At 40.6% G+C, this 144,179-nt stretch overlaps 4 protein-coding genes across 7 annotated transcripts; 1 reads left to right on the plus strand and 3 right to left on the minus strand.

The window, feature by feature from the left end:
- Positions 1–8,105: 8,105 nt before the first annotated feature.
- Positions 8,106–17,384, plus strand: slc1a2b (solute carrier family 1 member 2b). Its single transcript, XM_029522621.1, has 11 exons — positions 8,106–8,143; positions 10,382–10,521; positions 12,191–12,343; positions 12,613–12,863; positions 13,117–13,264; positions 13,760–13,886; positions 14,114–14,347; positions 14,429–14,623; positions 15,220–15,354; positions 15,579–15,843; positions 17,313–17,384. Exons 1-11 carry the CDS (start codon positions 8,106–8,108, stop codon positions 17,382–17,384), a joined length of 1,758 nt encoding a protein of 585 aa, XP_029378481.1.
- A 5,093-nt stretch (positions 17,385–22,477) lies between these two features.
- Positions 22,478–34,249, minus strand: cd44b (CD44 molecule (IN blood group) b). 2 transcript variants are annotated; one of them, XM_029522932.1, is made up of 9 exons: positions 34,172–34,249; positions 33,849–33,987; positions 27,401–27,566; positions 26,795–26,934; positions 26,589–26,654; positions 25,293–25,676; positions 24,654–24,731; positions 24,426–24,504; positions 22,478–24,270 (listed from the first exon to the last, which is right to left on the minus strand). In XM_029522932.1, the coding sequence occupies exons 2-9, from the start codon at positions 33,910–33,912 to the stop codon at positions 24,057–24,059; spliced, it is 1,191 nt and encodes a 396-aa protein (XP_029378792.1). In that variant the 5' UTR covers positions 33,913–33,987; positions 34,172–34,249; the 3' UTR covers positions 22,478–24,056. The 2 variants fall into 2 exon arrangements, with proteins under 2 accessions (XP_029378792.1, XP_029378791.1); XM_029522931.1 differs by lacking the exon at positions 34,172–34,249 and having other exon boundaries at positions 33,849–34,130.
- A 6,420-nt stretch (positions 34,250–40,669) lies between these two features.
- On the minus strand, positions 40,670–62,255 carry pdhx (pyruvate dehydrogenase complex component X). Its single transcript, XM_029522973.1, has 11 exons — positions 61,939–62,255; positions 59,771–59,854; positions 57,648–57,748; positions 52,912–53,108; positions 52,197–52,295; positions 48,147–48,312; positions 47,540–47,687; positions 46,018–46,076; positions 44,833–44,991; positions 42,379–42,443; positions 40,670–41,632 (listed from the first exon to the last, which is right to left on the minus strand). The coding sequence occupies exons 1-11, from the start codon at positions 62,072–62,074 to the stop codon at positions 41,377–41,379; spliced, it is 1,470 nt and encodes a 489-aa protein (XP_029378833.1). The 5' UTR covers positions 62,075–62,255; the 3' UTR covers positions 40,670–41,376.
- A 7,578-nt stretch (positions 62,256–69,833) lies between these two features.
- Positions 69,834–76,020, minus strand: ehf (ets homologous factor). Of its 3 annotated transcripts, none has more exons than XM_029523452.1 (9): positions 75,809–76,020; positions 73,636–73,750; positions 72,910–73,167; positions 71,835–71,879; positions 71,679–71,723; positions 71,522–71,584; positions 71,332–71,376; positions 71,039–71,234; positions 69,834–70,167 (listed from the first exon to the last, which is right to left on the minus strand). In XM_029523452.1, the coding sequence occupies exons 2-9, from the start codon at positions 73,709–73,711 to the stop codon at positions 70,068–70,070; spliced, it is 828 nt and encodes a 275-aa protein (XP_029379312.1). In that variant the 5' UTR covers positions 73,712–73,750; positions 75,809–76,020; the 3' UTR covers positions 69,834–70,067. The 3 variants fall into 3 exon arrangements, with proteins under 3 accessions (XP_029379312.1, XP_029379311.1, XP_029379310.1); XM_029523451.1 differs by having other exon boundaries at positions 71,679–71,720; positions 75,710–76,020; XM_029523450.1 differs by having other exon boundaries at positions 75,710–76,020.
- Positions 76,021–144,179: the final 68,159 nt, after the last annotated feature.

A 144,179-nucleotide genomic window follows, 5' to 3' on the forward strand; every position in this document is an offset into this window, starting at 1 on the left:
AAATCCTCAATTAAGTGCGCAATGGGCCTCTGAGGCAGGTTTGTGTGCCTCTTTGTTCAGGTCTGGGGGATCGGTCGGCATTAATGTTCCTCTTGAGTTTGTAAATAGCCTGAGCTGTGGGAGCGCAGCGCGGAGCTGCCACTTGTCTGTTTAATCGCAGAGAGCTCCATCACTTTTCAGACGTTTCAGGGGAGCTAAAGCAGGACATGCATGAGAATTTCACCAACTAACACAATGCCCGCACTCGGAGGAGTAACCTCAGTAGCCATGTCCACCTCCCACTTCTTCCGGAATAAACTTCTTTTTTTTCCCCCTCACTCACTCTCTCTCTCTCTCTCTCTCCCTCCTGAACCCCCTTCAGGACCCTTTTCTCTCACCCCACTACCCTTCTCTCCCTCAAAACATCCAGTGCCCCACTCCCCTCCTGATCCTCACCATTCTGACCAATCCTCTCTCTGCATGGGTGCTGCTCCCCGCCGCTTGGCCTATCCCATCCCGACGAGTCCGGCCGACAGACCCTACAGTCTAGTTTTGTTTACCTCACCCACTTGTCCAGCGGAACACACAACAATCCCCTTCACTGCCTGTTTGTCAGCCCGCTTTTCAGAACTAAAATGGGAGAAAGAGAGGAGGAGGATGGAGGGCCTGGGGTAGGGGGGTGGGTGGGTGACTACAAAAACAAAAACGAAGGAAACAATTAAATTGCCCCTCCTCTCAATGAATCCTGTGCTTGCAGTTTCCCAGCTCTGGATTCTGTGAACTAACTTGGAGGCCTGTAAAGTGGCCCATTATTCTGGTCGGGGTGGCGTGTTCCAAGCGCGGCTCGCCTCAATGGCCGATGAATACAGAGAGGTTTTTGTTAGAGGATTTTGGCTCACAACATTATGCACTGGTTAATTAGGAGCTACATCTATCCATCTATCTATCTATCTATCTATCTATCTATCTATCTATCTATCTATCTATCTATCTATCTATCTATCTATCTATCCATCTATCTATCTATCCATCTATCCATCTATCTATCTATCTATCTATCTATCTATCTATTTATCTATCTATCTATCTATCTATCTATCTATCTATCTATCTATCCATCTATCTATCTATCCATCTATCCATCTATCTATCTATCTATCTATCTATCTATCTATCTATCTATCTATCTATCTATCTATCTATCTATCTATCTATCCATCTATCCATCTATCTATCTATCTATCTCTCGATCTATCCAGAGACCGAGTCTGAAAAAAAGTAACTCTCTAGTTCAGTTGCAGTAATGTCACACTGCTCAATCCTGACATCCCCAGAAATCACAATTCTTCTTGTGGCATGAGGATTACAGTGAACCGGGATTTCAAGGAATTTGTGTTGTGTTCTTTAAATCTCCACTGAAGGGGGCTTACCATCGTTTGAGCAGTGCGCTCTGGGGATTTGTCCGTGCCTGGGGAAAACACGTTGAAAATGTTTTTGCCCGGAGCTTCTGATAATGATTGACTGTGACTATAGGCAGACTGCCGCTGAAACAAGTCTGTGTGTTTGCTCTGGATGGCATTCCACTGCTGCCTGTGACTGAAGAAATATTTACATAGTTTGACAAAGTATGCAGTGAATAATGAAATGGAAAGAAAACAATGAACTGAGGTGCAGCGGGTGTCCGCATAAGGGATTTCACATTCAAAAGCTGTTACTTATAGACTATGGTTTGCTCTTATTTTCACATACAAGAAAAATTCAGTGTAGATGGTTCTACAAGAACGATGTCAGTAAAGTGATTCTGAAAGGAAAGCAGGCGTGCAGAATGCGTGTCTGCTTTCACAATAATCTCTTCTCAGCGCAGATCTGACTTTTGCGTTGCAAAACGATTAAAAAGCTAATTGTTATTGCACAGCCCAGATACATTTCTTTGATCACCTTCTTTCTGAGCCCTTTCAGGTTGGTTTTGTATTTTCACTCTGTGTACCATTGTTTTATTTGATCATACATTAATTCAGCTGGGCCAAACAAATGTCTTGTCTGTCAGACATCCACAGGAGCTGAGGGCATTTTTTTTTTTTTTTCAAATGGCACAATGTTGTGGTAGCAATGATCCGTTGTGAGTCGGGGAGGGTTTGTAATGAGGAGGATGAGAGAGCCCACACACTCCCACACAGTCTGAGACAGAGAGGTTGAGAGGCTGGCAGCTCTGCCACACCACCCTGCCTTCCTGATATGCTTCCCTGCTGATGGTTGTCCTTCATGTGATGTGTTCTCCTCAGCGCACATAAACAGACAAGTAGTAAAAAAAAAAAGTTTTCATCCATTTCAGAGCATGCAATAATGTGTGTATGATACAATCACTGTTTCAGTTTCTCTTTACTGTAAGCATGGTCATTACAATAGAAACCGTATGGCGCACAACCAAAAGGCACAAGAGTATATTTTTTCCAGAAATATACCACATGATTCCATGAGGTTAGTTTTTAATGTATATTTATACAGAGTAGTTGGCTGTATAGTACAATGTCACTAAACTTTTAGTATGCAGTCAACTGATATTATTACCTGATATTAATATCTGTAAATATGCACTTGATAATGACAAATTTTATTCAACTATCTGGCTACCTTTTGAGGAATTATGTGATTAAACTCATTTATAATCGTATGAACTGGAAATGAGGTAACTTGCTCAATTAAAAATTTACATTAAATGGCAGTCTTTAGGATCTGATGAGTTGTGTGTGTGTTTGTCTGACTTAGCTGGCTAATATAATAATCTGTGTGTGTGTTTGTTTATGTGTGTAGGAATGCCCTGTCTACTGTATCCACACTGTGGGGTGCTGTTAGGAGAGCAGGGCATCGTGACTGCTACAGGCTGTTCTCCGTCCCCGCAGACTCCAGTGTTTAATTAGTGGGAGAGCATCCATCCTCCTTAGTCCTCCTACTGACAAATCCTGAGTGAGATTCTAACCTCCTCACCCCGCCCTTGGATACCAGGGGACTGGACCAACAGAGATTTATGACCACAGGCAACAGTGCAATATTTGGTGCACGTGTCTGGAATGTGTGTTCTTTTCACACAAATGTGGCAGAGGGAAAGGGGGGGGGGGTCAACAGTGAGAGGAAGTGCACGTTTCGTCTCTGTGTTTAAATTTGAGTGTGTGGCAGGTGAGTGTAGTGATGTATGAAACGTGATTTGCGCACTAATCCCATTTCATGGGTCCAGCTGCCTGACGCAGATGTCAGCTCATCATGTATCCAAAGGTAACCTGATAACGCAGAAGCTTTTCATATTCCTGTTAATGAATGAATGCTCCATCTTAACCTCCGCTGCTCTTCACCTTATCCTCTGAACTGAGCCTTTGTCTCCGACCATACCTCCATTAGCCACACCTAGCTGTTTCCAGCCACCCCATTTTTTTCTCCACCCCTCCCCCATACATTATTACCTATCTATCTTTATCTTACATTCTTGCTGTTGCACCCCTCCCACCCTTTCCCTTGCCTGCTGCGCTGCTCTCTCTCTCTCTCTCTCTCTGATTCTGTCATCCCCCTCTCAGCGCTGTAGCGGGTATAGCATAGTGTTGGTTGTGCAGGGGGGATGGGGTGGTCTTGCCTTACTGGCTGATTTAATGAGATCCTGTGGGGATCGGACTGAAGCCATCAAAAGCTGCGTGTTGCTATACAGGCAGCTCAGTTAAACATATGCGCCATTGCTAATGGTAGTATTGTAGCATTGCTCCATATGCAGCCGTCATGAACACAGTAAAAGCCATACGAGGAAAGAGATGAGAAGTAGGTACCACTGGGTGTGTAATCACTTACTTAAAAGAGGAGATTGGGGAGGGGTACGCTGGGAGAACCTCACATGACCATATGATGATCTTCTTTTCTCTGCTGGCCTTTCATCTGAGCATCTTTAGGCAAATGATGGGTGCTGGGGATGAGATGATACGGGACTGGCAGTAACAAAACTCCTTTAGTTGCAGCTTTGAAGGACCTGAATGAAAACATAGCACCACAGTTAAGACTGTCCAGAGGAAATAGTCAGAGTTAACAACAGGAATGGCTGCAGGTTTTGAAGTTGTTTGCCTTGAATTAAATAGAACAAAGGAAACAATAGTATATATAAAGGTGACAGCGGAGAGGGAAATACATGTGGGCAAGAAGGTGTCAGCTGTAGCCCTGTCGGTGAAGTGAGTTGGAGTTTGATTGGATGCCATCAAACTCAGTCTCTGCAGATATTATCCACATGAATGGGAATTACTAAATTCAATCCAATGACAGCCACTCCCCAGCATAATAGGCAGTTAGCACATAATTACAGTGGGACTGCTCACATCTGAGAGACCTATGCAGGCTACAGCACAAGGCCTCAGCATTCCCAGAGGCTCTCTCTAATGACTGCCTCATTATGGACACAAAGAATTGTGCCAAACAAAGGGAAACCTTAGAGGATACTGAGGGACATGCACATATGGTTCAATCATGCATTGCTTGGATGTCGGTGCACCCTGATTGTAAAACAGAATGGTAAAAATTGGGATAATTGTTTAAAAAATTTGATGAAAGCAGGAGGAGAGGAAATGACAATGGCAAAGATGTTACACACAATGTATGCTGTACTTTGAAAATAGATACACAGAAAATAACTGTAAACAGAGACGAATAGCTGTTACACAAACACACAGAGGTGTGTGTGTGTGTGTGTGTGTGTGTGTGTGTGAGTCTCACTAACTTCAGCCAGGCCTCAGGCTGTGTCACTGACCGTGGTACTGAAAGCCTGCCATGCTACTTTATATCCGTCTGGAAGGGTTAACCGTTCAACCCCTGACCACTCAAATACTTTGAAGGTAACTTGTCATAATCCCTCCGAGAATGAATCAAATCAATGTAGCTTGTAAGAATGAAATAATTGCTCAACTAATTTGTCAAAGTATTGTTGCCGGATGTCAAAGGCATAATTATACTGATGTGTCACCATAGAATAACACACACTCTGTGTACTTCAACATCTGCTATTTACTCTTTTCTTTAAATAGGTTATTTCATTCAGTCCAGAAGTAGTAGCTGGAGGGAAGGACTGGACTGGACTGGACATCAGTAAAACTATGCACCGTTCATTGTGCAGGTCCTTTGGCTCTGTGTCAGTCTTTGATCTGACTGGATTCTCTCTTTACTTGGTCACTGATCAAGACAACTTTCGAATGATTTCTATTTCAAGTCACTGAACATTTCTGGAGTGATTCTCTAAAATTTACCAGATCTAGAAGCGGAAATGTCTGCTCCAGTTCCAGATATCGGTCATTATCTTTTATATCAACACTGAGGCTGAATGAGTAGGCTGACTGTGAAGGGAAACACAAATATATGTAGAGAGCAGATAAAGGAACACTGAAATTCTTTCACAGAAAATGAACCAAGTAATAGAAGACAATGTTCTGCTTTCAGAGATTAACCTAGTGAGACAGATACAAATCAGTTGGGCAGTTTTCAGAGATGCCTAAAGTGAGAATGAGGAGAAAAGCACACTGTTGATTGGGCTTTGGCACTTGGGGTTGAATTAGTGAATCAGTTTTAGGCAACTTGGTCCCAGTGGGAAAGTTTGAATTTATTTTATTTTTTACTTACTAGTCTACACATCTGTCTGTCAGTGAATGTGTTCCTTCCTTTACACATATAGGAATCTATAAATACGAGGTGTAGCAGGACAATGCTTCCCTTTCTTCTGATGCTGGAATTTATCTTCCACTCTCTATGCACAGCACAACCTGAAATGTTTGCTGAGAGCTTCATTTTGGGGGGGGGGGGCTTTTTCACAGCTCCTAGGCAGCCACTATGTGTGAGCCCATTTCTTCCCACTGCATGGCAAGTGACTATGAGGCCCAGAGGGGCTTGATATATCCGGAGCCTGGCCCAGCTCCAGTTGTCTTTACCTCACAGTATATTGTGATGATCCAGTCATGAGAACGGGCATCGGGCCCCACGGAGACCAGTGGGAAACAGTTTTTTTTATTTACGTTTCCCTCAGTGATCCGATGGATCCCAACTGTCTGAATTAGACAAGCATAGCCAAACAACTGCTCTGTAATGCAAACTTGTTAATTATTATCGAAGCTCATGTTGGGCTCATGAGTGTTGTTGGACAGTGTGTAACAGCAGCTCATTATTTATGCAACATCGATAACATTGAAGAATTGATTCCTGGAGAGTTTTTTGAGTACAAAGGTGAAGTAGATATAAGTTGTCTATCCATTCAATTAGCTTTCAAGCTTCATCCTATCTTTGTATAGTATAAGTGCAGGTAGTGTGTTTATTTGCTGTGTGTGTGGCTCTGAGCTTCCTCTTTCCCCTTCATCCCCTTCTCTCTAAGCCGCACAGCGTTGCCAGGACAACCCCTCGTGGTGCCTGCTGCATCGCGGCGGCCCTCAATGCCAGCACTCAGGGAACCTCCTCGCACTGGGAAGGCAGCATAAAATCGGGATAATCGCTGTCGATTATGGGACACAATGGTTGCCGCTTCTGAAAGATTCATTCATTCTGGAAAAAGAGACTGTGGAGGGGGAAAGAGAAAGGGGCGCCTTGGTCCGTCCGCTGCTCTCCCACGGTGGGCACAGTCATGACATCAGTGGCCTGAAAGAACTGGCATTCTGGACATGCCCACTGCCCCCTCCCCCTCTTGCTATACCCTTACACCGCCCCCCAATTCGAGCCCCCCCCCCTTTCTCACCCCTGCCAGTTTGGATGCAGCGCTTGGCCGGGGCGAGTTGGGGCCATTGCCGCTGTTTACGTGTGAAACAAAGCCCCTCAGAAGGAAGAGAGAGGAAGCAGAGAGCTTCACATGGTACCAGCCAAGAGCAGGGATGGCTGCCTCAGCCTTCCCCTCACAGGCCCCTCTTTTGGCTGAGAGGTGCTGCTGTGACCCCAGTACCCCCCTCCTCCCCTGATGTCCCTCTTGGACCCCCCCTGTAACCCCTTCTCCTCTGTCCTGATTCTTCACTCTGCTCATGAAAAATTCTCATTTTCCCCAAGAGAGCCCTTTGAATGAGTATGACATGTCAAGGGATTTGGGATGAGTGATTTCTCATGACACAACCTTTGCTGACAGACTTGGCATTACTGCGGCTTTTGTTGTGCTGTTGGTCATTTGTCTGAAGAGGAAATAGCTTTCCAAAACATTTCCCTAATTAGGATAATGTGATTCTGCTCAATGCAACGTGAAGCCTCATGCTGCTGGGATACTGGAGGGAAATCACTGTGACACCATCCTCACATGATTCATGTTTGATCATCTGTGCTTTGGCATTTTGTTCAGTTTTGGGGGATATGTAAATGTTTATTCTGGAGGTCTGACTTGAATGTGTGAACCTTATTTTGGACGAATTCTAAAAGGCAAAACATAATAACATATTAGAGTGTAACTACAGAGAGCAGCAAACATTAACCTCTCATCTGCTGTATACGGCAGAATGACCTCAAAGGTCCAAAACGGCAACATTATGGACATTAAATCTTCCACTCGTCATTATGTCATTTATTCATTTCACTCCTGTCTGCTCTGTGCCATTTGCGGGCACCATCATTCTCATCTCCAGCAGCTTGGCCTTTCCCTCGCTATCCCATGCAGCTGGATGAGTCTGGGAGCGTGATCTCTCCAGGGATTACATTGTCCAAGTGATCCAGGATCTCTCTTAAGCTTCGACGTTGACTCCTCCCCCCACTTATCATTTTTAGTTATTTATTTTTTCCTATAGGTTTGTTTGCTGTGCGTGTTTGTTTATGTGCTTGTGAACGTATCTTGATGTGTGTGTATGTGTGATGGTGGTCGAGTCAGGGGGTGGGCCGAGGAGGCGGTGGGGCAGAGGATGGGGGGGTAGCAGACATCAGGATAGGGTAATTCAGGTTGATGTGCTTGTTGCCTGCGCTGTGTTGACTCGCTCCTCTCTGGATGCTTTGGACTAGCTGGTGGACAGCTGAGAGTGGCGAGCCACTGGCTGCACCTGGGACCTTATCTGCTGACAGCTGACATCATTTATCTGGATGGAGCAGTTGTGATCCTGCTAACAATATCTTGTGCTGGTTCACTCTTAAAGACCAAAGACTGGACTTGATCCTGGTCAATGTATATAGCTCTTACCTCTACTCCACCAGAAATGAAGTAAGTACTATGCAAACCCTTTGGCCATAGTAAATTTTTACTCATTTTTCTCTTATTGATTGATGCAATCTGTGTTTATATCAAGATTAAAGGTTATGATAAATCAGCAGACTCTCAGTTTGAACTTCAGGTGCGTTTTTATGAAGACCTTCATTCAATTCTTCATGGCTTCACAGCTGAGTGCAATTAATCTGATTAAGCCCTTGACCGACATTAACCAGTTTATAAAATGATTTTATTAGAGCCTGAGACAAAATTCAATGTGTGTGTGTGTGTGTGTGTGTGTGTGAAAACTTTTGAATAATGACCCTCTACTGGACTTTTTTAGTCAAATCTATGACTAATCGTAGTTGCTTTGTGAGCATCCATTAACATTTCATTGACATCTACAGTTTGTAAAAGAAGCAGCTGAAATCCATGTAGGTCAAAGGATGCTGCATAACGGTTTCATTTCACACATTTCACACATTTGGAAAAGAGAATCAACTCTAAGCTCACATTGCTGTTTACAGATTTGAAATTGATGTGTAGCACGGAGAATTTTCTATTGAATTAAATTAGGTTTCAACATTTAAACAACACCTTTTTTCTCACTGCTGTGAAATGATAGTTCTCCGATGTAATTAGTTCGTTTCTCGCTGTGCATTTCAGTGTTCATCAAACACTGGGTTTCACAATCCCACTGTCTCATCTGTCTCTGACTTGGCGAGAGAAGTGCTAATGAGAAGATCATGACAGAATTATATTCGACCTCGGTGACGTCCAGCATCTGCTTCCTCCGTCTCGATCTTTTTCAGTGCTAAAAATAATGAAAGGGAGAGAAAAGCAGAGAATTTCAATTAACAGCAGTCATCCCTCTCTTGGAATGGGATCACTTGGCTATTTTTCAGTGTTTTATTTCTGGGGTTTCACTAATTCATCCAGCTTTTTTCTTTTCTTTTCTTTTTTTTTTTTTGGTGGTTGTTGGTGGTTGAATGATGTAATGCAGAGATGAGAGAGTGCGATTGTTTCACACTTCACTTTGAAATTGATAAGATGAGACAGGACTGATCCATCTGTGCGCCTGGAAGCAGGCCAGGTGGTCTTCCTTTACAGCCAGGCTTGCAGCACAGCAATACACAAAGCTGGAGGAGGTGTGTGTAAATGTGTGTGTGTGTGTGTCTGTGCTCATGCGGAATTATTAGTGACTACTTATACAGCAACAATAACATTATAAAGGAGCCTTTGGTTGAGAGGAAGTTCTCTGAAAGCAGACCATTGTATGAGCTCCACATCTTGCCTTTGATCAAGTTTCAGCCTTGAAAAAAAAAAAAAAAAAATCTTGACAGCCAACATGATTAATATCTATGAAGTGTTCTGACTTCATCGTGAACTGGAGGGGGAGGATACATGCACAAAAAAGTTAACTTCACCATTGAGGCTTCCATTTGTGAGTTTTAGGCCATGAACCCCAGGGGTGAGGGTAAAGGTCAGAGTCACATTATTTCTTCTTTGCTCTTCTTTGTAATCCATCACAGCAGACATTTTAATGGGCGTACTGGAGATGAATGGGAACACTGAGACATCTCTATTTCCTTACAGACAAAAAAGATTTCAAACCGGGGAAGACATTTTGACAAATTATTCCTTCTAGTTGTTAAGCAGATGAGGGATATCAAACTATAGCTTCCCTTTTGCTTCCTTCCTTCCTTTCTTTTTTGTCTTTCTTTCATTCATGTACACTTTTTTTTTTTTTGTTCTCACAAAACCAAACCAAATCTGAGACAAAGAAGAGAGTGTAAGTCATAACAGGCACCGTGCCTGTTATGACTCTCTGAAGTTAATTAAACTTTGCTCCTGTCAAGTCTCCATTGATCTCTTTTTTATTACTGTTTAAAACAAATTCACTGGGGGAGATTTATCATTTGGTTTGCCTAAACCTTTGGAGTAGTTAAAAAAATATATCCAAATGACATAATAGAGAGTTTCAAATTTTGACATTTTCTGAATCTCAGCGAGTTTGAACTCTGCTTTTAGAAATCCCTTTCTGCTCCATAGTTGTTCTGTGGATGCAAATATAGTGTGCATGAAAGCACTTCAGTATGCACAATATGCAGTGTACTCTTTTTAGGTCTGGTTTTCCGACACAATGCACTGGTGCTGTAACACATGACAGAAGGTTTTTGAAGGGGAACTCTTGAAAGGTTTGCATCTTCTAACCAGCCCTGTCATTTTTTTTTTTATTTCTCTTTGTCACAGTGCCAACAGTATGCCTAAACAAGTGGAGGTGAGGATGCACGAGAGCCACCTGGAGCCCATTGAGGCCAGGCCTCAGTCCAAATGTGCCAAAATATGTTCCAAGCTGTTTAAGAACCTTCTTCTCACACTCACTGTCCTCGGTAAGTCGTCTCATCACTGATGTCTCGCTCCCTCATTTCTTTAAGGACTTAACAAAAAGCATCACATGCTATAGACGGGCACCTCCACTGAGCTCAGTGAACTGCGAACTCAGAGCTCTGGTATGCCGTTTGCTTTAGGAGGAGATGCCATCTGTGCTTGCTCAGTGTACCAGACAGTAAGATAACTGGGTGTCCTGACCTTCCCCAGCTCTGCGCCACCTGTTGCTATCAAAAGCTCTCTGTGGCAATGGACACACAAACAGCCTGTGGTGGTGCATGAAAAATATTGTGATTATCACAGTGGATTGCTGGGCTGCAGGGGAGAGGTTTAATGACATGTGGAAAGGGCAGGGATAGAGTGATGCAACTTATGACGAGGGGTTTCTGGTCTGATTCAAACAGTTTAACCAGCACATATCATTTCTTCTTTATTGTTTCTGACAGCTAAGTTTTTTGCAATCTGTTATAAGCAGGGGCTATGTAAGATATAAATTTAGCTGATTATATATTGATACACGTGTGTGTTAGTGTGTCTGGACGTCTGTACTTCCTTCAGCCATGTATCTGGCTGTGTACCTGTATCTCACTTGCATGCATGTGTGTTTGTGTGAGCATGTGTAATGTGTACATCTCACCCCTCTTGGCAGGACTCTAGCAAGGCAAGCGAGCCAGCACAATCATTGATCATCTGTCACTTGGCAGATAAGAGCCTAAATGGGAACTTGCAAAGAGAAGGCACAGGAAATAAAGTGGCATCCAAAACCATTGGGCGTGCAGAATCCACAGGATGCTGCTAGACGGGAGGACGGTTTGAACGGCGCAATTCTTCTCTAAGAGAAAGCTCCAGGGCTTTTGATTCCAGTGCGTGTTATTAAACAACGTCTCGGGCTGTGTGATCTTTGGCAGTGGTGTGGTAGCAGAGGAAGTGCAGCCCAGGGGGTGGTGGTGGCGGTGGGGGCATGAGGGGGGTTGCAGTAGATTTGTGTGGCCTGAAATGAACAGATACAGCGAGGCCCGCCAGGCAGGGCTGCAGGGGTGTGGTGGGTTAGAGCACATAGAGGTCATAGCTGCTGTCCATGCAGGAAAAGAATAGTCAATTGGATGAGACATATTTAAAAGACCAACAATGGTTTTGTTAGAGAACGGCTGCGCTATTAAAATTTTCTGTTTTTTGAGAGCAGAAATCCATTAGCTAAAAATATTATTGGTGAGTGAGTCTGAGATTTAGGTCAACTACCTCTCCTTTTCTCCTTTACTGAAGTGTAGTAAAACTCTTTTCATCTTTCTTGCCCCAAAGTGAAAAAAATCCTCAAAAGCATTTTGGGTGTGCGGTGATAACATGCTGTTCCAGGGAATCTGACATGGTGCCTTCTCTCTGAGAGATATAATCTTAATCCTCGGTGAGATTTACTGTCACTTAGTGGTTTTCTGTTTTATCTGCTCCGCTCACTGTCCTCGCTAAACATCCAGCAGACTGCCTCCGGCACAAACAATGGAATCTGAGTCTGTTATGAACCTTTTGGTGAAAGATGAAGATGAAAATAATTGCTCATTTGTTATTTCATTGATCAGACTCACTTTTCTGGGTATTTCCGTGTATCTGAATCCATCTCTGACCGGTATCTGCTCTTGCTGTGGCACTAACCTTGCCTTCTTCTTTGCACTTCAGGTGTGATCTTGGGAGCTGTAGCAGGGATGCTGCTACGTGTGGCCTCCCCAATCCACCCAGATATTGTCATGGTGATTGCTTTTCCTGGAGATATCCTCATGAGGATGCTGAAGATGTTGATCCTGCCACTTATCATCTCCAGTTTAATCACAGGTGCTGATCGCTTTCTGTGAACAAATAATATTTTGTTCAAGAGTATTCCATATTTTAGTGGAGTATTCAGAGTATTCATTATGAAATTTAAATGGACAACAATTTATTCAATTCCTCATGGTAAGAATTATGCAGATGATCAAACATCATCATACAATCCCCAAATGGTCTTTGCGGTCACCCTTCTTGCCCCACAGTGTTGACTCAACATTTCCATCTAATGAGACCAAATTACCAGGTAAACATGATCTTGCTTGTGTTGGCTGCAGGTCTGGCCGGTTTGGATGCCAAATCTAGCGGTCGCCTGGGCACTAGAGCTATGGTCTACTACATGTCCACCACCATTATTGCCGCTATCCTGGGAGTAATTCTGGTGTTAGTCATCCACCCTGGCAACCCCAAACTGAAGGAGAATCTGGGCGAGGGAGAGAAAAATGATGATGTGTCCAGCTTGGATGCCTTCTTTGATTTGATCAGGAACCTGTTCCCAGAGAACCTGGTGCAGGCTTGTTTCCAACAGGTAATGTGAGACACACAGATTCATGCCTAAGTTTAACTATCAGTAATGGATGTTGAAAAAAAAAGAGCAGGTGCTATGTTCCTGTCCGAGATGTCAAGTTCACACTACATCAGATGGAACAGCCTTTTAATGAGGTGCTCACTCTGCTCTCTGTGCAGGAGCGCATTCTCCAACTTCATCGTAGTTTTCTAACATTATTATTGAGTGTCTGGAATTTTTCACATCAATAATATTTCATGCTTTGTAACCTCAGATCCAGACGGTCACAAAGAAAGTGGAGGTGATTGTCGAGAAGGAGGTCAATGCCACCGCAATGGAGGGACTGGTGGCAAACATCACCAAGGAGCCCCAGTTCATCGTCAAAAAGTCCCTGCAGTTCAAAAGCGGCATGAATGTTCTGGGTGTGTGACATTTGCTCGCCAAGTGCAGCCATGCTAGTATCTGGTGTGCGGCATGCTGACATCCTAACGATGCTAACATGTTGATGCTAAGCAGCTATCATCTCAAGCATGCTTACCATCTTTGTGAAGCACTTTAGCATGCTTGCATTGCTATTCAGTGCTAAACACAAAGTCCAGAACAGTTGTAATTCACTCAGAGCCATAAATGATGCCTAATTTTTTAGGCTTGATGAATATCTGAGATATTTAAATCCTCTACCCTCTGCCATCATCGGAACTACATCTATCATGGCTAAATACGCAGACATTCAGAAACATTTCTAAATATTTACATTTATGCAGTTTGACCACAACAAACATCTCAGAGCTTGATGTTTTGTGGCTGTAAATGTAAAATCACTCAGCTTCTATTAAGAATTCCTTCATGTATTAGTCATTTCACCTTTTCACAATGGTAATCGGAGTTAAGGGTCTATTTATGACTTTCTGTCACAGGTCTGATTGGTTTCTTTATTGCATTTGGCATCTGCATGGGAAAGATGGGAGAGAAGGCCAGACTCATGATTGAATTCTTCAACATCCTCAATGAGATTGTGATGAAGCTTGTCATCATGATCATGTGGTTGGTATCACTTCAGAATCTCATTGACTCATTTCGAAATCAATTTTGTTGTTTTGAGACACAAAAATAACTTTATATATCAAGTTATGTCTCATGTCATCACAGCATTTGATGACACGATGATTTTAGCAAAAAGGAGCCACCATTGTCTGACAAACAGTTTGTTTTCCGTATTTAATACCAAATTTAAAGTAATGATAAAAAAAAAAACCGTTTGATCTCATCAGGTATTCTCCCTTTGGTATCGCCTGTCTGATCTGTGGTAAGATCATTTCCATCAAGGATCTGGAGGTGGTGGCCAGGCAGCTGGGAATGTATATGGTGACTGTAATTGTTGGCCTCATCATCCACGGCGCCATCTTCCTTCCCAGCATCTACTTTGTTATCGTCAGGAAAAACCCCTTCACCTTCTTCCTGGGTATCTTCCAGGCCTGGATCACTGCCCTGGGGACAGCCTCCAGGTCAGCATCAGCATGGATGATAAGGTGGAGGCTTCTTGATATTTATGGATTTACAATACATAACCTTGTTTTCCCCCTCAGTGCTGGCACACTGCCTGTCACCTTCCGGTGTCTGGAAGAAAACCTGGGGATTGACAAAAGAGTCACTCGTTTCGTGCTCCCAGTTGGTGCCACCATCAACATGGATGGAACTGCGCTGTATGAGGCTGTGGCAGCCATCTTCATCGCCCAGATGAATGGCATCTACCTCGACATGGGCCAGATTGTCACTGTCAGGTCAGCCAGAGCTTCATATTATAGTTGTTTTTTCCTATTTTATGTAAAAGTCAGTTAGCTGATGCCATTTGCGCTATCGAGTTGAAATCATACTATTTCTGCAGTTGCACAATTAGGTGTTGTCTCCAATCTGCGTTTTCAACCATGTTTGAACTCTGTCTCGCCTAAAACATAAATTTCCTTGCTCACAAAATTCTGAGAAGCTATTCTTAGACACAACACTCAGACTCATAAGTCACACTCTTAAACAGTAAACAGAAAAAGGCTTACTCGATCAAAGTGTAGAGAAGAAATTTACAAATGAACCACCAGGAGGAAGCAGCATGGACCAGTTCCATATCTCAAGTAGGAACGCAAAAACAAGTTCTTTAACATTGAAATCTCTCTTCCTGTGAGACAGACGACCCACTCTAGTGCTTATCTTCTGCTGCTCTTCACACAAGCACCACGGAGAATGAGAGTCTGCATTTTAGGCAGCGATGATTGGGCGGCTGGAGAGCTGAGGCAGGATTTACAAAGAGGATTGTGGATGATGTGATTGGGTGCAGATGTTTTTTAAAATACACTCTGTGATCATCTGCTGTGTTTTCCTCCAGTCTGACAGCCACACTGGCCAGTATTGGAGCAGCCAGTATTCCCAGTGCCGGCTTGGTGACTATGCTGTTGATCCTGACTGCTGTAGGCCTGCCAACTCAAGACATCAGTCTGCTGGTTGCTGTCGACTGGCTGCTGTGAGTTTGAAAAGAAATGTAGAAATATAATTGTATATATTAGTGTTTTAATAATGCTGTGCTTTCCATTCTGCCCTGTAAGGCGACCTTAAGAGCCTTGAAAGGCTTCTATTTAAATGCAATTTATTATTATTATTGTGTTTAAGCATTAATAGAGCTCATGGTAATTTCATCCTTTATGAAGCGTACTCCTCCTCCTCATGTCCCGGTTTCTCTCGCTTCAGGGATCGATTCAGGACCTCGGTGAACGTGGTGGGTGACTCCTACGGTGCAGGCATCGTGTACCACATGTCCAAGGCAGAGCTCGAAGAGCTGGACGCGCACATGGCTAAGTCTGACGACATTGAAATGATGACGAAGACCCAGTCCTACTACGACGACATGAAGAACCACCACGAAAACAATTCCAACCAGTGCGTCTTAACCGCCACCACTAGCACCACTGCTCCCACTACTGCTAACAATTCTGTCGTAGTAGATGAATGCAAGGTACAATTAATGCTTACGGACGTAGAGACTTGTATATAACTCTCTCTGCTGTTGCATGCTCACCCTGCGCCTTTGGACTGTGTTTTTATCTCATGCATGTTTGTGTAAAATAATGTAGATAGCATCACCGTTGTTTTATCACAGAAGCAACAGATCAACAGATGCGTGTGTACACATGTATTTAATTTATCTGGGAAAGCAGCTTTTGTGTTGAAAGAACATTTAAAAAGTACTTTTAGATGACTGTAATTTTTTGGGAATAGGCTCTAACTCATAATTAGCATTATGACCCTGAGGAATTATTTAGCAGTCCTCCGTTCCATTAAAAGTTCACACTACATCATTTTTCCAAATGATTATAGCACTTTTTACATTTTCTCTTTTAGATTATAGATTGTTATAGAAAGGGAAAGTGTTAAAGCTAGTCAGCGGTTCATATATTCCCCTTCATACACACATCTACCACACTTTTTTCTTTTTTTTGGGGAGGGGGTGGCGTTTCACACCATCTATTTCTGCATACTGGGGAAAAAAACCCACCCAAACAAAAAACTGTGCTATGAAATGGAAAGCTGTGAAGTATGTCCCATAATGTAAAACATAATGCCCTTTGAATCCCGTCTTTGAATGTATTCCAGTCTTTTAAGATAAAATATTGGGTTACTTGTTCCCCAACACACACACACACACACACACACACACACACACACACACACACACACACACACACACACACACAGAAGTGCCCTGGCGGAAAAAGGTCTACTGATGAGCCTATTCATTTATTAAAGGGTGAAAGGTGTTGCCTAGCAACCCTGGCAACCTGTCACAGAACCAATCCGTCCATAGGAAAAAGTTATAGCCTCTCCGCCGCTCCTCCTCTCCATTTATTAGCAGACATTTACATATAAATGTGACACAAAGGCTTGCTATTTCCAGTTTCCACCATGACTATTTTTCGTTTTGATTTCTTCTCTGTTTGCACGTGACTCACATTTTTAACCCCGTTTTCATACCGCTGTAGCGTGCTTGAAAAGTCACAAAATCATAACAATGCATTCTGTGTGTAGTGTTGGTACCTTGTTTTCTGTCTAATCTGTCTATTTTGTGTTTACTGTTTATTCAAATATGTATGTGTCTGCGTTTTCCGTTTGATTGCCTGTTGAGTTGTTTTTCACAAATGCGTGGCCTGTTCCCAGGTCAGCAAAACAAACCAAGACAACCAGTGGCATGATTATTAGTGGTTGAAATTAAGTCTTTAGATTTAGAGGATGTATAGTAATCATTTTTGGCTGTATAAAATGGGTTGACCAATTAGACTTCTTGGCTAAAGCTGAAAGTCAAAGTGCACAAATCCTTGATCCAGAGGTTTATGAGAAATGAAACTTGTTTGTTTTTGTTGGTTTTTTCTTATTTTTTTAACGTGTACCTTTGATCCACTGCTTGAGCACCCTGCTAACTGCTTGCAGGTAACCTCAGCCACCAACGGCTCTGCTGCGGAGTGCACGCTTGTTGAGGAGGAACCTTGGAAACATGAATAATGGCAGCACAGAGATCCCCCTACTCCTGGGCTCCACAAGCTTTCCTACCTGGTGATAAAAGAGTGAATGAAAAAAAGTCACATGAACAGAACTACTAATTTTCTTTCTTTCTTTCTTTCTTTTTTTAGTTAAGCTTTCCTCTTTTTTTTTTACGTTTTAGTCCCTTTAAACCTTTTGTAACTGTCTATCTGACTGATATGTAACACTAATCTACTGATAATTGATAACAAAGCTGTACTTTACCTGTTAAAGCACAATTATGTCCGATAGCAGATACTTGCACAACATACTTCAAGGCTTGGGGAGGAAAGGAGGAGAAAAAAACAGTTAGATAAACTATTCCTCGCTCGTGGCTGTGCATGATGGGATCATCACTGAGATCATTGTCCGCATTTCATAGAGGTAGTCGATTATTCTAATACCAGAGGATGACAAGGAGTCAGAGGATAAATCGTGGCGACCGATGTAATGCTTGTACTGAGGTTTGTACCGTCACATATGTGAGGGGGGCCACCGCTTTTCATTTTCAGCCCAGTCTCTCATGTAAAGCGCCACAGTGCATCTGCCCACATCTGGTTAGCCAGGCTAAACTGGGCTAGCCAGATGGACTAACCCCCCCGCCTGCCCTGACCCATTAGCACAGTCACCTTGGAATTATCAAGCACAAATCACCCGGCCCATTTTCTATCCCCCTTTTCCTTTGGTTTTCCTTAAAAAAAAAAAAAATCTACTGTAAAGAAAGGGGACTTCTTTCTTTCCCCAAGTCTTCTGCTGAGTGAGGTATGAAACTTTGTGTGTGTGTGTATGTGTGTGTGCGTGTGAACAGAGAAAGAGAGAGAGGAAGAATGAGAGCCGGGGTTTCATGATCAAGACATTTATAGGGACCAAACAGGCAGAAAATCAATCAACTCACTGAGGCCTTTGAATTGCCTCCATGACGCGACACATTTTTCACTTTTCTTGCACCATTGTCCATTTACAGGTAGCTGCTCCAGCAAGTTTTTAAACCTAAAGCTAGGAAAATCACTGCCCTAAATTTGAAACTTTTTATTTTTAAAAAAGAATATTCTTTTGAAATCCGCGAAATTACAATTAAATTCACTTCAGTATGATTATTCCAAGAACAAATGATCGTCAATAATGGACATATCCGAATAAAATTTAGCACAACAGAAAAGGATATATAAAGTGTGACAGAGCACAATAAAGCACAAAGAGGATAATTATGAGTCAGCGGGATAATCAAAGTCATGCACATTTTTGTTTAATGTCGACACTGATCGTATTCCGTAAGTAAGTAAAAGCTTATTTAAAAATCACATGAAAACCACTCTATGGGAGAGCGAGAGATACTCAGGCTTGTATGTTTACTCTTTTACAGGGAAAAATGTTGCCATCCTTAATGTTTACTTGCTAGCTACTCAAGCGCTTCACCTCAAAAATAAAAAAAAAACAAAAAAAAAAAAAAACAGCACATTTCTCTGAAAGTTCTGACTACTATAAAGGACTTTGCTGAAGGACAGTAATTTTATAATATAATATGACGGAAAGGGAATTTTTCAGCACATACAGAAAGCACACTATTCTATTTCAGACTACATCCGGTGTCTGAATTCTCCTCAGTCTGTGAACTGTTTGGAAGCAGAGACACTAAGACAGAGCACAAGGTCAACAATCAGAAAAATGTTGAACAAAAGAAAGAAAGAAACTGAGGAGGAAGGAGGGCAGCTGCTGTCGGCTTACACAAACAGAGACAGAAAACTGATAGAACACTCTGTGGGGAGGCTCAACAGCTTCCTGTTTAGCCAGACCTACAAAGGTAAACAACAATACACTTCAGCCACCGGAGCTCATGACTGTTTCTACAAACCCTAGATGCTGCAGCTGTGTGTCCATATTGGTGAGAAGTCCTCTAAGAACAAAAGAGCGGACACGTATAGTAACACACATGAAAACCAGAATGTTGCCAACTATCAGGTAATACAAATGTATTCCTCTCACACAACCAAATGGCTTAACAAACACAACAAAGCAGGACAACTGGCTGTTATTTTTATTCATATTTTTTTAGCCTGTGAGTGAGAGGTGAGCCTTCTGGGAGGTCGGTCTGGATATGATTTCCTCATCACTGCTTTTCAGCCACCTTCTTTCCTGTCTTCTTTCTTTTCATTTTGCGCTTTAACGGCGACCTTGCCTTGAAGATGTTCACTACAAACGAGACACGTCACATAACGTAGTAACGCTAGGAAACTTAACACAACATGTAGCGCAGCATTCTGTCCTTTAGTTCCTGAGACTCTCACAAGACGTCTTTCACTGCTTTTTTTTTTTTTTTTTTTTTAAAGCTCGGCTGACAAAAGTGTGCTTTGGCACAACTTAGTGCGCACTTGGTGTTTCTGCCGTACACTCTGCAAAGACTGATTTATACCTTACACACACGCACAAACAAGCATGCACATACACACATTCACTTTCTATTTAAAGTGCACACATGTATAAACACACATGCAAACACGCTGAAACCTAGGGCGACTACATCTACAACTGTAATCAGTGATCTGCAGAGCACGGCACTGGCACCCATGATGAGGCCTCTGCGCCTGATCTTTTGACCTTGTGATCCTCAAAAAAAAAAAAAAACGAAAGGAAAAAAAAAAAGTGAAAAATGCTCCAGCAAAGGAGACAATGCAGACACCATCGTGTCACCAATGGGGATTGAGTGTTGGACCACTATTATGTTCAAGCTCACAGTTTTAGAAGCATGAATAAAATAAAATGATAATTATTTTTTGCACCACTATCTTAAAAGCATGATATTTTGAAGTGCCTCCTTGCACTTTGTGTATATATTGTAGGTAACCAATTTTTTTTGGGGGGGGTTTTTGGTTCCTTTTATTTTCTTTTGTTGGGGTGGGTGGGTGGAGGGGGGGGGGGGGGGGGGGGCATTGAAATGATATGTAGGAAAATAGTTTCATTGCTGTGACATTTTTAATGTAATCCTCTAGAGTAAAAATATCATCTATGTCCTGAGTAAAATTAGTTTAGACGAAATGTATAGAGAGGAAATCGTGTAATAAATTGCTTGTTTGTTTTTTTTTTATTCTCTAATAGCTGTTAACTAGCTGTTTTACTTACCTGCCTGTCACACACCAATATATAAATATCTTCTTTTTTTTTTTGTATCTAATGTAAGCGTTTTGAATGTCTGTTCCATGAAGATATAAGCAGTGTGTATTCATTTTCATTTTCATTGTACATAAATAAATATATAATTGTTCAGTTCAGTGGAAATGCAGAATTTTACAGAAATGACAGCGACCCTGAAGCAAGCAAACTGTTTGCATGACGAGGAGGAAAAGAGAAGCGAGCGAGAGGGCGTAAGAGAGCAAGGGAACTCTGTGACGGGGGGGTCAACATTACTTTGGTGGTGGAGTTACAGTGATCAAGGTTGCTAAAAAGAGAGAGAGACAAGTGAAGGAATAAAAGTCTGATTTGCCCTGGATGCAGAACAGAGTGAGGAAATCAAGCAACCTGCTTGGTTTGAGTGAAAGCGCAAACATCAGATGTATTCAGATACCTGTTACAGTTTAGAGCTACCTTTTTAGTCTCAGGCATCTTTGTTTACCTGGTGCATTCAAAGCAAAACACAGACAGCTTGATGTTTGAGATTCTGTGTTAGCCTCCCCACATGTCACATCCTCACACATTTTGCGTAATGAGACTCTGTTGTTCCATCAGCATCAAGGAGGTTGATAGAAATCCCACCCGGTAAACTGCCTTTTACTCTACTTGCCTTTTGTTTGCATTCTACACAGAAACTATATGCACGCACAAACACCTGGAATTTGCAGAGCTAAGTGGCTTGTATTGCGTGGATTTTGATTGACACACTATTTCAACAAAGAGCCAGTATTTCTTCAAGCTTCTCCTTTTCTACTGAAATGTGTCTTTTTGGAGAAACTCCTAAATAGAGCCTGTCTCACTCCTGCCTACAATGTGCTTTCCTTATTTTACTTTTCTAGGACTTCCCTCTTTGAGAAGTTGTTGTATTTCTGATGTAAAGGCAGAGTGTACGTGTGGGGGAGAAATACTACTGAGAAAAAAAAGACAAAAAAATACATGAATTCGTTCCTCGGTCTATGTTAAAGAAATCTGTTTCTACATATCAAGTGTTGTACCTTTGGTGTACATATACAAATATAACTAATAAATGTTGATTCATAACTAAATTTTGGCTATTATTTGAATTTTTATATATTTTACACATGCACAAACACATATTAGTACATTCTTTCTTGCATGCCTCATTCTTTGCGAATATGAAAGATGTAAAGGATTCTGTCTTCAGTTTGTTTTGGATCTATCCCTATGGCTCTCAGGAAATAAGCAATTAACCGGCCTATTTTAAACATAACGTCTTACACAGCACAACATTAGTGGAATATATATTATAAAAGGGGATACGAGCACATTGCAGAGGGCCAGGTCCAGGTGAACGACACTAAATATTACAATGTAGCTCTACTACTGACAATTCATCTTCTAATCTGTGCACGTTAAGAAGCCAATATTACAAAGAGGAGCCAACAACAGGCTAAAGTGTATAAATGTGTATAGACAGATAGAGAGAGAGAGAAAGCGATAGATAGATAGATAATTTAGTAGTAATGTATAGATAGATAACCAATAGTAGTATAATAATTTTTGTTAAAAAGCTAAATAAAGTTTAAAAAGTAAGAAACTGTCAAAATCCAGCGAGTGCATGTTTTTTGACCAATCCTTAACTCGTCAGTCAGTAGTGGAATACATTTCCTCTGGGCTTTATAACAGTGTTCAGCAGTGACGGTGCTCCTGTGCTCCTACTCTGAATGCAGCATCAGACCGTATGAAAAGATGCCACCTCTGTCTTTCAAAATGGCCATGTTTGTTTCCTGTGTTGACACGTTCTCGCATCGCTACCAGCGCCATGGAAACCTCACTTCCTCATATGGATGCAACCACTTGCATCTGCTGTCATGCATTCAGCTGGCTCGCCTTTGTCCTCATACATGCCCAGTAATCAGAGAGTGAGCAGCACATTCCAGCGCGTCTCTTTCTATACACATTTATTTCATTCATGATTTTACAAATCGGTTCAGTGACAATTGTTTTTTTTTTTTTTTCGTTGTTGTTAATTTGTCATAAAACCTGCCTACACTACTACATTTGCTACTTCCCCTCAAAATGAATCATGTAAGCGCAGAAAGAAGAGGAAACAACGGAACAGGAAAGTTTGAAACAAACAAACAAAACAAATTCTCTTTACAATTGCTGTTTATAATTCAGCTTTATACTGAAAAGAAAACATTTTTTAAAAAACTTAGCTGTCACACTTGGAGTAATATTGCTAAGACACAATGCATGATATATTTCAACAATGGGAAGGTTAGGAAATGAAAACATTTTGACGGTCATGTCAGGGCCTGGGAAAGCACAGCTTCGTTCACTTCATGTGTCTGGAGCAGCGGGTGGTGGTGGGGGGGGGGTCATATGTTTACTTTACTTCAGCACCTGAAGTTCTGATGATGTCACTCAACTGTCAAATTGTGCTTAAATCTTTTATATTAAAAAATGACCAGGTGATCAATTCTTCTTTTTTTTTTTCACCCCAATCCATATACACACTGTTTGTATAACATTGTGTAACATCACCATTGTTATACCACATTAACTGCTGACAGTGGTGCATGAATTTGGATGGATTTCACACAATGTCCGCCCCACTTTGACTGTTCAACAGCTGTTTACCCCAGAAGTGCAGCTTCTAATTAAATTCATCTCAAAAGTGAGACATTCTTTTATTTTAACAATGTTCAAAGATCCTTCTTGCTAGAAAAAAAAAGGAAGCAAAACAGTACTGTCACCTATTGCTAAGGCATTTCCAAAACGCATACTTTATATACAGAGACCAAGAAAAAAGGGTTCAAAGCTGCATAAATTAAGAGAGTGACTTCCCCAGTTTTCTTGAAAACGGATAGTCCAAACTCCAGTCCGCAGGAAATGTCGGAAATATACACAAGATAACGCCAGCAAACATATCAAATAAAATGTTTGTTTCAGTTTGCTCTCAGTTTGTTTGTTTTTTTCTTTTCAGTTTTTTTTTTTTTTTTTTTATTTATTTTCATTTTTTCATCAGCTGTATTTCAAATCGAATAAATCTTCTGTTTAGGCTGAAAGGCATTACGTTTTAGGATTCACCAATTCTGTTAAAAAGTGAAAAATCTCATTTCGATACGTTCACAAATTAAAACCCTCTCGTTTTCAAACTCGTGCCTATCCGGACCCTTCATCACAGTACACAACCGCATAAACAGAAACAACTGACAAAGAAAGACGCACACACACACACACACACACACACTCACACACACACACACACACACACACACACGTCAATGCATGATACTCCGTCATGCATAACACTCTTTGACCACCAATTAGGCCCAACCCACCAACTGAAAGATCTGGTCCCACTGGGAGGCATCACAATCTTAACTAACACACACATATGGCCAAACCCAGCATCCATTCATATCTGACCACCATCGCAGTTTTTAACCCAGAGTGTTTAGAGCCCCAATTCCAGCCTCTTTACCATCTCATCACTTTTTCACTGCTGCCCACGCTCCCCTCTCATGCCTGCTGCTCTTTATCTGGCGACTCCTCTAGCGTGATGACGGTGAACTCCTCTGTGTTGCCGTTTTCCTGGACCTTCTCCTTGGCCATGAGGGTCACCATCTCCTGCTCCCTCTCCTGAGCGTGGGAGCTGGATGCTGATGCTGCCGCGCCGTTCCCCTCGCCGCTCCCTTTGGCATTGATCGTGAGTGTCTGCCGTTTTCCACACAAACTGCAAGTGCACATTCAGACACATTTATGGGGGTTTTGTTTGTTTGTTTTTCTGTCTATTTGCTTGATGTGCAGCAAAAATTTGTGGAAATTGGAAGACTGCGTATTGTAAACCAATAAAAATAACAACAATGTTAATAATAATTGAATTGTTACCTTTTCCTTTTGGCAACAGCTACGCATACAAGAAGAATTAAAGCAACTGCCACAATCACGAGTATAACTACCAGCCAGTCTGGGGGGGATGAAATGAGTGGACAAGATTAAAGCTGACACAGGACCGAAAAACTAAAATGATAAAGAATGGATCCAAATAGTGTGTGCTTTCCCCAACCACAATGAACTTAGTGCTGGAGATAAGTGTGAAGTAACATGGCTGCTCACTTGATGAGTGGGTTTGTTGTGTAGGATCGGCATCAGCAGAATCACGGACCCCTCCGCTTCCATTAGGTTCTTGGGAATCTGCATGCCATTGAGACAAAAGGTTAAAAAAGACACAATTTCGTCATTCAGTGACAAACTGAAAGTAAAAGTATGATATAAACAAATGAAGTCCTCCTGCGACACATTTCAACACTCGTTTCTAATTTCTAATTTAATTCATTTTAAATCCCCGTCTGACAATGTGATTGAGGCCTGTTTCGGAAACATTTCACTCCCCAGCTCAAACTGACACAAGAGGGCGTCCTAAGTTCTAAAAGTTATTTCAGCTCTCCCAGACCTGTTGCATACTGCATCTGACTATATTCTATCAGCACATTTGTTGCCACACTGAGGGTAGAGTGGATAACAAGACACTTAATATCTAAGATATCACGTAACTCTAAAAGTTATCATAAAGATGACTCTTTCACTTCCCTTAGATACAATCTCAAAAGAATTTAGATAGTTTTGAGTTTTTTTATGGCATGGCCTTTGCTCAATTCTTCATAATTTGGTGGATTCTGATCACATAACACTTTGCTTTGATTAGCAGCCATTGTGAGATGGTTTGGTGATTTTTTATTTTTTTTTTAAACTTACACCCTGCCGTAACATCGTTGTTCTTCTCATTTTCAGAGGAAGTTTGTGCTTCCTCTGGATCTCCAGCAGGGTCCATCGGAGAGGCTCCACTCTTCCCAAAGGAAGGCGGCACCATCCCAGATCCACCTTGGTCCATCTCTCCAGGAGTGAACGGGAACCCCATCTTAGTAATGTCCACACCTCCAGAGGTGACTTCATCTGAAGCAGCTGTGGTAACCGTTGGATTCCCTTCACCCGTTTCTGTGGCGGTCTCAGTTCCTGATGTGGTAAGTTCTTTCAGCAAAGGATCATTCGCCGTCGGTAGTAAAGTATGATCATCACCAGCAGCAGCTTCAGTGGTTAGTTCTTGTGCTTCTTCTTTGCTGTTTGTGTCAGCTGAGTCATCTGATTGAAGAATAGAGAGGCTTGTACAACATGACAGGCATATATACTTTGTTCTGACTTAAAACTAAAGCATTCGTAAAATGGCAGCATTGAATCAGTTATCATTTTAAATTGCTATTGAGATTTATCCCTGCGTCATCCTTTTCCTGGAGTTTTTAATTTAGTGCTATTATTAATAAGCACCAATTCATAATAACTGAAGCGTTATGCTGTAATTACAGTTTGTTTGGTTGTTTTTTCACAAACAACCACACAGCCCAGTGGCCTGTGAAAAGGGAGTCCACAATTAACGCAAATAATTGGTCTTGGCTTTTTGGTAAAAAGAAAAAAGCAAAAACAGAGCAGCACAGCAGCATACTGGTCAGCGCTGTCGCCCCACAATAAGAAGGTTGTGGGTTTGATTCCCAGCCTGGGGCCTTTCTGTGTGGAGTTTGCATGTTCTTCCCTGTGCCTGCGTGGGTTTCCTCCCACCGTCCAAAGACATCATGTGTTGGTTAACTGGTGACTCTAAATTGTCCGTAGGTCCGAGTGTGAGTATCTCTGTCTGTCTGTGTGTTGGCCCTGTGATGGACTGGTGGCCTCTCCAGGGTGACCCCGCCCCTCACCCAGTGTGAGCTGGGACTGGCTCCAGCACCCCCCATGACCCTCAAGCAGATAAACGGTAGATGATGAATGAATGTTAGATGGGGAAATAATTCCTCATTGGCACTAAAGGCAGTTGTAATAGTAACCTTTACCAAGATGCTTTCTAGTTCAGTCACAGCTGACATTACTGTAGCTGTATGTTCCACCTCAGGAAACAAGTCATTGGTGTCGCCTATAGTGATGAGGTCATTTGGTAACAAAACTTGGGCTATGTGATATGCACACTGGATACTACATGATTGTTGGTTAGAGAACATGCTTGCAGACCTGGTTCATCCTCAGGTGGGGGCCCTGACGATTTGATTTCTTTGTCACAGTTCGTCTCAGGGCCAACTGGAAGATGAAATAACAGGAAATAGCCGTCACCAAAATGGAGATGCAAAAAACAAAAAGTCATTGCAAAGTGGACAATAAATTTCCATGACACTTTGGGACATGCGAGAATCGGTAGTGGTAAGTGTGAAGACAGTCACCTTCGCTGTCATAGCAGTAGGCATCGTTGGTATCGTTCTCTTCTCGTTTGTGAAAAATGATCCCAGTCTGGTTCATTGCACAGTTTATATGATGTGTGTGCCTGAGGATGACGATTTCCTGGTTGCTGAGCCAGCCGTTCCTGAAAAGACACAACAATGTTGTTATTATTAAAAGATTAATTCAGCACAACTTGGAGGCATTTATTGATAGAAAATGCAAACAAATGCTGCAGTTGAAGAAGAAATGGTGGTTTCATTTATTGAAAAGCTCGACCTTTCCTGTGCGACAAGCTGACTTATGTACCTGTGATGTAATATAGAGAGATCTTCTCCTTTTTCTGATTTGAACTCTCAGGAGCTTGATTAGAGGGCCCAAACACACTAAATGCTCAATTTAGCATTTAAGCTAAAAGTTTCACTTCAGTTTAAGATTTGATTTTGATTTCTTCTACGGATAAAAACATTTTATGTGGCCTTTCAGTATAGAAGTATAGAAGATTAACAACAGATGACTCCAATCCATCAGAGTCAACATTAAAATTAATTAAATAAAAACTGGTTTTCACATCAGCAAATATATATATTGACAAAGCCTACTGGTTTCACCTGCAAGTTTCCATGTCTTTATCATAGGCATCCTTGACTTGTTCTGGACTTGCCAAGGTGCTCTGCAGCTGCTCACACATCTCTTGAGCCATGGAAAAGGTCAGGGAGTGACGGGATTCTCCCTCAACCAGAAATACCCCGGCATAGCTGCAGGATCGAGAATTCACTGCAAAAAAAGGGGAGAAAAAACAAACAATCAACCAAAAAACAAAAACAATAACAAAAAAAAAAAAAAAAACCCAAAACAACAGGTCAGGTTTTATAGCGTAAGATAATGATTTTGCGACAGCACACAGTGGAAGAGTTGTCAGCAGCTTATTTAGCCTCTAACTGTTTTTGGTTTGGTTTGTTTTTTTTTCTCAATAGCATTTAAAATAATAAGGGAAATAATTTTCAGCCAGTAATACAGAGCGCTTGTGGAGCTGGATGATGTTCCAGTCATTTAAAACAACTATGTTACAAATACAAACTAATAATAGTAAGAATAGTAATAAAAATAAAGCATTACATGTGAAAGCCGACAATTAATGAAACTTGATTGTGTCTAATGACCTCAGTGGAATTTATGATGTGCTGAGATGGAAATGCGTATGAGAGCCATGTTACATTTGATAATATCTAGAGAGAGGATGCTAATGCTTTGGCTTATACACTGAAGACATACAATGACTTAGAGGTCAAGTTAGGCATGTGTGGTGTGTTTTGCATCAGTATTCATCAGCGAGTCACGTATGATGGCCTTTTTTTAAAAGGAACAAACAAACAAAACAGCCTGGAAACCCCACAAACATATGGGGTTTCCAGGCTGTGAAAAAAAATCTCTCCTTTTTAACTCCTACTCTAGTGGAACTATTTAGGAAGCTCTAAAAATTGTACCTCATTAAACTTTGCAACTGAACGTCCGTTTTTCTGCGTAAAACTTTGAGTTGTCAATGTTATCAACAGCTGCAGGGACATAAGACTGTCTTCTTGTTTGCCATTAATTCCCAAAACCTGCTTTTTGCACAAATAATGTCAAAACTAGAGAAATTAATACCTTAGCAGCATGTTGTGTACACAGGTAGAGCTCCTCATTAAAATAGACACACACAGGCACTTTCCTACTATTTGCATTGACTATGAGGAGGAAACCAGACACCCCCAGGGAAGAGTTAGTGATCTTTGCATGGTTACCCATAAAATCGCTTTAAATAACACTTAAATCTGACGGCTGCAATTTGGAAAAAATTATGAAGTAAAAGCCATCATCAAAATCTCCCCTCATATGACAGGAAGCTGATGATCAGTTCTCTGGAGGCTTATCAGAAGCTAAACACAGCCGTGCAGCAACATTTCGTGCAGGCAAACTGCCATTGGTTTTAATATCCTGTAAAAAAAAAAAAGAAGTATGAAACTTTGGCGCTGCTGACAACAACACGAAAATGTATTCAAAACCTGCTTCTGTTTATGGCTTGTTTACATGTGCTGCCATGGTGACAGGTACATGAGTTGTGACAGTCTGGCTCAGGAAGATCACGTAAAGTATGAAAGGGTATTTTTTGGGGGCCTGAGCTTCCGCAATTCAAACGGCAAGGCATCTAGCTTGTGTTGAAAATATCTAGCCTGTTTGTTTTTAATAACCTAACTATCAGGCTATTTCAATAAACAGCTCTCACCATAAGACTAAAGGGGAAATCATCTCAGGATACCAGAGTATACTTTACAATTTTTTATGATTTTCCCAGAATTTTTTTTCCAATAAAGTAAAGTAACAATCTCCTGCGTTTTGTTGAGATGAAAACTTGAAACACCTCCTGCACACAATGGTGTAAAGCAATCGAATCAAATTGTACTTTAGTTAATGCCACGTTTGATAGAAATAAAAGAAACCGGTACTTAGTGCAGTGGACTGTATGCCCGCCTTGGGAACGTGCTCATATGGTGGTCACATGGTATGTGCACTAACCACTGGCTCTGCCCTGGAGCTGACCTTTTAATTTAAATTGATAGAATCTGGCCAGTAGAATTGAAAATAATGAAATGTGCTGTGTCTGAGAAATAGTGACGCAGCCATCCCATGCCCAGGAATAAAAAAAGAAACAAAAAGCAAAAAGCAACATTTAGCCATTATTGCCCAAGCTGTTGCAGATCGGAAAAAATGAAAAGAAGAAGAAAAATATATTCCACTTGCAAACACTGGTTCGGTAAAACATTAAAGGGAACTTTTCATGGGTAGTTTTGTGGTCACGGTTATCTCTCCTTGATGGGAAAAACTGTCTCAAATGGATTAGATATGATAAAGAAAACTCGCTGTACTTTTCCACTGGCTACTGTGAGTAAACAGATCGAGAGCAACAACAGCAGGAAGTTGAACTCTCTGCTGTTAGTGGCAGCTGGGCAACAAGAGTCATTGCCAGCATTTGTTTTGTGGGTCAGTTTCAATTCTTTATCTCTCTCTCCCTTACAGACGAACACACAAACACACACACTCGTACCTGAATGAACTTCAAAACATGCTGCCACATGGCACAGTGTCCCTGAAAAAGGGTGAAAAACAAAGCAGCTGTCTTGGCCTTGCAAACCTGCCCACAGAGATCAAACAGGGTGCCATCAGTAAGCTGAAAAAGGCGACTGACACAAATCTGAGGCATCGTCATTAGTATGCAGAGGAAACAGTCATGGGGATCTTTACACAGCCCAGAGGCCTGCTATGCCAATGTACTCACTCTCCCAAAGGCTCCATTGTCACCTAATGGAGTTGAAACCAAGGAAACTGCAAAGTCTTGATGTACTGAACCTGAGAGAAAACACCCCATCTTGCCAAAACCTCCAGCTGCTCCAGGAGTAATAGACAAGACTGACTCACTTAGCTTTCACATTCCCCCTCGCTCCTTTTTGCCTTGTTTTCTCTCATTACTTTCTGTTTGTCTTCCTGTGTGCCAGCAATAATGTAAAAATTACCCCCCTGCATGCACCACACAGGCAGATAACAGGCGCTCCTGCACACAAACACAAATATTGGCTGAAGATTCCCTGAGAAATAACCTTTGCGGAGCCGCGTCGGGGGATTGGAGGTAAGAGAACCTGCCAGCTCAGTATGTTAATGTCGTAATAATATAATAACATCTTGTCTTACTGCCTTAATGCCTAACTGACTCATGAGCTCACGATTCAACGCTTGTTCAGTCACTTTACTGTATATTTCCCACTACTACATCAAAATCCTTTTATCCGTAGCTCATCAGCTGATTTGAAGCAAAACTGCGATACCAACACTCCCACAGCGATTCAGTGTCTTGCACTGTCACTTTTGGGAATTAGTGAAGTTACAGTTAGCCAGGCATGTCTCTCACTTCCCAACTCACAATTCACGTCCATTGGGCCCGTGTGAAGGGTGAAATACGAGACTTTAGACTCATGCATTTTCACACAAAACAAATAGCACGCGCTCGTGATAACCTGAAGATCACAAGGACACTCACTATCAGATTTCTCTTAAAATGTGCCATTTCCTCACTCTCTCGCTGTCTTTTTTTTTTTTTTTTTCCCCCAACACCTCTGCCTTTCACCCTACCACTAAGAACAACCACAAACAACAGAACAAGCAACTTGTTTTTGGCCATCTACTTCCTCCTAGATTCAGCAAACATCTGTGAATAGATGCTCTGTGATAAGGAAAACTGTATTAATCCTTTTCAGGAAGTCAATTTTGAAAAGGTGGCTTGAACTGAATTGAAATGACACACTTTAACCCATTTCTCACACTGATCCTCTGAGGCCCTTGGACTGGTTCGTTTTGTGTGCACAACTGTCATACTGTCAACTCATCAAGCAAATAAGAAGCTTTCCTTTATGCTGCACATTTTACACAAAGATTTTTTTCTATTTGCAGCACAGCAGCATAGTGGTTAGCACTGTCGCCCCACAATAAGAAGGTTGCGGGTTCAGTTCCCGGCCTGGGGCCTTTCTGTGCTGAGTTTGAATGCTATCGCCGTGCCTGTGTGGGTTTCCTCTGGGTACTCGGGTTTCCTCCCACCATCCAAAGACATCATATTTGGGTTAACTGGTGACTCTAAACAGTCTGTAGGTCTGAGTGTGAGTGGTTGTTTGTCTCCATCTGTCTCTGTGTGTTGGCCCTGTGATGGACTGGCGACCCTGTTCTGGGTGCACCCTGCCCTCCACAGAGCGAGCTGGGATTGGCTCCAGCCGGAAACGAAAAAGCGGTAGTGGATGGATGGTTGGATTTCTTTCTATTGGCTTGTTCTTTTTTGAAGGATTTCTTGCTCACAGAGAGCAAAAGGATTTTCCTTCATGCTAACCTTTTAGGTGCCAAAGTGCAAATATGCATGTGGATAAAAGTACGTTACACTTAACGGTTTGACAATATGGTCGCCCAACTGTAGCTCAACAGTGAACTTCTGAGTACAAACATAATCCTCTGTTATTCCTGATGATACAGAGAGTTTGGAAATCATAACTTCATGCAGGGGGTTGTGTGTACAAAAGAGAGCTCACTGAACATTTTTCCCAGGGTCACAAAGATTTGTGTACGTGGAGAAGGAGCAGAACAGATGAGGGGAGTACGCAGACAGAACACGAGCCTCATAAAATAATTTCAGCGAGAATTTGAGGTGTTGGCAGCACACAAAGAGAAAGACAAATCCTGGAACCTTGGGGTCTTTTAACCATTGGGTATTAATTCAATTAGTGTTAAAGACACTGTAAAGAAACCAAAAATAAGACAAGGAGGTTTCAAAAGGTATTGGTGCAGGGTCATCCTGCTTCAGGGTGACTGGTTTATAATGACGGGCGCAGCAGTACATGAGGCAAACACAGGCCTGAGCGTCTCAGATGGCAGGAGATGGTACTCAGCGTCTGTAGCAGACCCGAGCTTTCTTTGTTTCAGGCATTTGAGTTTGTGAGCTCATGATCTGTTCCAGACACCGAGACTCTTCATGGACTTGATGATCAGTCTGTTTTACTTTTAATGTCTGTACAGGAAAGTCAAAATGCACAAGAATTCAGAGCTTACACATAACAAAAAGGGACTGCCATTTTTGGGTGTGCTGAAAGCTCAGCGTATCTTTAACATTTTGACTATTAGGTCATCAATGAATTATCTCTGACAGGGGCAGACAGAGGCAAAAAACGGAAATTTGGAAGCTGTACTAGATTGATGATAAATCAACTGAATGCACATTTAAATTACACTAAATTGGATTTTCATTACATTCCTTGTGGAGGTCAGTTGCGTATAAATGCAAATGAGTGAAATTAAGCTTATTATTATTTAACTATTATGAGAAAAAAAGTAATGTAATGCCTTGAGGGTAGGCTCAGTCACCAGTTACCAAATCAACTCAAAACCGTGCAGACAGCGTTATAATAGATATCCATAAATCTAATCTTGCTTTACATGGGAGTCTGGTCAGACCACAAGTCCACAAGTCTTACTCTTAATGATGTACTTAGGATGAAACACAGCTCTTGGTACAGGGTTCAAAGACAACGTCTAGACCAAGACAAGCATTATCCACCACAGGGCACTTCTCATCAGACAGCATTTCAGCATTTACTCTCAACACTCAAATACAGACAGACATGCACCCTGCCCACTTTCCACAAAAAACGCACATACAAACTGCACAGGTAGTCCCTTATCTGCCTTTAACTTGTGGTCAAATGTATTGCCGGATGCTGATTGTTCTTTTGGCACAGAGCCAGGGGGAGTTAAACTACCCCACCACCTCCCCAGGGAGCGCGCCAGACAAGCCCAAGACCTGTTTGATTCAATACCAAGTTCACCTCCAGAGATGTATATTGCTCCAAGCAACAAATCCAATCAAAACCATGTAGACAGCACATGTGAGACAAGACACAAAAAGAAAAGAGGGAGACAATGAGGGGGGAACAGCTACAGCTATTGCTGAACATCCTTTGTGTCAGAGCATAAAGCATTAAGCGTGGCAGCACAGCTTTAGCAGCAGAGCAACAAAAGCGAATAAAAAGATCTGTTTCGGATTCTACCTGATTCTGAAAGCTACACTGATCATCAGGATATCCTGATAAATAATCTTCACTTTTCCTCAGAGTGTGTGTGCATGAGAGACAGAGAGGGAGCAAGAACGCCTGTCTCCTTTGTGTCTGTCAGGAGTCTCAGACTGCCAGACGTAAGCCTGTCTGCGCTGGTGTAGCATGCGCTCTCTAACCGGCATCCACTCATCCACACTACAAGCAGCAGCAGAGCCAGCCAACAGAGCACAGCCTCGTTCTTTCAATCTCTTCTCTTTACATTACAATATTCAACTAGGCTGAAAAACAAATGCAGTATGTCCTAAAATATGGTGACAAATGAGAGTTGCCAGACAGTCAGCCTGGCACATTTTAGGCAGAGCATGGATAAATAAATAAATAAATAAAATCCACAAACAAAGAGCCCTCCACTAGTCGAAGGCAGAGTCTACCTCACCTTTCAGTTCTGACCTGGAGGAGGCCAGTAATCCAAAGGTGACCCCCAAGAGAAGCGTCCACATCCTGGTCTGGCGATGGCTGGGTGAGTATCTGGTGGTAAAGGTGTGTAACAGTTCTCCTTTGGTCCTGTCTTCCCTCTGCCAGGAGTGACGGGTGGTGCGTGTGTATTTGTGTGCGCGTGTGTGTATGTGTGTGTGTGTGTGTATGGGGGTGTGGGTGTGAGGGTGTGTGAGAGAGAGAGAGAGAGAGAGAGTGAATGAGTGAGAGAGCAGTAAAAAGAGAGAGAGAGAGGAAGGAAGAGAGAGAGAGGAGAACTGATACCGTGAATTGAGTTGCTGCCAGTGTCTGGTAAAGCTGCTGGAGCTGACTCAGACTTTGCCCTCAACTTTTCTATTCTCCGTCTGAGAGACACAGAAGCTAGTAGGTGTAGGAGGGGAAGATTGGTTCATGTGAGCACACACCCTTCTGCCTCTCCCACACTTGCCCCACCTCCCCTCCCGCCCTCCATTGCATAGACTCTCTTTTCCATTTTTTTGCCCCCCACCTTCTGCTTCCACACTAAGCAGGCATGAGAAAAGGGAAAGATCAAATAATCATGATCCCCTTTCCAGTGTGGTAGCTTGTCCGTACCCCATTTTCCCTTTTTCCCCCTCAGACAGCAACAGCTTGTGTTAGCTCATTTAGTCTTTCATTGAGTCCTCCCTCTGTTTTCACTTATTCTGATCTACTCCTCCCAGATTGCCGAACAGAAAAGTGGTTGAAATCAACATTGCACGTTTCTTGCTATTTTTACATCTTTACACTGGGCAAAATACGTAAGGCCATCAGAAAAATGTATATTTAACACAAAAAAACAGAAAAATAATGGTCCTAAAAATATGTTCCAGTTACATTAGCAATGGGAATTTCAACAATCAAGATTCAAGATTTGAAACTGTTACCCGATGTTTAAACATTTCACTTTCACAGATGAGGGAGAGAGTCATCTCTGGTCTGTGGGAACAACATAGTGTTGTTAACGTGTACTTGTGCAATATCTAAAAAAAAAATAATAATAAAATAATAAAAAATAAAAAAAAAAAAACCCAAAATGTGGTAAGAATGCATGACTGTCTGTTTGTTATGGTGTTACTTCCTTCCCAAGAAACCATAAAGAATGTCAAATTGCTCAGCATGGCCGGTAACTCTGCAGTCATGGGTACGGCACTCAGATAAACGGATGCCTAAGTGGGAAAGTTTGTGGCAAACTTACACTTAAAACACACTTCATCAGTAAGCCACAGCAGAAAATGTGAAATGATGAGTCTGAGAGGGCAAAGGGACAACTGTGGGCACAAGAAAGGTCAACAAAGTTCAACACCCAGACAACAGATGAAGATAATGAAGCAACATTGAATGTAGGTGTCGTGTTACCATGTTCATATTCTTTACTGTATGCAGTGCGTGAACATGCTAACGTTTTCCACCTGGCATTGAACCCAAAGTACACAGAAGGCGGTTGGGAATTCATTAAGCAGATATTTGTTTATTAATCAAAATGATTTTTGCTTTGGATTTTGAAATGTACTGTTGGCGAATGAAGAGTCAAGAAATAATTTACACTCGATCTTGTGTACATTATGAAGGCGTGTACCGCATGACATGACAAGCCATTTTGTGTTTGTTGAGATACTGCACGCAAAGAAAGCCAAGGCAGCTTTATTTGTATAGCTCAAGCTATAACTGGGGTAACTCAATCTGCTTTTGATAAAAAAAAATATATATATATATACACACATTTAACAGAAATGGATGAAGAAAATAAAACAAATGACAGAAAAACAGCAAGAGAAAACAAAAATAAAAACGCAAAACTGAAATAGAGCATAAAATATCAGACTGACTCAAAACCACAATGGTAACCTGATAGTTACCATTGTTTGATTGTTGCGATCGCCATGGTGACCTTATGGTGACTATGGCGATTGCGATCCCTGGGTTTTTCCCTCGGAAAACAGATGATCACCAAAGTCATCATCAGTAGCAGCAACATGAATAGCTGCACTAAAGAGTTAAGAAAGTTCAATCTGGATTAAACTAACGTTCTGAGTGAAAACACCTGGCTGAAATGACTCCCATCAGACCCCCATGTCCAGAAATAAACTCACAGGAAAAAGGTATAAGTCAAACTGAGAACAATATATTCCCAAGGGGTCACTGAGACTTCCTGTACCCTTAACTGGCTGGAAAATGAAGTATGATGTATTTTACATGTGAGTATATTTCAGATGCATTTAAAAATGTAATGATTTATCACACAGATACTTTTACCAGCGGGTACGTTCACAACCACATAGCCTTTCACCTCAGAATTAAAGGTCAAAGCAGATTCACACTTCCTACCCAGATACAAGTCATTTCCTGTTTCAAATGTTTCCATAGTGATATTTGCTTACACTTTATATGTTGATCTGAAGCAATAACAACAAAGAGAGGCAGGCGTAAAAATGAAACTACATACAATTTATACATGTACAGAGTGCAGAGCGAGAAGAAGATATGCATAAACGCCGTCAAGGAAAATAACTATAACTAACTATAATAAAAATGACTTTGTTTTCCTCTCTCTCCTAATTTCTATCTCTGCAGAAACTAGACTGGCACAAACTGTGGAGGTGATCCACTTCTTTAATGAATAACTGTGTCATTATTTAACATGTAACTGATAAATCTCTCTCCAAACAGCTCAACATAAAAACTCTCTCATACAGACCAGAAAGCAGATTTGCTCGGTCAACACTCCATTTAACAAAAAGTGCAAAACTCTCAGTCATTGTCAGTCTAAACAATAAAAATCGTCCACCATAGCTGCACCAAAGCAGTCATGTTTAAAAGTTTGCGTGAACATTAGGGGAACCTGAAGTGGGTCATGCTTCTCATTAGGTGGAAGGTAGCTCTAAAAGAAGATGTTAGCACAAGACAAACAGGATAATGTCTCTCTTTTTTCAACCAGACAAGCTTGGATCCATTTCAGGGAAAACAAAAAGTTAATATCAGGTTTAAGTTAATTATGTGGCTGTATGACATCACAATATCACCAAAGAAACGAAAAAGAAAAAAACAAAACACCAGAGGTGAATGGGGGATTATGGGGCATGACTGAACACTAAATTAATCATCAGACTGTCTCAGTCATTACACGTCTAACAATGAAAACAAAATATCCATCATAGTTGCTTGGTGGGAATGCACATTTATCAGACATCCTTGCGCCACTGGCCAGCTAATGATGCCGCCTCAGCATTCTTCTAAGGCGCCGTCCTTCCCCCTCAACAAGCGCAGACGAAGGAATGTGAGCAGAAGGTATTGCAAGATGCTCATATATGTACAGAGCAGAAACATGAAAACCACCAGTCTCTTTTGATGTGTGCACTGAATATATGTGTTTGCAGCAATGCAGTGAAATCATCCAAACTATATGATGCAAGCTAATTGGAACAGGATGTTGGTGCAAAAAAAAAAAAAATCACGTGTTGACAAAGATCATATAAATATGAACACTTCGTAAAAACGGTTTAAACCTGTTAAAGCAGTTGAAAGTTTGCCTATTTTGCAGCTTCTGCTGAAGAGTTGAGGGAGGTATCAGGAGTGTGTCCTTACTGTGTACCTTTGGCCTCAGCCTGAATGAGCTATCCCAGCGTCATAGGAGCATGACTGGACTGCTTCAAAAGAGCAGGATTTGTGCAGCAAAAACAAAGCAGGGACCAAGCTTGTGTTTGGGCGGTGGGACAGCAGAGTGGTCGTGTTTGGACAGCGAGTGTCACAGAGTACTGTATAGCCAACTGGAATGCCCTGTGTCATCCCCCTTCGGGGTCATAGTTTCAGTCGGTATGGTGATGATAAGCCCCGGTAATGTTTGTAGTGCCTCTCGTTAACATTTTAAAACAGCCCTGCTGACTTGTTAGTCACTTTGCCTTTGGGAGCGATGTACTGAGATATAACTGCATTGCCACCTTCACACTAACGTTCTGTGGTTCTGAGCCGTTTCCCCTTCTTGTCCTCTCCACGCATGGTTTAAAGGCTGTTTCCTCCTGCTGTTGACTGCAGACCAGGTGGAGCTTCCTGTGTGTAAGGCTGAGCAGAGCGTGTATGTGAGACCAGCCTGGTCCATGCTAGGGTGCAGTAAAGTCTTTTGCGAGATGCAAGAACCTACAGGGCCTCCATGGAAAGTATCACAAGGGGTGTGTTACAGTGCTGTGACTAACACATGTTGCAACTACAAGTCTCGCAGTTTCTTTTTTCTTCTTCTTTTTTTCCCATACACACACAACCTCGCCTTTCAAAAGTGACCAGGGTGTTGACTCTAATCACAATGGCTGAAGAGGATTAACCTTTAATTACATGTTTTTCAGGATTATGTCCAAAATTGGATTTCCTGGTTCAGTGGTAAATGAAGCTTTTCAAAAAAAATGACATCAAGGTCTAAATGTAGTACATAAACAAATCAGAATTAGCAAGAAGGAAGGAAGGATATAATTTTACGGTAGGCTTCGCAAACAGTCTGCAACCCAGTTAAATGATGAATGAATAGAAAAATGCTGGTAGTAGGGGGAAAATGGAGAGACCAGAGGAAATCCAGTCAACAATGGTTGAACAAACTTGAGCGTGAGACAATGTGGATGAGAGCAAGCCACTCCCCAACGCTGGTGATGATTCACTAAGCTTATTCACACAGAGAAATGATGTCTGTCTGAGAGAGCCCAGGGACGGATTCCTGACTAAAATGCTTTATTTCGTTTATTATTTTCTTTTATTATTCACTCTTTGCGTGAATTCTTCCACCCCTGTGTTTAAGTGTTTCCTGTTCTTGGAAATTAGTCATTCAGGCCACTTCTGCTATTTTGACCAACAAATACATCAGAAGTGTGTGAAGGCCAAACCACATATCAGCGCGACATAAGTGCACAGTAGCCTGCTTTGGTTTCCATAGCAACCGCCTCCATCTCTCAGCACCATGCTGTGTGTCCATGAGCCTGACCTGCGTGCCTGCCAAAGCCCCCGCACCATCTTCAAGACCACGCACGCAGTTCATCAAAACCTCTGTGGGAGCGAATCTGATTCTTTCTGTGTGGTGGCTTTCTCATCCAGCTGTTACACATAACAAGATTGCTGAGCAGAGATTGGTGAGCGGCAGCCAGAGAGGTAAATGTCAGACTGTGACTGGAAAGCCAGAGAAATGTCAGAATCTGTTTTGCAGAGCTGATATTTGGAAGAGCATTGTTCGACTGCCCCAGCCAGGCAGCCCTTTTAGCTGTTAGTAAATTGTAATGTTGCGCTGAGCTCAAATAAAGAAACATGAGTTCATCAACCGATATACAGTACTGCACTAACTGGTGCTAAATAACACAAAAAGGATATAGTTCCAAAAGCAACAATAGCTTCCTTCTTCTGCTTATTCAAAAAAGAGTCTAAAGGATGTCTTGTACTTGCAGCACAAGTTGGCTTTGGCTCAGAACACCTCATTAATGGAGGCAGTGCAAGAAGATGAGACAACTGCATTTCTATGAACATTCACGTGGTTATCGCTCGGTCTCCAGATTTCATCAGCATCAGCCTGCTTCTGGTGTTTCTTGTTGTCTTCTGTCACATCTCTGCGTGCTACAAACACGAAGATGACTTCTCATACTGAACACGCACAGATGTGTGTTCACATTCTGCCATTATACTATTTTGCACGCTTTTTTGTAACACCTACGCAGCAGATTGTCCTTTTCGTGCAGTTTTGCCAGTTTCTGCATTTGACTCCTACAATTGAGCAGCTGGAATCTGAGCACAGCCCACCGAGCTTTACTACATTTAAATTCAATAAGGGGGAGATAAGTGAGGATGAAGAAAAGGATTACTCTGGTTGAGGCTGACAAGATATGGTGCAAGACAGATGGTGGAATATGGCATCAAATATAATTACTGAGGTGTAGCTTAGACAGCTAAATGACATGTCAGCTAGAAAATAAAACCGTGCTGAAAATGATTAACAAGAAGAGATATTTCATGGTTGATGTGATCAGTGAACAAGAGAGAAAAAGCAATAATGACCCCCTTGTCCCCATGTAATCTGCATGTTTGCCTTCCTCCTAACAGCAGAAAGAACATCTCTCTAACTACAGAATAAAATTTCATTATATAAAGGTGACCTAATGGCATATTTAGATATCAATACACTTCCAGAATCTCTTTTGATATCTGCCTGCCTTGTCCACAACTTCCTGTAGGTCGTTAATGATCTGGATGAAAAATTAAGTAGAGCGTTCACCTTGTAAAGCAGTAAATGCTGCACATGAAGAGTCATGAATTCATAAGAATCTTGTGCAGTGTCACCATCAAATAGCACCCATACTGTCCCTTCAGACACCTTCCCTCTACAAATATGTGGTGTGTAAACAGAAAGTCTAAAATGTGGAAAAAAGAAAGTCTGTTCTCACAAATGTATCCATTTTGGCACCTTTTTTCCATAATCTCTCAAAGAAACATAGCCAGACTGCGCTTCTTACATCTCGGATAAGCTATGCCTGAAAGGTAATGATACAGATGTAAACAGCTGTCTGCCCATGCTAACAGCAAAGATACACATCTGCCAGGAGAGGCTGACCTGTCTACTCAGCCCAGCAAATTATTCTAATTGGCTTCTTTCAAATAATTATTACACAATTTCTCTAGATTTTAATTAAACAGAGGCAAACACTCACGCATACGCACACATCTGTGCTTTCCCTGGCTGCTGTCATATAGATGGATAGCTAGGTGCAGCTTAAACATGTTTTAATGAGGAACATAGACATCTGAGGGTTGAAAGGTCTGTTTTATTAGGACACTGAAACCTACATGACTAAAGTTACTCTAAATACACTTTAAAATTAGTTTTCGGGGATTTCAAAGTATCTGTTTTCAATAAGTTAACTATCTTAACATGGGCCATTCATTTAATGACTGAACTCTTTTTGAATTTCATATCAGCAAATGGCATTTGGGCTTACCCTTGATGAACACTGAATTGTCGGGGATGTTCAGGAATAAATACCTCTGACAGATGTTCATTGGGGGCTTTGACAGTCTTGTGTGCTATTTCATGTAATTAAAACACAGAATATGTGCGTGTTGTGAAAACAGAATGTGAATCGAAATAACCACTTTATATATATATATATATATACACTTACATGTACACAACACTGGTGTGATAAAACAATCATCCCAGTGACAGTGTGTGGGCACCCTGCGATGCCATTTTTGTCTCTAATTTTTGGCACCACAACCAGAATCCTCTGTAATTCCAGCGGAAGCTCACGTTAATGCCTCCATCACAAAGCCCAGTATTTGTCTGTCAGAGGTAAGACACAAATTCAGGTTTGCACTATGCACAGAACTACTGAGTAAGCCAACTTTTTAAGTACTCTTTGCTTATAAAAACAGGCTTTGACAGGCTTTGTCATTCAGGGGTGCCTTGTTATGTCTTAACAATTACTTTCACATCGCTATGGCTTTGCTTTTCAGGCTAGGGCCATGTGTTGTGGTTGTTCTAGGTTGACACGGAATTTATCAAGAAACCTTGAGGCTAATCCGTCATCCACCAGCCGTCCGTCACTGGACAATGTAACTGTCATCAGCTGTTGAGTCTGCAGGGTCTGGTCCTCCTCACGCAGCCGCAGCTCCGACCTTGCGGTCCCAACGGCGAGGATACATGCCTGAGGAGGGTTGATCACGGCGCTGAAGCCAATGACACCGAACATCCCTAGGTTAAATATGCTGCCACAAAGGAGGCAGGAGGGGGGAAGAGCAGAAGGCAAGGATGGAAAGAAAGAAACAGTGCAAATATTACATCATTATTCAAACTCTGTGGGCGAGAAAAAGTAAATATACGGACATGAGTGAATAACAATATGAGGATGAACTAAGTGTAAAAATATAATTGGCTGTGAACATATAATTTTATAAAATAGAACAGCGATGGGTAAAAATAAATCCAGCACCATCAACCTCCAAATATCCCCCTAAATACTGTGTATGGTAAGTAAAACTGACCTGATGGCAGTTTTCTGTTTGTCTTAATGAGAATTCTAGCTCAAGGGGAATGGAAAAATGAATAGAGGAAGGGCATACACACACATCCTCAGGAGGACAAAGACGACTGCATCTCTATAGGAATTCATTGCTCCTGCCTGACACAGAAACCCCATTTATGTCTCAATGACACCATTAATTCTAATGAGCTGAAAAGCCTCCCTTCCACTTTTTTTTTGGCAGTTGATGGCACAGTAACTAATGGTCCTTTCCACCCAAGATCACATTCAGTTCCGGACCACTTGAAATGTATAATATGCATAAGATATTGTCTCTGTGAAAACGGATTTAAGCCACGAGAGGAACTTTATGAAGGCTATGTTATCTTTCACCTAGGGAAGAAATTGTAAGATATAATTAAGTGGTAGGGAGAAGAGGCTCTGTTCCAACATATGGAAAAATAAATAAAGAAATAAATCTTAATTAGTTACCTGAATGAGCCTCCCTCATATTCCTCTGGTAGAAGTTTCCCATCCTGAGCCTTCTGGGCCAATGCCTAAAAGAGACACATGAGTCACCTCCTGTGCCAAGATGTTGGCTGAGCTCCTGATTTGACCACGTGGCAAAGAGCATGAAGTGTTAGTTCATTGTCGAAATGACATAATTTGAGGTTCACCAAGGAAGCACCAGTTTAGGATTTATCTCCTCTGCACGACAACGGTACTACATCTCTCTTGCTTATTCATCCACAGGATTATTGAGATTTCACAGGACAATAAAAACATCGATCTGCTGCTGGCTCTGTAGGAAAAGCTGAGAGACCACCAAATGACTTTATTCTCTGAGTGGAATATTTCATGGATATTTGTTCTGGACAATCTGCCCAGTAAATGTTTTGACATTTAAATGTGGACCAAAGTGGGGAACCAACTGAGCATTTGAAAAGATCAAAATGATGTATTTTCCAAGCAAGGTAACACCGATAAATATTAAGACCGATCGATTTTCAAATATAATTTTGAAAATATTGAAGTTTTCCAGCAGCAATCACTAAGATCCTGGCAAGGAAAACAAACTCATACTGCAGCCAGTTGCCATGAATGCGAGTGACGACCTTCAAGAAAACACAAGTTATCTGGTGGATGAGAGCACAGTGTGATAATCGTAAGGTATGTAGTGTTTTTGTACATAGAGGTGATTCACTTATCTGGATGATACTACGGAATGGCTTTAAGGTTCAAAGTGCTGGACGGCCAACGTGTCTCTATTCAGCATTCATTTAAATGAAAATGAGCTTCAAAGGTTAATGCAGAGGTGCAACCAAAACAAGACTTTGGGAATGAGTCACATGCCCTTTGACACACAGTGGGCACATTTGTGATAAGAGGTTTAAGCACAAAAGATAGTCTTACATTCTGCTCCATCATCAACAGCCAGCAGCGACCTCTCCATGCTTCATTCAAACCACATGTTGATTTTAATTTGAGGGTAATGAGGACTTGCAAATGTAGACTGAGCTCAGGGCAGCAGCATAACCAACTGAACAGTAGTGGGTGGCAAATTGCATTCTGAAAGCTTAAGAGGATTGAAATGTCTGTACTTTTAGTGCTCATGTCTTAAAGCAGCTGTTATGTTCCATGTTCTATGTTCCATGCATTTATCTGATTTAAACTAAAATTAATGATCAAATCAAAATACCCAGCAGGGTGGATAGAAATACGTAATATCCACTGCAATAGTCATATTTATGTAATCAAAGGGGACAATCTTATACCATTTGCATCAAATATTGGACAAAATAACAGCATTAACCACAGTCAGGACGGGGGAACAATGTGGTAACAGAAACAAAAGAAAAGGTTTTACTGATTGCTAACACTTGCAGTACAGAATAACATTAATGGTATAAATGTCCAGACAAACAGACAACACCTCACAGACTGAAGCCATCCCATCTACTGTGAAGTCTAACTGCAAGGATTTACACCATTGCAGCATAAGTACTGGAATTTAAGCCACCATGTGTCAAAATCTAATTACACGCCAACTCATTATTCCTTCAACCCAAGCTGCGAACAATTCTGACCGATAGTCATAGATGTAACGCGTCCATTTCTCAAAAACATATATTCTCACCTGTACCAGTGAAAACTGGTGTTATTACTACAAAGACTTCAGATACTGTCAGCTCGATTGTCACGGCAGCTGCTGCTGTCACTGCTGCTATTACTGTAGCTGACAGTGAAATGTGATGAAAACGGTATACAGGGAAACAATGAGTAATTAGGAAAAAAGCAGCGTTCCGGTTTGACAACATGATTTCATGCTTTTTGTGTTTGTAGATTTGTTTACAGTTGATTAATCTAAATCATGTGTTCACAGAAACATAATATGGATGCTGAACAAAGGAAGATATTAGATCCGGTCGCTGCTGGTGAGAAATTTTCCACTCTTTAACCTCATCTTCAGAAATGCAACCTTTTGATCTGTGTCACCAATGAAAAGGAGAGTGAAACTGAAATCATGAAGAGTGTAGATACATGTCACATTTGAAAAACATTTGTGTGTTTGTGAACGAGTGTGAATCCTCAAGTGCCAAGTGTGAGTAGAAGGAACAACCAACTATTGTTGCTCTGTACTCCACCTGTGGCCATGACAGCTGAGACCTGCAACTTTACGCTACACAATCTGATGGATATCAGGAGAAAAAAAAATTGAATTGTAGTCAAGTGGTTTAGATGCGCACAACTACACAGATGCCAACAGTTTGTTTTCCCAGACAGGTAAGATACGGTTAAGTCTCCACCTCCTGTTCTACTCCCACATACAAATCTACAGCATCCTGTTTTCATCATGTCTTGAAGTGCTTCACTGAGCACCCAACAGCTTGACAGTAAAGAAACACGAAGAAAATTCCCTTCCCTTCTTAAACCTGTAAATTTCACCTTAGCGTTGGCTGAAATCTCCTGGACTCCTTTGTTAGCAGCGTCCTTGATGATGGGAGTGATGAGGCCGTTGTCTGTTGCCACAGCGATTGAAATATGGATGGAATCAAGTTCATGGGGACCATCCCCAGACCAGGTTACATTTACTTCTGGCATCTCCTAAGATAAAAAAAAAATCAGATGTCAGTCCAGGTTAATAATTTTATGCTGACAAGGAGAAACAGAAAGACAAGAAGAGATAAAAGGGTTTCCTGTTTTGGTTATATTTTATTTCCAGCCAAACCACTTTGGTAAACAGACACAAATTGGCCTCTGTTGTCATTTCCTTATTTATTTAGGTCAACTCAGGAGAACGTTTCTGATTGTACAGCATTACGTAAGTCATTATTTATATTTCACTGTTTAGAGTAGAAGCCAAAGAGGTATTTTGATCATGCGAGACCTTGTACAGTAAAATTTGATGTTTGACTGACTGATGATGACTATTTGACGACTATCTTGTGGTACATATTAGCTGGGAAACGTACATACATTTGTTCCACATTCCTCTCATTTTCCTGAAGACAGATTTAGTTGCTGGGTCATACAAAAGTGTGTCTAAGTTGCTTCCTATGGTCTCTGGTGAAATGTCAAACATCCCAGATGTCCGTGAGGCATTCGTGAATGTTCCGGGTTGACACATAATCAGAATACAATATTCCTTGAGAAATGACAAAATGCTGAGTTTGATACACGTTACTCTTCTTATCAGAGGTGGCTGAGGCAGTCCTGGCTGAAATTAAAAAAATGAGCAGGGGGCTGATTCTATTTTTAATCCACTTTTATCCCACTCTCATTCCTTGTGAAATTTATTGTTCCTCAGTTTGTGTTTGCTTAAACTGTTCTTGCAGGTGGAATATTTAATAATTGTCTCAGATTTTCCATAACAAGAACAAAATTAGGTCTTATATGGGCACTGTTATAGTTAATAGTTGTGATAGGACTTGAGCAAAAAACAACAACAGCAGCAATGACCGATGCTGCTTTAAAAAAAAAAAAAAAAAATCTGTTGAACTCCATGTCAACATGCTTTGTTAAGGAACTAAAAGCAAAACCCTAGATACTAGAAGACACTCGGGGCAAAAGGCTTGGCTGGAAAACATAATGTACAAATGTGAGCTAAGAAATATTCTAAATTATACTTACTTTCAGTGTAACAGCAGCTGCCTTGATAATGAAATCATTAACTGACACTTTGATCTGTTCTGAAATGACAGAAGATACAGAACGTGAGCCGGATTTGAGTTAAGATGTGAATTCAGCTTGTTGCCATGGAAAGCTAATAAAGATGTGGTAAACGGGTCCCGTCTAAATGCAGTCAAAGTCAGATGTTGTGGACAGATTATTATAAGGGCACATGTTCAGTACAACACATGGTAGAATAAGTGGCAAACACAAATACATATATAATGTACACATAATATGTTTATTATTATACTCTGGATGGTCAGAATCAGTGCCCCTTGCTCTTTGGTTTGCTCTGCTTCCCTCTTAGTGTTTGACACCAGCAGACAAGGCAGGTTCGGTCTGGCATTGCTGCCAACTTATACTAGCGTCCATTAGTGCTGCTCCAGACAGTTATTTATGCTGTGAGCGGGATGATTAACGAGCTAACCGTGAAACGTGCTGCTCCTGAACAATGAGAGTCCACAAAAACAACCGGAGAGAGAATCCCTCATACACATACAAGCTCGCTAATAGGTCTGGAATGACTGTCCTGTTTCCTCCATCACAGAGACACAGCCCAGAGAGATTTATATTTTGTTTGACAGTTAGGCAAAGTTAAACTAAATAAACCCAATTTGTGATAGTGTGTTGTGTTGAAATTAGGTGACTAGCAAAGCACTACTGCTATATCAACATAAAAAAATGGCCCAAAGCGAACATAGATTACACTTGAGGAATCCATGAAAGTAAATATTGAAAATTGCATGATGCTGAAGAGTGAATGTTATCACACAGCCTCATCTTTGAGGAAACAAAATGAAAAACGGGAGTAAACCACCCCTTCCTATGCACAGAGTGTTGCACAGGAAGGGGTCACTCAATCACAATTGCCAGAGGATGTGAAGCTGAGAAATCAAAAAGAGATGTTTGCAAGCATGTGGTTAAACTCAAAGATATGCCCTGCTAATGCTTTATTTATCAAACTAAACTCACCCTACCCATACACCTTCTCTAGAGCCCTTTATTTCTCACAAACTGAAGAAATAATGATCTCTGGTAAAACTCTTTCCTCTCTCTAAGCACAAAAAACAATGAGTGGGAAATGAGAGCATCCTCCATTCCTACCAGTTTTTCTTACTGAATTAGTTTTTTTTTTATAGAATTTGCTTAATAAACCAGAGTGAGATATCTCAAGCTAGAATAGCCAGCAACCCTGTAACCCTGACAAGCTTGTGTTATGTTGTGATGGTGTAAAGAGAGATCAGATCTCAAGAACATCACTATCCTGACTGAGAGGACAACAGGTTTTTTTCTGTCAAATGAAAAGTCATGTGAAAACCCTGAAATCGCCATCTTCACAGAGAAGTATTCCTCCATATGTTAGTGTCAAGCATCAACTGAAGAAAATGTCAGTAATATGCATGTCGGAAAATACTTGAGTAACCACAATGTGTAACCACAATGTGTAACCATTCTCTGAGAAGTCTTTTGTGTTTTTTACCTTTGGCCAAGTCACTGCGGAGCTGCATGACAGCAGCCATGTCACAGTCAACAGAAGCGTATGCATGTGGGATGGTTGTCTTCAACTGTGTTAGTTTTTGAGCAATAACACGGCGAACATTTGAAGCTGGAATCTCGGTGAAAGTGCCCTGAGGAGCAAAAGTGGAGGACAGGTAACCAATTGAATGAAATGTAGAGGACATTTTGAGAGACAAAAAGGAAAAATGAGGCACAGGAAGAAGAGTGATAAACATCTCCCCGATATAAATTATTTAGATAATGCGAGATGCTACTGACAAGCCTTCACAATGGGCTTGTCTGTCTTGGACCAATGGATTCAGCAAAAAAATTACATAAAATAAAAAAGCTCTCTTAGTTCTCAGCAGACAAACCCACGAAGACTAGCTATGATACATAAGATACAACTGCAGGTATAGAATAGGAGGTGACGTGAAATATCCCTTTGGGGCCTAACATAAGCAAAAGTCTGAAAATTGGTTGTTGTTGCCCGTCTATAGCGAATAGCTGGTGATATCTTGTTTTAGCACAAAATAGAATGAGGTGTGTATGTGTGTTTGTGAAAAAAACATGATGTAATGAGCACTCACTGGGGCTCCTGGCTTCCCTGGTACAGACAGAGGAGGTATGTTGGGTCTGCTTCCTGGAGGCGGAGGGGCAGCTGCCAGTCTGGGAGCAGCACTTGGGGCAGGTGGGGCAGCCATGACTGGTGTTGCTTCGAGGGCAGGAGATTTCTTCAAAAGATTCAACGCATCTCTGTTAAACAATCAAAATCAGAATAATAAGTAAAAACAAAAAACAAACAAAAAAAACAAACAAACAAACTGATATATATGAGTTATTGAGAAACATTCAAGATTTGTGTTGATATGTTCACAGACAAAAATTCCTTAGCCTATATTTCGCAAGATGCAGTCATGATTTTTCTTCTTCATTTTGATTTGGGTCTGTCTTTGTTGAACTGGCTGATTCCTGCTGCTGAAGCGATAAGTTATAATATTTAATGGAAAACCTTGTTTCTTTGTCTGGTGTTTCTTTATTTCTGATATGAATTAATGAAATCCTAATTTCAACAGTGGAATTGATTACAGTCGTACAAAACAACCCTGACATAGTTAATGAGGCAAGATGATTCACCCATATACTCCCGCTTAGCAAGTTATCTGTCGGCTTTGTCTGGTTTCCATTTGTGACAGGCTTGTAGGGACAAGGGTAACTTTCAGTTGTCATCCTGTGGATGGGTGTCATGAGATTCATTTGCAAGTCACAAACAAACCCCATCAGGTCACGAGGGATCAGATGACAGCAGCACCAAGGGGCAAGCTTATTCAAAACTGTGGCTTCATTACACTTCCCACTGATATGTTGAGCTATAGGCATCTGTATATTTTATAAAGCATGATGACACTGACTTTTTCTTTAAGAGATATGATGCAAAGTCTCCCTTTGTATAAGATATATATATATATATATATATATATATAAAGAGATAGAGAGATTTATACGTTTTTATTATGTACAGCACTGAAGACTGCCCTAATTTTTTTCACCCTTTAACTTTGGTTTTCGCAGTGATTGGGGAGGGGCAGGTATCAGGTGTGCCTGCTTGAAGCTTCCAGCTTAATGTGCTGGGATCCACCTTCCCACATGCATGCAGTCTTTTGTCTGCACCAGCTGCCTCTGACCTCATCATGTAGCCAGGAACAGTCTGGGCCCCACGGCTATTTTCTCCCTGTTCCTCTCTGGGCTTTTTTTTTTTCCCTTCATTAGACTAGTTCCTCTTTTTCTCTTGCAGTTAGGAGTGTTTGTTTGCAGAGGGACTGGGGCACTTTGGAAAGCCCCCATCTAATCTGCCAACGGCATTGACAGACAGTAAAGAGTAAAATGGAATTGCAACATACGCATTATAAAAAGGACATTTTTAAACATAAAAATAAATACTGGTGACCTGTCCTGGGTGACCTGTCCAGGGTAACCCTGCCCTCGCCTTGCTCCATCACCCCCCCGCGTGAACCCGGAAATGGATAAGCAGTTGAAGATGAATGAATGATAACAAGGAAAAAAAGGAAATTAACATTTCTAGTCAGTAAAAAAAAACAAAAACAAAGAAAGGATCAAAGGAATTATACAATGATAATATTTTCAAAAAATAGTCAAAAGTACAGAAATTCAAACAATGTCTCAATTATGAAGTTTGAGAAAGTCAAGTCAGCAGCAGCCTGCACTGGCCAACAGATGATGACACCATAGATACTACTGTGTAGCTGGCTGGCATCTGCTTTGCACACCCACCATGAACACCCTGACTGACAAGGCAAAGGAGCCTCCACAAGAAACAGAGAATGTGACTGGAATATTAAAAAGGGGGCACACGCACACACAAACACACATAACCCAAGTGTGGCGTGTGGTATAAAAGACAATGCTGTAGTTGGACATTAAATTTAAGGTACTGAGTGAATACGTAATCTCATACATACACACAAATCATGTAAAACTACAACTTATTTACACAGCAAAAACAGTTGGCGTATACAGTGACGACACCATAAAAAGAAGCGGCTTGGATGCAGTGGATTACTTAACAGAATAGAGTAACAATACTGTAGGGAAAGTAGGAGAATTTGCCAGTACGACTAAATGTGACATTCTTCAAGGCTGTGCTATCCTTTTGCTTTTAAAACATCATTAACTTACTTTGATAATAGGGCACCACTAACAAAGGCTTGGCTGATGGAGAAGTAGAAATAACTGAAAGCTTTACTTGCTCTCCAAGAGAGAAGCCTATTTATGACAACAATGAGATCAAATGCAGCAATACAAAAGTGTGTCCTTAAGCCTGATCTTTTTTTAAATTTTGCAGTGGACCACTACGTAACATGCTATGATCTCATCGCTGAGTTGCAGCACCTCTGCTATTCATGCCCAGTATGCAGAGGCCTCACGACAGCAAAGGGTGAAATGGGGAGGGTTCCTTCCCCTGGTTTCAGCCTTATCTGATGTGCAGAAGGACAAAGGAAGGGAATTCAGGGCTATTCTACTCACTCTTGAAGTAACTAAGCTGATGGGAAACTATCTGCATGGCAAGATTTGGTTTCCAGCAACAATTGTTCACAATATACCCAAACTACAACCACAATGTATTCCAAGGTACAACCACTTTAATTCAAACTCCCCAAGACAATGGGCAAGAGGGAAAAGGCGCAATCATGTCAATTTAAAACTTTTTCCATCAACTGCTATAGCTTGAACATTATTTCCCCCTGCAATTACAGGAAGCAGCCATCAGACACTGATAAATGATTGCTTCATCCGTGAGATTACAGTCTGTGACTTTTCGCCGACAGCGCCAGACCATCATCTACAGATTACATTTCTGTTTAGACATTCTTCAAATCACATCTTTTGCATTGTTTCTGCAAACAGAGAAAAAGAAGAGAAAAATGCCACCCCATGTTAGGTAGCATAGTGTCTGAAAAGTTCAATTTTGTAGATTTTTTTTTGTGATTTGTATTTGTAACAGCCCATCATTCAGTTGTTCCCTTGTTGCTTGTCAGCAAAATTTAATAATTAAAATAAGGAAGAGTTTATTAGACTGCAGGTAGAAAAGGATACAGACCTGGTACTAGATGTCTGAGGACAGATGACTAAACTGATTAAGTCTATACGATATTCTCTCTAAGCTCAATGTACTTCATTGGAACTAATAAGAGCAGTGTTTCCAAAACATAATATTCTGGTTTGTGGTTAAGCCATAAATCCAGTTTTAAATGTTTTTTCTTTCTGCATCTCCACAGAGGTATTCATTAAGTGTAAGTCCTTCTATCAACATTTGTTCTGAAGTGTTTAGTGTATTAAACTTCACATTTATTTCTCTTTTACTGACATATATCCCCGAAAAACATATGGTCTGCGTTACTATGGTCACCAGTGGGTCCTGGAGAATAGGTTGCTATGGCGACAGAAGTTCTTAATGAGATTCCCCAGCAGGGTGTTAGGTGGGTAACGAGAGCATTCAGTCAGGTCCCCACTGACAGCAGGTAAGCATTAAAGCTGTGTGTGTGTGTGTGTGTGTGTGTGTGTGTGTGTGTGTGTGTGTGTGTGTGTGTGTGTGTGTGTGTCTGTGTTCACAGCTTTCTTTCCAAATTCCTCACTTAGCAGGGTTAAAGTCCTTTAAAATTCAACCAGTCAGTCACACATTTTCACTTATCTAGTCTCTCCCACACATGAATTCACACTGCCTGCACTGTGGCTTTGACCTGCCTGGCTCTGACTGACATCCCTTCCCCTCAATGATACTATTGACAGCCACAAGGGGATCCTAGCAATGTGTTGGACCCATTACAGTGCTGAACAACCACATGCTGCTGACAAATCAGCACTTTAGAGAGTTTTTAAACAAATTTTCAGATTTTTCAAAACCAGTTTGAAGAAAAACCAGTTTTTCTTCAACCTGTTAATTTGATTTGTATCGTACAAAACATTCTTATTAAAGCTATAATGCCAAAGCACATTAACATGTCAACAAACAAGCTGTCACAAATTTCCCCTTGGAATCCACTGGTGGAAAATGTCGTTACATTAGGAAGAATACAAATAGCATGTACTAGCTTACAGGTAATCCGATCATTTGTACTCACTCCTTGGTGATAAGTCCTCTTGGTCCAGTGGGTGTAGCCAGTTTTGGATCCAAACCATGGGTGTCCAGAATGTGTCTTGCAGCTGGACTCAAACGCAAGCTGAACATGACACAATATATAAGTAATACCACTTGAAGATTTACAGTTTTACTTTAAGGCTTTAACTTTAGTCCTGATGTTAGTTATGGAAGGAGATATCACATTTCGGTATATTAATACATAGTGCCATCACTCGTACGTGTACACACATACACACACACACACGTATATACAAATAAACAAATATGAGTGAATAATTGAATTCACTAAACGTGCCTACTATGTTGTTTTATTACAACTTTCTCCTATGATTGTTGCCGTGAATTTAATTAAAATTGTCTTCATATAGCCCATTTCTATCTATTTCCTCATAATCATGTCTGCAGTAGATCACATTCACTTTCATCTTTCACTCCATCCAGCTTATGCAGCCAAGGTGCAAAGAGAGAGAGAAGAAGACCTTATTTGGCAAAATGAATTATGATGGACTATCTTCTATTTTTAGCTCATTTTTATGATCTTTGGTTCATTTTTGCTAACACTGCACTCATCTCGTGCATAAACTCATTTGCACCATGCTAATCAGACGTTAAAGATTATGTCAGAACCAATTCTTAAGAAAAAAAAAAAAAAAGGAGTGTGTGGAACGGTTCAAATGAAAGAAGAAAACACTCACGGTCCAGATGTGGTAGGCTTTGGTAGAGGAGGTGGAGAGGGAGCAGCAGGGGGAGCGACTGGGGCAGCAGCTGCATGTGTAGCAGGTGGCACTGGAGCATCTGGAGGGGGGATCTCAACCTGCTTCCAGTCCTGCCCTTCTTCCACTAAGAGGGCAATGGGAGTGCCGAGGCGCACGTTGCGGCTGCCCTCCTCTATCTGTAAAGAGGGTGAAAGAGGTACTTAAAAATTGTGATGGGAATATTAACAAAACAGGTTCAGTCACTTCAAGTGCTGGTCTCCTGTTGTATAATTTTCAATAAAAGATTAAATGAGGGAGAAGTGAAGTTAATTAGTTCACTTGTGGTCATTGAACAGAAAAACCTTTTGACAGAACATTATTAAGGGACCTATTGAAAAAATCACACTGCCTTATCGTTCATATCAATATCCATCGCTCCATTTTCTTCTGTTGTTGTAATGGCCAAGAGCCTGACTGGTGGAATTGTTTTTTGGAGCGCAGAGGATGTGCTTTCACGTTGTTCTGAGCTGACAACCATTGATTTACTGTTTTACTACAGAGTACTCCAGATACACTGCAAGGCTTTTGCTATTTTTCCCAAGCTGTGTGAGGTGTTGTTCCTCGGTTTGCATTGATCAGTGTAAATGAAAGGCCATGTACAATACGCACTTAATCTCTTTTCAAAAAAATCTACACACTTTGGGAACTGTCTCTTAAGCGTACAGCTCAATAACTGGAGAAAATAAAGGAAGAAAAAGGCCATCATGAAATGGCAAAAAGAGATGTAATTCAATCAATTATGTATGACAACAACATCAAACAGCCAATAATTAAAAACCGGCAATTCTTAACAAAAGGCCAAATTGGTGCAAAATGAAATGACCATGAGCAAATCCAATTCGTCATCATACACCAACGTCAGCCCCTCCTTTTATTGGGCTCGCAACATAAGTGAAGCAGCACATTGACTAATCAAATTAACCAAACTGGACAAGACAGTAGAATATAAGAAAACTTGTGCTCACTGGCACTGCTGTGTTACTTCAGTTTAATGGAGACTCGACTGTCCTGCAAGTTACGAAGCTCAACATGCAAAAATGAATCTGTAATTCAACTTGGAGGTTGATTCGGTAAGCAGCAATGTTGTGCAAAGTACCATCACACTGAGGTTCTAACATTTATTTACGGATAATAATTTCAGTTAAACAAGATTTAATCAAAAAATTACTTTTGATAGACAACATTTGAGGATTACACTTGACAGCACTAGAATTTATTGTAATGAGAAAAAGATCTATGCAGCACCTCAACTGACAAACATGACAATGGTTGCGAAGAAACTCATCTCATTTATTCATACAATACATCAACCAACACAAAAAAAACACAACAATTAATGACCAATCTCCATGAATATCTTTGACAAGAGATTTCATTTGGGATTTAAGTCCACCACTACCAGGGTTTAATTTTGATCATTTATTTATTTATTCATAAGTTATGTATGTTTTCTTGTGTGTGTGTACACATTTGAGTGGTCAGCCCGTCTTCTGCCTTGTTATTCGTGTTTAATGTCTCAGCACTTCTGTTGACGAATAGAAAGTGGTAGAGTGCTATGGACTGATTAAAGACAAATAATGTGCTACATTTTAAACACCAAGAGCAACAAAACCAAGAGTGGTTTAATGGCTCACCACTTTATCTACTGTATACACTAAGCCACCCATTAGTTGCGAAGATGCCCTGTATATGGTAGTATGTGTGGGGCTCAATACTGCCATCCAATGGTTATTAGGCACAATGAAATGTATGGGAAGATCAAATCTCAGGCTCACCTCAGGGTCTGCAGTGGTTCAGATATTCCAGTGTTTAGCACAATTGGTATCACAAAAATCAAAATTGTCTGTCAGAAAAAAGGCTTGTGGTAAATTCCCATCTTTACCCTTACTATGTCAAATTATTGGAAATCTTTAATTTTATTGATTTTCACTGCATTCACTAACCCTAACCATTATTACTTTTTAAAATTAGACAATGCAAAACCTGGAGAGGAGTTTAATGGAGTAAATTGTAACTTTTTCAGACCTTACAAAAGGAAAATTTGTGCACTTGACATTCTACACTACACAGTTGTAGATGGGTGGCCACTTCCGAATTAAATAAATAGTTAAGGCATGACCTATTATTTTCATGCTGTGTCCTAATAGCCATATTTTCTCTGATGTTCAGTGTAAATTGTCTCATGATCATCAAGTAAGACAGTCTGCAAGTCTAATTCTCCTGTCAGCCAGTTGCAGAGCATTTCACTGAAAAAGCTCTTAAGGGACAGATTCAGCACCTAATGATGTTACAAAGTCAAACGAGACCATCTATGAGGTTTAGCGTTCTTTTTACCAAACTGTTATCATTTAGCCCTACAAGCCCCTGGAGAGTCTAAACAGCTCAGTACAATAAGCTTTACTACAACCTTTCTTTTACAAAAGAGAGAAATTGTGTTTAAGGGAGTGGGAAATAATTTTCTCTTATCAATAGCACATTAGATATATTACAATTTAGACTTCACTTTAAATTTAAACTGACTGATATCGTAAATGTTGTGCCAGTTCACTATTTTCTGCACAGTTGGTCTTGAAGAAAAATATGAACTGTACATGAATTCAATTTAGTCTTTTTGCGAACCACCCACAGGTTATGTACTCTCAACACAGACCTTTCACCTATTTTTATCTCTTAAGGTTTAAGAGTGATTGATAACAACTATTGATTTAGAGGACACATAGCTATTGGTGCCTGAATTGATCTCCTGGATGACTGTGTAGAGATGAGGAGGGCAAAGGAATGATAAATGGGAAACTGATAGGTTTGTATCCCGGAATGTGTTTGACGTCTTTGTCAATTTATCAGTCTTAGAAACTATCAGCCTTACAGCCAGGTGATTCATTTTAATCAATCCCTAAGCCATCTACCTGGTAGCTTTATAATCTGTGTCTCAATACATCTGAACACTGAGGAACAATGTGCATTTATGTATTTGCAAACGTGTCATTTCCTAAAGGCAATGATTGATTGTACCAAAGGCATATTTTTAGATTGAAGTCCCTGGGTCATGGTAGAGCAATCCAGTAAGAGAATGATGAGATACGGTAATCTCTGCTCATGGTGCTGGTGTTTCTACCCCCAATATGAGCAAGATCTCTCCCCCATTCTCTTACCCTCAAGGGCCATGGGTGGAAATTGGTACAGAGCCATAGTGGTACTTGACCCCCATAAATAACCCCCATGGAGCACAGGAAGTTCCAGATCTACTACACTATGTCCAAGCATTTGGCTGCAGGGAGGTAATCACAGTACCTTTTAAATTATAAATCTGAAAGATGCTTGGAGCCACAATTACACTATTGAGGGCTAATGTAGTCCGACCCAGGCAAAGTGGATGCCATATCACCCGTGCCATATAGGGAGAATGTACAAATATGTGAAATATTGCCAGAAGCTGCTGATTTTCTAATTACCTATATATATTTACTCTATCAAAGACAGCAAAAGAAAGAGCTAAGGGGCTCATCTAATGCAGACCATCTTTCTCTGCCAGCTTCATTGCTAAAGCCCTTACCCCCAGTTCTTGGGTGGTTGCTATGGAAACTACCTCATACCCACAGTAGTTAAGACAGGGATTGAGTAAGGGAATGTGAAAGAATGGAAGCAAGTGAAGAGAAAGGCAGGAACAAAAATGAGACAAGTCTCTGGTTTATCACTGACACTCGTCCATCTGATTATTCATTAATGTGGTGAACCCCTTTTCTGTGTATGGCACTGTGTAATAACGTATTTTTTCTTTATGGAAAATCTTCTTAGGATTTTGTTATTTGCATCTACTGGTGCAGACTGGTTGTGTTTAATTTTTTGTAAGGTTGTGCAAACACACACATCACCCAATTGTATCCTGCTCAACTCCAGAACACAAGGATGCCCAAGATTATGGAATATGTTGTGTTATTATATAACACACTCTTTTGAGTTCTTGTGCATGGGAACAACCAGAGCAACACAACAGCATCATTCCTTACTTTATAAAATTGATAAACTGAAAAAATAAACTTTTGTCTCGTTTAAATGAGCTTCATTTCCTCATATTTACATACTGAAATCCGATCTCTCACGGATCCATCAAAGATGGAGAAGTAAAAACAATGCCATTTTTCTATTCAAGGGAACAAACGTGGTGGAGTAATGAGAAAAGACAGCTGATCGCTCATCTGATTAAAAATTCAAATAACAAACAGCACAATAAGAGGATGGAGGGGGAACAATACTTGTTACTGAAAAAACCTTTTCAAAGCTTTGCTGTCATTTTATCTTGAAAAAAAAATTACCAAGCATAGCCAATTAGCAGAGGCTTTTAAGGAAGCATTAACAGGATTTTAATATATAATATATATATATATTATATAAACTTACATTTAAAAACATTACCATAGCTGCTACAATTGTTTCTACGTTGAGTTCACATACTTTAAAAATATACCAACAGATGAACTAGGACCAAATCTTTTCGGAAAACACAATTCAAAATCTTGGTGCTGCTGATTATTAAACTAGTAAGAATTTAAATACACCCCTAGTTTCATAAGAAATTCATCAAAGCCATATTCAAAACTTAAATATGACTGCTATTTTCAAATTAATTGTCTTATCTCTCCTGCAGAAGATGTTCATATCTACTTTTGCTCACTCACCAAAATCTTTGCCAAGACACCATCGTCATTGGATTCCAGAGTAACAACAGCCTTGTCAGTCTCAATGTCACACAGGGCGTCACCTGCTGCAACTGCCTCCCCTTTTGAGATAAAGAAACAAACAAGCCAAGTTTCAGCATAGCAAACACCCCCCCTCAAATTATTCAAATTATTCATTTCAGATAATCCAACCACATCTCTTTTTCTGGTAATTTTCACAGAGAGAATGAATAAATTGAAGGGATTCAGAGGTAATGAAGAAAAAGTATCTGCTCTAGATTGGCCCATCATGAGCCAAATCAACAATCAACATTTCATGGAAAAGAAAAATACAGAAACTCAATGTGTTTGAGAGAAGGCCTTTGCCTATACTTGAAATCCCAGGAGATTCCCACTGGTCTATCACATGACAGAGAGTTGGAATATATTAGCATCTGCTTAGCAGTGAAAGAGGATAGCAATTAGGAACTACTGCCTCAGTTCTTCCATGCTCACACAGACATTCTGCACTACAGTTGCTTCTGCAATAGCCTGAAATGCGCTTCAGACAGATAAATACAGAAACAAAGGGAATAAAGCCATGTCATACAATCCTCTTCACGACATATGCCAAATGTGTCGAGATGCAAGGACAAGGGAGGGAGATGTCAGGTAAAGGTCAAGTGTTATCCAGATCTGACATCTGATTTTATGGACGAAAAAGATGTGAGAGGTGTGCATGTGGGAATGTGGCAAAGAACAGGAAAATAAAGTGCAGTGCCGTGACAAAGGCAGCACCTTAAATCAGTTCCTATGTATTTTGTAGGCTACGTTTAAGGATGGGAGATTTGTGGGAATGAAAATGGGTGGGTCAAGGGAAGCGATAATAGGGATGGGTGAGGGTAAGGTTGAAAGAGCAGAGGCAGTATTGACGTTGGAGGCCCCCGAGAGCAAGCAGTAGTAGAGTCAAGATTGGATTTGTATGAGGCTTTAACACCATGTGACCCCAGGGGTGAGGTGTGATGTGCAATATTAAAGATTAAACAGGCAACCCTGAGCTTTTTCACCTCTACTCTACTGAAAAGCAGTTGCAAAACAACAGAATGAGACAGATGCCTAATGTACATGTGGTAATTGCTCATAATTCATGCTGAAATATACCATCTGGATGGATACACAGTATCAACATTGGTCAACATTGAATTGATTACCAATAATTTTGAGAAGTTGCAAGAGATATGTGATGTGTTATGGCACAGGGAGGATGGTATCAGCTTCTCCTATATCTTAGACTTACTCTGTTTTGCTTCTTTTTTTTTAATACATTAGTAAAAATGTATAAGTGATCTACAGAAGATTCACTACAGATGATGTTCAGTTGTTGGTGTGCAAATGCTTTTGTTTATAATTTCTTTTATAGAATTTGTCTGTCTGCTCTTATTTTACTGTACCAGAAAATTGGTTTTATTTTATGTATTTCCAGAAGCTATAACAAAGCAAAAACACTTCTTCACATAAGATTCCATCTTGAACAGCTCATTATTTCACAACCATACAAATGAACTACTATTTGCTGTCTTTAACTCATTATGTAGCTGGGGGCAGAAAGAGGAATACCGGATGTGTTTTGCTTGTCACTAAGAATGTATCTTTTCTTCAATCCCTTTTCTCACTTATACACATGTGCATCCCTCATCCTAAGTCACAAGAGCACATCGTAACACAGCAGGGCAGCCAATCAGAATTCAGTGTTCTACCCTCTGATAAATGAGAGTGTAGCTGCAGCGCACGGCTGAGCAGAGTTGCTAAGCAGTGATGAATAGTGACTGCTGTGCTTCCATGAGCCAATTAGCCACCAGAGGTCCCTAAGGTGTGATGTCTGAGAACAAATGATTACTGCTGCTTTTGGTCCATCATTTTAGGAAGAAGAAGTGATCTGGGGGTTCTTTGACAAGCACAGACAGAATTTCAAGTTTTGTTGGGAGAGCGTGCTCAAATTCAGTTGAAGGAAATAGAAAAGAAGAAAATACATGTGAAAAAAAGTGAGCCAAATTATAATGATAATTTTAACAGGTTAGTTGGAAGAAGTTGGGAAAGGCAATGAGAGCTGGCTGAGGAAGTATTGCTTCATTTGTTTCTTTTACCTTCCTTCTTTAGCCATTTCACTATGTTCCCTTCCTCCATTGTGGGAGAGAGAGCAGGCATTTGCACTTTGATTGGGCTGACACCTAGAGGATGGAAAGAGAATAAGATTAATTTACACCGAGGCATTAGATATGTCAGTAGTCATCATAAATCAAAATGCAATGGCCATATTGAGAACATTCCACAGCTCAGGCTTTCAACCTCAGCTCAGATATGTGGATGTCAAAATAAATCACATAAAAAATCCAGAAGAAACAGTGTTTGACTGAAACTTCCCCTCAGGGGTTTCACATGTTGAGCTGGACAGGACAGGCACTACAGCTACGACAGACAGAAAAATGCTGGCAGGTTACTTATGTAACTGTGATGCAAGTCGACACAGCACCAGAGGCTGCAGTGCCAATGTTACTCTTGCTGGGATTCTAGCCACCCTCAAAACTCCCCTACTGTCACCAGCTGTCGACATTCACAAGCCAGAGTTCAGCTGGCTCGAAGCAATGTGTCGGACACTGGGTCTTCAGGCTACCAGAGGAAAGCACAAAGCCAAGCTATGGTGGCATCACAGCTTTAAAACAACTAGCCTGCAGTGCTGCAGATAAAAGAGCAGCCTGGGAAATCTGAAATAAGTCAATTCCTTTTAAGTTTTGGGATTTTTTTAATGTTATACCTGCTTTGCGAAAGGGGCAGACATAAAATGTATGATTTCTACAAAAGGAAAATTCTATCCAATATTATATATAAAGCAGATAACACACAGAAAACGTAATGTCTTAGATAAATGATACTTCTTTTGTAAGCAGATATTTCTGAAATATTCAGCACAGAAAAAAAAAACAATTTTAAACTCTCTTCATGTTTCTTAAAGGTTTACAGTACACAATGACAGAAATCAAGAATCAAAAATTTTGGCAAGTGGTCTTGTCAGCCTTGTGCCTTCGTATTATTCCACAACTAAATGGACTGCAACCATTACATGTAAACATAAACACATTCAGTCAGGTTGTATGACATTAAATAAATAATTACATAAAAGACATAAATTCACATCACAAATCCAAGTATAGTATGTCAGGGATCGCAGCACTTGTTTTAAAATGTGTGTGGCCCGGTTGTGTGATGCTGCCATCTGCTGCATATCTTGGAATGTAACAAAACTTGAAGATTCAACAGCAGTCTCTAAGGTCCTGTTTTTTTTTGTTTTGTTTTGTTTTGTTAATGTTTACTTAAATGTTGCTGGACAATGAAGAGAGTTGTGAAACTTGGCATGGATTCGTGTGTTTTGTAACCATGACATGTCACTGGAAAATTTGGTATCTGGCAGAATTTCCACCCTTTTAAAAAAACCTGACCCAAACATGTAAGCAACACACATCCATGTTAGCAAATTCACACTCAAGACTGCAAAATTAAGGGAAACTTAGATACTGTGGCCTTTTATCATCTGTGTTCTTGTGCTGTGTCAATATGACCCCACCATAGACTGACAACACAGCACCGGGCTCAAGAGTGGTTATTTCTCCACAACAGTGTCATATGAAGGAAAACCTTTTTCTTGGGTGTGTTACAGTAATGCTACAGACATGAACGTCTGAACTCTACACTGAAGGGGACTTATTCACTCATCTAAACACCAAGTGAGATGTTTTTCTGGAGGATTCATGCTCATCCCTCCCTCCACTTCAGAGAACAAACGTCAAAGGACCCAGCACCCTACTAAGACAAAATCATGTCATTTTTATTTAACGTTCGTTGACATTTTAAAGTCGAAACATGACAAACCATTAGTGTCAGAAACACTCAAGAGAGATGCGATTTTGAACCAGGAGATTAAAAGATTTGAGAGGAAAAATGAATGCACGGAGTGAGGAAGTTATCTTCAGAGGCAGCTTTTTCAGATAGTTCACCTCCATTAAATCTACTATTCAGAAACAGCTCAGTTGGTTTTAATGTGTTTACCTGCTCCTCCCTCTACGCAAATACATGCCAAATATAGCCAATTTAGGCTGAAAATACGACACTCGTGTCTTTACCAATAAAGACAGTAATCGTCCAACTGATGCTGGAGTGACAGAAATATGAGATTAACCGCATTAACAAAATGATGATAGCAAAATGTCAGCGTCGATAAGGACGGCAGCTTTTATTCTGCGAGGCAACCATCACTCACCGAGCAGCCATTGTGACTGAAAGATGTGTCTGACCGGCTCCTGCCGCAGGTTTGTAATCCTCAGACATTTACTGAATTTAGACAACCTGAAGCCAAATAAAATTCCTTGATGACCCAGACGCAAGGAGGCCGCCATGTTTCTGTCCTCACCGCCGGTGAGACGCGTCCGTCTAGATGCCTGACTGTAAAAGAGCAGGCAGCAAGGGAGAAAGGCTTTATTCGTGAAAAAAAAAACACAACAAAGCAAAACAACTGTGGGAACTACTTCATCTTAAAACATTTTACGAGGTCAATTTGAAAATTTTATTTATTTTTCACAGAGAATTGTATTTTGTTGGCTGTTTATCTAAAATAGAAATTCAAATAATAAATTATTTGGGGTCCTTCAATGACGTCTACGCGACTTTTCTTCTTCCTGCTTTCAAAATGCTCAATAAGCCTCAGCTCTCGTACTCTTCGCCCCCTACTGGTACATGTGGGCAGAGTCTTTTAGGAAGTCGCTTTAAAAACGTATTATTTCTGACTATTGTCTGTTGAAAAGGGGGGTAATCGTCGCATTCGTTATATTTTATTTTAACATGTATTAACACTTTTTGGTACAGCACTGTACATTCCAAATATAATGAATTGTGTGTCTCCAATAACCTCTGATAAATAACTGAATATGAATATTAGTGTTGATTAGAAAATGAAATGAGACTCAGGATAATAACAAAATGGAGTATGGTCACGAAAAAATGCGCAAAGCTTCAGGTTTCTCAGTAATGAGGCCATAGTTATATCAACCAACCAATACCATGTTAGGAAACTGAAAGAGATATAAAATGACTAGTCGACTATACCTCCGATTTACCACACTATGCCGACGATTTGTTTGAGAGCAATGTGTGTTACAGCTAGACATCATGTTGTCTTAGCACGTTTCAAACGTCTCTTTGTCTCAGATGATACTTAAAGTGAGGTTGTGATAGTCATGACTCAGAAAAACTCAAAATTACTAAATGATGTGCTTAATTACAGTGCCACATCATGAGAAAGTACTTTAACAAACCCGCCTTAAAAACATTGCGCAACTGATTACATTTCACAAAACAATACAAAGTAATCTGAACAAGCAGTTGAGTTTCTTTTCCCCCTGAACACGTATTTTTAATGATCATTTTACGCTTGAAACATATAAAATTGTGTACAGCTGTTTGACGCCAATACTTGGTAAAATAATTCGGAGTCACAATGTCGCTTTATTAAGTTTCTGCTGTTGTTGTTTTGACTGTTTCAACTTGGGTGTATCGTGTGAGGAAAAGGCTGTTTTGTTTTTTGATGTGGTAGAATAATATGACGTATGGTGGTAAAAGTCATCGCCCTCCAGGTAATCGTTGGCATATTTCGTTAATAACCCTGGTACCGGTGAAACTGGTGTCTCTGCTGTCTGCCAATTATTTATTTTTAATTTTCAACTCTCATCAGTGAGGGGCGAAAGATAAAGATAAAGTAAAAGATAAAAGTAAACTTCTCCACTTCCAGCATGTTAAACCTCAACATGCAGATGCGCTCTGCTTGAACTGGAGCTCTTCAGCGTCTCGACACTGACAGAAGCTGCGAAAACGACGGATCTGCGATGAACACAAAAGCTGTCAGCTCGGAGATTCTGCGGAGGGGAAGGTCGGAGCGGCTGGCTGAGGTTTGGAGCCGCGACTCCAACTCACTCATTTCTGCCGTTTCTTCCTGAATCTATGACAGGAAGTACTGTCATTAAAGGAGGCAGAGGAGGAAGTGACCATGGAGGAAGAGAGGCAGAGGTTGGTTAGATTAGCGGAGCAACAGAATCGTCTGAACAGTTTAGAGAAACAGAGAAGAGGCTGAATTGTGAGCTAAGTTTGATAACAGTTTACTGTCTGCTCATCAACACGAGGTAACACACTGCACAACCACCACACACCTCCTCGGACCCCCCCGGAGTTTAGACTGAGTTTATTGTGACTCCTGCTGGACAGGAAGCAAAAAGGCAGAAATTAAAGCTGCAGTTTTCTGACTCTTTCCTGATCCCCTGAAGTGGATCTGTGTGGATATTAACCAGCTGTTTCAGCACAAACATCTCATGTGCCACAAGCATCGGCGTACATTTCTATATAGTTCCCCACTGCTGAGGCTGTTCTTTGTTTGTAAACCGTTCATCATCTAATCTCTACAAAAACGAGCTGTGTCTGTCACGTTGGGAAGTAAAGCACGCTGCAGTGTAAAGGTGAGGCAGCATGTCTCTGTATTGTCTGAATGATGCATGAAAGTGAATATCCCCTCAGGATTAATAAAGCATCTGCCGTGTGGTGTAGAAATGCTGTTGCCCCACAATGAGAAGGTCGTTGTGCGGTTCCTGGCCCAAACATGTCTAGGTTGTCCGTAGTGTGATGGATTGCGCTACAGCCTGGAAAAGCGGTAGATGGATTATCTGATAACTTGGTGCGATGGGACCCCTCCACAGAGGGGTCTTAGAATGTGTGTTTTTAGGTAATTAACCTTGTTTTATTTATTATTGTTTCGGCCACCTAACATTCATGACCTTCAAATGCTCTGTTCGACTCCAAAGCAGTTCCTAATAGATCTCTGTAAGCTGATCGGGAACTGGTTTTATTGTTTTTCCTCCAGCTGGGCCTGCCAACCCTCAATGACACGGCTGTCATATTTCTCTGAGTTGTCCTGTTGTCAATCCGGGGAGATGTGCTGCTCAGATGTACATCAACCTCCAGCCTCCAGCCGGAGCACTCAGACGCCTGGATGCAGACTGCAGTCCAGTGCTTCAATGTGCACAGCTGGCCTTGAGTTCAGAAACAAATGAAGATTCCATAGCTAATAGAGGATGCACTATTAGTTCTCTCCGTCTTGCCACCTCAGCTGCTTTCCGGACAGACCAGTTGCGCAGTAGACACTATTGTAGTTTCACTAAGACTGCTAAGTACACAGGTATGTGATGTGGAATTTTAATTCAAGTTTAATCCCACATCATAACTATGAAAGGAGCACTGATCAGGTGCATTGTTTTTGCTTTTTGCTGTGCTCCAGGGTTGCTCATGGCAGACAGGCTTGAAGATATTGGTTTTGGCTCTGAAACTCAAGACAAGGCTGCTGACATTGAGTTCCTCGATGGGGTGGATGAGGGTACGCAGGACAAAGTTTAGGACTCCAACATCTTCAGGGCAGATACCACCTTCATTAACACAGAAGCCCAGTCAGGTGACACAACCAATCCCACATCCAACTGTCGTGCCAAAGTAAATGTGGATGCAGCATAAATGCCTATGCTGTTAATTCAGCTTACCCATGTATGCCAGTGCAACATTAAACATTACCAGGCGCACACAGTTTTTTCTGCATTGCTATATGACACTTTATGACCGAAATTGCACAGCATGAACTGCGATTACAGAAGCTAGAGTTTGAAAAGATGGAATCACTGTAAATTTGAATGAAGTATTGACAGGAAAGGAAGAATGTTTGGACAGATGTAATGAATAAGACCGGGTTTTACAGTTTTTGTCTTGGAAATTTCCCTCACTGCTTATATAACCAGGAATAATGCACGAATTGTGCCACTCCAAGTTGCTGGTATGCAATATCAGGTTGACTTTGCGTTTTGTGAAAGTGTGTCGTCATTCTCCCAGTGCATGTGTATGGCAATAGCTTCCTTTGTTTTGTGATGGTAATTGAACATTAACTTCCACAATCCAAAACATATTGTTTGAGAGAGAGGCTCTACAGAATTCCATTGATATAACAATTAAACTCTGTGGTGTGAAAAAAGTGGCATGTGCTGTGATGTTAATTAATGTTTTCTGATGTCAGTTAACATTGGACAGAAAGGCACCATTCAATTGTACTCCTGAATTTTTAAATTAGTTTGTAGTTCAAATTATCAGTGACTGAACAGTGAAAACAAATTAAATCAGTATTATTCAACCATCTGAACAAAATACATTGTTTGTATTCATTGGACATATAATTAGATGTAATTATATATGTAGAAAATACCCACACATTTATCACAAACATAATCAGCAGTGTTTCTCTTCTGTGAGATCCATGTCAAAATGTGAGAACATTGTTGTTCTGGCTTAAAATGAATGTTTTTATTACAGACAATGCATTTTTAATTTCCACATAATTACATGCAAATTTTTTAAATAAAAGGGTAAAACTTTCTAATCAACTAAGGATATGATTTACGATGGTGTGTGACAACAATTCTCTGGTATTATGGCCACAGGTATGCAAGCACAAACATCGGAGAAGGAAACTGGCCTCATAAGATGATGGTGTGAAAAAACGAAATAAATAAATTAATACTTCCTCAAGTTGTGTTGATGCAGAAAAGAGAATAATAACTGTCAATCACGATAAATGCTTTGACTTTGCTCTTATTAAATGTAAATCAGAATGAGTTTGATTGCTAAATGCTGATTTAAATGCAATGCAACACATCTAGGCAATTGGAATTTTGTTAGTTCTACCTTTGTGCCTTCATGATTTGTCTCCTTCAATTACTTTGTGTTATGTGTCGTTTCTAAATGGGCAGTGAACTGCTACACAGTTCACCCCTCAAAAAGCTAAACTGCATCACTGACACTGGCTCTAATCTGTCCAGCTCTCAGTTTGAATGCTGAATGCCCCACATTTGGGTGTGAAGAGAAAACGATAAGGGGACCTGATAAGCTGGGCCTGTATATCTTCAGAGAGAACACAATAGTCCCACTGAGCAGGCATGGGACTGACACAAAATCCCAGCCGGCTGTTTTTATGCCAATGCTTAGGCTATCTTTCATCACTTCCCTGTTCTTCCAGTGGCATCTATCTGATTGAATTAATGTCTTCCATTTTAAATAATAAAATGGCCTTTGCGTGGCTCATTCAAATTTGAAAATGATTTTCGGACAATAAGAGATAAAGGCACTTGTGGATTGATCTTGCATATTCGTTTAGGATAAACAGAGGCAGCCATTGTGCCGTCAGTGTAGCCTGGTATCACGCAGCTCACGTCTGGTCAATGGATACATTTTAGAGACACACTAGACATTCACTATACGTAACATTCAAGCCAATGCAGTTTTTGTGCAGGGAAATCATTCACAATAAAATCTGAGAAACAGATTTGGACTAAAGATTTCCTGTCAGGTGCATACGGTTATTTTTGTTTTTCTTTTCTTTTGGCAGATCCATTACAACCGGTTTGGGTGGATGTTTGCCAACATGCCTTCAGTGTGCTCTGCCTGTGCCCTTCAACCAAGTGTAGTAATTACTTGCTATGCTGGTTTTAACGGTGCTCCATGAATGTAGGTAATTCTTGAGAACCAAATCACAAACTAATTCCATGAAATGTTAAACACATCAAAGTGTTGCGATTTCAATCAAATGTCCGTGGGTAACCTGGGTGCTTGTGCACTGTGGGTATGTAAAGTCTCATTCGCCAGTCAGTGGTGTGGTAGGAAAATCAAGCTGCTGTCTCTTTGTGCTGCGGAGTTTAGATCAGTCTGGACAATTTGCCTAACTGTTCACTTATCTCCTGCCATTCACATCAAATACGTTCCCATATCACGGCACACAGCAGCATCCACATTAGCTGTCATAAGACCGAAACTAGATTTCTGGAGTTCATCTCTTTATTTCTTCTGATCATTTGATGGAAGCTATAATTTAATTCTATGTTCACCTCTTTGTGCTGCATTAATGTTGGACAATGCAGTGTCTTGAATGAGGCAGTTTAGGCAGGTAAGGTAATACAGAAATGATGGTTTACTTGCTCTAAACAAGCACAGCCACTATTTTTAACTCGAAAAACTAAAACAGGTTGAGGTAATTTTGTCATAATTTAAAAGAAATAAACTATTTCAGTCCAAACAACTTGAAACTAATTTAGTTTTGCTTAAATGCCTCACTTTATCATATTGACTTGAATCTGCTGTTCAGTCCCAGCGACAGTCATTTCAAACTTGCTTTTCTTATCTTCTCCCCCTCAGATATTCACTTTCCATTAAGAAATAGCAGCAGTAGCAGCCACAAACATAATTAGTTGTCTATAAAGTAAATAGGGAAGGCTGACAAATTGTACTGACCTTGTTACTAAATGTAAAGACTCAGCATTTAAATGAACACTAAAATTGTTTTCATTGTTATGGAAACTCAAGTCAACAAATTTTTTTATGTTATTTAACTGAATTTTATTTAACACTATTGTGTTTAATTTTGGATACATTTCAGATGTAAAGAACATATGGGTCATGACAAGTGCTGCTCCAAAGAAACCCAAGTGTGTCTTTGCTCCATATTAATTATATATTAACAGAATAAACCCAATAGGATATGATGGATATGCATTTTAATTTAACATATAAACATCTGCTTGTTTCATGTAATGTAACGATATGGCAATAAAGGCAGTCACTAACTATTATCTCAATCCAAAGAGGTTTCAAATTGTTTTCTTTATTTCCCACAATCTTCAATATTAAACTGAGTTACAGAAGTTGTCTTCAATTAAAGATGATCTCTTATCAAAAATTAGATTTATTGTCATTTATAAAGTTTGCACTTGAAATGAGATTCGTATTCAGGTCAGGATACGAACAATATAAAGAACGTTATTTCGTGCCACTCATATCACAGCAGTGTTGGTTTTCTGAGACTCAAAGCCAAATGTGCCGCAGCACAGCGGAGGCATTTAACTCATGACCTCAATGAGAGCAGGGTTTCCTCTCCACAGATAAACTACTTGATCCTGCTCTCCATACCAACTGCTCCAAATGCCTACAAGCTCACAAGGGTATTCAGGGTCAGCGTGAACGGAAGGCAAGACGCCCCCCCCCCCCCCCCAAAAGCTTACTGTACACATCAAGGCATTCAGGCTTGACATTGTGAAACTGTATTTTGTGCAGATTGTCGTCTTCTTTTTTGGTGAGCAGGTGATAATAACAAAAAGATGATGGGAAAAAAAAAAAAAAGTTTTGTCAGCCAGTGCCATAGTAGAGAAGGATTACAACAGCAAGATAGGTCAGATTGGACATAGTGAAGACAGATTTGCTTGTGAACAGAGGTCACAGAAAGGACTCACTTTTATCTTGACAGCCATCGTCGTGCTTGTACTGCCTGTAGGAACTTGCATGGCAGTTATGGCAGACTAGCAATAACTAGCTGTGTGGCATTTCACACTATCCTGTGTTAAAACACAAATTACTTCTATTATATCTGCATACATTTAGTGGGAAAAAGGCAAGAGCTGCAGATTGAAGTTGGTCTCTTGTCATTGTTCTAATAACAATTAGAGCTATTGACTGAAACCAAAACACCGATTTATATAACTGATCAGAATATTATGTGTTGGTTTCATAAAACTAAAGTCTCTGGAGCTCCTTTTGTTGAGTCACAGAACATCACCCAAATTGAAGGTGTGAAATTCAGAATATTGTCTTGTTTTAAAATAAAAACAATCACAAGCTTTATTTGTTTAAAACGTCAACAACATTTACATACTTTAATGATATCTCAACAAATGAAAACTATGAAATGAACCAAATAAGACGAACAATACAGTTACTTTGCTACTTTATCACTTATTTATGTGTCCTTGTACTTCATTGCTGTATTTTCCTTATAGTAAATTATTTCCCTTATTTGTTAATGTTTTGATCCTGTGATCAAGTATGCTTCCCTCTTCACATTATAAGATCAGTGTAAAAACACTAAATATGCACAGGTCACAGGTGAGTGTTACACAAAATATTGCTCCTAAAGATCATTAACAATCAAAAGTGTGTGATTGATTTCATACAGCATCTTTCAGATTAGCATTAATACCAGTTTCTTCATTATAAACTCTTCTTAGCATATAAGCATGATTTGACTTTGGCATGTTCGTATAAAAAGCGTTTTGTTTTTTTTTTTTGTTGTTGTTGGTTCTTTTTTTTTTTTTTTGATAAGGCACAATAAAGAAAAGCTCAGTGCAGTGTCACAACAACAGGAAACATACAAGTATCAACAGTGTGTAAACAGTTCAAACATATCTTTATCAAAAACAGTCAGTTAAAACATTAGCAAAACAGTACATGTGCATACAAGATCAAATAAAAGATAAATTAATGAAATTGTCACTTCTCTGACTCCCTCCATCCTCTTGCATTCCTTCCAAACTTGTAAACCAGTCTGCGTCCGTCCACCCGTTCTAGGATTTCCCTTTTGTAGTAATATCTGGAACAAATGCAATAATGTTCACTTCAACATGAATTAACTGCCGGAGGTTGGATTTAGTGGCAACTGATGGTTCACTTGCTTCATGTTAAATCTCGTCTGTTTTCATTTTGACCTGTTCAACTGAAATGCGATATGTTACACAATATGTTACACAAAAAATAAAAAATAAAAAAGTCCAATCACTTGAAAGATCCTTGGAAGGCACATGTTTCAGTCATTCAAATGAAAGGAATAGCTTACGACAAAGTGAGTTCATTGCTTTTGTTATTCATAACAAAAAGCACCACTCGGTTTGGTGATGCCATCACGCTGAAATCCTTCCAAGGCATCGCAGTAAATAGAAAATCAGCTTTGTGGTCACAGTGACAGTACCTGCAGGCACATTTTGTAGTTCCCAATGGTTTGCACCAAAATGAAATTAAGCTCATTAGATCAGCTCATTTGAATGTAAAGCTGTGTGACTATTGCAGCAGCCAGGAAGAATTTCTGAGCAGTGTGCCATTTCAGTTCACTTGGAGAAAAAAAAAGTGAAACATGTAGCAGCTCAAAAGTGACTCAGTTTTATATAATCAGCAGTGGGATACGGTGTTAGGTGCATTGGTTATATATGTGTAACTCTTTATGATGTCACCCATTGAAATTTGTGCCTCATCGCAGATTTTGAAAAACTACTAACTACTGCCAAGCTAAAAAAAAAAAAAAAATGTATTAAAATGCAGGACTCTCAAAGGCCATGAGTTTTTCCACGAGGCCGAATAAATATTTTGCTCACAGTCTGTCACGAATGTGCGTGAATGTGTGTTTATGTTATGCAAAGACGATGATTTGTATTTGTGTAACTGCGTGTATGATAGCAGAGCAGCCGTACCTCATCGCCCGACTTAGTTTCTCATAAGTCATGCTGCTGTTATTCTTCTTCTTGCCCCATAACTGTGCCACTGCCTCTGACTTAAGGAATCTGAACACCCCCTCTGTCCGATCCTCCCACTTGATGAGTCCTGGATTTCGCTCTGGGTTCAGTAGAATGTCCCTGATGAACTCCCACAGGTGGGTCCCTCTTGGGTCTGTGGAGGAGGAGAAATGGGTCAGATGGCAGAATTATATACATATTTGTTGAGATAAAGAAATTGAAGAACAGAAGTATGTATTCAGTTTACTTACTGTGTTTTTTGACCTGATGGGGGCGACTGTAAGACCTTTTTATGTCTGAGAGGCAGAAAGAAGAGAGAAGTTCAGTGTCTTGGTGAATCCTTTGGGTCTAGCTGATTCTGAAGTGTGAATGTGTTTAGACCTGTGTCGACAGCACAGCAGAGAATGACTGATTTGAATTTGTATTGGATTATAAACTCACCAGGACTAGAAGGTGTTGGAGAAGCAACAGGTGCGAGGGGATTTACCGCAGGATCGTAAATTTCTGAGTTAACAGAGGACAAAAACAAATTTACTCATGATATGATCGGTTCCAGCCATAGCATTAGTAGCAGAGATAATGCAGATGTTTATGATACCTCCAGGTGGATAGCTGACATCTGGAAACGGACAGGAGAAATCTACTGTAAAAAAAAAAAAAAGAGTGGGGGGGGTGAGTGGAAGCAGGATTAATACATCCGTCTTTGTTCTATCTTATTTAATTTTCTTCATAACTTTAATTTAAGAACTCTTACGCTCTGGTTTGAGTTCCAGTTGACCTATTTCCATATGGCACTGCCCTGTGCAGAGATGAGAAGAAACATTTTAACACCAGCAAGAATCTGGATTTTATATGAGTGACATCACGACATAAAACACAAAAAGCCTCTTAGGGACCCTGAATTACATGTGACTCTGTAAGGCAGTCAGAGATTTCATTGCTTAATGGGCCATTCAGCCTATTTTAGAGACTGAAACAGATAGATAGTGCTGCACTTCCTGTGCCAACACATTTATGGTGAGGAGAAAGTCATGAGAGTGAACTCTTCACACAGCCTTCTTCACCACCAAACGAGTAGTACTACAAGAAGTAGTAAGTGACACCGTGGGCAGTATTGGAAAGCTCATCTAAATTTTGGTAATCACTATTCTTGCCTACCACAATGGCCTCAAACATTTTAGGGCACATCAACCAGTTCGACAACAATAATAGATTCATAGCATCTTCACTGAAGACACTAAACGTGTTTCTTGCAGCCAGCATTAACAATAGCAGCACTGTGTAGTTTTAATTTGGCTTCCCTGTAAAATGTCCTTACACTGGAAGTTAAACCTGTTGTGCCTGGTTTTTTTCGACAGTTGTTTTGAAAGGGCATTGAGCTCTGCGGTTAGATTAAGTCTGACGCGATGGAATCATTCATCTCATTGTCATTCTATCGTTTTCTCGTATGTCACATCCAGAAAAGGCCAAAGGTGAAACCCTCAGGCCTATGTTGCTGCAGTAGCCCTCAAACTCTGATTAAAACAAAGTGGATGAACCAGTTTTTTTCAGCTCGTTTCTCAGCTTAATGCCTCCACTGTGCTTTGTTAGAAGACCCACTATAGGAGAGGCAAACAACAAATCCATCATCTCCCTTGCTTTCTCTCGCACTACTTCACTCCTCTACAGCACCATGCAGTCTGACTCTTGACTGGCTCTGCGATCCCTTCTCAGCACCACTTCATCAAAACTGCTATACACCCATCTTGAATCACCCAGCTCCCACTTTATTGGGACTAATCATCCCCCTTTTCCCCTCTTTTAGCCCTCCCTTGGACTTTCCGACGCACCGCTCCACTTGAGCTCTGTGATGCTGTGGAAGAGAATGGGTCCCATGCTGCCGGCAGCACGGATGAAATCCTGGTAACTCAGGCTACAGAGCTGATGGCCATCCATGTCAAAGTTTTGGAAGGGAATGTTTGTGGCATCGATCTGGTGCATGTCCATGACTTGCTGCAGCCACTCCCACACTTGGTATTTACTCCAGAACTGAGGCTGGGAGTCATGAGGCCAGAGGCGACTTGAGTAACCAGACATCATCATTGACCCTGGGGACAAACATCAAGAGTCAACACTGTAAACATTATAAAGACGCCTTAATTCATTTTGTGTTATTGTAAATATGCGCCTGATGAGGAAAAATACGAGGAGGCTTTTCACTACCTAATCAGTAATTGATCTGCAGAGCAGTTTACTGAAAGAGCAGTTGAGCAACCTGTCAGTCGGGAATCTCTAATTTGTTTCTCGTCTTTCTGAGCTTTGTGATCACCAGGTGAGCAATACATCAGCAGCTAATTGTTGATGATGATTTTCATTCTGCATTGCGGTTGGATTGTTGAACAGAAGCAATCTGAATTCTTCGGCGGAACAAATTAGTATATATTTCTTGAGGCATTTTAGGAGATGTTAGTCAGACAATTTAATTAAACTGTTTCACACCGTTGAAGAGTGCATACATAATATCTCCCAGCCATACAGCAGAATTCACCATGAGTGTGTTTACACCTGAGCCTCACCATCAGGGTAGGAGTTATTCAGGCCCCAGGATGAGGTAAGCTGGCTGTCCAGGGTGGTGGTAGGAGTTACACTCATATTGCAGATGCTACACTCTGATGTACCATGGCCCAGGGGCTGCGGCAAAAAAGGAGCCAATGATTTTAAGCAATCATTTTTGCACATTAAGGTCATACAATGCCACAACAAACAAGCCCCTGACAGTATGATTTACTTACAAAAAATATATATTTAAAAATAATAATATGGTAACACAATATATTATACACAATCCAGCATTACAAAGTAGTATCTCAAAGGACTTCCATAGGAGCGCAGTTAGTGGGCTGTTTGAGTTGTCCATTGGCCATAGCAAAGTTACCGATTAATGAATCGGTTGGGTTTTATGAGTTAATGGAGGTGAATTTGGTTATACATAGCAAAATGTCCATTGCAGTGCCAATTTGTGATCATATTTCTCTCAGGTCAATTTTATTTTAAGCAGATAATGATTTTTCTTTATTTTTCCTTTGTGACTTAACAAAATGGTTTATACCAGCTACATTTTCTCTCACATTTGCGATTAGCAGCTACTGAAGGCAAACAGGGCAGTATAGATTCAGACTTAACCACAAATACATTTGCATCCCATGTAAATAAAGACTTTCATAATTATAGCAGCTCCAGTGTTTCGGCCAAAAACAGGCAGAGAGGAGTAGCCCAAACACAAAGCTGAGTCATATTCAGTGGTGGATGCTGCCAGTTTCTAGTTTCATGTTTCTTTGTTAAAGTTAATTGGAATAGACACTTAATGTTTGTTCGGTTTGTTTTTGGTTTGGCTTGGCAAGATGGCCAAGGTACTGTCTTACACCTACATTTTACAGTTATTGTACCTTATATTGTATTTTTAAGTTCTTCACACAAATAATGGCCCCTTTGAATGAGAATATTCTCAAACAGAACCAAATGGCTTGGTGATGTCATCTTAATATATTTTAATATATTTTAAAAAGTACAAACTGGATATCTGTTCTCGTGCCTGAGCTGAGAAATCTGTGACAGTTGAGTTAGTGTTGTAAAGGCTATTGAGTTATCATCTCATAATCGGACTCAAAGGTCACCGCGATGAGTGACATAAGCTTGAAGTTACTGCACAATGAAACTAATTCTTTACACAGTGACCGTATTCACCTGAAGATCTTAGTCACACCTTTATGGTCGGCTAGAAATAAAATCATGCCAAGCCTTGTCAAATATTTCAACAGTAAATACTATGCTGACAGTTTAACAGATCCACAACAAACTGACAGGCACCTGAATCTCTTAAAACATCTGCTAGATCAGATTCATAACTACCCAGAGATCACAGAGTAAGATTTTCCCCAGTGATAAGTGTCACATGCCGTTATGCCAAAGTAGATCAGCTCCTCAACTGCCAAGTCTGCTCAGAAGGCGTTATGCTGTGTGTGAACCTTCAACATTGCCTACTTCTGCCAAACTGGTATCCCATCGGCAAGCGAACAAACTTTCTGTCAATACAACAATCACTTTCCAGCTGAGCAAAGAAAGGAGAGGAAGACATAATCACGGTTATTGATCTATATGCTTACATTAATTATGCATTTGCTGTCACCTCAGGAGATGATTATCAGCACTGCTTTAATGCTTATCAGTCCTACGATAGCATGGAAGCTAACCTGGTCAGGTAGATGGATCTTTCTACTGTAAACATCGCTTGATGACCTGGCATTAAATATCCAACCCTTCTGCAACACCAGCTGAGAGGTGCAGGCAGTGCCATGTTGGTATGTGAATGTGTGCCAGTCACATTACAAATAATTGTTGCCCTAAACTTGATTTTCAGGAAAATTATATTCTCTGTAATTGTGATAATTTCGGACGAATCTCCACCCTATTACCTGTATTATGACTCTGACTGAGTACAGTGTACATTAAGTACACGGTAGTCTGGGATGTAAATCAACTGGAAAAAGAAGGACCAATTTTCTCCACTTTTTTCCTCCAAAACATCCAAACATTGAACTGAACACGCCACTGAGAGCAGATTATTCTAAAAAATTAATAGCATTTACACACCATGCCACGCTAGTTAGACCAGCCTCCAGTTTGATCACACTGTACTTATCTATTTTTCAGAAGCACTGTTGGCTTCCCATCACTGGTGCTACAGCCTACCAAAGCAGAAGGAGGAGGTCCAACCAGGGTCCCACGTATGATACAGGGTCCCACGTAGCTCCAATCTCCACACAGCTGAATAGAGATCGATTATAATTTCCGAAGACTTCAACATACAAGAGGACTGGTGGTTACAGTCAGGCAAAATGAGCCCTCTTGCTTCTCAGATGTGTGAATTAGCCAATGGAAGTATGCAGACACACTAGGTGCTGCCCCACTACAATGGGTGTTTTATCCTCCTAACTTCCTTATTCATCTCCAATTGGCTACCTGTCAAGGCTCATACCAGGTGAGTTTTTGCATAGCACACACCCACACACTCACCTCCCCCAACTTGCCGAGCTCACACTCAGCACCTGACACAATTTTTTTACTTGCTATTGACACAGTTTCCTTTTCACCTTCTCTCTCAAACAAACGCTCACTTTCTCAAGAGGCCAGGCACGCACTCATGAGGAGCTACACACACAAGCATGGGCGCACCAATGTACCTGAAAAGACCCCCTGTGGGAGAGCTAAGCTGCTGAATGCATTGTTCATATAGGTGCTGAAAATAGTGTTTAACCTTTAGTAGAATTTTCTCTTGTGTTGGTATGTAGCACAACATTTATTTTCCTTATTTCATCATGATGAATGAGGTGCTGACAGTGTAGGTAAGAAGACCTGAGAGGATTTGTTTCTTTTCTTATTTGAATGTTGCTGAGGAAACAAACAAATAATAAAAAAGAAAAACATTACTGCTTGACTATGTGCCTGAAACCACTGCAAAAGAATGCCTTTGTTTAAAGTGTTGTAAATTTTCAACTGTCTTCTAACATGGTGGCATGTTTGAACTGTTTCATTTGCAAATTTAGATCACACTTTGTGCCGCTGTTCACAATCTAGGTCAAGCTTATTTTCCCTGACAGCTACAGTTGACCTCACTTTGTCACATCAAACTTTGATCAGTGCTTTAATAGCTGTCGCCCACACGCTGTGATCTACAGGTGAAGACTGGCAGTTGACAATTAGTTTTGGTATGCGGCCTACAAATCCCGGTTAGAGCCACACAATAATCAAAGGCGTAAAAGAAAAACAACAGCAAAAAAAAAAAAAAAAAAAAAAAAAAAAAAAAAAAAAAAAAATTAAGAATGGGAACGACACGCGTCAATTCTTTGGCAGTGTTCATACATGCTGAACTCTTTTTATCGTATATTTGCATCTGTGATGTTCACAAGATTTGCTGTATTTAAAGGAGACATCAATGATTTGTTGTGTTGAGCATGAACACTGTAAACAAAGAGATCAAATGGTGCCTCCGTTCAAATGAGCTACTGAGCCTGACAAGGCTGCATTAATGAAGACATCAAATCTAGCAGTGATTGCTTTTTCTTTTTCCTTTTTTTTCCAAATTCCTTAAAACACGTTTGTCCTGTTCTGGCAAAACTGGATGGATTAAACACGATCCATGCAGGAGTAAATGTACACATAAAAAAAGAAGCATTTTCTCAAACTATCTGCTGTTGTCCTACACTGACAATGATCTGAGGGGGTTCAAACAAGTCTAATTTTACTTAACGCCAATTAGGGAGTTCTAAATCTGATGTGATCTGCAGCATTGTACCACCACAGTATTTCTTGGGAACCATATCATGTTGACAATAGAAGTGAATTTTGAGCATGGTTGGAATAAAAGGTTGATACTGGGAAAGGTCAACGAGGAAAGTCTGTCAGGTCTGTCAGGAGCTTTCTGAGCAGCTGAGTTGATGCTGAACAGATCAACTCAATTCACTTGCTTCTAGATAATATGCAGTTAAAAAAATATTCCTAGTCTTTATATTCTATCAGAAAACTAGAATAAAACATGCATTTCATTATAAAACAGTCTAACTCATTATCCCAGTGGGACATTAAAGATCTTTCCTCATTCTTTAAATTCCTGTGATCAACACTCTGCCTTCTGTACTGTCCACAGTTCACAGTGAGCTCACTGGAACGTTCTCTGAGCGTGTGTGACTTGGACCCCTGCCCACAGCTCAGCCTCGGAGATAATGAGGGAATTCAGCGTTAGCATGATTATCTCTGAGAGCTGCCCTCATCTCCCCATGCACACTGGGCTGCTATGATCCTCGTGCTAAACCCACCGCTCCTGATCTCCCTTTAACTCTCTTTGACACGATCCAACCTGCATGAGTTACTGATAACTTGCCCACAGCCCTGTCCTCGCCCGATTGCTACCTATTTGTAACACAGGTGCTATTTTTTGGACTTTTTCAGAGCTAGCCCATCCTCTTTCCAAATAGTAAACTGACTGTGGCGTGTAATTTGGGAACCCAAGGCTGACTCTGTGCCATCCTGCTGCAAATGGCTCACCAGTGGATGGGATGTGTTTAATATCACATCCCATCCACTGGTGGACTGAAGTCACACACTTCTCATTATTGGCTAACAATTTGACCTGCTTCTCAACTTCTTCAGGGTTTTTTTTTTTTCCCCCCCTATAATTTTTTGCTATGCCTCATATTTGACATCTCATTTCATGGATCTTCATTCTCCCCTTTTTCAGGGTGGATGTAGGTCAACGTATGCTGAAGTCCACTGGGGGGACGTAGCAAAAGCGCGAGACGGAGTGGGAGACATCAAAGACTGTCACATCAACTTTGAGTCACCCCACCAACATGTTGAGAGGCAGCGGAGGCATCCTCCCAGAAACAAGAAAATGCCATCAAAATTCTGGCATTATAAACAGCTCCCATCTATTTTTAAATAGAAAGTCAAGTAGAGGCTTATGTCACGCTCCAATAATAGCACACCACAGATCCATTTATAAAGAAGCTTAGAACTTGCTTAGTGGTACTGCGATATATTAAAGCTTTATTTGAAGATGCGGTCAAAAGTTTCCCTTTGATAGGAAAGGCTGTCAGAGCTGTCTGTCAGAGGAAACAGACGGGACAGGAGGAGGGTACAGTCTGCATGCTCTAATGAACAGGAACTTATTAGCAGGAGTATGTCTGTTACTGTCCCGCTTGCCTCCCCTCTTTCATTAGCTGCTTATCACGCCCGTTAGTGTCATCTTTAATACTTCACATTTTGATTAGCATATGATCCACAGGGAAAGCAGGAAAAATCATTTTTATTAGTGTCAATTACTGCTACAAATGACGATTTCACTGCTGAGATTGTAATTTTTTGCGTTTTCCTCCCTGTCAAGGAACAATGGCTGTGTAATTACACCATCGAGAAGTGCAACAGAATTATGAATTATTCACAACCCCTTTTTTCCTTCCTTGTTCTTTGGATCTCCGTGATTTCTATTTGCTCAGCAATCATTCTGCGTGGAGAGCACAAGGACTGTATGTATTACAAGTGATGTGCCCAGGTGCTGCAGCGCTATATGAGCTATGAAAGATGTAAAAATGGCTTTTCACCTGTGCAGTGTCCAAGAAGCTTCAATACGCTTGACTAAGCAGGGTGCAGGTTTCTCCTCGGCCTGTAGGTGACACTGTTGTCTCATATACTGCAGAAGATCCCTGAAAGCAAAGAAAGGCGAGGAAGCCAACATATGTGATGCCAGAATGTACAGGAAATAAAACCCACTTCCTGACAGGTATTGACGTTTCCTATAGATGCTGCTACTCATGGTGCCTGCCTGCATAGAGACACACATGCACAATAACTTGCATGCTTTTTAATGATTAGGAGAATAATTCATTCTCATACAGGCTGATAACCGCACGCTTACCCCACGTCAGCTGTTTATTTAATGTTATCTGACCACATCGGGTACCACTGAAGTACTCTACCTGAGAAACCAGAGTCTGTCAGGGAAATTAAAGCATTGCTTCAACTGATTGTACATAAGAATTACAGTTATTGAATGGATTAGCTGCAGATGAAAGTACTCACTGTTAACATAAATCTCAAAAGCTGTATCACTCCATAGTTTTTTGTTCCTCAATTGATATGCACTGTAATACATCTGACAATGTGCTTAGTATTTATGGTCTAAAGATTTGTTGTTGTCTTCCACTGATAAAAAAAAATGCTTGAATGACAATCATTGTCATTATTTGAAAACAAGTCAATGGACATAAAACTACCTGAGCTTTTGTAACTGGATGAACATAGTCAGGCTTATGCCGTGAAAACACTATTTATAATTGACCACTCGTTAAAATGCAACACCCATTCTTTATGTAGGTTTTGAGGGAATCAAGAAATTACTTTTGATGAGTAGCAAAATACAGGAAAAATCAGTTGGAGAACCAGAAAAGTGACTTACTAGCTCTGAAGGTTGAACCATGCTGTCAGCTAACCACCTGTGTAAGCAGGGGGTTGATACTCTGGTTTAGCAAATTAGCTGCAGTGCCTTCAGAGCTCTCAACCTTTCCTTGAAATTGCGAGATTCCTCTCGCTGTGTGCATATGATTCTGCTGGCATAATAATTCAGTGACACGGCATGTTGCATGGCAGATTAATCAATTTTGACCCTCCCTGGTTGAGTTAAAGCTGCTGCCGTGCTTTAGGATAATGCAGAGTAGTAATGTTTTCAGTTTCACACACTTTACAAGTGCTTTACATTTAACAGATATAACAAACCAGCAGGCTTCCTTAATAACAAGGTATAATATCTCCAATTTGTCTTATTTTATTGCTGAGGAAAGGATGGAATGGGATTTCTGTTATCTGCACGAAACTGGTAACTGTATTTATCACGTTGTGAAAAATATGTTTCATTTTATTTTAAGTATGCAAAGCTTAATTATAAAAGACACAGTTACAAGACACACAGAGGAAATCTACATAAGTGAGCAAAAGGACAAAGTAAAAATAGATTAAACAAGAAAAAAAAAAAAAAAGAGGAAAAGGAGAGCAGCTCGCTTATCAAATGTTTAAAGCAGCCCAAACATTCAGAAAATGTCATAGAATGAGAAGATGATTCCTCAAGTTCAAGGATGAGGCTGAAAGTGCAAAGATGCAATCAAGTTTTCTTATGCAGACAGAGCGTGCGGGGGGGATAAAAGATCAGGATTGGAAAATTGGAGTTGTCGTAAAGTGGCATATGGAGATCATAAACACAGGAGTAACAATAGTGGTGAAGTTCAGACACCACTTGTCCCCTGGAGGAGGAGTAGACAGGCAGTGATCTGGTTGCAGAAGGCAAATTAATCAGCGTGAGAGCGTCGTCCATTCACTCTGGGCACTACTTGGATCTACACGGTTGATTGACCATAGTGACAAGCTGAGGTTGATTCTTGCATATAATAACTCAAATATCTTGTCTCAAATGTCTGCGGTGGAGAGAAAGAGTCTTATTTTATCTTGTCTAGACGGCATTCTTGCAGTAATGCTGCGATTTCTTTTCTTTGTTCTGCTGCAGAACCAACCAGAGTTTGTAAGTCAGTACCAATTCATATATATATATATATATATTAATACTTCATATCTGAAAGTTTTATAACTGGCACCAACTCATCTCACTTACAGCAGCTTCAGCTGTAATCGGCCGACACAGAGACGACACTGCAGAGCCAGGTTGAGCTTTTCTACCGCTGCCTGCGTTCAAGGTTGATGGACGATCCCTAAATTATCATTTTAACTCCTGGAGAAGCTGATGGCCCTTTAGCACCTAACAGGTGGATCCAGTGGTGCAAATTAAGATTCATTGCATGCTGGTAATAAAATAATATGACAGTAAACAACAGTGACAGAGAGCTGTCAGAGCAAAAAATCCCCCATAAACCAGCCTTTGCACTCTGTGAACGACCACACCTTCGTAGGATCACAACGCCTCCAAAGGATGTGGCCTAGCAGGGATTTTCAGAGCAAGATGAATGAGATTCAGAAACATTCATTCACTGTTTTGTAAGAATGCATTTGCGACCACTGACAGCCAGTTCGGCTCTCTTGTTTTTTGCTGAGCTTCTTCCCCTGACGATGGAACGAGGGGAGGGATGAAAAGTGATGACAGGAGGGATTGGAGAAAGAAGGGGGAGTTGTTCCACCACATGAAAGTAACATCAGGATTTTAAAGGTGACTAATGTCTCAACCCTCCAGCCTGCCGTCTATACCTTTCCTTACCTTTCCTACCTTTCTCTCTCTTAAAAGTTAATGGCTTATCAGCAGGGATTTGAAACCTTTTCTGAACAACTTTTGGCCGTCTGAAAGCGTCACAGTATAAAACCTGCTAAGCAAATAAATGAGGAGAGAGAAGAAAGCTGCAAGAAACTATATAGGATGAAATCAGTGAGTGAGGGGAGAGAGAGCAACAATTAGCATTCCTGGGGCTGGATATGTAACTAATTATGTGTGAGCATTGTGACAGCGAGGCTGTTGAGTGCAGTAATGGGATCCCTGCTGCTTAATGAACATGTCGCAGGCTTTTGTCTGAACTGAAGGAAAGAGACAAAGCTTGATGACCACCTTCTACCCTGCAGACACTGTGTGTGCTGCGCACTGTGCACCGTGTTTGTGTATTATGCCCATTTACACATCTTCTTGCCACCATTGCTGAGGTCAGTGGCATCTGCCTCAAAGCTTAAAAACATCATTCTCTAATGCTAACATCGTTAGCATTCAACTAAGTGTTGGTGAACTTGGTCTATGAATTAATTAAACATGCAGATTTGAATGCTTCCATGCGACTCTATAAATCAGTTCCTTTCCTGATTAGCAGAATTAACAGCTGTCTATCACTGCTAGAAAGTACAACTATGAAAGAGTCCAGTGAGCATATGCAAGAGTTAGGGAAGGTAATGAGCAGAGTGCCGACCTAAATTAGGATTTTTAACATCTACAGGGCCTTTCAGACTTCCATTCTTTGCTCTAAAATAAATAATGATCGTTCATAGCTGTTGTTCTAAAAATCCTCCCCGTGTGCGTCTGTCTGGTGTAAATCAATAATGGTTGCAGTATTTGCATTCAAAATATCATTATACAAGAAATCAGTGATCGATTTGTCTCTGAGATCTCCTGGTGTGAAGTGGTCAAAACAAAGACTTAAACTCTACCCCTCAAAAAAAAAAAAAAACAGCATTCACAGAATCGAAACGTTAGTCTTGCTAATGGCACAGTTTCATCACTCATGTTCTGACTGAAATACTGAAACAGACATTGGGTTGTCACAAAATTATATAGACATTCAAGTCACCCTAAATCCTAATACCATTGACGATCCATTTATTAATTCCATCATATTGGAATTCATCTCTCCTTATTTTGACGATAGGCCACAGGGCTGTAGTCAAAATAAGAAGACATTAATTAGCTGTTGCATTAGTATGAATGAATTTGACAGTGAAACAGTTTCATTTTGAGTTTCAGCTCATTGCTCAGTTGCCCAGCCAGCAACTGCCCTGTTTTGATTTGCACTCACCACTCTCTCCTCCGGCACTACTATGAGGTTGAATAGTGATGCTCTCACATTGGTGTTACTCTTATGAGTATGCTATTACTGTTAGGACAAAGATTTTTACGGGTCATAGCTTTAAATAGCTTTCTGATGTCAGACGTGGCCCACAGAAAATGCTGCTAATCCAGATCTCTACACTCTGACACGTCCTCTTATAGGGTAAAACATATACAATGGAAAGAAAGTCCTCCAATACAATTAAGTCACCATAATCACTTTCTTGAAATGACAGCGAGAAGAGAAAGATTAATGGTGTGGAAGAACTGTGAGGAGGGGACGTAGTCTTCGCCATCTTGTCCCCCTTGCTCACTTCCTTTCAGCCCCCCCATCCTTTTTTGAACAGCTGAAAAGTCTGAGATACATTATTGGAGCTAATCAGAGTTGAATGAGGAAAGCGCTGAGGTGAGACAGCAGAAATTACCTCTCTCCTCGGTCTGCCTGTTCTTGGTGCCCTCTTTCACTGAGCTTCTGTCCACATGTTCTTTGCTGAAGGTGGCAGGAGATGACTGTGGCCGGAGCACAGCTGAGGTGCAGTCAGAAACCTCTGATTGTCGCACTCTTAAGTGAGGAGGGTGATTAAGTGATTCTCTAATACAACAAAGTGAGACTGAAAAATAAATGGTTATGGTAGAATCTAAAGGAGAAGACCTAATGTATTTATTTTTTTCTTCCTTGTCCAGATGCTGGCGGTTCTTATGTCCATTCCAAGATACTAGTGATTAGAAAAGATTTACCTGGACAAATGATCCAGCACGGCATCCCACATAACACAACAACGTGGACCTCATGGTTGCTTGAGTCATCAGTCGGGCTTATTTTTGGTGATGGGGTCCATGTCTGTCTGTGCTGAAAATGAATATCAACCTCCTGCGCTCTGTCGAGTGGATGTCCTGAGGGGTTAGTAGAGGCAGGTGGGAAGCTGATAAGCTGATTTTCAGCACAAAGAAAGGTCAGCAACCTTCTAGGTGTTTTCAGTAAAAACAATGAAAGACTGCCTCTTAATCAAATCCATCATATCAGCCTAACCCTTAAAATTAAATCTTTCCTTCCTCTTTCCCTCTCTCAAGACGCCTTTCGTCATTCTACTAAACTACGTGGTGTTTCTAATTCTAGATAAGGAAATGTGAGCACAGGGCCCATGATGTAAGGTAAATCACGTTTGCTTAGGTTTTTACGCTGCTAAATGAATTCAAACTAATATCTGTCATAAATTACTCATTGGTAGTTCATTGGCAGGCCATCATATAACACCTATTGGTGTTTAAAAAAAAATGAGAAATCAACACACCCAGCCTCACCTCTATGCCCAGAAAAAGACAAATTGCCATGTGATACGTGCACCAGTATGTTATCACCTCTTCAGCATCTGTCACCTCAGCACATGATCAGCAAGCGGCGACAACCCCTCTGCCCGTTCTCATTGTCCCTCTTGGCAGACCACTTCTCCCCCCGTCCCCTCGCATTATCTATTTACACATGGTGCGCCTAGCCTACAGATGGACAAGGGGGCTTAAAAGGTTCATTAGGATTTATTTTTGTTCATTTTGTGGTCTGCCTATGGAGTGTTATGGTGGCTCCGCAGCAGGACTGACCCTGCGGTTCAAACGCTCTAACAGCCCATAAACAGAGACAAGGCCTGCAGATGACAACCTGCCACAGCCCAGGCTCTGTCGTCTGCAGCTCACCAAGCCCTTTAAATAGGTGTCTGGGGTGTAATCGCCTCTGAGGGCTGCCTTATGGGGGGGTGTATAATAAAACCAAGACTATAAACCTGAGTGTAAGTGGCACAGCCTTGCCTTCGGCTCATGCTGCAACTTTTGAGCAGCAGATTGTGGACAGTGTTAGTCATATGACAGAGGGAGAGAGAGAGAGCGGCTGAAGAGTGAGGAAGGATGGCAGAGAAGTAATGAAAGAGAGGCTTCATGACATTAAAGGATGAAGGCGGTCAATTAACATTAATGCCTGAGCGATGCATCCTCTGCACATTCTTCGTGCAGGCACACATTTAGTTATTATTGTGAGGTCGACCAGAGGTACCTGGGAGGGCATGGTAAAATAAAATAATCGTAATAATTATATATATACAAAGACACTAAAAAAAAAAAAAAAAGAAACTATTTACAATAGAAAACAATTTTATATAATTGTAATCATTATTATTCGATTCAATTGCTTTTGTCAATAGGACCTTTCTGAGTCCCTAAGTGTGCAGGAGATAACGACAGAGGAATGCATTTCTTTACATAAAGGAAGATGGAGCCTTACTGTATTATGGATTTGTGAATATTCCAAATATGTAAGACTGCAAAGTGCAGTCTTTAAACACAAATGCACAAATACACAAACAGATCTGGAAAACCATTGTCAATATAATCACCTTTTTTTTTTTTTTTTTTTTTTTTACAGGAGCAGAATATATTACAAGAAAATATGTGTAAATAACCACACTGGCTATTCTTTAATGGTGGAAAAAAAAAAGTATTTTGTGACAGACACAGATATTTGTCTGTGCCGCGTTGTATACACCCTCCTATTCATCCGCGGCGGGAGCATTGTAGCTGGAATGGACACCTGGATGTGCAGAGCATCTGCTTTCATTTAATCCAGCACCACATTGAGTAAAACATCACTGATTGATCCTGTCAGTGATGACAAGACCAATCAGTAAACCGCGAAACGCTTTGTCTTAAGTTTCGAGCCGCAAAGCTAATTTCTCTCTCAGAGGTTTACTCAGTTTAAGCTTGTATTCCAGCGGAGAGGAGTTGGCAGTTCTTTCAGTCTGGCCAGTAATGATGTTTGTTCTGTTCACAGCGTTGAGTAGAGATGCTGTGGCCTAAGCCTTGGGATTTAAAACAGCTTGTTTCCTGCAGCTGGAACTGCGCACATCCATAAGATCCAGCAAGAGGAATGGCTTTTTGAGCCATCTGCGAAAACCTGAACATCATAAGCAGCTGCTGTGTTTTTATGAATATGTTGATGTATATACTTTTTTTTCACATTGTGTTTTTGATGCCTTGACCCCAGATGGAAGCATTCAAGTAGCAGAGGAGATAATAAATAAGGCAGTCGAGGCTATTCGCAGTCCTCCCACTGATTTATGAATGCAAATGTTGTAAAAGGGCTGGTGTCGAGGTTTAACGAGCTGTGTGTATCTGTGAAGGATGAATGACTGATGTGGTTTCTCTGTGATGCGTAATAGTCATGGCAAGAGGGGACACGGTAAGGAAATGATGCACTGCATCACATGACCAGTGGCAGATCATGTTTTCTTTCAGCTGCTGTATTGGAGCCTATTGTTAACTATCACAGAGAAAAGCTCTGTATTTGTAGCTCTTCCACCATATCTGCGTAATGACCATCTTCCTGTAAAGGGTCCCTGTGAGAGTCATTATCCCTGATTCAATCGTCAATGACAGGGAAGGAGATGGAGAGGAAGGATGTCAGATGACAGGGGCTATGCTTTGAGATGTCCCCGTCGTGTCTCAAGGGGAAGGCTCACAGCTCGGGCTCGACAATGAATCCACAGAGCAGCAAAAGTAATCAGGCCTCTTCAGCGGCAAACTCTGGGATTATGTTTTCTTTTCATGTGAAGCCACATATTTACCCATTGATGTGCCCCTTGAAGGGCAGACTAACAGTTCTGTACAAGATAGCATCCAGGTTGCTGGGGTCTATGGGAAAGCCTCCTCACACACCACGTGTTCAGTGACATTTGGATGTGTTGCTCCTGTTGTGAGCCGACTAAAGCTTTTCCTTTTACGCGTGGTGCAATGCTTTGGCTCGGCTTTTCATGCTTCATTTTTTGCAATGAAAATTCCCCTTTTTCTTTTGCCTGAATCAAAGAGATCCTGTCATCACTGTCATCAATGCACAAATGGAAAAATAGTATTTTATTAAAAGGGGGTTATTTCAAACAAAAATGCATTGTGACAACTCACCATAACACACTTATGGTGTGTGTTTGCAGTGACGTGTGAGATGCTTCAATCAAAAAACATTTTTAAAGGTTATATGAAGGCTCCAGCTCTCTCTGTCAGAACTGTGGTCTTCCTGTTAACAGCTGGACGGGTGACAGATGTTGTGTCTGTGCTCTGTGGGACATTATAGCCAAAGAAAGGGTGACCAATCCGCCTGGGTGTTTTAATCAATGCCGATCAAAGCTGAACACAGTTTTGCAGATTCCTGTGTTCCTGGAATATTTTAACTGTTTCCTGTGCATTTCGATTTTAAGGCTCCACTCATATCCACTTTACACTGTGACTGATGCAAGTAGCATGACCTTACACATTTTAGCTTTAAACTCGAGTTTATACAGTGAGCCAGGCTTCTTAAAAAAAATTATAAAAAATTTATTTTTAATGTTAACCTGAGAAAAGACACTTCCTCTTTTAACCAACAAAATCCAACCCTGTAACTTATGCATGTATTTGCATTAGAGATTTACATTCACTGAAAAATTTAATGCAAAGGCAGGAAGTTTTTTTTTTTTTCAGTGAGTAAGCATAAGATGGACAGCACAGCTTTTCTTTTTTTGACATGCTATAGTGGATATTTTAGGGAGTTTTGTTATTCAGTGATATGTCAGTAATCTTGGTTAAGTGGCTGAGGATGTGTTAAATTAACCATGACTTTACTATGTTTTCGTTAATATGTAGTTTTTTTGACACACTGAAACTCATTGGGGAACGTTTTACAAACACAACTTGAGTAAGACCAATCTGTTTGATGAGATGATTAAAATGTAATGTGGAAGTCGTTATGTCTCCCCCCCGAATGCATTTTACATGATGAATGTAAATTCCTTTGAGAAAAGACTGGAGGAATTATGCCACATTTGCGAGTGCAGCTGGAGATGTTTGGATATGAATTAGCAAAAATATTTTTGCTCTGACTGCCTGGAATTGAGTGCATTCTGCTCAGAAGTTGTTGCTGTGTCTCTTGTTTTCTTTTTACAGCTGGCTGAGTTGCTGTGCTGTTGGGGAGCCATGTCTTCTTGCTGCACCGCCAAGCCGCGCCTGCTGACTCTGTGCTTTGTCAAAGTGGTTCTGTATTTAATGCCATTCTCTATAGTCAGGTAATCTGCCACTCTGCCACTTTTGCCTTTCTGGGGCCGCACAACACTGCAATTTGCCTGGTGCTTTCCCCATTGTGTTTAAATTATTGTTGAAATTTAGGAAAGTGTTGTCATTCGGTTCAGTTTCATTGCTTTCGGGGTCCTACTAAGGCAAAAAAGTCAACTACTGTCAGGATTATTTAAGAGAGGATGGGAGCGGTGTGTCCGCTTTTTATCTCCTGGCTTTGTAGAATTTTGTGATGACAGGGATGTTGTATTTTGTTGTATTGAGATCTGTCCTCATTTAAACCGAGCTCAGCAACTGGTATGTACTCTGCACTTGCATAACTATGCAGTTGTATAATTGGCAAAAAAAACAAAACAAAAAACAAAACCCTCAATGCCACAAAGAAAAATGAAATAGGAGCAAAAAGCTTTTTGTACGCAATTTATTGTGATTTGGTTTCATTTTTTCAACAGCAAATTTCATCGGGACTGGTAATATATATGATGATGATAACAAAAGAAAGTTACCTATTAATTTATAGTATTCATTTCAAATACCAATATCCTCCTCTGAGAACACTGATTCAAAGATTGACGTACAAGCTTTAACACGTTTATGAAAATTTGCTTGCTCATTCAGGATTGGTCCAACTTCACATTGATTGTGAAGAATTCCATGCATGCCTTCACTCTGTGTTCATCTGTTGCTTGATACAGCTCTCATTACATCAGAGCATGTGCAGATGGCTGCAGTTTTAACAGTTATTTAATTGGAGATTTTGCATTTTGAAAGTATGTGATTTTTCCCTGAGATCTGGGATCACTATTTTTTTTCCTGTTTATTTATTTGTTTATTTATTTTTATGTTTACAGCCAGCAAAGTCTTGCTTTCATTTCTCTCTGCAGTAGTGCCAGACCTCATGCAGTTATAGTATTGATTTTTGGTGTGTGTACTGGGGGAATGCATAGCTCTCTATCAGCCTCGTCATGTTTGAACTCTTTCTTCCCTGTAAGCAGTGCTCTGGCTCTGAAGAAGAAAATGTATTGTTACCTCGATTTGGGAAAAAGGCAAAAATGCAACGTAGGAGACTGTCTCTAAGATCTGCATTATGAATACTGTGAAATGTAGCTGTGAGACGGCAATAACTCACAGTCTCAGGGGCAGTGTCCATAAATTACTTAGTTCGAAAGATAAGCAATATGAGGAACCGTTTGCATACTGACCTGAAAACGTTTGATTACTGCCTCTTTTTTTTTGCGTCCTTGCCAAATAGCAAGCTATTATCTTGCACCATGTTAAGAATCTGGAGATAGCAATTAATTGGAATCATAACAAAACATGCATAATTAGCAGTGGTGAGGTAGTGACAAGGATCTTCATCCTAATTCTTTCTCTCTATGGCCTGTTTCTGCTTGCAGCACGATAGTCATTAGGCAGGGAGTGCAGGCCGCCGACGATTGGCTGGCTCTGGCTCAGCTGACTGTACAGCAACACTTATCTGATTGCCATGGAGATGGTTCTATCAAAGGCACCAATCGGGGGAGCTTTGCCCTGCAGAAATCAAATAAGATATGTATGCTTAGTAGCATCTCTGCAGATTAGGCGGCTGAATAAAGAGAGAACTATGAAGGAGATAGAACAGGTGTGAGATAAAGTGGCACACTGGAGGAATATCTCCTCAAGGCTTTGACAACTTGCACACACACACATGCACACATGCTATCACTCTCTTAGCAACGCCTGCATGCAGTCACACATGCAGGAACCTTGTAACGAAAAGAATGAAGTTGATTAAATAAGAAAAAAAAAAACAAAAACAAAAAACTATCACACCTGTTATTTGACTGCAGAATAAAAAATATCAAAGGAGGAAGGAAACATGTCCTTATTAATAAATAGCATCTGAAACTTTGTTTATGACCTTGAAGGGGACAGTTCTGCTTCACCTCACTTGATTCCATTTGCACACACACAAGCGCCCAGTACGGTAAAATCCCCATCAAGCTCGATACAAGAGAAGTCTTGTAAACCACTCCAAGGGCACATTTATATGAAACATTAAACACAGCTTGGCTAGCTTTTGGTCTCTATTTACCTGCACTTCAATGTGACCCCAGTTACATTAGGTAAACTGCTGATTCAAACAACAGACCTTTAACAGGCTGTTGACAACCCTGACTGAGCCCAGAGAATGTGAAATAACAATTACTGACGACTCTTTGATGTACTGCAATTAAAGCAGGCCTCGTGTCTGTTCTTGTTGTCTCCGTTAATTATGATCATTGGCCAAGCAAAGTATGATTGTTGGGAAATGCAATTCATATCCGGTGTATGTGATTAGTCTTCATATGAAATGAACACATTAGACTGGTAATTTATTCTTATCCCACAGCTCATGCTAAATAATATAGTTGCAATAGGTTGTGACGATGTTACAGTCAGTTATTTACACATTTTTCTCTAATAGCTTATCTGACCAGGAGCTATGCAGGTAAAACATGCTAAGGCCAATATAGGGGAGCAGCGACAAACTTAGAAAAGATTATGAAGGAAAAGGGTCACAAGTCAAGAATGATTTATTACCCTTTGTCTCTCTCTTTGTGGCGATGAAGAATGTGTGATCTATGATGTTTTATTCTCACTGAGAATTCCATTGTCTCCTAATATGGACGACTGCGAGGGTCGTACGGGACGGCTCAAGTACTGTCAAGCTGTCCTTTATTTCACACATCAGCAGTCTCCCTGCTTTCAGTGTTATAGGCATGATGTGAATGGTTGTTGGATGGCTGATATATTATAATACTCGCAGTGTATTATAAAGGCCCAGTGAACTATTGGCTGAACATGAAAAATGATTTACCTATTACGATATCAAGAACAGTATGCCGTCAGGATCCTGGATCCCAGCTGCAAGCTGTATGAAAATAGATACGCGTCAGTTATTACAGAAAAAAGTTTTTTTGCTTGAGATAAGGGATTAGAACACATTGTCTGTGTGCCGCTCTCTGGAGAAACACGATGAATAAATCACATTCTATTGAATATACCAGGCTTTATTTAAGGCCATGCTGTTGTTCATTGTACAATTATAAAAGCTAAATTTGTTATTCTGTGCCTACATGTTCTCAAAGACCTTCAAGCTGGAAAAAGTCAACAGGAGCAAAAGGGAACATCCTCTGGTTCCCTTGACATTGGCAAGTTCTCTCTCTTATCACCTTGTTTTTCCTGATGTGCAAATGCAAAATTCCTTGGCCATAACTTCTTTTGCAGTCTTTCGCTGTCACCTTGTGCACTCCTTTTTCACTGCCCTTTTTTTGTCCTTCCTACTGCAGACACCTAATGTTGTCTTCTTTCACCTGTCTTCCTCAAACACACTTCTGCCCTTGATCAGCGATGTTGCCACTCAGGATCCTTCTTTTGTTGGAAATGTAGACCATAGGTGAAACACCTCTGTTTTGCAACAACATGCCATTATTGGTCTCCAGTCAACATTTGCACTTTCACAAGGCTGGCAAGGAACTCCATAGGGAGTTATCCACTCTGGATGTGTGTGCCTTTCTCATTCCCTGTAAATCCCCTGAGAAAAAGCATCCACACTGAACACAAAACTGAGTGCTGGTCACACATCATTAATCAAGCAGGAATCCTTGGTTTTTGCAGCCATACACCTATATCCATTGTAACAACTTCCACAAATCTATCAACATGTAAGGATGACACGAGGGCACGTCTGTCTGATGTGTATATACTTAAGTGTGTGTGTGCACGTGTGCTGGAGTGAAAGTGAGGCAGGCGTGATTTAATCACAGCTTCCGTGTTTCTGTCCTTCCCCATGTTCTCCTTGTGACTACTGTCCAGGTCAGCCCAGATTTATAATTGGGTCCAGAGTGGGAGACTGGGTACATAGTAATGGGACATCCCTATCACACACACACAACCCCACCTTCACCTATCATCCATTCTCTCATTTCAAGGTTTCACACAACCTCTCTTAGAGTGTATGAGTCCTTTGAACCTATTAAGAGGAAAGTTAATGCCCCATTGCGATCACCAGTGCACCCGCTTATTAACTATACAACATGATGAAATGAATTCTGGACACACTTTGACTGAAAGCTTGTTTCAATGCTGCTCCTGTTTCCATACTGGGCTTGCGATGACGCTATCTGCAGCTGATCTGGTCCTGTTCGCTGCCATAACCTCGAATTTTGTCGACAGCAGGAGCTGTCTAAAGAGGAGAATGAAAGCTGAGTGTGTGTATATTCACCTTCAGGTGAGGCGGTACTTCATACAAGCCAGCATGAGAGAGAGAGTGTGTGTGTGTCTTTTCCTTTGTGTTCCTCGATGTGTGTCTGAGTTTGTCTGACTGAATTATTAATACTTGACAAATGACAGCCATTTTGGACAGGACCCTCCACTCAACATCGATTAAATATAAACAATGCGCATGTATGAGCAAATGTACTTCTACCACTGCAAGCAGCTTTTAGCTTCCTGAGAGAGAGAGAGAGAGAGAGAGAGAGAGAGAGAGAGAGAGAGAGAGAGAGAGAGAGAGAGAGAGAGAGAGAGAGAGAGAGAGAGAGAGAGAGAGAGAGAGAGAGAGAGAGAGAGAGAGAGAGAGAGAGAGGCAGAGATTGTTGCTGATGGCTGGGAGGAAATTTATTGTGCCAGACAGTTACTTGGTATGCAGGATCGGGACAGGCAAGACTGTTTTCACATAATTGTTCCATCATCATCGTCTCAGAGATATGCTTTTATTTGTAGGGCTTTCTTGTTGTTATTGTTCCTGTGTGCTTGTGCATTTAGCTCTGTGTTTGTGAGGGACAAAGAGAGGAAAGTGGCAGTGAAGGGGGTTGGGTGGGTTGGGGGGGGGCGGCAGGGGGGGCAGGAATGTAGAGAATATAAGAATGGAAATTTGTGTTTGCAAGGAAGGAAGGAATGAAGTGGCAAGACTGAGTAAAAGCAGAATACTGAGTATATGACAGCACTGTGTGTATATGTACTCGTATCCAAATGTCCGTGTGTTCACCTGTCCACGTTCACCTGGGGGTGGGGGGGGGGCTGAGAATGAGATCAAAGGCAAACAACTTTATTGGCAGTCTCCATAATTCAGCAGCTATACTAGAGGTCATAGTCTTTCCTTTGAGGTTGAGCTGCAGAGATGAATCTTTAATGCACTCCTGCCTGGGAATAATGGATGGCACGGGCCAACTACTACCTAGCCCTTCCTGCAGGAGCTGCAGAGAGCAGAGAGGGAGAAATTAATGGGGGTGAGGGGGAGAGTATGTATGGAGGACATGTATGGAATGTGGATAGAGTGTGGAACAAACAAAGGCAATGATGTGCACAAGAAGAGAACGTGTGAGCGCGTGGATTTGTATTTAGTTTTTAAAAACTGCCTGCTATTGCACATATTTCTTTTGCCTATATATATATATATATATATATAAGATTTCCCTGGATGACAGTATTTTCACAGCTGCATAGCCCAGAGCAGTCCTTGGGGTAGGGGAATGATTGAGCTGTACCACCCTCCTTACGGTGACCCACAAAAGCCTCTCTGCCCCCTGCGGTCCCCTGGCAGCCCAGCCCTGCTTCACCTGCTCTGCCTTGCACCTGGAGTGGAACGTTAGGCTCACTGGAAAACTAACTCTGTCCACCTGGAGGACGGGAAATCTTTCAGACCTCCTATGGGACGACGAACAAAGCTGTGGCGACACCAGGTAATAAGGAACCGCGACATGTTAATTAACATATTAATTCACAAAGGTCATTTCTGTTGTCTTAAACACCAACACTCGGCGTCTCCATGTAGCTAGTAGAAAATAAATAAACAACCATCTACCATAGCAATAGGGCACACTGATTTTTATGTTACGTTACCCATATGTTATCTTCCTTATATGCTTCTCTGCACCCATAAACAGGCCAACTCTAAGTTTAAGCACCCCATGTTTATATCCCTGACGGCCCAGATGAGCTTTAGTCCTTCTGATGTTTAGAGCGCTGTCAGAGTGGTGTCATGCACTGCACTAGCATTCTAACATAGTGCATAGCTGTGCCTGAGGGGACAGAGGAAAAACTATCACAGCGGAAAAGCTAGAGTTAGTATTTCAATTCTCAGTGAACTATTTTGTAGGTATATTGTGTTAAATCATATCCACACAGACCGGCTTATTTACTAAAAGTAATGAATTAAAAGGGAAATATTACATTATTAGGGAGAGAGAGGGAGAGAGCAAGTCACACAATGTTGTGAAAGTGGGTCACCCGCAGCCTGAATGTGGAGCCGGCTCGTCTGAGCCGAAATGAGGTATAAAATACAAACAAATGAGCTTGCGATGCAATAAACTGAGCACCACACATATTGCCCCGGCCCTTTTCCTGTCTTCCACACACATACTTCCACAAGCACACACTTCACATTTCAGCTTGCACAAGATTACATCTCAACATTACATCAGCATCTTAGTCAATCGAAACCTCTCTCATTCCCTCCCTCATCTCGATGTCTAACCCAGTACAGGATGGAGGCAGGGGTGAAGGAGGGGAGGCTATGGTGGGAGGAGGAGTAACAGGTTTTGGGGGTGGTGATGTTAAAAAAGAAGGAAAGGGAAAGAGGAAGAGGACGAGGGGGGGAAAAATACCCCAAAATTTGCCCATTACTCTACAAGGACAGAAAGAGAGAGAGAAGGAGGGGGAAACTCTTACCCGCTGCCACCGAGCAACAAATACTCCACATTCAGTGGGTGGGAAAGGAGCTCACCATACAGGAGCAGAACGCTCGGAAAAATCGAGGAGAGTTCATTATGAAATGGCACTGACTCTGGCTGATTTGCTGAGACGAATCAGATTGCAAAATGAGACATATGCATTTTTTTTTCTTTGCTCCTCTCTAGCCCCATTCCCTGGAATGCTATGAAATATTAACTCTCCCTGTATGGCAGCCCCTTAAATTGCATGTGCGGCTCACACAAAGGGCCCAGCAAATGTGCCATTACCTCGTTTTAATCTGAACCATTTTCTTGGCTGCCTGCCTGCTCTCGCTCACCAAGAGGACAGCTTGTTGATCTGAGGGATCGAAATAGGGAACAGAAAGACAATCCTATTCTAGAGTCTCGAATTCCACTCTCACCTCAATTTACGGACACCCACCAACTGATGAAGATCACGTCTTTCATCAAAATAAGCAGCCAAATCTGGGAGATGAGCTGTCAGCGAGCACACGGCGGTCTTTACTCGCCTCGGCTTGGCTCACAATGTCCCAGTGTCGATTTGTTAAGATGTAGATGGTTGTTGATCACATTACTGCTGAGATCACACTGATGACTGAAAGCTGCAGTCAATCTGTGTGTGACACTTTCACTCGCTTTGCTGCTTCACACATCCATCCACAGTGAGCTCCACAACACAATACACCGCTCACAACACTGCAAGTGGCCTAAAATAACAAATATATAGCTCATTTTGGTGGAACTGTCACTGTGTGGTCAGTTTAGGGTTCAAAAGCTGCTTGATTAGTACATATTTTTAATTCAATCCAATACCGCTGCTTTCTATTCAAAGTTTAACAATGCCAACAGTCTTAATTTAAATGGGTAATGAAATAACATGACACTTGCTGACTAAATAAAATTTAATTGTCGTTCTATCTATAGATGAAAAGCAGAACTACATCCAACTATACTTCCTTTGTGCCATTTTATGTCCATGACATATCTGTTTTGGAAGTGCAACTATGTGTGCGTGGTGTTCATTTTTGCAGTAATTGGGAGGATGTCACAGTCATGTGACATGAGCCAGTTTATGTCTGAGATGTTTAGACATGAATATTTTGCAAAATCACTGGAAATGTTAGTAGGTGGTGTAGCTATCCCTGTCATTTACGTGTCATAATAGTATCAGAATTTTATTTATTTATTTATTTATTTATTTTTTAAGAGAATCGGTACTGAAAATGGTTAGCTTGCCTGTATCCAAGTAATGATCCTACATTTTCTATCTGCCCATTCCTGGTTTGGTCAGTGAAAGTGTTTGGATTGAATACTTCATGGAATCTGGAGAACCTTGATTGTTCTGTTACAATGGATACAAGAACGTAGTTAAAGTCGTTCTGCAGTCAGAGAGAATCAATCAAAGCTCCCACCATAACTACCACGGCTAATGGTCACCTCAGTATAAAAATACATTTGGGTTGTTGCACACTGTTTGATGATGATCTATGGGGCCACCTTTTAGGGAGACAGTCTCAAAATGTCAGTTCAAGTCCCCTATTGGTTATGGTCACATTATTATTGAGATTTTTATGATGAGAAACTTCAGACATAGCAACAAACAACTGATTGTCATTGCCTATCTATCTTTTCTGCATTTTTACATTTCTCTTTGTCAACCTGCTTTTACATGGGCCATTTTACTCAGGACTGATGCTTCTATTGATATTCATATAAAAAGCAGAAGCACTTTAAATTTTGTCCTGACAGATACTTGTATAACTTCTGTAGACTGGTTTCTGTCTCCTTAGTAGATTCCAACAAGTCAGATCATGTCTAGGTGATCTGATTTTCCAGGTTCTTATTACCTCAACTGTGGTTCTGTTACCGCACCTCTGGTTCCCCTTCTAATGTGTCTCTAAGGGGTTTTCTTTGGGTCTAATTAGCCATGTTGATGGATTGTATAGACCGTGTGCTATGCTCTTTATGCAGGTTGGTGGGTTGTGTGAGTCTCAAGAGCATACGTTAACGCTGTAGATTCCTTCCAGAGAGCGCTAACCATTAGCAGGCCTTTCACCCATCCAGCACATGGGATTATGGGAATAAAGGAATGTGACTGTATGACCTTGGCCTCAGACAGTCATTCCACCATCAGTGCATCACACTGGGGTTGTGTGTTTTTGTGCAGTGCTGTGTGCCATCTGTGTGATGTGTGTTTATGTTGGGAATGCATGTGCTGCTCTCTCAGCTGGAGGAAAACAATAAGGACTGCAGGGTTCACACATAAACACTCTCTCCAAGGGCAGCCCCTTGCAGCGCAGACGACCAATTCTCTGACCCCTGTGCACCATCTTTGGCATCCAGTCAAACAGGAGAACAACCGAGATCTAAAAAATCATATGAAAACTCACCTCACTGCACACTCTGCATGGTGAGCTGACGTTTCGAGAGAGATGATATAGGGGAATTGAACCTCAGACTATGAAGCGGGAAGTCTCATTCTCACTTTAGATCTGTCTCCATGAAGCTATCAATTAACACAGAAACAATCCTATGGAGCCTCACAGGCCTGCAGGAGCTTCATGGCACTTGAGTCCTCACTCTAACGTTACCTTGTGAAAACACTCTGAGCTGACAGTGGGCTGTGTGCTGGACAACAGGCAGGATGACTAAAATGAATAACCTTTTCTGTTTTTGCTCATCCTTACCTGGTGCTGGATAATGTGACGTATCAGCGGGTGACTTCTGTCACAGCTGATCAGTTCCTTACACTTTGCTGATACAAAGGTGAATGATATGTAAACCGTTACCTGCAGAGATGGGCCACCGATGAGCCATTTTGTTCCCCTCCCCGTCTCCTCCCCAACTATTCTGGTCTATCTCGCGTGGCGATAAGACATTGTTTGTCTTTTCTCTCATTTCTCATTCTGCACTACACCTCCTTAACAACTTCAAATGCGTGCTCCAAACGCAGATGCTGACATGCAAATGCCATTTTGCCTGGTGCTGAAGGAGGTTGCACCGATGACCAGTAGAGGGAAACAAAGCACTGTCATTTCCTCTTATGCTGCTGCTGTCATGGTGGCCCTCATCTGCTGTTGACACACACGCAACAATCATACCATTCAAGGTCCCTTGTTGTCATCCTCCCCCCGCAAAGGTATATTTCAGGTATATAAACGTATATTATGACTTTATATATAATGAAAAACATCCAACAGAGTATCTGAAATTAAAAGCATTGTTTAATTTGCTCAATATTCAGTATAAAATTGGTGGTCTAACTGAAGGGAGGCATATTATGGAACACAGCAAGTGAACACTATAGATTCTGTTGAGGTGGGGGGGGGGGGGCTGCACTATACTACACAAGCAGCATAGAGGTATAGGTGATCAGTCTCCAGTGTAAAAGCTAATTCTGCAATGCATTTACAATGAACCAGACCAGAACATGTGAGATGGGAGACTCATTTATTATAGTTATCTTCACAATTCTAGGAAAAAAGATTTTTCTTTCATCCTTATCATTTTCCTGTAAAAAAAAAAAATTACTCTTTTTCTTCTTCAACTCACTGGATGTACTCTGTGAGTTAACTTAAAAGGGATCATTGTGTGATGAAGTGTCTTGACCCGTGACCTTGCGATTTGGGCAGCATTAGAACAAGAGGAAGAGGAAGCTGGTTAATGCCCGCCCCCCTCGTCACTGGCTTCATTTGAATAGTGCACATCATCCAAATGCATTATTCATACAATCAACTTGCTAATCATCTCTTATGGAACATCATCTAGGGAATGGCTATTTTTACTTTGCTCATTTTGATGCCTTCTTCTCATTCATTTCCAGCTGAGCAGAGAGTGCCAATAATAACAATTAGGTAGACGCACAAAAGGTAATAGGTGATATGAACATCAAGGAAGACGACAAAATAATAGCGCTGGGTTCTAATAGAATGCAACACAGAGCAATGATACCTACCCCTACATCACCTTCAAAAATACCAGTGAGTTGAACGCCTGCAAGCTTATTAAAAGTAATACCTATCACAGAGCTGTTTGGCGTCTTCATTATTGCGTCCAGCCTGTATATACACCTGTATACAGACACCTTTTTTCATTTGATGTTCATCCCATCTGGCGCAGCAGTGAGGGGTGGAATGTAAAATACCATCTAGACTCAAATTTCAGAGTACTTTGCACTTAAAACCCCAATGAAGAAAAGTTAGAAGTTTCACAAGGTGAACTAATATGTTGTGACAGGTGCCAATGCCGTTCATATCACCATGTTGATATGTTGGCTGCCGCTGGAAGCCAACATGTCATCCGAGGCCCCCATGGCTGCCCACTGTACAGCTGACCAATCGCTCAGCATTGACAGTTTAAAACCGCTTTTAAAGCAGGACAGACAGTATGGCTGGGCTGGAAGGACGTACAGTATACCGTCTTTTCATCATGGTGCCATCAGTCTCATTCAACACAGATTTGCAATGATCAAGGGGAATGTGGTTGAAAACAAAATCTCTCCAAATACACATCTTATTGTCCTCAGAACTTGACAAGACGTACTGTGGGATCCTGATGAAGCATTGGAGGAGAAGCGGTGCACTTGTTAGCAAAGCAGAAGTCAAACACGCAGTAATACAGACTATTTTTTTCTCGTTCCTGATTGTCTTTAATCTTTTACTTCTGAATAGTTATTTCTTCTTTCCATTTGTTTCTCTATGGTTGGAGGCAGAAGGTGGAATACTCATTAAATCTCAGTGATGGGTGAAGATGCTGGGTTCATGCTATTTTGCATTTCATACTTGTTTGATGTTTTCATTTCTACTCGCTCACTGTGTTCTTGTGGGGGGGGTGAGGGGGGGTGAGGGGGGGTGTTTCTCTTTCTGATTTCCTTATTCATATTTTTTTTTTTTTCCTGGTAGGCAAAAGATTCATATGAAGGCTTAAAACAGGCTCTGTGCGGGACAGATAGCAGAAGGAATTAACAGCCATTTCACGCTACCACCTCGGTGGCCGAGCAGGGCACGAGGAGAGGGAAGGTGGTTGGGTGCAGCCAGGGCACTGACGGCCCCCGAGACACTCTGTAATTGTGCTGCTCTGAAGAGCAGGTAGGTGTGCAAATTACCAAATGTGCCGTGTAAGCCCATTTCAGCCAGCTCAATCATCGTCAAGCATTTCCAAGTTTTGAGCAGTTTCATTTTTTGGTACATATCTGGATTCCTTAGTGTCATGGAGCGGATTTTTTTCTGTTAAGATTAAAATACTACAGAGATTAGATGGAAGATGTGCTCCATTGCTCTGCCCTTCGGACATTTTCTTTTTAAAAAAGACATTAAATCACTTCTCCAATTATACTGATCAACTTCCGCTAAGAAAAGGCAATACCATCTATAACTATTGCAGATCTTTATATAGTTTGCAATATACAAGAAGCTCAGTTTATACATATGAATGATAGAATATTGTGACTACTTAGTGGAAGTCAATTCTTAAAAGGTAGAGATTTTTTTTTTAAATTTAGATCAGCATTGTGTTTCTCTCTGACTTTACGTTGCATTCCATCCATGCCCCTGTGTCCAACTTTTTCGCAACAGGAATTCCTTTGCTGTGATATATTGCCCTTATATAGGAAAGTGTCAAACCTGCAGGAATGTGAAGGATTGCAGGGTGACCTGGGAGGGCCTTAGGGTGGGCAAAAAATACCAGCTGATGTCACCCAGGCTTCCGCTACCAGAGCTGCCGCCACTGTAGGTTGCGTCGGGGTTGGAGACTGAAGATAGAACAAAGAAAGCACTGACCCCGGAGTGTGTGACATTAAAGGGGCAATACAAAGCAGGGCGAACGATACACCGAGCAGGCCTGGCACTGTGCACTGTGATTTCTATCTGACCTCACCATGCATTTGCTGCCATCTACACTTCCAGGGCACGGGTCCTGTAAATGCTCTGGGATGGGGGGGGGAATGCTGACTGTGCAGGAACAGGAGGGGGAATAGTTCACGCCAATGACGTGGAACACTGGAACAATACCAAGGTGCTTCCTGAAGGTGAGCCGATTAAAAAAAGTTTCTGGTAAAAATGCAGCCGCTGTACGAATCTGTCTGTCTGTCAGTTTAATATTAAACAACAACAGACATTCCCCTCTGAGCTTGAGTGCAAATGGAGGAATACATGGACTCCTCAACATGTACTTGGGAAGAGGGGGGTGCACCAAAGACTGATGTGGCCTATAAAGATTTTAACAATTTTTCTGTTCACCAGCCCACCAGGATTCATCCTGGCATGGCCAATGGCCAAGCTGACACTGCATCTGCCATCTCCACATGTGCAGGGGCAGGGGCATTAAGCTGATGTCTAGGATTTTGGACACAATGTCTGTTTCTATTTCACATTTTAATCCTTTTGATCATAATATTCCTGATATACATACATTGTAATAATGTAACGAAGTTGTCTGGTGGTTAAAATAATTTTGCCCACAACACAAAAAAAAAAAAAAAAGTTATGTATATTTTCAATACTACTTTCTTCCTGCTGAAGATTTTCTCCTCTCTGATATTCCTCACTTCAGTTCTGTCCTAGTGAGGCATTACTATAAAATAATTGTGTCAAGTCATGTTGCTGTGATGGCTGAACAAATTCCTCGGCAAAAAAAAAAAGAAAGAAAATAATACAAGTGCCCCAGCAGCCACATTCTGCCACATTTGGTGGCTTTAAGTGTCACTCAAATGATGCTCTGTTTGGACTGCCACAGCGGCCACCAGCATCTCTGTTGAGGAAACACACCTCAGCTGTAAAATTGGGCAGGCATGTTGACTGCACGAGCTTCCACTTTGGCCTTTGCTCCCGAATACTGAGCCAACCCAATCCAGATCAGAGGCAACACCGTCTCCACTGCTCATCTCACAGGAGAGAGACTCTCTGCCCATTTCACTTAAGTGCTCATGGTCCGCAGCGTGGTGATAAGACAACCTGTTGACGTGTGGCAGCTAACTGTGTGTGTCATGGTCTGGAGTGTTCTTCATTCTGTGCCTGTCATTGCGGTGGGTGGCCGGTTGTTACACTTGATTAATTCTTTAAAGCAGAGGTACTCCTGCAGTATTGTAAAAAAAAAAAAAAAAAAGGAAAGAAAAATCATTGAGATTCCCCAAAATCCAATTGTTAAATTGGGAGCATGGGGGTAGGGGTTCCATCCTACTTTTTAGCAAATTGACATGTCCATTCTCTTTATTAGTTGAGCCGTAATTGTATCCTTTTCTCTCTGTAACACCGTAGTCTCAGCTTCAACATGCATCTATGATGATTATCTTAACTTATACGATCAATTTAAATTTTATACTACTACCCCAAATTAAGTTTATGTTGGGAGGAGTTCGGGGTTGGGTTAAATATCGTCCTGTTCCAACTTTTTTGAGATGTGTTGCTGCCATCAAATTCAAAATGAGCTAATATTTTCAATGAAATGGTAAAATGTCTCACTTTCAACATCAGGTATATTGTTTGTGCTCCATCGGGAATAAAACATGGGTTTATGAGATTTGCAAATCATTGCATTCTGTTTTTATTTACATTTTACACAGCGTCCCAAATTTTTTGGAATTGGGGTTGTATGTAGTAGCCCATACAGTCTGCAGAGCAATGTAACCTTCATGATCAAAGTTTGTATGTGTGGTGGTAGAACTGCCGCTGATAGTTTTTCTATAATAGTCTATTTAATATCACTATGATCAGTGGTATCTGTGCTGCAAATGACAATAATTACAGCGAGGAGGGACGGAACGTAAGGTAAGGTGTTCTGCAACAATGTCATTTAAGAATGGAACGTGTGTGTGTGTGTGTGTGTGTGTGTGTGTGTGTGTGTGCTGTTCAGTTGTGTCTGGTCTGTTACCCCTGTTGAAAATAACATATAGTGTACCGTTATCAGGAATCTATGCAGGAGAAGTACTTTAGCTACTCCAGCACTAAGTCGACTCACCACACATGCACAGAAGTAATGAATGTGAGCATGCAAGCCACTGAAGATGGACCATTGGGCAGAAGCTAAAGATTGTCAGTTCTACTTGCTGCAACATCGTCTGTGAAATTCAGACAGGTTGTCATATTTTGCTATTTCATGCCTCCCGCTGCAGGTGAAACGCACTTTGTCCTCTCTACTCCTGTTAATTGCTCTCAGAAAACAATGATGTCCTTACAAAGGAAAACACAAACACAAGACAGAAGGCATTTAGGACTTCATCCCTCATCCACCGAGGGAGCCAAATCAACCTGGCTCTTATCTAAATGTTGACATTTGAACTTGAGAGTAATATCTTGAGGAATTATGGGTTTAAGCTGCTCTTAATGGTCGAGCCAATGGATCGAAATCAGCAGTCATGCTGTAGCAGCAGAGCTGCTGCCCTTGGAAACACGGAGAAGTGGAAAGGCTTGATGAATAATATATCCAAAAGGGGAAGGCAATATGACAGCAGGAAATTAAACACACTAATACTGGGAACAGAGGACAGGGCGATCAGAACTTAATTAAAGACTTTGAGGAGTAGAGGGCATGATTTAAGGCCAGAGATATACTACTTTCCTGCTGACATCAATGATGAGCTAAGGATTATGGGGCATGGCAACAGGGTGTGTCTTAAGAGACCTTGTGCCCTCTTATGACTCTCATAATGAGCTGCTATTTCTGCTGCGGGATAATTACTACCCTCCGCATGTTTAACATGATGTAACAGTCTGGAGAAGAGTCAGTTTTCTAATAATACATGTGTTAGCAATGAGCTTTATTTCACCTCACACCAGACATCCTGTTGTCGACACACTTGGACTTCATAAAAAACACCAAAGAAAAAGATCAGAAATCAAAATCATTCAAAGCTTTTACCTTTTTTTTGTTTGTTTGGGCTTTTTTTTTTCCTCATGGGGAATACGCTCGCCGTTTAATTATGTGGAGTACTGGCATCTTTCCTCATATAACATTCCACTTGTTGTACAGTAACTATTTAATAGAGATGCACCACACAAGACAGAAGGGTGAGTCAGACAATCACTCAGACAAACTACAGGTGCAATCTATTACGAGAGAGAAATTAAAGAAAGTGGGGAGCTCAGCTTTTAACAGCTGCATCATACATCTCTCTTGGGGTGGATGAGTGGTGGGGGTGGGCGGGCCTAAAAGGATGGCTCAGGTTACTCATCTTTGAATGACACATTTATGTTTATTCACACTTCCTGTCTTGATATTCAATTTTGATTTTTTTTTTTTTACTGCAGGTCTTGCCATGACGCGTTAAGTCTTTATGTTTGTTTTCATCATCTGGTAAGTTTTATATTGTGAGAGGGACTTTTCATGACCTTTTGAGTAAAACCATCACCAACAAGTTTCAGTGATACATATCGTTGATTTCATCAGGAATACCATGTTTATGTACTGACTAATAAAACACAGTAGTCAGAATATATGACAAAATAGGAGCAATCAATTCTACTTTCTTGTCCAATCCTGCTGATGACTTGAGCATAAAATTAAATCGATATCAGCTGTTTCAGTGTATTATTTTTATATAAAGACAAATAAAATTTTGTGGAGGACCACTGTTTGAAATGTTCTTGTTTAAGGGAGGAATAAACTGTTGTTGATATTGATTAAAGGTTTTGTTAAATTCTTCATTTTCAAAGGTGAAGGCCTGCTGCTGTGACACTCATTCAAGGTGAGCCAATAAGTCTTCAGAAACATCGAATGATTTCTTTCTTTTTTGTTTTTAAATCAAACCAGACATAAAACCATTTTGAATTCTGAATCAAGCAACTAGAAGAAATCAACAAATGAAATGGGAGCTGATGTGTATCTCCCTCATTGAGCTCCTGTTCCACATTTCTTATGCCCAAATGCTTCTCTCTCTCCTACCTTCAGTTGCCCCTCCCTTAGATAGTGAATGTAAGGTTGATAAATGGAGCTAATTGTTTTACGGCATGGCTGGCCTGGTGCTGGCAGCGCAATCAGGTTGAATGAGGAGGCCTTGGGGAGGCCATTACCCTTCCCATTGTGATAAAGGACAGGAGGACAAGGCTAGGCCAGTGCACTCTGGAGGGACTAGGTCACTGAGAGAGGCCCTCTGGCACAGCGCAACGTGGCAACCTCCGAAGCACATGTCCACACATGCACATAGGCGTAGTAAGAGAAGCTTTGTGCAGTTCAATTCATCCACTTGACATTTTCACAACTTTTCACAACAACAGCAACATAAAACATGACTTAACCAGCTTTGTTTGATGTCCATCATTTGGAACGCAGTTCATTGTAGGTAATTCAAACCTGTCGCAACCTGGTTTTTTATATTTACAAGCGCTGAACAACATTCCCAGTGTTACTCATCAGCCTTAACTTTTGTCTAACAACAGGATGAAGTATGTTGTAGTCAGTGGACATGGATTCCACTGCACCTCTGTGGGTGAGCTGCGGAATCTGGCACCAAGACATCGGCAGCAGGCATGTTATATACTGTCAATGGGAATGCGGTGCCTCCATTGATTGAAGTTGTTTGTCCAACATATCCAGCAGATGGGAGATTGGATACATGGAATCTGGGCAATTAGATAAACTTTTCCTTCTGAAAGAAGCCACTGCCACTAGGGAATACTGTTTCAATGAAGGGGGTGTATATTGCCTGCAACAAAGTTTAAGTAGGTGGTAACATTCACTTGAACGGTTTGGCCCAAAGTTTCCCAGCAGAATGTTTTGCCAAAGCATCACACTGCCTCTGCCAGCGTCAATCCCCCCATAAAACATTATAGTGCCATGTTTCTCTGGGAGCTGCACACACACAGGCCGTTTGCATGATGTAAAACTAAATCTGATTCATCAGATCAGACTACCTTGTCCCATCACTCTCTGGTCCAGTTCTAATGTTCGCATGCTTATCGTAGGCACATTTGGCTGGCAGTGGGCCGCGGCCAGCTGAGCATTCTGGATGGTCTGCAGCTGCGCAGCCCCACATGCAACAAGCTGTGACGCACTGTGCATTCTGACACGTTTAAATCAAGACTTTCTATTGTATTGAATGACATGGATCAGGCTTCACTGCCCATCCACTCCCCAATGAGCCTTGATCACCCATGACCTTGTTGCTGGTCCACTGGTTTCATTTCTTGAACCACTTTTGTGGGTACTGACCACTGCCAACCACAAGATCCAAAGATTTGGAGATGCTCTGGCCTGAGTCATGTCACCCTCACAAGTTTGACTCGCCTACTTGTTAATGCCAATTTTTCCTGCTTCCAACACATTAACATCCAGGACAAAGTGTTCACTTGCTGCCTAATATAAGCAACCCACTGACAGGTGACATTGTAACCAATTAATCAATGTCATACACCTCACCTCAGTGGTCATATGTTAAGGTTGATCATTGCACGTGTTGGTACACTTCATATTTTCTATTTATATAGCCGTTAATGCCAGCAAGCTGAGTTAAAATGATTACTTCAAAGAATTATTTGCCCAACTTTTAATTATATTTTCCAATTAGAGTATTTCTCTGTAGACATGCAGCATCAACTGCCCGATTTCGCCTCTGCTGCCAAAAAAATCTCAACATAAACATCAGGTTCATAAGAAGTTCATAAGCTTACCTGAGATAGAAAAGCTGGCACAGTGAGAAACAGAGCAGGTGTTACTGTCAGACTGAAATAGTTCTGGAGTAAATGTGGGATTTCTGGCAGCGTAGACACAGCCGCAGTCACCTGTAGGACACCTCCTCCTTTCCTCCACTGCTTACTGCACTGATTCATGTGTGATGAATGTTGCATTTAATAGAAAATGTCAATAAAGTAATGTGGTGTACAAGGACAGTGTTTCTGTTGTTTGTTTGATTACATGATTTTGCATAATCTTGTTGGAGCCCCACTTCTGATGGAAATGGATGTTCAATGGTATTGTCTTTTGTCTCATTTTTGGAAAATTTGATAAAATTTGTGCAACAGCAGAAATATACTTGCTGTGCTGTGTTAGTGTCAACATTGAAACCACATCAGCCATCTGCCTGGGCTCCGAAGGCCCTCGGCTGAACTATAGCAGAGCAGCTCCACTGCCAAAATACAGCATCACTTGGCAACAAAGGGAAAACACTGCTCTTTCAGTCTATAGTCAACCCGAGCTTGGGGTCAGGTGCTGCGTTTCCCGGATAGTAAAGAACAAGGTCCAGCCAAGGGACTGGCTCACAATGAGGTTTTCTGGTTGATAGAACACATGTATCCCCTGATCAAACCATCCTGTGAAAAGTGGGGGTCAGGGGGGAAAGAAAGATGCTGGTGGTCCTGGAGTGACATTTAACTGTTCATTTGATGAGAACAAAGGCAGCACAAATTATGCAGAGGCTTGAGGAGAATGGGGTGAGCTTTCCCCGCCGCCCAACTGTGCCGAATGCCAGAGTGTTTTTCCTCTTGTGAACCACAATGCCGGTATTGGCACGCAGACTCTGTACTGGAGAAGGCTACACTTGCATGTGAAGAACTAGAACTAGAACACAGGGAGAGCCACAGATAGTGATTATTTAGTCATGCACAAGATGGATGTCGGCCATTGCATTTTCTGCACTGCCACATGAGAGCAGGCAAAATTAGCAAAACTGACATAAATTAGAAACAGCTCTCAGTGATTTACTGTGACTTATCTGATGATGGTCATATGCCTGATGATGAATTGGGGGTAAATGCGGCTCCAAAAATACTTAAGAACAAATGAATTTGCTTAAGCTGGCAGCGAGGACAACTTTGACATTAAATGCAATATAGCAACCTTGTTGGAAGTGCTGTTGTTCACACCAGAGGTCAAAATCTCCATGGTAGGCTAGGGTGAAATTCAGCTGTATGGAGTTAACTCTAATCGAACATCAGCAAACAAAATGCAATTCGTACACACTCATTTTGAAATACACTGCAGTTCCTTTTTGTTCTTGATTTTTGAGTATTACATGTCAAATACTGTTCTTTGCCATTTCACCATGAATCCTCAGAGTTTCTGACAGGATTAGCCGTTTCATTGAGCTAATTCTTGTTTTTCACATTTTATTTCTGTTTCTTGTGTGATGGAAAATAAACGTATCCTTCCCCCAACTGTGGTCATGTCCTCATCTACTTACAGTGGCTGCAGAATAATGGGTTTGGATTTATCCATGGTAATCTCTCCCCAAAGAGACATCTGAACAAGAACGTTCTCCGTCCTATTTTGGGGATTGCGTTTCAGCTTCCTTGTCGAGTTGAATTGGGGTTCACTGTCCTTCCAGCTTTGCCATTTTTGTTTGTGTGAGCCTCAGTTACACCCCTGCACACCCTGCACACGGAGCGCTGCTGCGGACCACCTCACCTTACTTCCTAGCAGTGGAATAGTCGAGCTCCCACCAGCTGTCACTGCCTCGCCAAATCAAGACCACACTTCCCCTCAATGCAGCTTTCTTCAATAACTGGAGCTGATTACAGCCATAGCTCATCAGTTTCACAATGGCAGTGGATATGAAGGGAGTTAGTTTGTCAGAGGGCAATCAGCGCCAAATGGAGCCTCTTCACGCTTTGGTTCACTCTTGCCCATTAGTTAAACATGATTGTCTCTTTCCTCTAACAAGTCCCCAGAACACTGCAAACTCGCTGTGCAAAAGAGGAAAGCCCTTAAAATAAATAAATAAATAAATTGTCAAAGTGATTTATAATAGATGCGTTAGTAATACATTTAAGCACATAGATATAAAAATATGTAATAGTTATTTTAATTTAATTTATAATAAATAAAATGACATATTTTAGCTGTCTTAGTTCATTTTTTTCTGTTAATTTGATGTTATCTTTAATATTTTTTTTCTCTTTTTCTGGGTACAGAATAACTGCAAATTAACATAATTGCCTTTTTCCAATGAGCTTGGAACTACGATCTGGCAATAAAAAATGATCTCAGATTGAATTTAACATATAAAGAAATTCACTACCACAGCATTTTTCTTTGTCAGATGAATCACAAACAGTTGTCAGAACTGTAGCGCCGAGTGTGAATTTCCACAGAAAATGTCTGTATTATGTTAGTGGGTAGAGGTAATTATCGATGGTTCCCCTCCCTGTAGACTGATAAGGTGGCCGAGCTGACAGATGGATTGCTGTGCTCTGCATATCTGGGGTTGAAAACATTGATCTCTGGGATTAATGCTGGCCCCAGAGGAGTAGATGGTAGTCAAATAGTGTTTCTGTAATTATACATTTACATGGACCTACAATCTTGAAAGGTGCTGACAATCACACTTTAATGTTACACGTTTCTACGGTGGGGAAAAGGAACATCCCTATTTATTATATGATGACTTTACAAGATGAAAATTACCAAACTATTCTTCACAAATGGAGTGATTTAAGATATTTTAAAAAGATTTACAGAATCTTTTTGTCTACAACCAAAATTTATGATCCCAGGTGAAAACTCTACTGCCACTATTCTGGCAGCCAAGAGGCAACACCCAATCACTATTTTATAGGTGAAATGGTCGCTGATGTATTGATAACCTCAGCAGAATATTATTTAGGTGGACCTACCTGAATAAAAACATAAATTTGTCAAAATCATTCTCATAGTTTTCCATCTAGAGCCCTGAAAAAGATTTAAGCCACACGAGTGCACAACTGCAACAGAGAGAAATCGTCAAAGGGTCAGTTCCCAAAAGATGGACTTTGCCCGGAGTGAACATAGTCCAGGACAGTTTATAATCAGCACAGGCCAGGTGCATTCATCCCTTCTGTGACGGTAGAATAAAGCTGTAGACAGTCTGCAACGTTAAATCCTCACATGGGGGTTGTTGGACTACTTCGATAATTCACAAACTGGCCTGACTTTTTGGCATTGCAACAACTGATTGCCTATGGAGGAAAAAGCAGGAAATTAACTTTAATTTAAAAGATATCTTTACATCCTAAACAAACCACAGAATATATTTTCCTCTACAGTATATGTAGTTAACTGGATGGAAGTGAATGCAGCACTCATTCTCAACTCAAGTAAGATTAAGGCATTTTGATGCAGTATGGATGCAGCAGGAGTATTGCTAAGGATGTACCGGTTGAATAATTGATGTTGGTGTTTGCCTGTGTTAATTGGCAAAAGAGCAGCCAACACTGATTTCTGTGAATGACAATGATGCAGTTACTAAAGATAAGCCCTCTCAGTAACTACTATTGACATTGTTTTAAAGGTAAGCCATGGAAGCGTTCCCTTGGGGCTTTGGTATTTTTCGTTGTCAACAACCGTACAACAGCAGGAAAAAGATCATTGGAGCTGAACAGCAAAAAGTGTCACATTAAAAGCCATTATATTAAAAAAAAAGATAGTATTATAATTGAGTGCAACAGCTTGTCAGTATGGTTCCCTTCAGATTTCCTCACAGCCAACAAGTCAATTAACAGACAGCTCTGTTGTGAGGATGAAGGTACACAAAATTCACAGAGAGTAAATGTCAAAAATTGTGGTCACAAATGATTGTTGTTTTTTTTCTGTGAAAAGAGAGAAGGCCGGCATGTCTAGTCTGGTCTGATCTGGTCTTGTCTCTACTCTCTGCAGGTGTCCAGTCTCTGGTCTGGTCTGATCTGGTCCGGTCTAGTCTCTGGAGGGGTCTGGTCTCTGGAGGGGTCTGGTCTCTGGTCTGGTCTAGTCTCTGGGGAGGTCCTGTCTCTAGTCTGGTCCGGTCCGGTCTAGGAGCTGGGGGGGGGGTCACCATTCCTTGCTGTAGCCCAGTCCATTACTCATCACCAATTAACCAATTCACTTAGACATGTTCAGGTGCCCCGACTGGGAATTGAACCGCCCTCACTACCCTCACCACATTCATTCATGCATTTATTATTTATTTAAATATAAATTTATTGTAGGAAGACCGAGCTTGACATGAGCTTCATAGTGTGCAAGGTTTGCAAATGAGGAAGCCATGTTTAACTGCACTATTTTATTTTATTTTATTTTTTATAAAGAGACACTTTTATTTTTGTTATTCAAGCAATATGGGATATTGCTTTTACGTAACTATTCCATATAAGTATTGGTAAATGTTTAAAACTTAATAAATGTGAAAAAGACACTTTAATGTCTCCATTTGTCATTTTGTCTTGCAAAGCAGACTGGAGTAGATCATGAGGATCCTTTGCACACCTATAGATTGAAGCAGAAATCATCATGATTCAAATTGTTTTGAATAGAATCGTAGCCCCAAAAATCGTGATGGACTCGAATTGTGAGATAGGAAAAGAATCCCACCCCTACAATATACCTCTACTGCTGCATTCTGCCCTGTTACTCAAGTTAACAGTAATGTAAATGTATTTGTGAGCCTCCATATGTTGCACACATTTGTAAAGACTCTGTCGGGAGCGTTTGCGTTGTTAAATTTCTGCTGGAGTGAGCAGAGCATCGTCACAGCTGGGCTTTAGGTAGACTACAGCCCATCAAAAGATGGCAATGTAGGAGGCAGTGAAGCGAAGTGACTCACATCCCATTCAGTTAAAGGGCCCTTTCCTGTCAAGCTTGATTTACCATTGCCTATCATTCTGCTGCGGAGATAGGTAATGCTACTTATTCTACCAAATATGCATGTATCAGAGCGAGTGACAGAAAATAGTTATCAAGGCCTGCTAAAAGACATCGGCAGTGTTTACTTGCTCTAAAGTATTGCTCACATCACGGGGAATATGACTGGAATGGGCAGTTGGGCAGGTGTTTCAGAGGGATGTTGCCGACGACTGAGTGAGCTAAAATAAATTGATATGTCCCAACATTTCTCTTGATTGTATTTTGTTTATGTTTGCCTTTGGACCTGCACCATTAACTCATTGTCCCTCTTATTATGGTGCAATACCACTGCCGTGTGTGAGGCATATGCTTCCATCAAACTCTCATTAACCTTGTGTCTGATTATGTCCTGCATGGTGATATAACTCTCTGAGATTCCCCTCACACAACAGAATGGCCATTTACAGCCTGATGATGATTAACACTCCAAACAAACAGTTGCCCTCCAGCTGAGCTCAGACAACTGTGACTGCTCTGTGGTCCTCGGGTACTAGAGAAGACTGTAACATTTCTATATCTATGAAGTTAAAAAAAAAAAAAAAAAAAAAAAACATTTTCTGCGTTCTGTTACAAACGCAGAGCAGTTTTGCAAGCAAAAGGAAAGAAATTACACCCTGGCTCTCTCTAAAAGAAAGAAATAAAACCTGCTAGCACATTTACAGAACACTCCCCCCCCTTTAACTCATGCTACTGAGTCCAATATAAAAATGACCCACTGAACTACCAAAGGCGCTTCTGTGAGTTTTTTTATTGGAGCATTTGTTTTTTTAATAGAAGTACTAACTGTATTGCTCCTGATCTGATCCCTTTCACAAATGTGATATTGATGTTCCTTTGCTGCTGCACTTTACTTGTCGGTAAATTGCCAAAACTGTAGGACATGCCTCGAATGAGCTGCAGGGTCAAGCTTGTCCATCTGTGCTTTGATTCACAGTCAGGACCATATGTCTTATAAAAAGCTAATTCTTGAATAGGAACTGGCTCAGTTTCAATCGTACTTCACAGTATTTCTTAATCAGAGAGGTTCAAAGGATGACTCATCGGTGGGAGCAAAGGGAAGATCACACTGTCCCTGTACAAGAGTCATCAGTGTTCACCTCGTATGATAATACACTTTGACTTGAGGAGAATATTATCTTATTGTGGGGCCCATGCTTCTTCAAAAGGCAACCTGCAGCCCGTTTTTGTCACACTACACAAAGAGAACATGAGATATGAGAGGCCAAGTTCATTTGCCTCCTCTGTTCCTTAGAATTTAGTTTAAGACCCCCCTGATCACATTGCCCTCCACAGTTTGGCAGCTTCCTATATTTCTGATCTTATAACACTGTACTCTGAAACCAGATTACTCAGACTGTCTGACCTGCTGCTTCTAAATATCCCACAGTGCAGATTTCAAAACAAAAGAGAACTGTATTTTTGTAGTTTTATCTCCAACTTTATACAACAACCTTCCCCCAAGACAAATCACACCCTTTAAGATCCTGCTTAGATCTGCTGGCATTTATCGGATTTTTTTAGATATATAGCTAATTAAATGTCGTCTTTGTATCTGCTGTTTTGAGATGTGCTATGATGGTGATGGTGCTGGTTATTATAACAATTTTTATTTTTATTGTTAATATAGTAAACTAAAATGTGTAAAATGTCAAATCCACAAGTATCTTTAAAAGTTAGAGAAGCAAAGTGGCATGGATATTAAAGGGCATTTCGAACTCGCTCAATGATTTTACATTTAAAAGAATTCCCATAAAATGCACCGCTGTTTCAAATTCAGTGGCATTTTTTTCCTCTCATGTGATTTACAGATGGCCTGTGAAGTGGTCCATTAACACTAGCCAAAGAGAGAAGCTGAGATGAGTTCTAAATGCTATAAGATGGAGACTCATCCATTTTCATCAAAGGGCAGACTGTAGAAGGTCAACAATTATCCATCTGGTAGTTGGACTAACTCCCTTCGCCTCAGAGAGGAAAATCCGTCACGTGCAGGGAAGTCAGAATTGATAAAAAACTAGAATTTATGCCAAATCATTTCAAATGTGAATTGACGTGGATAAATGGGGTCAGGGTCCTCCAAAAATGGTGGGTTATCTGTTTGTACTCATTATAGGTCTGATAAAGTTTGCTGATGGGCCAGCATGTGATTAATATTTGCTTAAATTTCGTTCAAGCTCTGAGTTAACACACAGTAATCAATATTTAATGTTTTCGGTGAATATTTATAATTGCGCTGTGAGAGGGTAATTGGTTAGCTGCACAATGGCCCAGATTCTCTTTCTGTATGAAAAAGGCAAAGCAAACATTTCTCAGCTTATCTATTTAATTGAAAACAAAGCAGGACTGCAAAGGTTTCTATGAAGAGGTTGTGTCTCTGCTTAAGCAGGAAGTCATGCAGAACATTGAAACGCAAGTATTTGTGGGTGAACCTTAAAGCCTTAAAGGATGCCTTAAAGCAGCACCTACTGTCAGATTATCAGGCCAAAATATTATATCAAATATAATTCCCAAGGAGCACAGGCAATAAAAGACATATTTCTATTTTCATACTGTTGTAATGTACTGCACTCAATGTAATTTCTTTTAAAAGCATCAATAACTGTATTTTTTTTTCCCCCCCAATAGCCAACAGAATCTTATGATCTGGCTGCTGTCCAGCTATAACTTCCAGATGAAATGGATTTCATGCAAGGAGAACTTTGGAAGATGAGCTGACTTTACAGTTTCACTCTATGTGAAGTTGCCCTCAGAGTCCAAGGTTAAGTGAGATGAAGGGAAATGAAGTGAATATTGCTGTATTGTTTGTCTCTTACGACTCAGAGATGAGGGCCGTGATGACATCAACTAGTGAGCAATGAGCAGAGCAACTAATATTTAAAATGACTCCGTACTTCACCACCAATCAATTAACATCAGAGAAAACTGCTAATAAAATGAATTACAAAAGTAAACAAGCATTTTTGCATTTTGTTTGATCCAAGTAGATATTTTTGTTGAGCAGTAAACCTTATATTGTTAGGCAACCAGTCTTCTACACTCTAAGTATTTAATAGTAGCATTTAAGAATAAAAAAAGAGACAACCGGAAAACTAGGATTCTTCCTGCCACCTACTATCATCTCCCTCCCTTAAAACAATTGCGTGCAGACAGTACTGCCTTTTAATCTCTAATAAGATGATACGTTCTTGATGATTGCCTGAGGGTCACAGAGAACTGGTGATTTTAAGATAAAAAAAAAAAAAAAAATCTATGTGAGAACAAGTTCACCTGCAGGGTTGCGAAGAGGTGGGTCAAGCACGGTTGCTAGTATCAAGCTGAGATCTGCCAGCAATGCAAAAACGGGGCCATACAAAATGGGAACACCAGAGCAACAGTTATTGATTTTGTAGATTATCAGCTCCCAGATGTATTGAATAGATTTTTATCTTTGATTGTCGTGATTTACCAAACATTCCCCCAGTGGCGCTTGATGCCCGCAGTCACTTCCTTCTGTCTCCTGCCATATCTACTCCCTCTACAGCAAGCTTCAATATGTACACAAACACAGCGCACACACACACCAGTCCCACATCGGTCCCTTCCACTCTCACGAGGATCCAAGGTCAGTAACACTGAACTGATCATCGTTTATCACAATGCACAAAGTTTTCTCTAATACACTTTTTTTCTTGCTTCACCTTATAAAGTATTTTCTTATCTCTACACTGATACACACTATTATACACGATCCACTTGATTATGCATGAAGCATCTGTATCGTTTCTGCAGACTAATGATGAAATTATTGCTCCTCCTGTACAATGTGGTATAGTTCATCCCTACTTTAATAATTTCTTTATCCACTTTATCTGTCCAGCTGACATTGGGCGAGGGGCAGGGTACACCCTGGACACGTCGCCAGTCCATCGCAGGGCCAACACATAAGGACAAACAGAAACAAACAACCACTCACACTCACATTCACACCTACAGTCAATTTAACGTTTCCAGTTAACCTATACATGCATGTCTTTTGACAGAGGGGAGAAACCGACGCAGACATGGGGAGAACATGCAAACTCTGCACAGAAAGGACCCAGGCCGGAACCAAACCCACAACCTTCTTATTGTGGGGCGACAGCACTAACCACTACACGGCCTGCTTTTCTTGATCCATGCCTTTAATGTAAACTCAAATTATACAGTGATGGCAATGAAATATTGACATTTTCAAGCATTTTAGATTTTTAGGGTCTCATTTATAGGTTATCACGATGTTGCTGCTCAAAGCTAATGTTTGCCAGTCAAACATTTTACTACAGCGGCCTAAGATGTTGATTTGCCACAAGTACCTTTCACTGAAATGAAAATCACCACACTTGTACGATGTAATCACATTTAAAATTCTGCAACTTCACTTGTGAATTAAATGGGGGTTAATACCAAATGAACAAAGAATATGTTTTTTTAATATCACAGATTTAAACTGCATTGTGAACTTAAAAAAGCTCTTAAAGCCTTTCGTTAGCACTGTGTTTTGCTGTTGCCAGCACATTATGCATGCAGAGCTATTTAAAAAGTGTGGAGGACTTTGTATGTGTGTGGGAAAAAAAAAACGTTCAATTTTATCCAGGTTTTTGTCTGCTTTGTTTGCTTGCATTCACCATGTCACACCGACTTTACCACCAATTAATGCCATTGATCATGCATGTCTTGGGGGACCAGCTGATATGACTACAGGTCTCTCTTTGCTGCAAGATGCTGACGCGTGGAGAAATTCCCTGACAAAAAGTCAAACTGCAGAGTTAACGAAGTTGGTATCCACCACAAAGTGACGTGAGTTATGCCATAAATAACGTCTGTCGTCCAACGTTATTTAATGACCATGTTCAGGGAATGGTCTGCTAATTTGGTGACTGTGCCCAAGTGTGGTGCTGCATCACTAAACAGCACATTGTGAAGTGCTGTACTTCACAGCACCAGGTAGAGACAAAATGAACAGCAACTCGTCTATAACAGCAGCATCAGCAGGGTCGTCAACCTGGGTGGAGTTACTCTTTGAAGATTAATTTCTCACTTTGTCATCTTTCTCCTCCAGAAGGAAAGATGAGCAGCAGGTAAACTGCCCCTTTCATAGCCCATATTCCACTGGGCAAACAGGTTTTATTGATGAGCATCCGCACGTCACCGTCTAGAGAAACGAATCTCTGGTTAGCCACACCTGGAGAAGCCTGGAACCCACTGCTCTTGAAGCAGCTCCTATTGGGAAGTTTTAGCCCAAAGCCTTTGAGATCAGTGAATGAAAGAAAGGGACCAGCTCATTGGAGGGATGCAATACACCTCCAATGATTTTATCCTGGCTAGAGACACAGTTCTTGGCAAATAGCGTATTAGTTAGCTTTAAACAACGTCTCGTTGGAGCTCTACCCAAAAGACTATTTGGCAATCATCACTTAAATCTAGTACAATGACATCTGCAATGCTGTTGGTAATTTTTTGTGTTCTTGTGAGCAGCAGGGTCTGATTTAGTGCTTTCTGGGTTAGCCCTTAATGTGAGGATGAGGTAGACAAGGTGTACAAGATATGGATCTGGCAGAGATATGCAGAACATATATTTTAAATTACCCTTATAAATAGATGTATTTCATTATATGTACAGCAAATCCATCCACACATTCATCTTCAACCGGTTATCCAAAGTTGGACCTCGGGGTAACAGCTTCAGCAATGAGCCTCAGACTTCCTTTTCCCCGGAAATCTCAGCTAACTCTGATTGTGGGATCCAGAGGCACTCCCAGGCCAGTGAAGAGATATAATCTCTCCTCCCAGTTGGACGTGCCAGCAGCACCTCCCTATCAGATGCCTGAACCACTGTACCTTTCCACCAAAGGAGCAGGGGCTCTATTCCAAGTCTTTCTCGGATGATTGAGCTTCTCACCCTATCTCTAAGGGTGAGCCCAGCCACCCTACTGTGAAAACCCATTGCGACCACTTGTATCTGCGATCTTGTTCTTTCAGTCATGACCCATCACTCATGGCCAAAGGTGAGGGTAGGAATGAAGACTGACCAGTAGATCAAGAACTTTGCCATCTGGCTCAGCTCCCTTTTCATGAAAACAGTACGGTACAGCGAATGCAGCACACCACCAGCTGCCCCGATTCTCCGGTCAATCTCACACTCCAAAGTTCCAGTATTCGTAAACAAGACCCTGATATACTTGCACCACTTCACTTGGGGTAAGAACTTGACACATGTATAGCAAATCTGCCAAGATAATTGCAGAATGGCAGCCAAGCCATGCAACGTACCAGTTTCAAGTGGTTTACCATGTTTGATGTTGTTGAATAAGTAGATTCCTGCATAGTTTGCCTTTAATTTTGTTGGGATTGTGCTTTAAAGGTTCAAAATGCCACCCAGTTGACAGACAGGTCACTGACAGATGATTCGTCTTGTCAGATTTTGGGAGGTAGCTCTAATCTCTTTACTTAATCTAAAAGAAAAAAAGAGTTGTAATTGTAAACATAAACGGGAGTGACAACAGTAAGAATCCCGGCGTAATTACTGAACAAGGCTCAGAATGCATGACGATTAAATAGAGTACAGCTGAAATCATTACTTAGGTAATTTGAATACTTTGATTACAAAAACATAATCGAGGCAGTTTTACTTGAATAGAGGATTCATTTGATTACTTCCACTCGGATTGTACAAGGTGCTCTGCTTGTGTTTCACACAGTTATTACTGATGCACAACATTTCCAAATACACTGGCACAATCATAGATAAGATGGAGCAAAGCCAAGAAGAACAAGACAGAAAATGTCAAAGATGTGGGACCATTTCAAGTTGCAGTGCATCCACTGTAAAATGGAACTTGCAAACCATAACAGCACGTCTTCAGTGATGCAGCACTTAAACTGAAAGCACTCAAGTCCACAGAGCGGAGCCAACAGAAGGTGACATCATGCAACATAAACATATTCATTTAATTGTTGCACCCTTTTCTCTCTTTTTTTAACAATTGTTCTTTCTCTAAGCCAAAGAAATTACTTGATTGCTCAATTATGAAATAAAGCCTAATATATATACAGAACATATATAACAGAGTAGTATTGATTTAAGTTGTGTGTATATATATATATATATGTGTGTAAATAAAACTAAAAGGATTCCTGGAGAGAAAAATGAAAGAAAGCAAGTTCATATTTGTCAACCTGAAGGACAGAGAAAGGATACATCAGAGAGGGGGGGGCAGACACACAGGAACATTTTTCACAACCAGCTGCTCAGGTACAGTATATTAAGTGATGTGGAGAAGCGGACTTGGCGACCCATGTCCCCCAACCTTTCAAATCCCATCTCCCTCAATGAAATCAGGTGTCAAAGTTTGCAGAGGATGTAGTGAAAACAAGCCAAACTCGATCACAACTGGCACTGTCACAGCTGTTGAGCGGGCCGATAAAATAACCTAATAAAGCAGAGAGAGTTGTCTTCAGTTCTGTGCTACCTTTGTGGACAGCAGGGCAAAAACACTTCACGATGGGCCTTGTGCATGACATCATAAATAAGTACACTTGGTGAACATCTTAAAAGCACAGCAGCGAGTCAACCATCAAAGGTGTTGGGTTTGTTTTTTATACATCATTGGTTTCAAACTAATACTCTAATACTCTAAACTGATGAAAAGTTGAACTGATGAAAAAAGTGCTCTCCAATAATGTAATATGTATGTATTATGTATGTATATGTAAACTTTACAGAAAGACAAAATAAGGTTAAGGAATTAATGTAAAAGAAATTTCATACAAAAAATCTGCATTTACAATTTGAGAATTGCAATTAGCGTCTTTTAAACAAGTTTTCAAGTATTCAAAAAACTACAGGAGGTTTAAGGACACGAACCCAAAACTCCAATAAAGATTTATATTGCAGTTGGTTCTTTGGCATAGAGCTTCAATTGCTGTGTAATGAGGTCAACATTTCTATTTTCTTAAATTAATGATCTGGCTCTTGTTTCGATTGAGGGTGGTCTTTGTCATGCTTGGGTGGAATTGACCAGAGGCCCAGCTCTGGTAGAAGTTTCCCTCCTAACTTGTGCCATCTGGTCTGACAATTGTTTCCTGGAAAATGAACCCTCATGAGGGCTGGCCTCTCACGGATGCACCAGAGATGATGGATAGCACTGCAATCTGTCATCCACTGTCATTTTCCTTTTTGAAGACATCCTCCTCTGTCCTTCTATAGTGACACAGTTGGCTAGTCACAGATGACACAGCTCATATCATATGTCACCTGTCACCTCGACGTGTGAAAGGCAAACAATGAGGATTGATTGTTGGCTAATTATTGCCACCTTTCCAATGCCTTCACAAACCATTTGATACAATGTAATATCATGAAACAGGTAACTGCCATTTGTTAACTTTGAGTAACATCAATTTTCAGACAAAAAAATGTATCTTAACACATTGGACAGCGGTGTTAACCTTGATTCTAATGGACATAATGTCTTCCTGATTCCGATAACAACACTTCACTGATGAAGTATACATACAGTACATTTCTGTGACTTTTTCCTGTATATGAACCCACAGGAATGAAAAGTAAGAGAAAATTTACCGGTAATCCAGAAATGTTGCTGTTTCCGGTGAATATTTTTCACTAGCCTGTCAGAAATGATTTGATTCAAGGCAAACGTGATCTTTTTCAAATTATACAGCATTGACATAACTCATGTGGAGAGCTGTCATGAAGCTGACCGATTCTTGGCTCCCTTACAGCAGCCCTCCTTTACGCTTTAAGTTAAAACTTGTTCACAAATTAGAGTCGAGTGGTGCCATCAATTATGGGCTAGGATCAATTGTTGAATTGTTATTTTTGCCTCTAGTCTGATTTGAGCAGTGAGGCTGGGTTGGGCACAGTGAGGAGGAGTCAGAGGATGACACCACAAGGCCATAACGAGTTGGATCTTCCCCATTAATCAATGCCTTCCACACAATTTGCTGTCTGTGAATTGGGACTGACCTGTCTCAAGGGTCACTTGCCAATTTTCGGATGCAGTCAGCCCAGATCATGCTGAGCTCGGTGGTTATGCCCAGTGTTCCTTTTGAGTGATTCCATCTTTAAGATCGCAGTTGGTGCATTCGTCTTTCTGTGAGGCTGATATAATTCTTACTGAAGGCACTCCTACACAGCAGCTCTGGGGACTCCAGGAGGATATTACTGCTGCTAATGGTGACTGGAGAAGCTTTCTGTGTGTGCCATCTATGATTTTTGTTCATTCATGCATAGCACCATTTCCAACACAAGATGCTTAAGAAGCTGTATGGCACTGTGAATTACTCAAATGACCATTTCCCAAGAAAGAGTGGAGACAATCAACAGGATGGATTGTTGCAGATTAAAAAAAAAAAAAGTTGTTGTTACTACCTTAGATTAGATGCATGGGAAGATTTATCCCATGAAATCAAACTGACAAAAATGCTTCATGAGATTATTATATTTATTGAAACGTTTGGATCAATTATATTTAGATGTCACTGCTGATGCAACAAAACATCAATTGCTACACTAGCTATGCCTTTTCATTCACAGCACAGTCCGTTTAACCGGACTCAGTGAAAATCAACTAAATGGTCAATCTGCATGTGGCCAACATGTTGGACCTCGTAAACAAATAACTTCCTCCTCCTTTTCTCTCCTACTGACTGTGCTTCCCTGGGCTACAGTATTTTAATAAAACCCTACAGTTACTTGGTACTCACACACAAACCAGTCACAGGTTAGTGCTAGATTTGAGTTGTTTGACCAATAATAAGCTAAAAGGGATAATTTAATTATAACAACCTACAGTAGAGCAGGTAAAGATCGTGGCTTTATTCATATTTTACACTTTTGTGCTCTTGTGCTTTCGGTTTTAGTCACTGGAAGCCAAGTATAAACTCTTATCATCTTATTTTAAAGTGCAGTCTTATCTCAGTGAAGTTGGCCCAATCTATCACGGCTGACATCTCACAAAAAAACTTTGGGGGAAAAAAAAGAAAAAAGAAAAAAAGATCCATTTGAACATTGATTTAGTGCAGTCTGTCTCCAAGCAAAACAAAAAGCTGATATTTTGTCAACAGAGTGTAAAATAATATATTTTTCCATTATCAATTTCATCTGCAGAGAATAATGCTGCATTTTTGGGACTACACGCTCCAAATAAAAGGGCTTTTGATATGATTGCTGTTTGGCCAATCAAATCACTTCTATTGCATTCATCAGTGGCCCAGTGTGAAGTGGATGCTCACTCTAGTTTCTTGTCATTAATCCCTTGTGTCTGATGGACCAGCCAATTTGAGAAGACAAGCAATTGTCCATTTTATTTATTTTTTTTACTTTACTATTATTATTTCTCCTGCCTCTCGCTCTCATCTCACCATAACCCTTTTAACTGACAGGAAAGCTACTGAAATTCTAGCTTGTTGAGTGTAATTGGTTGGAATGAAGACTCTTGGAGATTAATCTAAATAATGTTTTATATTTCAATTTTAAACCATGCTGTAACTGAAACAAGGTGCTTCACTGCTCGAGGGATATCTAATTCAAAAGCCACAATGAATGAATTGATGAATTAGACAATTACACAATTGAGATGTTTGTAAACGCAAAGGTGGCAATTTCGAAGATGATTATTATTGTTTCGCAATAGATTTGATTAAATTCTACATGTAACCTCCAGGTTTGCTGCACATGTGGTTTGGGTTAGGCCAACAGTAAAGTTCTAGTTTGAGAAAAACATATACGTGATCTAATTGATGGAGACAAAATACATCTGACCTGTTCACAGGTCAGACCAGCTCTGCCCATCAGTGGCAACTTGTAACAGCAGTAGTTTCCACTGGCAGATGTAAATAATGTTATGCTGCAGGGTACTGAATCCAAGGAAAGTTCCAGCTCCAGCAATTATAACATATAACAGCACTACAAACTAGATTTAGCAGTCATTATATCTGCCGATGGTCCTCAGTGAAGGCCATAGTAGTTGGATAACAAATAGCAATGAGCAAACTGTCCTCTCCATCCCCTTGCCACTGGTTGGTATCTCTTTTTAAGGCAGTTTCAAGTTCCCCCTTTAGCAGAGCAACACACACACACACACACACCTCCTTGTGTACTAGTGTAAACAACAGAACTCAACAAAAACCGTCAGGTGAAACTTGCCACAGCATATTGACTCCCTCAGCAGCACAGAGTTTATAGTCTCGGCTAGCAACGGTGCAGGTTGCCCAAAGCTTTGGCAGCAGTCTGAGCTGCTGCCTCTACTTGTTAAATTTTCTCAGCAGTGGATTTTGGCAAATAAAGGTGCCTTGACAGCACAAAATGTGAATAGATAAAGTAGCAGATAATTTCCTTTGTACATATATAAATATTCTGAGAAACACTGCACTTCCGGTGCCAACACCAACCCATCGCAGAGTTTGCACATCAAAGTACATCACAAAGTCTATTTCAAAAGAGGGCATAATGTTTACATAATATAACCTTTGGCTGAATACAAGCTTTGTACGTAAAAAAAAAAATGAAGAAGAAAAGCACTTTGTCTATGCTACATTACACACAGAGACAGCAAACGGGCGACTCTTCTGCAATAATGCACATTTTCCAGTGTCAAAACACCTCATTCAATCTTGTTGCTAACCCTCAACACAAATCAATGAACAAATCAATGAGGTTCATTAAGTTGAAATCCCACAGGATGAGCTGTAGCTGCTTGGTCACCAAGAATACAAAAATACAGACTCAAGCTACTCTATCACAATAACTGGACAAAAAAAAATACTGAGTGATGCAGAGGCAGGCTGGGATTACACTAATGGGTCTTCTTCCACCTCAGAAGACAATGAAAGTGCCTACACACTTAAGTCGATGGTTTCTAACAGATTTAAATCCAGTTTCTTAAGCCACATGCTGTCTGCTGACTCCTGGTGAGACCATCAGCTATGATAAGCACATATCTGTGATCACAATAGTTCAGAGGTAGAGAAGTGCGTTATTTAATAGCAATACCAACTGAATCTTGATAACCAGGGGTTTTTCTGTTTAATGTGCAAGTATACCAACTTCCTTTGTTAACATTTATATTTCTAATGTCACCTTCTTGTGATGAGCAGCAAGAAAAACAGTTACCTGTTGAAATGTTGGTGCAGTTGGAGAAATCTACTGTCATTGGTTACCCATATTAAGATGTAGGTGTGGCTGCATACTGATGATAGAATAAAGAGAGTTTTATTACCCATCACTTCCTATGTCAGACATTTGAATATTATTCTCCTCTCTAGCTGTTGCTGTTTTGATATTATGCTTCTATCCAATGAAAAGTGCTGCAAGGGGCACGATTGGTGCAATGCAGACATATTAGTTACACGTTTCACTGAATACCCAAAGGAATGATTTGATGTAACACATAAGATGGGAGGGGGGGTTCCCAGCTCTCTATCATGTCACAATGTCAGTTTGAATGATTGTGTGAAAGTGTGTGACTCAGTGTGCTGGCATAGAGCAGATTAAAAAAGCTACTTGGATCTATTGATCTGCTGTCCCTCCAGCTCCTGCTAATCGGGTATAGACATAACCAGGTTTCACTTTGCAAGTCATTCTTGAAAAGTAATTCCAAGCAATTACTCTTTTCACACCCTTAATGACCATGCATCTCTTCTGTGATAAGTGTGTGTGTAGCTTATTTTCCTTTGAGGGCTGTACTGTATTATTATTTTTAGTAAGTTTACATGGCAGTTACATGCAGGCATGCACATTAACTGCACCATTCAGGGGGTGGAACAATTGGGTGTAAAAAGACACCATGTGGCTATTTACACTCCTTTGTTCTGTTTAGTAACAACAAAATCCTGACCTTGATGTGCAGCTCATGCAGTCTGTGATGCATCCTCTGAAAAGTCTTTTCATGCAGAACATCTTGAGATTTTATAATGGGAAGAAACACATTTGCACTGTGAAGGTTGTGCTTTAATTACAAGGCATCATATCACCTACTGCAAGTGGAGGGAAATAATTACTTGTTGTGTATAGGCCTTTTCTTCAGGTATTTGTTTACATGGCAAAACTAAATGAGATGCTGATTTTAAAAGAGCACGATTGCATTTTATACATCACCCAAATTAAATTATTGATAGTGCAATCTCCCAAATGTACTGTTCTGGAAGGTTGATGATCATGATGCAGTAGACAGCATTGAGGCTCCGGAATAGAGGACACATATGGGTCAAGAAGAGTGCCATATCCCTGTCTGACAACTGCAGATGAGGCTTTTTTAATAAGTAGGTAGCAGTTTAAAAGTTAGCAAGGATAGGTAGCAAAGAGGGAGATGAGCCTGGGGAAGAAAATCAGCCACATCTCTTAGCTGAATATTTGTCCCTGGTGAGTAGGTTTTTCTTTTGGAGTCAAGATGCAATATTTCATTGTCATGCCAGCATAGCTACAGTGTCAGTTGATCAGAATTCATTTCAATGCTACATACACACGCGTAAAAATTCACAAAGTTGCCATTGTTGTTCATTTATAAGTGCCTCAAATATGCATGCCACCTCCCAATTCTCCAAGACCCCAGTCAACATCATATCAACTTCCTGTAAAGCGCTTGCAAGCAGTCTGTTCTGGTTTTATATCAACTGCATTTTGTATTTCCGAAATATTGTAGTAATTGTTGTCAAACTAAGCATATATTGCTCTTATTATAGCTCTGAATCTGTGACATTTCATTTAAATCAAATAATGGCACATACAGTCAAAATCCCACAGTACATTCAAACCACATCTGCAAAATAGTTTCAGTGAAACTAACCTGTAGATGGGATAAACTAAAATCAAACATAAAGTAAAGCTTCTGATGTGCATGTAGGATTTTAAAAATTCTGACTGCAGAGATTCCTAATGGTGTTATCTGGAAAAAAAAGGCATGGTTCCAGACAGCAGTGCATGTTAAAGAAAGTCCATTTGCTAAACTTTTAGATGTATTTGGGCTTCTTTTGATAGTTTCTTCAAAGCAGGTACCAGCCCTAAAAGGAGCTGTTCCTCCTCACTGACTTGCTTTTGAAATCCCTTGACCATCTCAAAGTGGTGTTCTGTGAGTTCTGAGGCATATGCTGTATTGATTCAAGCCCATGTACATCGTGCTTTTTGAGGTCTGAATATGGCCATTTGGAATATCATGTTAAGACAATGGAAGCAATGTAATAGGCTATGCATTTTTACATTGGTGCAAACAGCCACGTGTTCTCTTCAACACACATTAGAATAGCAGGAAGAAACATAAAACAAAAAAGACTGCAGCCCAATAATAAACGTTAAATAAAACAAAACAAAACAAACAAAAAAAAAAAAAAAACAAAAAAAAAAAACAGAAAACTGCTTTTCTTGTAGTTACGGTCTTACCTTGACAGGTGGTACATCAGTAAGCAGGGCCGCATCATTATACCTCAGTCTTGTATCAATTTGTCTGTTAAAGGGGGTAGTAAAAATAGCCCAGAACAGTGTGTGAGAGTGTTTCACCAAAGCTCTTAAAATAGCCTCAATGCTACAGCAGTTGCAATGGATGCCAGCCACAGCCAGGTAAAAGGAGATTTGGATTACACTATGTGCCAAAGGCCAAAACATATATTCTATAGAGACACTAAAAGGACCAATGAGTGGGATAAAAAATATGAAATACCTTGGCAAAGACTGCACAAGCCTTGAATTTAGGAACATTATATGGAGTGACTATCACATCATTGAAAACATCCCCACATTATTTCTGCATATCCAAATCGTGGATGAACACTTAGTTAGCAATAGAGCCTGGTGTCTTCATTGGGTTTTAGGCATCTTTTTTTTCTCCAGCACAGACTCATTAAATAGCTTTTGTCATTTTTTTGTTTTTACTTTAACGGGACCAGCATCTGACATCTGAAGGTCTTTAACCTCTTACACCTTCAACTCCATCAGAATAACAGTGTGGTTGCAAAAACAAATTTTTCTCAGCAAAATGAAAAAAATAAACAAACAATCAAGTATTTGCTCATTGATTTTAACTAAATCTGTTGAACTAATTAGCAGCTTACTAATACTGGCTGCACTAATATTAATCCAACTTGATAAATACGTGGGTGTTGTCATTGAGGCTCACCAGCAGAAAGGCTGCTGCCCCTGAAGAGATGAGACTTGAAAACAATGCAATGGTAGAGCAGTAATCACAGTTCATCAAGATAATGGGACAACATTAACAATCTTTTGTCTTACGGCTATTCCCCCTTCACATCTCTCAACTTGACTTTGAAAAAGTAAAATGGATTGAACCATATTACAGGTGTAGCCGCATTCAAACTTTTGTTTTGCAGGAAAATCCAACTTAAAACCCCTGTAAAAATCAAATAAAAGTGTTGTAGACTAAAGTAGCTTTTACTCCATTTCTGATCTTTAAAACCACAACCCCCTAATGGATTAGAGTGACCGACGACTTAAATACAAATACCACCTTAAGGTCAGGTTTCATTGAGGGACATTATCACAGTGAAATAAAAGCGACATGCACAGGCAGAATATAAAGCGCTTCATTGCACATTAGCACAGTGCATCTTCATACTAGCTGTGTCCTTGCAGGTAAAACACAAAAGCATGCAGGAGAGCAGGCAACAGAGGGAAGAATGTCTGGTCACTTTGGCCCTTGGAGTGCCCAGCTTTACAAAACACAAGAAAGGACATCTACTACTGATTAAAATCAGCCTTATTTCATTTCCTGTGATGCCAATATTAAGATTTGTTGTGATGTTGGTCTTAAAACATAATCGTTTTATGAATAAACATTCATGTCTTGCTTTTTGGGGAGATGTTATACCAACGTGTATCCTTTGCGGTCTTGTATTAAAGATGATGTGGTTAAACTTGAGGTCAAATATCCTAACAAGGAAACTATTATCCTGTACACCCTGGAATAAAAAAAAAGGCTTCAAGTTCAGCTTTGGTTCAAACTGCATTTTAACTTCTAACAAAAGGAACAATGTGTGAATGAGCTAAATAAAATATTCCTACTGAAATGTTTGCATGGACATATAGCCATAAGGGATTTGCACTCTGTATTGAAGACTGCAGACAAAAAGAAATCCCTGTTGCAAGCAACTGCACATTGAGAACCACACCTAGTGTAACATGAGTGCTGGGACAAATGTGAAGTACATCGTCTCTAAATTACACCCAGGAATGATACAGTATCTACGAAAACAGCAAAAGAATCAAAACTGAACAAAGCTGTAAGCTGCCCTGAAGTTCAGTGAACATACATCACATTGAAAAGCCATTTATAAACCTGTCAGCACACCAACCAACCTCAGCCTGACTTTTATTACCACTGTTATTTGGGGTTCTTGCTGTACTATGCCAGCTACACAAAACAAGCACGGTATCACCCCTTTCTGTTAAAAGCATGAACTTAGAGAGGCAACATCTCCAGTCTATTTTTGCAGTGTCCTCTATAAACCTCCTGCCGCAGCCTATGGCAAGGGAGAGCGTGGCTGAGCTTATAGCAGGCACTGCAGTGATGTGTGATGAAGGTTCAGATGAGGCCTGACCCATGTGTGGAGCTAGTAGAGGGGTGGACTGGTGGTTATTTAGAGAAGGGATGTAGCGAACAGTCCTGCAAAAGGGTCAGATAACATACTGAATGTTGTTTGTTTGTAAGCACAAAGTATGACGGTCAGATACAATGTCACACTGTCTTTTTTGACACAGAGCAGACAAGCAGAGTTTGACATCCAGAATCCAGAGCAAAGATTCTGGTGTCAGAATCCCTGTTCTCCATGAATGTCCTTATATCGAAAAACAATTCAATTCCACCCATGAAGGGGATCTGCTGCGCCGACCTCTGACCCAGTTAGTGAATCACTCCTCTGTGGCAAAGCCTCTCTGTTCCCCCCTCTTTCCTCCATTTTGTTTTTACTGCTCTGTGTCACTGCTCAGTTTATTTTAGAAGGTGGAACAGGACCAAATTTTCCCACTTACTTTTTTTTTTTACTAGCCCCATAATGGCACAGATACATTATCAAAACTAATCAGAGTCAAATGAAGAAAAGTAGTGGAGTGAGACTGCAGCCAAATCCCCCCCCTGGAATCCTCACCCCACCTCCTACACAGTGTTGCCATACTAATAGACTCATGCTAAACTTTTCCAACCTCCTATCTACTTTTTCTTTTTCCAACCTCTCTGATTAGATTTTCTCCCTCTAAGCCTCCCCATGTTTTCTTGCTCTCCTTTTTTGGCCCTGATGTTTGTCCTTTCTGAGCCTTTCTCCTTCCTCTCACATCTCTTTTCTGTGTCTCCTCTTTCTCCTCTACATCTTTCTCCCCCTCTTTTCCTCAGGGATTGCCTGTTTGATATTCTGCTTGTGTGGCAGGGCGGCAGGATGGATTAGAGCATGGACAGGCCCTACAAACCACCCTGATCCACAGGACAGCTTTTCAATCACTCCTCCAATGCTGTTCCACCTATATAAATACAACCACAGGGAGAGAGCCACAGATCAAGGGTGGGGGGGGGGGGGGTGAAAATAATAGAGAGGGATAAAAACAAACAGGAGACGACAAATGTAGAATTTTATGAAGTAGCTGCATGAACAGATTGAACTATGCCAAAACTGAAGAGTTTTGTGTCTCACTTCTTATGTTTGAGCATATCAAGCGTCTGCAGGCAGTGTTTGGAACATAACACAGCTCAGAGAGAGAGAACAATGGCTCATTTGCACCTATAATGGCTCGCAGCAGTATGAGGTTCTGAATGGATGGCCTGCATAGGTGCCCCTTTGGCTTTTTTCGAAAGTACAAATTTGTTTTTTGTGGGTGTTTTTTTTTGGGGGGGTGGCTGTCCTCCACCTTTGTGTAATGGGCTACCTTGATTCTCAGGACCTTTCCCATTTAGACAAAAATTACAGTTCCCTCATGTGGGGGAAAAGAAATTGCTGTGCCTCCATGTTTAATTATTACATTTTTTGGGTGGGATCAATACGGTGATCTTCCAAGCCCAGCATTAGGGGGGCATTATAAAAATGTTACAAATGAGTGTTTGGTCCATTGCGCTCTTCTCAGGTACTAGGAGATTATCGATCCATTATGGCTCATCAAAATGTTTGGTTGCAAAAGTGACACTCGAACAGTAATCGCCGTATGTACCACAGTGAAATGGTACGTAATTGCTGTGGCCCAAAATCACTAATGACTAATGCTGTGAAATGCCACCATAGCTTTATGCTGTGTTTGTATGGAATCAGTGGGAATTGGAAGAAAGACCCACAGTTGTTGAATCATTGTTTTGCAACCACATTACTTACAAAAGGGTGAATGACACTTTTGGAGTCTGATGATTTGACTCAAATCAAAATCAAAACAATGTAGAGCAGGTCTATACCAAACTCTTTATAGATTTATTTAAAGCGACCCAAAAAATCCCTCCATGAGCGAACACTTGAAAGTGGCAAAAGAACATCGTTTAAGAGGCATAAATCTAGAGCAGACTCAGGGTTAGGGTTAGGTCAGGTTGGCAGGAGGAAATGCAAGAGAAAATGTACAGAGGATTCATGCTGATCATCATCATCATCATCTGTGAATACTGAGCAGATTTTCCTTTACAGTAGCAGAACTATTTATCAGACAAGTTGAAAACTTGCCGTCAGCACAGACATCAAATTTTAAAGCTTTGAAAGGTTATTATTTGCAATGATTTATAGGCTGTCATCAGAGACGGTATATAAACGTGGACTTAAAATGTAGAGGCTGTGAAGTGCAGCCAATGTGGAAGTCCTTTCAGTCCTGTATTTTAGGTGAGGAACCTCAGGGGGGAGAGTCCACTGGTCAGAGAAATTCTGATTGGATAGAAGTCTATCAGAAAATGGCCGTACTTGTCACTTGATTTATTGCGTCGGTAAACATTTTCCTAACGAGTTTATAGTCTCAATTGCTAGTTTCAAGTCTCCTTCAATGAAACTCTATGTTTATTTTTCAAATTATGGTCCCATTTAGAGGAAAATAGAAGCGAAAGCAGGGTATCCATTAGGGTGAAACTACTCTGTGATTGACTAACTGTATCAGCAATGGAGGTCTGCCAGAAAAAGGGTAGAGCAAATCAGATCCAATAACTCCTCCTCAGCTCCATTTTATTGTCCAAATATGGTTTCCCCTGGTTAAAATTAACATTGCCGAACTACAAGTCTTACTTACCAACTTGACTTTTTAAAACAGCAGTTCAAACCAATGGCCAACTTCACTGGATGTTTCCACTTGGCCTCTATAGAGTCAAACGATTCGCACGTCAAAGTGCATTTCTTGAGTTATTATAGCTAGTGACAAGTGTCTATTTGTTAATACTCTTGTATTTTGGGATTCTGGCAACACTAGATTGTTACTTTGACAAAATGTAACTTACAGATTAGTTTGTTCTTTATAAAAGGACACGTGAGAGAGGGGCCAACTGAATAAAAACAATAATAAAGAGTGAGCTGGGATTGGCTCCAGCACCCCCCACGACCCGGAAATGGAAAAGCGGATAAAGATGAATGAATGAATGAAAATCACAAAATTCAGCATAGAGCATCAAATCTCATATGCAAGGACAATGAAGGTGGATCCAAGTAGCCTTGATTTTCGTCAAAGTTCATATGCTGTAGCTGTAGCAGCACACTATGTGCCATAAAGTCATTTGCGGCAGTGGAATATGATATAAATCAGCAGGATACAATGATTACCCAGGAGAGAGCAAGAAAACTCCAAAATGACTATTCTTTGACAAGGCATTAGTTGTCTGGTGCACAAAGAAGAGTTTTGGCAGTCCAGATGTTTAAGCAGAGGAAAAAAAGGGGAGTGGGGGCATTTTGTAAGTTTGTTTAACTGAAACAATTCATGCATTTATTTAGATTTTTAGTTTTATGATTTCTTAAAAAAGCTACTTACTTTATTGTTAATACTAATTGCTAATATACTAATACTGGAGTCACCACAATCTGCTTGTTATTAACTGACTACCATTAATGCTGACAACTTTAAGCAGTGGCTTCACCTTCAGGCGGTTCAAGAAAAGTGATCTGTTCATAACAAACCTGCCTATCATCACATGCTTGAATGGATAAAATCATTATTGTAGCTGCAGAGTGATTTTCCATTGAAGTAAATACATACAGAACGCAAACCTCACTGTCATCATGAAATATTGCATTGCATTTGATTTTGAAGGTGAGTTGAGTTATTAAACTATGCCATAATAACCTACTGAAAGCCCTCAAGCATGCCTACGCATGCTGGCATTTCATAACAAGTATGAATTGGTTGCCTGCAGTTAGTGTGTCTTAGTAGAAAGTTGATTTTATCCCTCACGACGACACCTTGACACTGTTTATCACACTGGAGAAGAACTCTGATACATTAGCCAGCCAGCCATCTAGCTCTGTCAGTGACAGCTCATATGCAACACTCTGTGCTCTTCCCCAGGGTTCTGGGGGGCTAATGAAAGATGTGATGATGTCTCAGAATGACTTGGTAACCTCTAATCCTGAATATATAAAAGAGCCTCAGTAATATTATAATATTGTACCGATCCCACCTTTAAAAGACACCACCAGATGGGCTTCTTCTGGCCCACATTGTGGAAGCACACTGAATTTGTGGGCGGATTCATTAAAATAGTCAAACAATTCCATTGCACAAAAAATTAACACCATTATATACCCAATTGTGATCAGTGATCATGCACCGGTGTTGCTCCAACTTGAAATCATCCCCCACTTGGTGCTTCAACACCTCATTACAAAGGGATCCAGAATTTGACACGTTAATAAGGAAAGAATTGGGAAAACCTTTGGAAACATATTTATCTCCATCTCTGATTTGGGAGGCAGGGAAGGCTGTTTTCAGAGGCAAAATTATATTTTATTCCTCTTACTAGAAAAAAACAGGAAAAACTGACCCCCCCCAAACACACACAAAACGTTTATACGACAACAACTCAGTTACCACCATCAGAATGTATGCCAGTGGGCAAAGCTACAGGTCCAAATTTACGAAACGTTTCTAGTCAGAATTGGCACCTCTATTCTTCAGGACAGTGACAGAAACAAAAAACAACGGTTATATGAGAGCGGAAATAAACTGAGTGGCACTTAAATTAATTTAAAAAACTGGTAAGAGCCAACACCCCCTTCAAGCTATTGTCCTCTGTAACTGATCAATACCGACACCGTCTAGATTGGTGACAATAATCTCACTGATAATTCTCAATGACCATACAGGTTTTATCAATGGTCAACACTACAAATAATGTCAGAAGTCTCCTCAATTTGATCAGCATGTTGAAGTGCAGCAATACATCACTTGATGAAAAAGACTTTGACAAAGTTTACTGGTACTTCCTCTTTGCTACCCTTCAAAACTTTGGCTTTTGGAGAGTCATTTATCCACTGGGTATCCACACTGTATAACTCATCCAAGGCTACAGTCACCGATGGGATCACATCGCAAAGCTTCACACTGCAGAGGAGAACCAGACAAGGGTGCCCCCCCCTCCCCTGCTGTTTGCCATATTCATTGAACCGCTGGCATCAGCAATACATCAGCATACCAAAATCAAAAGTATCCATTTGGCTGTCTCCGAACACAAAATCAACTTATATGTAGACGATATCTTACTCAACTTGCAACAACCTCAAAGATCACTACGGGAAGCATTTAACTGCATCTCTGACTGCTCAATTAGCTGGTCCAAATCAACAACACTACAAATGACAAATGCAAGGGTTCCCTCAGAGCAAAATTTCCAACTTCTCCACAGGCAACATTAAATACTTGGGTATAAATGTCTCACTCAAATTATCAGCTGGATGACCTGTACTTTGGCCCACTGCTGGAGAAAATCAGCTGTGACCTATAGCACTGGAACAATCTTCCCATCTCTCTTATGTGGCATATAGCGACTGTTAAAATTTAAATTTTACCACACGTCAACTATTTATTCTCCATGATCTCATTCAAACTCACAACAAATTGGTTCCCCAATTTAGACTGTTATTATGAAATTCTACTCAAAGCACAAAAAGATAAAAATGGTCCTATCTTCAAAAAAATAAATCAGGAGGATTGTATGCACCAAATTTCATGAATTACTACTGAATCAATGGTGAATCAATGTGATATATCACTAAACGGATAAATTCAAATGCAGACAAACTCTTGGCTTGAACTTGAACAGACAGACGTTTACGACATCTGAATCTCTGACCCCCCCCTTCACTACCATAACCCTAAGTATTTAGGGAATGCCCACATGCATGTGTGGTTACACTTGCCAGCTCATGTTGGGTCACATCATGAAGAATTGATGAATCCTGCCAGAAATGGGCTTAACTTTTCTTTCAATCTATCACTATGTGCCCACCACCTCTGTTGGGACACCTTCACCTATCTGGACTCCCATCTCTCCAGGGATCTACACAGAAACTCTCTAAACTCTCATAATACTTCACTCAACTAGTTCCTACCAGCATCACTGGCTTCCCTTCCCCTGTCCATACTTCAGCATCTTGTCTGCCCTTTGCCCCCCCCACGCACTGAAAAAAATTTATTTCTAGCTGAATATCTAGTCTAAAAGTGCATTAATCTCATAAAAAGTTGACATAAAAAGTCTCATATTTACATATATTAGTGATAGTTCAAGTGTTAGATGGTTTGTATTATTTGAAACTGTGGACCATTATGGGAAAACAGGTTTGTTTTTCACACACCAGTTTACCTCAATCACATTTATTGTCACAATGCTCTGCTGCTTGCAAGGTTGGCTTGCTGACCAATAAAGTGGGCAACTGGCCCGGTATCTCAGCCCGATCTGGTGTTAAGTTGCAAATTAGTTTGGTCATGGGGCATCACTAAATTACAATATCATCTGAAATGACAAAGGCCTTGAGGCTGGTTTTGCATTAACCTGGAGGCCGCATTTTAAGCACTCAACATCTAGTTGATGATGATCAGTGCATGCACAGGTTAGGGAAACAGAAAAGTCTGTATCTGAACATTACTGGATTTGTCTGTCTTTAGTCTTTCCCAACACTTACACAACCACAGTCCCCATGACCCTGAACAGGATGTATCATTCAAATCTAGCAGAGGATTTGAAGTCCTGTCGTAAAATTTTTTTCTACAGTTAGTGAACTCATGTCCTGGTCATGAGTTCTCAGCTTTATCTGCTCTAGATAGCTGGCCAACATCATGATGCTGATTTCAGGAATATGGATCATCCCTGATACTGGTTTAGGGAACACTGTGCTATAAACCAGCATGATGAACCGTGTCCGTCTTCAGTTGCTAAGGTAACTCAGTTCGCACAAAGAGTAGTAGCTGAGGTATGAGGACACACCTGAAGGCAAACAATCAGAAACCTGATTCTTAAAAAATAAAAAAACAACAACAACAACAACACGGTTTACTGATACTGTTGTGCATCTTTAAAAGGTTGGACTTTAAATAGTTTTTAATGGTACTAGCTAAAAACATGCCATTAAAGTATTGCCAATAATGAGAACACTCTGTCATCAAAGGTACATACTGTCCATTCAATTTGTGAAGATGAACTTATCTCTTTCACACCATTCACCCTCCAATCTGGAGCCATTACTGTCATCAGACTGGAGCTCTCTGACTTTGATAGGGCATCAACATGTGCTGAAGTGTTAAGGGCAGGAGAGAGTCTGACTGATGTGGAGAGCAGTGACTCAACCCCCCTCCCCCACCCCTCCACCCACACCCCGCCTCCCAGTGTCAGGCAGTGATTGATGTTCAAAGAATGGTCCAAAAACCCATGACCATCTCGCCTCGCAGCCGGAGGCACCTCACTCCTTCCACCAATATGAAAGTGATTACTTACAGAGATATAAAATAATTATTATAGCTTTGTTCATATGCTTCTGATGTGAAATGAAGTTGCCTTCATGTTTGAATCAAATTAATAAAAGACATCATTGAGAGATATTACAGTCCAACCTATCATTGTAATTTTGACATTTGAAAAAAATTAAATTATTTTGGCTAAATTAAAAAGTGTGACCTCCATTGTTCGTATTGCTCAATACACTGGAATATTTTAAGTTATAAACCACTACCACCACATGACTACCATGGATACCGTGGTTTGTAAGTGACCAATACAAAATGTTTTTTAATATTTACATATATTGTATGATGTCCTTCATGTACAATTAGCTAATTTTTAATGTTTAGATTTTTTTTTTTGTTTTTTTTTTAAATGAGTGTACATCACTCCATTTGTGTGCCCCATTCCTTTTCATATCTGATCTTCATGCGTGAGCAAATATCCATTTGTCTTTTCTACAGCAAAGACTGGTTGTGGTTGCAAAATAAAAAAAAAAAATGCTTTGGATAAATGAAATGCCTCTGTCAACAATGAGATTTTTACATGGGTGGTTGTTTTGTATAAAATGTCATTGCTTCTGTTCATTTTCTTTGATGTTTCTGTTGAACTTTACACACTTGACTTGCTCTGTCCATATAATATGAATTATTCTCACTCACTTCACAAGACGTCTGTATCTACAGTGGAGGCTCACGTGACTGCTCATACAAGTAGAGGGCACGTTAACACAGGTTCCCACTGTGAGCTCATCTGTGACGTCCGTGGGACCTTAAAAATTTCAGAAAAACAAGTGTACGTCTATGGAAGAATTTCTGTAAAACATATTACAAAGAAATATATATTTATATAAAAGGATATTTGGCAAAAGACCAATGCAGTGGATGTTCAGTCTGGTCCAGTTTATGGACCTAAAAGGTCTCCCCTCCTTTCCTCCTGCAGTGTAACTATCCCACAACAGAAACAGAGACAAAGCACCCTTCCTTCCAAAAACATCAGCTTTTCAAACGTCAGAAAGATGCATGGCCAGATGCATGGCCATCAACTTAACGGAGACAGGCCAAAAATGGGAGTAAACGACCAAGATCTTCACAGAATGAAAACGAGCTCATTGTATCACAACAAGAAAGCACCTCCCACTGATATTTCAAATTCACTTATCCCAAGAAAGATCACTGTAAAATTCACTGTACTCGTCACCACAGAGTAGACAATCAGACACATATTGCGAAGTAATGTTTCCCTGTTATATCACCTATTTCGTGAAAGACCAAATTTTCTTCAAATATCTGCATCAAAAATGACTGATGATTGATCAGTCATTCAATACAACAATCCAATTACTGTTATTCAGTAATTCCATGACTATTGCTCTTTCACATTTCTCCTCTTGAGACTCAAGGGAAATATAAATATGGGGCTCTAAGCCCCTGAGGTGTGCACTACAAATATGGTTATTAGCCATTTGATCATTCTGAATTTTTCTCCCTTCTTTTTGTCCATGTCTTTTCATCTATGCTCTGCTTTTTGTTTTTGACTGAACATTTATCTTGCTTTTTAAAAACCAAGTCAATGTCAGCTGAATCAGTCAATTTTTTTTGAGGGGGGGGGGGTCATCTATGCAACGCCAATCCCCTGTATCCCCTGACTATCTACTGAGAAATCAACCAGCAGGGCTAATAGAGGAGAGCTTGCTGAATTGCGAGCAGAGCTGAGAGAGGTGCAGGAGCCATTTGCCCACTGACTGCACATCATTTCCTAGAAACAACTCCAGAGTCCATCCTGACAAAGATCTGAGCATCCAACACCAACTACTGTAGATTGTAACCAGAAAATTCTCCAGCCCTGACCCCCTGCCAGCTCTCTGTAAGTCAGACCTGCTGTCCTCATGATTTGTGTGCTTTTGTCAGTTGGTAGTGTAGCTGTACTGGGTTTATCATATGCTCTCCCACCATTGCTCAGTTACTAACACATTTTTATCAGCTATAGATTAACTCTGTTCTTTCACTTTTAATCTACTTAATTTCTAATTTCTTATAAATGCAATAAATGCAAAGGGCTGTTGTGCTGTTGTGCTCCTTTGAAGTACACCAGTTGAGTTGAGAGGTATCTGGATTGGATTCACTGTATTAAAAAACATTTTCTCCTCAGAGAGTGTACCCACTCCCCACACACACAAAAGTGTATTTGAATAAAACCCAATAAAAAGCTTTACGCTTCAACAAAATGGGCATTTTGTTTGAGAATTGTGTTGTTATGCATTTAGAAACAACTATATTTTCTGCGCTTATCACACATTAAAAAGTTCTACCCAATTCACCAGCTCCAAATGATTACTTGCAAATTTTTTTGCTCATTGTTGAACACAATTCACAAAGAGCATTAATTTACTCCAGGCACACAGCTGTGGAAAAACAGAAATCAACAATAGGGTCTGCATCCAATGACAGAATGAATGGAAAGGAACCTAAGAAAGCATGATGAGAGTGCCTGCGCATTCTTTGATAGCGTGGTTGGAAATGGCTACGGTAGATACAGGCTGAGAAACCTTCTTAAGATTGACACAGGTAAGTGGTAACACGCAAGCAAGGGTGCCGTGTCAATTTAGGTGCATAGAAGACTGTCTGCCTGGGAGAAGCTCATTAACACCGAGGTCATTTTCATCAGGGCCCCAAGCTGTCGTTATTCTCATATTACCGACACGACCTGAAATAGAAAGGAATATTTCGGCGTGCAAATGCACCCAGTGCATGTAGAGATACATAACACAATGTCATACAGCTGCTACCACCCTCACTTCCATAGTCACAAGCACTCACACAAATATAGATATAGTCACAAATACACGCGCACACACACACACACACACACACACACACACAACCTATTTAGTCACACATGCACAACAATAGGTCTGTAAATAGCAGCTTCTCAAAAAGGATATTAAAAATGCAGAGCAGGTAGCAGGTGCTTGTTAAAATGAATATTGCAATTGTGTTTATGAAAAACTATTTTTTTATCGCTGATTGCACATGGTTCCATGAGATTTAAATGGGCTCATAACTACATGTACCTCTTTCACCTTGCCCACTCATGCAAACCAACCTACTACATAAGTTATGTAACTGTCAATCTGTAGAAATAAAAGACTAATAGCTTTGTTCTCATCTTGATATGCACACAGGTTTTTCCCCGAAGTGCTCCCTGCATTTTCTATATTCCAAGCCTCCTTTCCATTCTGTTAAATTTTAATCAGCTTCTATAATATGTGCATACTTTTATGTACACACAGCGTAATGTGCGTGTAAAAAGGCAGTAATGGAAACTTAAATCCATTGAGACGTACACAGTTAAGGAGCTGTTGAAGATGCCAAGCACAGTCTCACTTGCAGTTTAACCTGCTGTCTTTTACCTTCACATCAAGCATGTGGGGGATAAACAGTTAATTGCCTTAGTGAGCCTGAATGGTTGGTGCACATGCAGCCAGAATGTCTTTATCACTGATTGTGAGTAGATTTCAGCAAGCAGTGTTTCCTGATATCTTCTGACACCAAGTGCTTTTCTGTCTCGCCCATGTTATTGGAAAGAGCTGATGGGAAATATATAACAGCCTGACACGGTAAATGCCACCTTGGCACCTAAGCCGAGCTCTCAAATCTCACTATCAAGATGTAAAAGACAAAAAGCCTCTTGCTGTGTTGTGCCTATGTGTACAGCTACAGCTCAATTTGTTTGCTGGAGAAAGATTTTCAAAGCGCAAAAGTCACCTGCCTGCATCTCTTTGCTCTGTTTGCTCTTTCCCTGAATTGTCACTCAGCCGCTTTCCCGCCTCTCATGCTAGTTTTGCCTTTGCCTCTCTATGGATATTCCTGAACACTTTGTGCCCACAGGCAGCCGTTCCACTTGTTTATCCCTTTCTCTTCCAATAGCAGAATGTGCAGGACAGATTTAAATGTGTGTTGACAATACAGCCAAATCCACTCTTCCAGATTCCATCACGCACCCATTTCACTGGGTTTTCTTATTTTATCCCAAAAGAGTACAAATGTTGAATGGCGGGAGTAACTCAGATCAATTTAATCCAGTAAACCTATGTTATTGTGCATTTTATAATCTCTTTAACAAGTGAAAATTTGGCTATTAGTGCATAACCTCCCTATTATGTGTATTATGAGTACATATAGACCTCTTGAAGACACTGAAAGCAGACACACACACACGGCAATAAAAAAAAACAAAACACAAGAATCCATATAACAAGATATTAAGGAAGGACACACAGGTTGGAACCAGGCTGGGAGGGCTATTGGCGGCTAAAAAAAAAAAAAAAATATATATATATATATATATATATATATTCATATATATATATATATTCACTTGATCAAAATTGATTTTGATTGATCCAGATCAGGTTGCTTTCATAGGTTTCCATTTCAAAATTGTATTGATATTATTTCAAAATGGCTGCTATTACTGATAAGGCATATTTGTTTAAATAGCATTATACAAGAGTTAAGCCAGTGTTGACCAACTGTTGACGGACTTCAAGGCAGCCGTCAACACATATTTTTATCAAACTGAAAGGAACACACAACAATAAATGTACAAGATGCAAACTGTGTATTAAAAGTTAAAGTATGTGTCCCAGTCTCCACCACATTGCTTTTATAAACATCTAGACGGCAATAGCAACACAATGACTCAACAACATCAGAGGTTAAAATTTAGGAAATTAATGTAGTTTTGGTTCAATGCATATAAACACGTCGTGTCACCGTGAATATGTGTTATATAATAACCTCAACTACATTCTCTCCTTCATGCAACAACAGTATACCAAGTAAGAGTTGATGTAAAATTGCATTATAAGAGTCATAATGTCACTGTGATGTGTGCTTACTGGAATGTTGCAATGTCTTTTAAAAAAAAGTAGAGAACAAAGAACAAAGTGAGACACACAAGAAGTAAAAGAAGCAACTAGAAAAATATGGCCATTGAGGTTTTGTTTTTTGGCAAATTGCTTCAAACAATGCAAGATAACTCACAGATGAAGGCCTGTGACCTCAGAAAGTGGTTACTGATAAAACACAAAGGAAGTTATGACCATAGTTATGATCATTAGAAATCTTTGGAACAAAGATTAGCCAGCATGACTGCATCTTCCATTGTGCCGTTAAATTACCCACTTTGATTATCAAAGAACATAATATAAGAGCTCAAAACTGGATGAAGCATTTGAGGACAGCATCAATCATTCTTAGTTGAACTCATTTCTAATGATTTCATTGTTCTTTTGACTCCCACCCCTTCTCCAATCTTCCCCACACTGCGGACTGAACACCATTCTGACTTTAAATGGAAGGCTGATTGTTTTTCATGTTTATTCACAACCCACGGGTCAGCAGCCTCCATAATCTGCTGTTTCTTCCAAGGACAATTTGGGGGATATCATGAATAAAAATGATCTTAATAATATTGCAGTGAAAGGACCCATGGCAACTATGAATACCATTAGAGCCTGATCAGAGGCTGTTAGTGTCACATTTATATGGCCAGACCAACAATATAGGGCCTGCATGAGTGACTCTGGAGGCTGGCTGTTTACTCTCTTTAGTCTTTGGTTCTTATACATATTTCCACCTCCTCAAAGTACAGTATTTCAATGTTATTTTTACGGTATAATGGACTTTTGATCCCAAACGGTATTGTTATGTATATTTTTATTAGATGAAGTATTCATCTTACTTCTCAGGTTTACCTGAGATTGATGATATGAAAACAGTAATATAAGAGAACGTCATTGTGTCTTTAGAAGTATTTTTCCTGTGTAGCAAGCTCTGTGGAGCAGTGACAGCAATCTGCCTCTCTCCAATACCCTTGACCTAGATGGCAAAACTTCTAGGGGAGCAGTGAATTAAAAGTGAGAGAAAAATACAATTACACGTGGAAAAAACATGTTAGGTGATCAAATATAGTATTTTCCTTGAACTGCAGGGTAAGGAGATGACTATTCTTGTAGTATTAACATAAAGTACAATATAAGGGCCATCTTCCAAGGGGTATATTCTACCTGAACAATCTCTTAGGGAAGGAAGGGTTACCACAAAGGTGGTCAGGACGGTACAAATTACACATACTATGTCACAGTGTCTTGACTTCAACATTCTGGTTTGGTGAAGTTAAGCTAGAGAGCTATTATTATGCATGGCTTGGAGTTTTAACAGTGACCATGGCTCATCTATTGGCTCATTTCTTTTAATATGGTATGAAATTAATCCAGAGGTCAAGGCAAACCTGTCCCGGCATTCTGGTCATGTCTAAACAATTTTTTCTTTTTTTTTTTATTTTCCTTTCTTGTAAGCGTTTCTGCTCGGACAGAACTATGTTTATTATGAGTTACATTTTTGTCTCTTGACTTTTATTTTAATAAAAAAAAAATAAAATAAAAAAAATAAATCCAATGAGCAAAGTAGAGCTAACTGTCCCATGGAAATTGGATGGGATAAGAAAGAAACCATTATCATAGATTATGTGTGGTTGTTTTAGAGGTTATTGGAATCATGGACATTCACATCAGCTCTTTTCATCACCCCAAGAGCCATGACACGCCACCATAATATAAATAAGACAGCTTAATAATGGAGTTCAGGGCGCTTTTTCAAGAGAAAGGTAATATTCTTGCCATGAAGCAAAATTATAGTTTGCAAATGTTTAACCCTGGTCAACATATTTCCCATGCACATCGGCAGAGTCAGTTGTCATTGTGATCCTGTACGATTTAGTATGTCAGCGACAAACGATTCTTGGTTAACATTGTTTTACCCAAGTGATTAGTTCACTAGAACCCATTAATAGTATCCAGCAATGTCAGATTTTTGTGCCCTGGTTTTCAGAGGCCTTCCCAGGTGACTCCTGCTACTCTGCCAGTACAATGCAGGGGAAATGAATTTATCTTATTCTGCTTGAAGCACTTCAAGATTACATCAGATTGATGTAGAGATTGATGTAATTTTCCAAAGTTCAAGTCTCCAAATTACAGGACTGTACATATTACTTCTTGGGGTCTTAGAGAGCTCAGTTGTTAAGCATAGAAATGATCTGTTTTCTGATTGTTTTAAATCTTTTAAACAGATTAACAGGGAATAATTTAAAGCCATGGGAAGTTTTGTTTATTAAAAGCCTATTTAATTAACATAGCACCTCAGTGGTTTGTTACACAGAACCATCCAGGCTTAGTCGCAAACTGGACAGCTGCTTTCAAAATTTTTTCAGGTTGTGGATCATCATCCATCACGTCTACCAAGGAAAGCCTGTGGTGCCTTCCCCATCTTTCAATGATCTATTCAGATATAACTGAAGTTATAGCTGCATCTATACTAAAGTCTGCAAACCCAATAGACAGCTTTTGTTGTTAAAGACTGGTTACTTTTTTAGAAGAAGAAGAAGCTTTTCATTGTCCACACAGGACAAAATTACATTTACACTCAGAGAGAGAGATATGTATAGGCCCCCCAGACAACCACACAGGGCCCTATCTCATGCAACATGCGAAGAGGTGACCCTGTTTTCAGAATGAAGGCGCTGCTACTTTTCAGTGCACCGTGGAGCAACTTGAGGTGGATGGTGCCTTGCTCAAGGGCACCTCAGCAGTGGCCTGGAGGTGGAATGGCACCTCTCCATCCACCAGTCCACACATCACACTTTTTTCTTCATCCTGGTACGTGAACTGGCGACCCTCTGGTTCCCAACACAGGTTTCAACCCCCTGAGCTACTGCTGCTTGTTGTGGTCATAGATAAGACACCCACAGTTGATATAGTTCCTGTGTTATACTGCTCTGGTTCCACCTCAAGCAAGTAGCTCTGAGGCAAGATAGACTCAAGCTTGCAAAAAAAAAAAAAAAACAAAACATCCTTTTCCCACAAGATTACAGTATAACGTATAGTAGTATAACAGTAGTGTGATATCACACTACTATGATGGACTAGCAGGGACCACCTGACCAGGGTGTACCCCGCCCTCACCCATTGTGAGCTGGAATTGGCTCCAGCACCCCCTGCCACCCGGAAATGGATAAGCTGTAGAAGTTGGATGAATGAATGCATTAATGTGTGATAACTGTTTGTGTGCATGAATGGGTTGGCATTTCAAGATTTGTGGATTTTACAAATTGTAAATATTAAAGGCAAAATAAAAGCTACTGCAATTGTTCTTTGGCAATTATGTTTTTGGCACATCTAAGAAGAATTCCAGGAAGCTGTTGTTAACAAAATACAAATTTTCAGGGTGACAGATTAATATAAAGTTTGATGAACATAAAATAGTTTAGTCCACCATTGTTCACAGAGAAGTCTATGGATGGATGATATTGTGATGAAGTGATTGAGATGGTCCCACTGAACTTTGATAAATCCTTGCATGTGATGAGATATTTATGATTACCAGGTACTGAATTATCATTAGCACTCCATTATAATTTCATCCTTGGGACGATTTGTTATTCCTCACTGTGGCCCACCAAAGACCGCAGTATTTGCTAAAGCAAAGTGATACAAGTTTATTCACTTTAGAGTGCATTTTGACAGATCTTAAAGAAAACTCAAAGTAATTACAGGCCATCTTCAGTGTCATGAGGCCCCAAGGCATCTAGCTTAACCCTAAAGAGAGGCAAACATAAAATCCAGTTCTGCAAGTTTGCAGATTGGCCTGTCTGGTTAA

This window comes from Echeneis naucrates, chromosome 16 (assembly GCF_900963305.1).
Source record: "Echeneis naucrates chromosome 16, fEcheNa1.1, whole genome shotgun sequence".
In the NCBI taxonomy this organism is placed as follows: domain Eukaryota; kingdom Metazoa; phylum Chordata; class Actinopteri; order Carangiformes; family Echeneidae; genus Echeneis; species Echeneis naucrates.

Excerpts from the sequence above, each read along its gene's own strand:
- slc1a2b (XM_029522621.1), top strand. The coding sequence starts at position 8,106 with ATGTATATAGCTCTTACCTCTACTCCACCAGAAATGAA. Across the intron at positions 10,522-12,190 it reads TCTCACACTCACTGTCCTCG|GTGTGATCTTGGGAGCTGTA; the intron begins GTAAGTCGTCTC and ends TTTGCACTTCAG. Across the intron at positions 15,844-17,312 it reads TCGTAGTAGATGAATGCAAG|GTAACCTCAGCCACCAACGG; the intron begins GTACAATTAATG and ends AACTGCTTGCAG.
- pdhx (XM_029522973.1), bottom strand. The coding sequence starts at position 62,074 with ATGGCGGCCTCCTTGCGTCTGGGTCATCAAGGAATTTTATTTGGCTTC. Across the intron at positions 57,749-59,770 it reads GAAATGGCTAAAGAAGGAAG|GGGAGGCAGTTGCAGCAGGT; the intron begins GTAAAAGAAACA and ends TTATCTCAAAAG. Across the intron at positions 41,633-42,378 it reads TATGAGGGAGGCTCATTCAG|CATATTTAACCTAGGGATGT; the intron begins GTAACTAATTAA and ends CCTTTGTGGCAG.
- cd44b (XM_029522932.1), bottom strand. The coding sequence starts at position 33,912 with ATGTGGACGCTTCTCTTGGGGGTCACCTTTGGATTACTGGCCTCCTCC. Across the intron at positions 27,567-33,848 it reads CTCCAGGTCAGAACTGAAAG|TGAATTCTCGATCCTGCAGC; the intron begins GTGAGGTAGACT and ends CTTTTTTTGCAG. Across the intron at positions 26,935-27,400 it reads AAAGACATGGAAACTTGCAG|GAACGGCTGGCTCAGCAACC; the intron begins GTGAAACCAGTA and ends GTGTCTTTTCAG.
- ehf (XM_029523450.1), bottom strand. Across the intron at positions 71,377-71,521 it reads TCCAACACCTTCTAGTCCTG|ACATAAAAAGGTCTTACAGT; the intron begins GTGAGTTTATAA and ends TCTGCCTCTCAG. Across the intron at positions 70,168-71,038 it reads AAACTAAGTCGGGCGATGAG|ATATTACTACAAAAGGGAAA; the intron begins GTACGGCTGCTC and ends CATTTGTTCCAG.